This window comes from Lagenorhynchus albirostris, chromosome 9 (genome assembly GCF_949774975.1).
Source record: "Lagenorhynchus albirostris chromosome 9, mLagAlb1.1, whole genome shotgun sequence".
Lineage (NCBI taxonomy): Eukaryota > Metazoa > Chordata > Mammalia > Artiodactyla > Delphinidae > Lagenorhynchus > Lagenorhynchus albirostris.
In genome coordinates, this window is record NC_083103.1 from 90,956,336 (window position 1) to 91,100,514 (window position 144,179).

The 144,179-nt window shown below is 38.6% G+C and overlaps 3 protein-coding genes and 1 non-coding gene across 4 annotated transcripts; 2 read left to right on the top strand and 2 right to left on the bottom strand.

Annotated features, from left to right (window-relative positions):
- Window positions 1-905: 905 nt before the first annotated feature.
- On the bottom strand, window positions 906-17,338 carry LOC132526321 (NXPE family member 4-like). Its single transcript, XM_060160427.1, has 7 exons — window positions 15,950-17,338; window positions 15,011-15,116; window positions 7,654-8,146; window positions 7,240-7,477; window positions 6,676-6,737; window positions 4,184-4,390; window positions 906-1,768 (listed from the first exon to the last, which is right to left on the bottom strand). Exons 2-7 carry the CDS (start codon window positions 15,104-15,106, stop codon window positions 1,233-1,235), a joined length of 1,632 nt encoding a protein of 543 aa, XP_060016410.1. The 5' UTR covers window positions 15,107-15,116; window positions 15,950-17,338; the 3' UTR covers window positions 906-1,232.
- On the bottom strand, window positions 4,842-5,248 carry LOC132526320 (large ribosomal subunit protein P1-like). Its single transcript, XM_060160426.1, has one exon. It carries the CDS (start codon window positions 5,185-5,187, stop codon window positions 4,843-4,845), a length of 345 nt encoding a protein of 114 aa, XP_060016409.1. The 5' UTR covers window positions 5,188-5,248; the 3' UTR covers window position 4,842.
- Window positions 17,339-45,063: 27,725 nt separating the features above from the next.
- On the top strand, window positions 45,064-103,208 carry LOC132526550 (NXPE family member 2-like). The gene is given in 6 exon segments (XM_060160890.1): window positions 45,064-45,192; window positions 72,961-73,086; window positions 94,307-95,040; window positions 100,346-100,415; window positions 102,086-102,293; window positions 102,673-103,208. Coding segments are annotated over 6 exon segments (1,803 nt in total).
- A 5,565-nt stretch (window positions 103,209-108,773) lies between these two features.
- Window positions 108,774-108,903, top strand: LOC132526598 (small nucleolar RNA SNORA3/SNORA45 family). The gene has a single exon (XR_009542592.1). It is a non-coding gene; the product is annotated as a small nucleolar RNA SNORA3/SNORA45 family (small nucleolar RNA).
- Window positions 108,904-144,179: the final 35,276 nt, after the last annotated feature.

The following is a 144,179-nucleotide window of genomic DNA, read 5'->3' on the forward strand; positions in this document are numbered from 1 at the left end:
AGAAAAATTATTATCCCTTTCCTGAAGGAAACTGGATAAATGGATTTAAGACATTCCTATTATAATTGTCTTTTCTTAGATGGAACAAGAGTACGTCAGGGGCCCAGTGATATCTGGGGCATGGTTTAGAGGGAAAAATTAAAGAAGGATATTATACCAAAATACTTTATAATAATTATATCACCCTATTCAACTGAAATTCTCATATTCTTTTTCGGTCAAATTTTGGGAAGGCCTATTACAATGCAAGTGAGGGTGATGAAAATAGTAACCCATATGTGTAGATTATAGAAACCAATGTTGATTATCTACATTATGGTTTTCAAACATTTTAAGCAGTAGAACCTTTTTTTCAAATCAAAAGCCTACCCAGAAGCCCAATAAACATGGGTAAAAATGGCTGATATTCTGGCTGAAGTGGTGTGGAAGAACTGGTACCCTGCGCACCGAGCACTTCTCCTAACTCCTGTCCCTTCAGGCAGTACCTGCAGCACCACCCAGAGCTGCACAGAGCAAGGTTTGAAAATCACAAATCTCAGACTAACTCCTTCGTTTCAGAAACTGAGGCCCAGAGAGCTGAAGTGACTTATCCAAAGTTATGTAATTACTGTCAACAGAAGGACTGAAGCCCGGCTCTCTGAATCCTAGAGCACTGTGCTTTCAACTGTTTTATCTGGTATTCCTGAAGGATAAATTCTATAGAATAGATTAGCTCCTAGCAGTGGGAGTCCCTCTAGGGAGAGAAATGTCAGAGGATTTCAGTATCCAGAGGGTCTTGCTTCAAATTCTGTTGCTCCTTCAGGACCATGTACAGGGAGCATTGCCTCAAAAGACTTCTCTTCCCACTTGGAAATCATCTTGAACTTGTCTCGTAAATAAGGAAATGGGACTACTTTCTCCAAATATTTATTTTATAATGACTTTATTGCTCTGAATTTCCATGCATCACAGAGAACTTTTAACCATTAGGTGTCTTGACTTCCTGCTTGTGAAAAGTGGCATGACTCTGATCAAGAAGTGTAGCTCCTTTTCATAAGTATTTTTGTGTTTATTTGTAAGTGGAAGCCCAAATTAGAAATAACTGATTTGGTTGAGTTGCTGGTTAATAAATCAGCCATAGTGCAGATTTTCTCTTGTTAATTGAGAGTTCAGAGCCAACAGCATCTGGCATGATAGCAAACACTTAATAGATGTCTTTAATTAAGTGGATAAATTAAAGTGATATGTTTTATCTAGCAAATAAAGTTTAACAATATATTAATCTGATTTCTGACTACAGATTGGAGCGGGTGGACATTATTTGTGCCATATGCAATTGTTATATCCCAGGCATCAATAATGCTCACATTGAGATCCTGAAAAATGTCCTTTATGGCAAGATATTGGATGTAACCATGAAAGTCACTAAATCTCTCCACATCAGTGTGCATCTCCCTGATGTTTTCTGCCTTGATGATAACCACAGTGTCTGGGCTTTTCAGAAGAAGGCGCTGAACTGCATCATGGATACTGAGGGCCCTTCGGAGAAAAACATTAATGGGAAAGGGTCTGAAGTGCTGGCCCAGAGAGATAACAATGATAGTACTTTTTCCTCCTCCAGTTCTGTCAATAACCCGAGCGATGTACTCAATCTCTTTGACTGAATAGGCCAGTGATACAACCAAGGGGTAACTATGCTTTTGCCACTGGATTTTGATATTCTTGTCCAAGTCCACAGCAAATTGTTTTTGAAATTTTCCAGATTCATGCAGATCCACTGACTTCAGGGCTGATGACAAAGGAAAAAAAGTTACACAGGTCATAAAAATAGAAGAAAAGATTTGGTATTTATGATTAAATAAATTAATCCTGACTAATTTATTATAGGTTTAAATGAGAGAATAGTTTGAAAATTATTGAGCAACCAAGAGTGTTATACAAATAAGAAATTATATCTGCCCCTCTGTAGAACCATGTAGAACCAAATCGACTGGCGATGGTGAGCACTGAGATCACTTCACTGGAGGATGATGGAGTCACTTTTGTGGGTATTAGTTTTGTACGTTTTGCTAACTATAGACTAAGTTCATTTGAAGATAGAGAAAGATACCAATTGATGTCTTTATATTTCAAAAAACAAGTAGCCCTATTTCCCCAAGTCCTCTGTAAGTTTCCTTAAGACTGGAATTATATTTTATACTTCTGTGTTTCTTTTACATATGCATGAAATGGCACTGAATACATCATCTATAATAATAATATTACTACTCATTTGTGAAGGACTTTACAGTTTACAAAGCATTTATTAGGACTGATATATTCATTTACTTCAAAGCTCAATATATATGCATATATATATTTAATTGCCATATTGTAGAAAAGAAAACCAAGAGATGAAATGACCTGTTCAAGATTACACAACTAGTAAGTGACAGAATCTGTACCTAAACTTGAAGTTTCTCACAATTCTTGTGAAAGTAGTCTACCCAATCTTAAAACCTTTGAAAAGTATAATATGGATAGAAGAAAATGAAGTCCCTTCATTTTTCATCGTATTAATTAGACCCTTGTCAAACTATCAAGGCCAGCTGCTTTGTAGCTAGAACTTCTGAGGAAAGTGTGTAGTAAAGGATTATTAATGCTTTGTAACATGTATCATCTTAGAAGTAAAGGGCTGCACTTAAAATCTTAACCAGTGTGGTTTGAAAATAGTGATGCTGGAGGGTTGGGTGGAGGAAAAGGGCAGAATTTTTTCTTCATTCCGCTTCTAACATATTTCAGTTTCCTTTTCCAAAGCACACTGTAGCCATACAATTTAACTTTTAACAATATGTGCAACAGATGTTTTGCTACCACAACTTGAAAGGTCAGCCAAGAGGGTAGGTAACTCAATAATTTAGTACTTTCTATAAACTAAGAGACCCACAGTTATAGGATGTGATGCTAGAGGTTATCCCCAGACCCTTAATTTTATAGATGAGGAAACTGAGGTCTGGTGGAGTTTAGTCATTTACCAGAGGTCACAATTTAAAACTCTCCCCTTCTGTTGGAGGGGATCCAAGGCCCTACTGATTTTCCCTTTTTACTGGGAGAATCAGCTTACACCCTAAGTTGGAGATCACAAGAGTGGCATCCTGTCAGGAAGGCCAGCAGGGAGCCACACCAGCTGCACTGTCCCCAGTGGTAAAAGCCAGGGTCCAGGACAGGCAGTGACAGTTTTCCAGGTAAGAGTGCTAAGATCTACTAGTGGATTCTGAATTAGTATTGATGCATTCTTGGTTTAGTAAAAGGAGCAACTGGACTAGGATTCTAGCAAATGGATTCTAGCCCCAACTCTGATGTGAACTAATGATAATCATTGCAATAGCTGTTGTTTACTGGGCACTTTCTGAGTGCTCATGTGTCTTGCAATGTGTTAAATATTTTATAACCATTACCTCATTTACTCTTTATAACCACCGCCAGCTGCTGTTGTTATTTTTAGTTCATTGATGAGGAAAATAAGTACTATGCCCAAGGTCATGGCTTCTAAGTGGCACAATCTAGGTCTGTTAGGCTCCAAAGCCCCTACTTTTAACCACTGTGCCTACCTGATGTGAAGCCATTATCTTACTCCTAGCATCTGTGCTTCCATGATATAATAATAGTGATGACAGCTTACACCAAAGGGAACTTAGTATGTAGCAAACGGTATTCTAAATGCATTGTGTATATTACCTCGTTTTACCAGGTGGGTACTATTTTCATCTCCATTTTACAGATGAGGGAACTAAGGACAAAATCACTATGTAGTTATGTAACTTGCCCAAGCCCATCCAGCTAGGACATGTAGAGGCCATATTTTGATCCCAAGACATCTGGATTTAGAATCCACACCCTTAATCATCATGCCATCTGTAGAAGGTGGACAGTATAATATCTTATTATTGTCTGCTCTGTCCATGATTTTCTGAGCATGCTGGATAAATACTGAAGTGTGAATTTTGCAGGGATAGGCATGGAGTAAACCTTTTTCTAAACTGGCTCCCTTCTAGTCAATAAATGTATTCTTTTAAAGAAAAGACAATGATGTCTTGTGAAAAGTGTTGGTGTGCTGTGATTAACAAATATGAAAAAGAAGAGGCATTTCCCATATTCATTTCTCCCCTTGAAATGAAAAAGATGTTTCTGAAAAGGATATGAGTAATAGCTTAGACAGGCATACTCTTGATACTGCTTTTGAAGTATTCAATCCACTGGCGGATCGTGGAATCTCCCATTAGATGTATGAATTTTCCTCTCAGGCATTCTTTCATTTCGATTGGAGCCAAACTACAGGAGACAGGATTCCATGTGTCTTTCCAGACATATCCACTGGGGATTGTGGATGCCATTCCAAACTTGCATTTCTTTTTCATTGGAGCTGTCTTTTCTGCTAAAGAATCAACAAGATAGGATCTTCTAAAATATCACTTTACCCATCAGTATTTATTAAGAACCAACTGTCTTTTCTAAGTATCCTTTTAATAGGGTGTGAGGATGGAGGAAAAGCCTTATTGAAGCATCATTATCTTAATGGAATACTTATTTTTCAGAAAAAATTTTCTCTGATAAGAATTTTCTAAATGATACCCATTAATGTTCATTACAGAGAACGAGATTTCTCCCAGGAAAAAGGCCTTCTAGGTAAAATTTAAGTATTTGTTTGCCTTCTTATGAAAGGAAAGACATCAATTCTTGCTTAGTAATGAAAACTCAATTATCTTGTCATTTTATCCCACTTTACCCCCAAGTTTATCACACACTGTCCTAGTGTGTTTTTTGTTTCTGTTTTTCTTTCTTTCAAAGAGCTCAGATTTTTATTGAACGTGTTACTAAAGAGGTTTAGTCAAAAAGACCAAAGCCCATGTCATCATCAGACTCTTCAGATTCTTCTTTCTTTGCTTCCACTTTCTTCTTTTCAGCTGGGGCAGCAGTGGTGGGGTGGGCGGGGCCTGCTGCTGGGGCAGCACCAGCTGCTGGGGTAGGTCCACCAGTCCCCACGTTGCAGATGAGGCTCCCGATGTTGACATTCGCCAAAGCCTTTGCAAACAAGCCTGGCCAGAAAGGTTCAACATTTACACCAGCTGCTTTAATGAGGGCATTGATCTTATCCTCCGTGACCGTCACCTCAGCGTCGTGCAGGATGAGGGCCAAGTAGATGCAGGTGAACTCCGAGACAGAGGCCATGGTGGGGGCGAGTGCTAAATGGGGGCTGCCGGGTGTGGTGCTTGTCGCCAGATGAAGTGAGGGCCTCTCCCCAACGCGGCTTTAGCTTCCTCGGAAGGATGGAGCACCTTAGCGGCAGCTGAGGACTGTCATAGTGTCTTAAATGCCACAATCAAACTGTAAATCCTTTAAGTGCATGGAAATATAAAAAAAATTAACAACTAATTTGGTTTGGGACCTGGACAGTCCACATGGATATGGCTGTAGGCTGGAGCAGAGTCCTGGAGGTCCAGAACAGGCCAGGTATTAACCCGTTAGTCACTGGTTTGTGAAGAGTCTGGGAATCTGATGGACTGACGTATCTAGCCTTGGTGGTCTTGGGGCAGTGATTATCCACCAACCAAAGGAAGTGGTTTAATATTTTAATAACCGGTATGAGTATCCTTGTGTATCCTGGGTGAAAAATGCCATTTCTACCTGTAGGTCGTATATACACTTCAGTGTAAATGAGTTCAGTAGCAATTAGCAAGTTGTTAATGTCGAATTTAAAGGGACACAAAAGTTCTTGCCTTAAATCATTTTAGATAATGATTTCCTAGGATGTTTTGAGCCAAAGAAATTGAAGAGCAATTAATAAATATAAGTGTGGAATTGCTATTTTATATGTTAAAATGTTTGAAAGGCGGCAAAGACAAAGAGGGGGAAATTGTAATGAATTGACTTATAGAGGGCAGGTTAGAAACCTCTAGATGGTGATTCTTGTGCTTGTAGCAATGTGGGAAGTGCTGATGGTGGTGGTTTGGGAATAAGACCTAGGTGCAAATTAGGAGAGAGTTTTGACATTTGAAGGTTGATGTGTCTGATGGGCAGGTTATCTGTTGCCTGATAGATAATGATAAGATTGATGATGAGAGTTATATTTATTTATTTATTTTTATTATTTTTGGCTGTGTTAGGTCTTCGTTACTGCACGCGGGCTTTCTCTAGTTGTGGCGAGCGGGGGCTACTCTTCCTTGTGGTGCACGGGCTTCTCATTGCGGTGGCTTCTCTTGCTGTGGAGCATGGGCTCTAGGCACACGGGCTTCAGTAGTTGTGGCACGTGGGCTCAGTAGTTGTGTCTCGTGGGCTCTAGAGCACAGGCTCAGTAGTTGTGGCTCACGTGACATGTGGGATCTTAGTTGCTCCGTGATATGTGGGATCTTCCTGGACCAGGGCTCCGTGACATGTGGGATCTTCCTGGACCAGGGCTCAAACCCATGTCCCCTGCATTGGCAGGCGGATTCTTAACCACTGCACCACCAGGGAAGCCCTCACGATGAGAGTTATAAAACAGGTTTATGATTCTATTCATTTATTCACTTAGGTAACTGGCATCTTGACCTACCATAGACCAGCCTGATAAGCAGAGTAACAATAGGACAGGTAATAGTGAATAAGTCCGCAAAAAGAAGAAATGCTTTAAATGGGACTAGTACTAAGTACCACCCGTCAAACACAGGGAGAACTTACTGTTGCATTTGGAGACAGTAATGGCGCCAAACTTTTTCATCATCTCTATACCCACATTTGACCTTAACGAGACAAATATAGAAATTAATCTGCAGGTGGCCCCAAGATCAGGAAACACAAGAAGCCACATTACCCATTGCTTCAGTTATTTCTTGTGATAATAACTGACTACTTTGCCCACGGTTCCAAACCATTTATTAAATTTACATTTCTTGGCCTATTAGTCCAGGGAGTACAGATCCCCAGAAAGTGTACAAGGTAAGTTTTTGAGAAGCAGAAAAAATATATTAGATCCCATGCATATTCACACATGTCTATTTCTCCTCCTCTTTTAATTTTTATTTTATTTATATTTTTTGTTTCAATGATAAGTGTTAAATATCCCAAACCTTTAGGGACTACTGGAGAGTGGGCACTGTCCCCAAATGAATTCACAGACCTTTTCTAAAATGGCTCTTCACAGAGTCCCTAAGTTGATATACTCATAGCAGTTTCCTTTAGATCAACAGATAGGCCAAATCATTACTATATTTGCCCGGGTAGTCTCCAGAAATAATTATTTACCTTTCAAAGAGGCTTCTTTCTTGTTTGCTAAGATAAGACACGGCCTTGTTTTTGGAATGCATGTGGGTGAGTGCAGCACAGGGTATATGTGGAGGCTTCACGCAGTAGAAGGCTTCTTGGTCTCGACTATCCAGGTACTCACACAGTTCAGCACTTGAATTTAAAACCAGGGCGCAATCAGTATTGACATGGGAGGTGCCATTGGCAAACTGGCCTGTGAAGATCACCCTGTCATAGCCTTGGTTCCTTGCCCTCCAGAGAGCCGACACCCCTTCACTGGGGAGGATGAGCAGGACAGACAGAGACACCCGGCCCTCCCAGAACCCGGCCCTCCCAGACACCCGGCCCTCCCCTCAGTATTGACATGGGAGGTGCCATTGGCAAACTGGCCTGTGAAGATCACCCTGTCATAGCCTTGGTTCCTTGCCCTCCAGAGAGCCGACACCCCTTCACTGGGGAGGATGAGCAGGACAGACAGAGACACCCGGCCCTCCCAGAACAGGGTGAAGCTGACAAGGTAGGTGCCATTGTTGAAGTCTGTCACCTTTCCCGAAGCGCCTGCCTTCAGGGCTGGGGAGGACATCCTGGCCCTCAGGAAATCCCCGCCATATTCCTTCCTGCGTCCCAAGTGGTCCCTCACCTCCAGCAGGACGTCTAGCTGATCCCCCCTGCAGTATGTGTCTCGAGGGCTGAGGAGGGTGGCTTTGCTGTGTGTGGCGCTGGTGGTGGAGCTCACGTTGGTGAAGGGTCTGGGTGGGATCAGCTGGTCTAGTTTCTCCTTGATCCCCTTTATTCTCAGCTCAGTCTCTGTTGGTGAAACTGCTGGATCCAGTGGTGCTGCAGGACATGATTTCATGATGAAATTCCTGTGATGGAGGGAGATGGGCAACTTGAGTACAGTCCATAACTGAAATGACAAGGAATACAATAAAGAACAAAGAAAATGTGCTTATTTAATGTAATAATTTTGGTAGGTTAGCCAACTTCTCTTTTATAAAATGATGGGAGGTACAAAAATTAAAAATATATTGAGATTTCACTATTTCTGTTTTTTTTTTTTTTTTTTTTTTTTTTGGCTGCACTGCATGACTTGCAGGATTTTAGTTCCCTGACCAGGGATTGAACTCCAAGGTCCTTGGGAGTGAAAGTGCAGAGTCCTAAGCATTGGATTGCCAGGGAACTCCCATCAGTGGCTAATCTATTTTGAATGAGCCACTCCACCCTAAAGAGCCCTGGGATCTTCTTCCTTAAAGTGGTGATCATAAAATATACTTTCACTGGGCAGTCATGGAGACCAAATGAGAAAATGCTTTTTAACTGCATAGCAGAGAACAAATGTTTATTGTTCAATTATTTTTTATCTTAAAACTAGAATTCAGTCATTTAAATAAATCCTTAAGAAAATGTTTAAGAAGCATGGAAATTTTATGTAATATACAATTATCTATTTTTTTCTATTTCACTTGTTACACTTTGATTAAATTGTGATATTTATTAGTAATTTTCAGATTGCTTTAGCTAACAGCACATAAGAAGCATAGGCTTATAAAATATTTATTTTCTAATCATAAAATAACACTGATTTATTATTAAAAACGAGAGAATGCCACAATTCTATAGGAAATAAAAGTCAGTCACACCAACCATTGATAACTACTCTTGCCGTTTGGGTGATTTTATCTCATCCTCTATATAACAATTTCACATGATTGTGAATAAACTGAATATTTACCAATGAATTTTGATTTAAAAAAAAGTGTAATTAAAAACTTTCCACCTTATGTCAAAGGACCACATAATATTCCAGCCTATGGAATATTTCACTTATTCCTGTCTTTTTAGATATTTATTGCATTCAGCTTTTCTCTATTACTTACGATTCTGTAAAGAACACTTTTTGGTATAAATCTTTCATAGTAATATCTCCAAATTTCCAATAAAGGCAGAATAGCTTGTACTGGACTAACTATGATTAACATTGTTACTGTTTTATTATTTGACACGTGAAGATTTTAAAAAATAAAAACATTTTAATTTATCAAATAAGAGACAGTAATAGCAAACATTTATTATGTGCCAGGTACAATGCCAAATGTTTTTCATATGTTAGCCAATTAATCCTCACAATAATATATGGGGAATTTATTTTTATGACCCAATTTTCAGATGATGAACCTGGTTCACAGCGAAGTTAAGGGACTTAGCCAAGCTTGTATAGCTAGTCAGCAACAGAGTCAGGTTTTAATCCCAGGCAAGTATCTCTAAAAATGAGCTACCCAGTGTGGCAAACATGCAGTAAGACTAAAATTCTCTTTCACTGTTGGTTTAGGTGTGAATGGCACCACATTTCTGGAAAACAGTTCTATAGCATATGTACAAGACCTTTAACAATGTTCACTGCATTTATCAATAACTCTATTTCTGAGAACTCAGTGAGTCATAGTAATATCTCCAAATTTCCAATAAAGGCAGAGTAGCTTGTATTGGACTAATTCTCCTGTAGAGAACAGTGATTAGCTCTACAGAAGGGACAACACTGGACTTGCATTTTAAAAAGTGCTGGGGCTTCCCCAGCGGTCTAGTGGTTAAGACTCCACACTTCCACTGCAGGGGGCACAGGTTCGATCTCTGGTAGGAGAACTAAGATCCCACATGCCAGCGGCGGGATCAAAAAGAAAAAAAGAGACAACTGCTAACTAAAGTTCTTCAAGCTGAAGTGAAATTACACCAAAAAGACACATAGATCTTCAGGAAGGAATGAAAAGCACCAGAAATGATAAATATATGTATTAATATAAAATACTGTGTGCTTATCTCCTAGTTTCTTTAAAGTGCATACAATTATTTAAGAACTGCAATTTTGTAATAATATGACAACTATAGCATAAAGAATGGGGGGAATAAATGGAAATAAATGGTTGAAAGGTTATTACAGATTACATGAAGTAGCACAATATTAACTCTAAAAGTTAAGAATGTGTATTGTAATCTCTAGAGAAACCACTTTAGAAAGACAACTTAGAGCTGTAAAAATAATAGAGAAACTGAAAGGAAATACTAAAAAAAACCAACAAAAATAACAACCCAAAATAAGGCAGGAAATGGGGAACAGAGGAATAAAAACCAGAATGGCTGGGCAGAAAACAAATAGCAAAATGATGGACCTAAATCCACCCATATTAATAATTCCATTAAAAGTAAGTAGACTAAACACTTCATTAAAAGTCAGAGATAATACTCTTCCTGGGATTAAAGTAGTGTAATCAAACTCAAAAGAAAAAAAATACTGTTTTGGAATAGTTAGAGTGTGAAGATTTTTAAAAGACAGTATGTATAAATAAAATAATGTTCTGTAGTCAACGCATTCATTTATGTATATTTTAATATTTTGAAATATTTAAAATATTTTGATATTAAAAGTTATAGTTTGGCATTAAAATTTATGGTTTTATCAAATTTTGCAAGAATTTTTATTAAATGAATTTGTGATCAATGTTTCAATATTTGAGATAATTCATTTATAAAAAGGTGAAGCTGTTATATTTTCACCTATGTGATTAGTAATACATTCTAGAAAGAAAGTTTTACTAGAATGATATTAATAAATGAAGTGTTAAATTTTTTTAAAGGCAGAGATAAAACAGCAAGACCCAACTATTTGCTATCTACAAGGAATGTAGTTTAAGTATAAAGATACCTATAGGTTGAAAGTGAATGGATGGAAAACAATATACCATGTAAGCATAAAAAAGCTAACATTAATGTTAAAGTAGATTTCAAATGGATTAAAGACCTAAATGTAAGGCCAGAAGCTATCAAACTCTTAGAGGAAAATATAGGCAGAACACTCTGACATTAATCACAGCAAGATCCTTTCTGACCCACCTCCTAGAGTAATGGAAATAAAAACAAAAATAAACAAATGGGACCTAATGAAACTTCAAAGCTTTTTCACAGCAAAGGAAACCATAAACAAGACCAAAAGACAACCCTCAGAATGGGAGAAAATATTTGCAAATGAAGCAACTGACAAAGGATTAATCTCCAAAATTTACAAGCAGCTCATGCAGCTCAATAACAAAAAAACAAACAACCCAACCCAAAAATGGGCAGAAGACCTAAATAGACATTTCTCCAAAGAAGATATACAGACTGCCAACAAACACATGAAAGAATGCTCAACATCATTAATCATTAGAGAAATGCAAATCAAAACTACAATGAGATACCATCTCACACCAGTCAGAATGGCCATCATCAAAAAATCTAGAAACAATAAATGCTGGAGAGGGTGTGGAGAAAAGGGAACACTCTTGCACTGCTGGTGGGAATGTGAATTGGTTCAGCCACTATGGAGAACAGTATGGAGGTTCCTTAAAAAACTACAAATAGAACTACCATATGACCCAGCAATCCCACTACTGGGCATATACCCTGAAAAATCCAAAATTCAAAAAGAGTCATGTACCAAAATGTTCATTGCAGCTCTATTTACAATAGCCCAGAGATGGAAGGAACCTAAGTGCCCATCATCGGATGAATGGATAAAGAAGATGTGGCACATATATACAATGGAATATTACTCAGCCATAAAAAGAAACGAAATTGAGCTATTTGTAATGAGGTGGATAGACCTAGAGTCTGTCATACAGAGTGAAGTAAGTCAGAAAGAAAAAGACAAATACCGTATGCTAACACATATATATGGAATTTAAGAAAAAAAAATGTCATGAAGAACCTAGGGGTAAGATAGGAATAAAGACACAGACCTACTGGAGAACGGACTTGAGGTTATGGGTAGGGGGAAGGATGAGCTGTGACAGGGCGAGAGAGAGTCATGGACATATACACACTAACAAACGTAGTAAGGTAGATAGCTAGTGGGAAGCAGCCTCATGGCACAGGGATATTGGCTCGGTGCTTTGTGACAGCCTGGAGGGGTGGGATAGGGAGGGTGGGAGGGAGGGAGACGCAAGAGGGAAGACATATGGGAACATATGTATATGTATAACTGATTCACTTTGTTGTAAAGCAGAAACTAACACACCATTGTAAAGCAATTATACCCCAATAAAGATGTTAAAAAAAAAAAGTAGATTTCAAGACAAAGAGTATCACCAGACATAAAGATGGACATGTCTTAGTGATAACAGCATCAATTGGTCTGAAAACATAGCAACCTTAAATGTGTATGTGCCTACGTATCCATGTATTTATATGTGAAACAAAAATGGACAGAACTAAAGGGAGAAGTAGAAAAATCCACAGTCAGGATCAGAAATGAAAAAATCTCTCAGTAGTTGCTGCAGGAACTAAATTAAAAAATAAGTAAGTACCAAATGTAAAATAGCTAGTGGGAAGCACCTGCATAGCACAGGGAGATCAGTGGGGTGAGATAGGGAGGGTGGGAGGGAGGCGAAAGAAGGAGGGGATATGTATACATATAGCTGATTCACTTTGTTATACAGCAGAAACTAACACAACATCGTAAAGCAATTATACTCCAATAAAGATGTTTTAAATAAAAGAGTAAGTACCTAGAGGATCTGAACATTATCTTAGTAACATCTTTTAACCATACAGTACATTATCAGATGGTTTTAAACTGCTACAACTTCACATGAAAATTATAAGTGATTTTCAGTATGGTAGAATAATATTCTCTGCACAATTTTTTTTTAGTAGAAAAGTAACAGGAAAATTCTGATTCAAGGTGGAGGAGTAAGCACATATTATAGCCTCGATTTCCCACCATAAAATTGTATAAACGGCAGAAAAGAACTTAAAATTTTCTAATTGTTCTGGGAAATAGGAAGAGATACCTTATATGGACCAGAACTTATAAGCAGTCTCCTGAAGAACGAAATGCAGATGAGATTAGATCAAAGAAGGAAACCATGGCTCCAACGCATGTAGATGAGGCTTTGGCAAAAGAAGGAAGTCACTGCAGGGACATTACCAACATGGAGGAGGGTGATAACTGGAATAAAAAGGGGTGAAGGGGAGGCTCACAGGAGGACAAACCAGGCAGGTTGACACCTCCTTATTTCCCCACCCGTGCCTGGGCCAGACAGCTAGAAACAGGGACTTCTGTACTCTGGTGAGAGTAAAAACTACAGATATTTAAGCTGGAGAGGTGGGTAGGACCCAGTGTGCCTGGCAACCCTTTAGAAAAGTGGGGAGCGTTTGTTGCCCTGCAGCACTTTTTGCATCTCTGCCACAAACATGCTGGAGCAAACAGGTAACAGCACTGCACACTGGCCACCACAGAATCTCAGGTGTAAGAAAGTACACAACCAAGAATTAGCAAAAAGTTTTCATGAAATGTAACTCATGAGAGGGACTTCCCTGGTGGTCCAGTGGTTAATACTCCATGCTTCCATTGCAGGGGACACGGGTTGGATCCCTGGTTGGGGAACTAAGATCCTGCAAGCCACGTGGCGTGGCCAAAAAAAAAAAAGTAACTCATGAGAGAGAGGTATCAGGTTCAACAAAGAGGAGACATCCAAGGGAACAGAATTAATAGAAAAATCAAAATTTTAGAACAAGTATACTTTCTGTCCTCAGAGAGATCTAGACTATATTGGATCTGTGAACTAATGAGTCTTTCAAGATCTTGGAAAGTAAAATCCTACTGTTCCTTATGCAAAAGTCAGTTGGATTCCTTTACACCAGCAGTAAGCAATTAGAAAATGTATTTAAAAGGACACTATTGACAACAGCAACAGAAAAATTATGAAGTACCGTGGTATCACTCTAACAAAAGACGTATAAGACCTGAATGCAAAAATTATAAAATTTAGTGAAAGATCTTGAAGAAGACCTGTATAGATGGAGAGAGATTACATGTTGATAAACAGCAAAATAATATTATAAACATATCAGTTTTCTCAATTTGATCTATATGGCTAATGTCATGGACTTATAATTTAAGTAGAATTTTTCACTAAATTTGACAGTCTGATTCTAAAATATATAAGAGAGTGAAGAGCCAAGACTGGCCGAAAACTAAAGAAGTTTTCAAAACTAATTATGAAGCTCTGTTAACTATAGCCATGTGGTATTGATACAGGGAAGACAAATTGTTCAATGGAATAGAACGAAGAGCCCACAGAGGGACCTGTATTTATTAGAGATTTTGATATACAACAAAAATGACATGATAAATCAGCTTGGAAAGGAAGCATTACAAAATAAAAAGAGCTGAAAAAGTGGTTATCCATATGGAAATAAAAGAAAAATCAGCAAAAAAAAAAAAAATCCAAGTACATTACAGGGCTAAATGTCTAAAGCAACCTTTAAAACTTTAAGTAGAATATTTAGATAAATAATTTGATGTCGGCATAGGGAAGGGTTTATTAGTACTCAAGAAGTATTAACAGTAAAAAGTATTAACCGTAAAAAGTATTAACAGTATTAACAGTAACGGTATTAACATAAATTTTACTACATAAACATGAAAATATTCTGTTGTTCAGAGGTTCCTTGGAGAAGGTGTAAAGACAAGCTAAGCATTGGGAGAAGACTGTTGCAATGCAGATATAAGTGACAAAAGAAGAATGTGTGTATACACACACGCACACACACACGCAATATTACCCTCTCTCATATTGCATGATTATTTTCAAGTACCTTGGCTCTTAAAGGTGTGTAAGCTGTTGAAACTCCCCTACTACAATCTATAGGTCTGTTTGTTTGGACTTTTCTAGAACAGATGAAGTGTCGAGTAAAAATGTACTTTTGTAAAACACATAAAGAAAGCAGTTCCTACCTTTGTGGAGTTTTGGAAAACTGTAAAAGTGATCCAGGAGGCTAATATAAACAACAACACCAACAGTGACTTATGATTTGTTATTCTCATTGTCATGATTGGGATCCTAAAAGAGACAATACAAAAACGGGCACAAAACCAGGAAAGAAATGCAGAAATACTTGAAAAGTTTATGCCTCCTGATTCTTTTTGTCCTCGTATGAGTTACTCCCAGAATTGAAACTTGGTCCTCCTGCTGCTCTTGCTGTCTCCCAGCTGCCTTTATTAGCTTGTACCTCAAGAGAGTACACAAAACGATATATGTGCTCTTTGCAGTTAGTATGTTTTCCTCGTCATCTTCTGAGAATGGAGCCCACCATGGACTGTAAGAAACTGAGCAACTAAGGGCCTGATGGATGCAGGGTTGCTCATGCTTAGGGGAAGTTTCCAGGCTATGTGTCATCTAACAGGTTTCCTATTCTCTTCCCTTAAACAGGAAGAGCAGACACAAAACATCCCAATAAATACTGACTCTGATAATCACATTCTTCTGGGGCCCTTTTAATGTAACTTGATTTTTCCAGCTTCCTTTTTACTAATCTGTTAATAGGTTCCCCTTTCTTGTCTTACCAGCCTTTCTAGCACCCCTCAAGCTTGAAAAGATTTGTTTTAAAATTCAGATTTCTCTCTTTCTTTAAAAAATGTTTTAGGCTTTATCAACGTTTTCTATGGTTACATCTTCATTTCTGTCTTTGCCCTGGAATTTCAAGTTGTCTTTTAAAATCAGATGGCTTAAACACTGCCCTTCTAAAATTTTCTCATCTCTCAAAATTTTCTCTCCCCTAGAAGCACCTCCTACCCTAGATCCCCAGTTTATACATAGACATTAGAAGTTTCTGCACCCAAGAATAAATGTTACTCCTTTCCCTGACCTCCCCAACTTTGCAAATATTTTCATACCTTTAGTTTAAAGACTGCTTAATTCCATACACAGGAACTATGGTGAGCTGGGTGGTAAGGCTTTGTTCTGAAGCCACCGGTGTATTACGGGTGTACCTCTCCTCTGTGCCAAGACATATCACAGGTGTAAATTGCAGTCTGCGTACTTTGAGCTTAGATCCAGAATACTCTGCTTGTTTCAGGTAAGGTGAGTATCAGGCTTGCCAGCCCCACCTTAAGGAGGTTCCTGGATCACAGCTGCAGTTCTCAGTTCATGCAGAGGTGGGGAGGAGAAATGAAATTCTCAGTGTGGTTAAATTAGATAATTTTAATGTTCTTAGACTTTATTAATTTTAGTAAGTGTGCAATAAATACCTGACAAGAAAATGTGAATGAATCTGGAAGTTTGAATGAATTGTCATCTGTGAAAAGCTGAACCATTTAATCTCCACCTGAGCCTCATCGTCAAGACCCAGTTGCCAGATTCTGGTGCGTATTATCTAGTACAGAGTAGGTACCTGGTAAAATTTGCTGAATTAAGAAAGAACCTCAAATACAATGTAGGCAAGACAATGATATTGATTCACTCTGAGAGGCACTTCTGTGACTGCCTCTGAGAGTGACCGCTTACAGTCATGGGTTTGAATCCATCTGGGATTTGTATTCTTGAACCGATAGAAATGATGCCAGAAAAAGCATGTGCCCAGGACAAATGCACCAGCGCTCATAGGACGCAGTAGCTGATTACACTGTGGATCCTTCCACAGTTTCATTAGTGCTGCCCCACACAGGAAGTTAAACATCTTTAAACATCTACACCAATCCTTTCAGTCATATGTATAAGCAAGAAATCAAGACCTATTTCACAAGGATCTTTAGGATTTTGATAATGCTCCCAACATCCTTCATCATGCTCCATGGAACTGGCCTTAACAATACTTTCTTATGTCTTTACATAATGACTGTTGGAAAAGCTGTTTAACCTTATACAACTGGTCGAAGTTGCTCACTTCTTCCCTAGGGAGTCTCTAATAATAGATAAATATTTGCAGTAGGTCTGGTTTGGCGGCTCCGTAGGAGACCAGTGCCAGCAACCACCCAAGTTCACAGCCTACTCTGAGACACAAGTTCACAGCCTACTCTGAGACACATTAAAATCCATGTGGATTTTAATTTTGCTTTAGTCATATCAATCTTGATATTTAATGTTAACCTGGGGTTAGTTTAATAGAAATGCTTGACTTGAGGAACTGAGAGCACAGAGGAGAGTTTAAATGATTTGTCCAGGTCATCCAGTGAGCTTTTTTTTTACATCTTTATTGGAGTATAACTGCTTCACAGTGGGGTGTTAGTTTCTGCTTTATAACAAAGTGAATCAGCTATACATATACATATGTTCCCATATCTCTTCCCTCTTGCGTCTCCTTCCCTCCCACCCTCCCTACCCCACGCCTCCAGGTGGTCACAAAGCACAGAGCATCCAGTGAGCTTTGAAACAGAGCTGAGACCAGGATTCCTGCCACTTTGACCTCTGATTCAGAGCCCTTTTCACTACTCAGCGTGACTCCAATATGTATGGTAGAAGCAAGTTCAGGTAGATCCTGTGGTTCATATATTTATTGTTCAATATATTTAAAAGAAAAGGCTCTTTTTTTTAAACCATGTTTTCTTTCAGTTTGCTCAAAAGCCTGGTGTGAGCACGATATATGTGCTCTTTGCAGTTAGTATGTTTTCCTCATCATCTTTGAGCAGTTTCCTTTCCCTTACATTTATGGGTCTAAATGAGTAGTCTGAACATGAGAGCTCAGTCAGAAGTAGGAACATAGAGCCATGAGTTCACACAATAAAATATAACCCAGGAGAGCATCAATTCTTTGGGGGTGTGAATAGGGTAAGAGTAGTCTTACCTTGGCAGGGGTCTAAAGGAGCCCAAGCAAAATGGGCAAAGCAAAGAGTAGATGTCCAGGAAACACGCAGTGGGGACTCAGCCACAAGTTAGGGAAGTGGCTGCCGTGGCCTCAGGAATCAAACAAGATGCACCCCATTGCCAAGGAGGCTGCACTGAATGGTGGGAAGTCTTGTGTCCATGGGATCTGAGTACAAGGGGAGGAAGGATGAAAGAAGATGCAATAGCAAGAAGTCTCAAGGTTCCAGCAGTGAGAACTTGGCATAGGACTCTATGTCACTAATGTAATGAAGAAGGGCACAGGCTGTGCAGCTCAGCCATGTTGGTGGTGAGGGGAAAGGTCAATGCTGAGGCAGACACGTGATTAGATAACTCACCATGGCCCCAGATTTACTAGTAACAGATCACCATGGCCTCTGTGCCATTTTCAGGTATTGTGCGAAAGTGTACGAAGTTCAGAGGGACTGCCATGCCCAGAGCTCTCTTTGAAAAAGGTGGTGAAACAGAGTTTTAAGTCTGCTTCATTATGCCTAAGTCATTGTTACCTGGCCACCTATAACAGAGATGAGCACCTGTTTCAAACTTGGCATGAGATGCCTGCCAAATATGGATGCTCCCTTTCAATGGTGACTGCCTGCATTCAGATCTCCTATTTGCTGGAATGTGAAAGAGACACATACATGTGGAGACGGAAGAGCTTGGTGGGTGTAGATGGAAGAGACTCACGGATTAAATAACAACAGCTAACATTTATTCGAGGACTTACCAGGCACTGTTCTAGTGCTTTTCATGCACTAACCCACTTAACCCTCAGAACTACACTGTGAGGTCATCACCATTTTCAGATGAGGACAGTGAGGCACAGGATGTTTAAACATTAACTAAGTTCACAGAATCAGCACCTGGAAGAGGCAGGCTATGAAGCCAGATCTCCAGAGCTGCATTTTTATCCACTCCAAGGTACTGCCAGCAGGCATGAGATAGCAGAAGACACAAGGCAGCAGGATCCACAAAGCAGAGAACACAGAGAGTAGAAATTAGTTAGATGTTCACAGCAGAAGTCGGAGAAGCAGAGGCAGAAAGGCACTACCTGGTGGAGCACAACGAAAACCTGTGCCAGCTGCTGGGGTTGTTTCCAGCTCACTACCAGGGCTGCATCATGCCCTAAAGTCTCTTTCAGTTAGGTCCTCAGCGGTGCTTTCCATCTCTGTGAGGCACTGGAGCATGTTGGGGGCCGGGAGGAAGACTTTTATCTCACCCTCCAAATTCTCAGACAGGATTCAATTCTAAAATGTGAGACACTGGCCAAATTACATGAAACCAGCTAGTACACATATTGCAAAAACAAGTTATTAGATTTTTATTCACTGGCAGCAGGAAGCAATATATTTTCCAGGAAGTTGAAAAAGTGAGACACAAGAAAACTGTGAGCATCTTTTTCAAATGCCCTTAACTTTGATATTTTAGTTATCGTAGCAGCACGTGTCCAGGAATTTTTGTGGATAAGTAAATGAATGTGCTTGTTCAGACAGTGATGTGTCTGGTTTCCTGAACAACTCGGATGGATTTGCACAGCTTGAACAAGAGAATACGGACATCTGACCACCTAGTCAGTTTTTGACCAAACATTGAGTAACAGGTTTGCCCGGCTGGGACTTTACCTCCAAGGTAGAATGAAGAGGAACTTATTTTAAAATTCTGCAAGAAGTCTTGGCCTTCAGGTTTGACTGGAACGCTTATACTACTCAAGACGCTTTTAGTTATATGATTGTAAAGCAAGTGTATGCCCCTTTTTTATTATGAAAAACATGAATGAAGTGGAGCAAGTTAAATACAGACATTTCAGAATGAAAAGTATTCCATTTCCTAATATAAACAGATCCATTGTCAAGGTACATCATTTCTCTGCATTAGAACACTGCAGGAATAGTTGGAATAGTCAAGATCTGCTGATGAATCCTAAAACCACTGGGTGAAAGTTTGAGGAGAAACAAGAATATCTTTCCACCAATACATTTATTAATTTCAAAGTGAAAAATAGTAACTTTAGGGAGAAAATCAGCGGACACCGGCTTACACAAGTGGTCAAGGTTAATATCAGCAGTAATAAGATGTATCTCCTTTCATGATGTTGTACCGAGAAGGGCACACCACTTCTGTGGTATTCTTGAGAAAAATGCATGACCCCAATCTAATTATGAGAAAATATTAGATAGGACAAAATTGAGGGACATTTGACAAACTGACAATACTATTCAAAAGTGTAGCGATCATGAAAAATAATGCCAAATTAAGCAGCTTTCAGAGATAGGAAGACACTAAGGAGACACGATGACTGAATGCAATGTGGCTTCCTTAGATTGGGTTCTGGAACAGAGAAAGAGCATTCGTGGAAACACTGGTGAAATTCATACAAAGTCTGTAGTTTAGCTACTAATCTACCAATGTTAATTTCTTGATTTTGAACGTTGCACAATGGTTACACAAGATGTTATCATTGAGAGAAGCTGGCTGAAGGGTATATGAGAGCTCTCTGTACTATTTTTGAAACTTTTCTGTAATTATAAAATTATTTCAAGAGAAAGAGTTTAAAAGCTTTCTCAAGTGGAGAAAATATTTCTCCATGAAATGGTTCATTTCCCCCCAAATCATCTACTAAATAACTTACCAAATAGACTATCATGTTCACACAGATTGGTGCTGCCACTTCTATCATTTCATGTTGCCATCTATACCTGCTGTATTTCTGGGCTTTATAATCCTGTTTGGTCTATTTTTCTGTAAATGTTATTCTTTTGGGTTTCATTTTGCTTTTTTTAAAAACATGGCTTTATACAAATATAAAGATACAACATTTTATTATCTTCTGGGGTGAATCTCCTTTTGTTGCTCTCGTTTTTCAAAATTAGTTTTCCATGTACTTTTTTTTCCATATATTGTTAATAATCAGTGTTCCTGTGAGGCAGCAGGATGGGATACTCATAGAGGGTGTGATTCCCTCACATGATCCAGCCCTGGAGATGCCACAGAAGTGAGAGGAGGTGATGTATTTGAGACATTAATAAAAACTGTGAGATATCCCTAGGAAGTCCAAGATAACTGGGTTCTGTTGTGCCTGATGGAGGTGAGGGTTTGGGGAGAGGAAGCGAACCCAGGGAAGGAAACAGCTGGAAGCCATGGGCAGGATAAAGATTGAGGCGAGCATTCTGAGTCCTTTTAATCTCCTTATAATACCCTGGTTAGAACAATGATTGCCACCTTGCTACCGTAGGGCAGAGAAATAGCATCTCTCTGAGCACCTGATTGGGGGCAGTGTAGCAGCATCAGGCACCACTAGGGGACCCTAAGAGTACAGAGGAGAAACCTACTTGTGCAAATGAATGAGCTAGTCCTAAACTTTAACTTCTGCCCCATCACTGCTGGGGGCACTACTGTCATTCTGTTTGGGACAGTACTTCATTGTGTGGGATTTTTCTATGCGTTATAAAAAGGCATGCTTAGTACCCCAGCCCCTTGCCCTAAATGCCTGTAGTAACCCAATGTCAATAGAGCAACCTCCAAATTTCCCTCACACATTTCCAAATACCTCCTTTGGTTGAGAACCTCTGGTTTAGATGACTAGATCATAAGAGGATGACAACTCTTGGGAAAACTGTACTTGGGTCGAGGTACAGAAAAGTCACTTAGGGTTGGGTGTGTGAGTAACAGAATGGAAAATTGTTGAGGACAGATCAAAACAGGCTCTTATTACTAAAGAATCCTTTTAAGAACCCCTGCAAATTCACTACCAATGGCACAAGCTAAGGCTTGGAATTTGGCCTGTTCTCCTAGGAAGACATTACCATTGATAGCCAATAATTTCAGGGAAATGTGACCTCACAGGAAAAAGTAATGAGACATCTGAAGAGCACAATCACTATATAAAAAAGGAGAAAAGTAATGGGCCACATAGACCGAGAATTAGAATTAAGCATAATAAATATCATTTGAGAGAGAGAAGAGATACCAATTGCTTGACTGTAAAGCACAAATGAGCAGTCATAAAGAAGAACTAGTGGAAGAGTCTCGGTCTACAATATGTAATAACCAAAATAAATAATAGAGTGCAAGAGTAAAATGTATACAAAAATAAAATTAGTAACCTGGAAGATCAGGTTGAAGAACTCTCCAGAAATCATCAAGAAGAAGTTGAAAGAATGTGAAAGACAAGTTAAAAGATATGGAGCAAAGAAATAAAAATGTCAATATCCATATTTAATAAGAATCCCAGAAAGGTAGGGTAAAAACCAAGGAAACAAACAGAGACACTACATTATTTTCAAGTACGTGTGAAAATCAAAAATACTGAGTCACAAGGGAACGCTCAACAACTTTTAAATTCATCATTTATATGTAAAGCACAATGAAATCATAAAATATTTGACAGTGAATAGCAATGAAAGTACTTTATGTCAAATGTTGTGGAAATCCACCAAGTCGTACTGAGGGGGAAATATATAACTGTAAATGCAGCTATTAAATAGCAATAAGAATTAACACTAAATGAGCTAGATGTCCAAGTCAAGAATAGAAAAAGAACAGCATAGTAAACCCAAAGAAAGTAGAAGTAAGGAATTCACAAATGTAGGAGCAGATACTAATAAGAGATAAAACAGAGGAACAATAGAAATGATTAACAGAATAAAAAGCCAATTCTTAGAACAAAACTAAAAATGAGCAACTTTCTAGTAAATCTGATCAAGAGAAAAAGACAATATATATAGGACTCCAGCTGCTGAACGTAGGAGGATAGAGGAACAATTTTTCCTCCCTGACAACTACATTAACAGTTAGATAAAAGAAATGTGATCATTTCAATTGACGCTGAAAAATAAGACAATAAAATGCAACACTCATTCATAATTTGAAAACACAACAATGTAAAAACAACCTCTTAGCAAACTAGGAATTGAAGGAAACTGGATTAGTATAATACAGGATGTTTATTAAAGCCCTACATCAAATATTACATTACACTTACCTGTGAAATTTTAGAAGAATTCATACTCAAGTTAGTAACAAATTAAAGTTGCTTGTCATTACAACTTTTGTTCAATATTTTCATGGAGTTGTAGCAAAAGTAGGAAGACCTAAGGGGGAACAAAAAAGGAATGACAGAAGAGACAGAAAATGAGAAAATTGTCTGTTTGAAGATGACATAAAAGATATGATAATCCACAAACTATTAGAAATAATAAGAAAATTTGGTCAAGTTGTTTGATATAAGATTGTAAGTGAGTTGAATAGTGTCCACCCCAAATTCATGTCCACCTGGAATCTCAGATTGTGACCTTATTTAGAAATAGGGTCTTTGCAGATGTAATTAGTTAAGGATCTCAAGATGGAATCATTCTCAATTTAGGTTAGGCCTGAAGTTCAATGACTGGTGTCCTTGTAAAAAGAAAAGAGGACACAGAGCGAAAGAGGCCATATGGAGATGGAGGCAGAGATTGGAGTCTGTTGCCGGAAGCCAAGAAATGCCTGGGGCCACTAGAAGCTGAGGCAGGTGAGCAAGGATTCTTCCCTAGAGCCTTCAGAGGGAGTGTCATCTTACTGACACCTTGATTTCAGATTCTAGCCTCCCAAACTGTGAGAGAATAAATTTATGTGGTTTCAGCCACACAGTTTATCGTACTTTGTTATGGCAGCCCTAGGAAACTAATCAACATATAAAATCAATTGTATTCTAAGCAGTAATAATGACCAATTAAAAATATAATAGTAAAAACTTCTATTTGCAGTAACATCTAAAATTAAAACAGGATATAAAACATTTTTATGGGCAACATTGTGAAACACTGAAAGAAGACCTGAATAAATGAAATGGTATGTCATGTTTATGAATAAGAAAGTTTAATATCATGTGGATTGCAATTCTCCCCCAAATTCTATCAGACCTCTATATGATGACTAATTATTATATGGAAGAGCAACAAGCCAAAAGTAGGAAACCAAACTTGTAGAAGAAGCTTAAAATGAACGGCCTATCCTACCAGATAACATTTTATTAAAAAGCAATTGCAATTAAGATAGTCTGGTATTGGGGGTTGGAGTCAAGATGGCAGTGTGGGAAGACACGGAGTTTGAGTCTCCCTACAACTAGGGTGCCTGCTGGACACTGGTAGGGGACCTTGATGCCCAAGGAGATGGGAGGAACCCGTGAGCAACTGGGTAGGATGTGGGGGGGTGGGTGAGCGCGGAGGAGAAGTGGAAGCCGGACAGGACTGGTGCCCCTGAGGGGTGGCTGGGAGGGGGGAGTAGTTCCCATGCCTGGAGGGACCCTTAGGGGCTCAGAGGATCAGGGGAGGCAGGGCAGGTGTTTCTCCCACTCACTCAGCCCCAGGAAATGTGTTGGGCTCCCGGGCCAGATCCCCTGTCCTCCATGGCCCCCTCTGGGCCATGTTGGTCCTAGGGGTGTAGGAGGAAGGTGGGGGGAGAAGAGGAGAGGTGGACCAGGAGGGTCCCTCCAGGATCAGAGGATCAGGGGAGGTGTGGCAGGTGTTTCCCCTGCCCACTCGGCCTGGAGACCTGCTGGGACCTGGCCTCGTACTTCATTCTCCGGGGCCCCCTCTGGCCTTGTGGGTCTTAGGGGCATGGGAGGGAGGGAGGAGGGGGGAAGAGGAAGAGAGGCAGATGGTGGGGGGTGACCCTCCAGGGCCAGAAGATCAGGGAAGGTGCAGTGGGCATTTCCCCCATCCACTCGGGCCCTGGGAAGCCTGCTGGGGTCCTGAGCCTGGTTCTGTGTTCTCTGAGGCCCCCTCCAGCTCTGGGGGTCCTAGGGGCATAGGAGGGAGGGAGGGAAGGGGGGAGGGGGGAAGAGGAGTAGAGGCAGACAGGGAGGGGCCCTCCGGGATTGGAAGATCAGGGGAGATGCAGAGGGTGTTTCCTCCACTCACTCCTCCTAGGGAAGCCTGTTGGGCTTCTGGGTCTGGTCCCCTGCCTTCTGGGGCCACCTCTGGCCACATGGCTCCTAGAGGCATAGGAGGGAGGGAGGGGGGAAGTAGAAGAGAGGCCAATGGGGAGGGGCCCTCCAGGATTGGAGCAACAGGGCGGAATGCACCTAGCATTTCCCCCACCCACTCAGGCCCAGTGAGCCTGATGGGGTCCTGGACCTGGTCCTCTGACCTCTAAGTCCAGAGACACTCCTGGGCCCCTCCTGCTGCATTAAGCCAAAGCACCCGCCCTCCCCCAGGGCCTCTTCTGCCCAGTGGGTCCTAAGCATAGGCCCCACCAACCCCCTAAACCCCACCCCTGCCTAAGCCACACCCCCCAGAGCCAAGGCCTTTTCCAGCTTTTTTTTTTTCTCCTCTTTCTTACTATTGTGGTTCTGTTTTACCTTCTGGTTGTTGTTTCATCTATATTTTAATTTTTTAATGCTTTCTAACATATCTGTTAGTTTTCTAACCTTATTTTATTTTTTACTCTTTGTTATTGTTCTGCTCCTTTCTTTCTTTTCTTTTTTTTTCCTGCACTGTGAGGCTTGTGGGATCTTGGTTCACGGGCTGGGGGTCAGGCCAGAGCTCCTGCGGTGGGAGCTCAGAGTCTGAACCACTGGACTAACAGAGAACCTGACCCCAGGGAATATTCCATGGAGTGAGGTTTCCCAGAGGTCCACATCTTGGCACCAAAACTGAGCTCTACCCAATAACCTACAAACTCCAGTTCTGGAAGCCTCAGGCCAAACAACCAGTAAGACAAGAACACAATCCCACTCATCAAAAAAATGAGATGACAAAAAATATGTCACAGATGAAGGAGCAAGGTAAAAACCTACAAGACCAAATAAATGAAGAGGAAGTAGGCAACCAATCTGAAAAAGAATTCAGAGTAATGATAGTAAAGATGATTGAGAATATCGGGAATAGAATGGAGGTATGGATTGAGAAAATACAAGAAATATTTAACAAAGATCTAGAAGAATTTAAGAACACACAAACAGATGAACAACACAATAACTGAAATGAAAAATACACTAGAAGGAATCAATAACAGAATGACTGAGGCAGAAGAATGAATAAGTGAGCTGGAAGACAGCGTGGTGGAAATAACTGCTGAGGAGCAGAATAAAGAAAAAAGAATGAAAAGAATTGAAGACAATCTCAGAGACTTCTGGGACAATATTAAATGTGCCAACATTTGAATTATAGGGGTCCCAGAAGAAGAAGAGTAAAAGAAAGGGTCTGAGAAACTATTTGAAGAGATTATGGTGGAAAACTTCCTTAACATGGGAAAGGAAATAGTCAACCAAGTCCAGGAAGCTCACAGAGTCCCATACAGGATAAACCCTAGGAGAAACACACCAAGACACATATTAATCAAACTAACAAAAATTAAATTCAAAGAAAAAATATAAAAAGCAGCAAGGGAAAAGCAAAAAATAACATACAAAGGAATCTCCATAAGGTTATCAGCTGATTTTTCAGCAGAAACTCTGCAAGCCAGAAAGGAGTGGCAGGATATACTTAAAGTGATGAAAGAGAAAAACCTACAACCAAAATTACTCTACCCAGCAAGGATCTCATTCAGATTTGATGGAGAGAAATTTAAACCTTTACAGAGAGCAAAAGCTAAGAGAATTCAGCACCACCAAACCAGCTTTACAACAAATGCTAAAGGAACTTCTCTAGGCAGGAAACACAAGAGAAGGAAAAGACCTATAATAACAAACCCAAAACAATCAAGAAAATGTTAATAGGAACATACATATCGATAATTACCTTAAATGTAAATGGATTAAATGCTCCAAACAAAAGACACAGGCTAGCTGAATGGATATAAAAACAAGACCCATATATATGAAGTCTACAAGAGACCCACTTCAGACCGAGGGACACATACAGACTGAAAGTGAGGGAGTGGAAAAAGATATTCCATGCAAATGGAAATCAAAAAAAGCTGGAGGGCTTCCCTGGTGGCGCAGTGGTTGAGAGTCCGCCTGCCGATGCAGGGGACACGGGTTCGTGCCCCAGTCCAGGAGGATCCCTCATGCCGCAGAGCGGCTAGGCCCGTGAGCCATGGCCGCTGAGCCTGCGCGTGCGGAGCCTGTGCTCCACAGCAGGAGGGGCGACAACAGTGAGAGGCCCGTGTACCGCAAAAAAAAGAAAAGAAAGCTGGAGTAGCAATACTCATATCAGATAAAATAGACTTTAAAATAAAGAATGTACAAAAGACAAGGAAGGACACTACATAATGATCAAGGGATCAATCCAAGAAGAAGATATAACAATTATAAATATATATCCACTCAACATAGTAGTACCTTAATACATAGAGCGAATGCTAACAGCCATAAAAGAGGAAATTGAGTGTAACACAATATTAGTGGGGGACTTTAACACCTCACTTACACCAATGGACAGATCATTCAGACAGAAAATTAATGAGGAAACACAATCTTTAGATGACACAATAGACCAGATAGGTTTAATTGATATTTATAGGACATTCTATCCAAAACCAGCAGATTACACTTTCTTCTCAAGTGCACATGGAACATTCTCCAGGATAGATCACATCTTGAGTCAAAAATCAAGCCTCAGAAAATGTAAGAAAATTGAAATCGTATCAAGCATCTTTTCTGACCACAACACTATGAGACTGGAAGTCAATTACAGGAAAAAAACTGTATAAAACACAAATACAAGGAGACTAAACAGTGTGCTACTAAATAACCAAGAGATCACTGAAGAAATCAAAGAAGAAATAAAAAAATACATAGAAACAAATGAAAATGAAACAAATGAAAAAATAGAAACAAATGAAAATGAAAACACAATGACCCCAAACCTATGCGATTCAACAAAAGCAGCGCTAAGAGGGAATTTTACAGCAATTCAATCTCACCTCAAGACACAAGAAAAATCTCAAATAAACAATCTAACCGTACACCTAAAACAACTAGAGAAAGAAGAACAAAGAAAAGCCAAAGTCAGTAGAAGGAAAGAAATCATAAAGATCAGAGTAGAAATAAATGAAATAGAAAAAAGAAAACAATAGCAAAGATCAATAAAACAAAAAGTTGGTTCTTTGAGAAGATAAACAAAATTGATAAACCTTTAGCCAGACTAATCAAGAAAAAAAGGGAGAGGATGCAAATCAATAAAATTAGAAATGAAAAAGGAGAAATCACAGCTCACACTGCAGAAATACAAAGGATTATGAGACTACTACAAACAACTATATGCCAATAAAATGGACAACCATGAAGAAATGGACAAATTCTTGGAAAGGTACAATTTTCCAAGACTGAACCAGGAAGAATTAGAAAATATAAACAGACCTATCACAAGTAATGAATTTGAAACAGTAATTAAAAATCTTCCAACAAACAAAAGTCCAGGACCAGATAGCTTCACAGGTGAATTCTATCAAACATTTAGAGAAGAGCTAACACCCATCCTTCTCAAACTCTTCCAAAAAACTGCAGAGGGAGGAACACTCCCAAATTTGTTCTATGAAGCCACCATCACCCTGACACCAAAACCAGACAAAGATATCCCACAAAAAAGAAAATTACAGACCAATATCACTGATGAACATAGATGAAAAAATCCTGAATACAATACTAGCAAACAGAATCCAACAACACATTAAAAGGATCATACACCATGATCAAGTGGGATTTAACCCAGGAATGCAAGGATTCTTCAATGTGTGCAGTTCAATCAATGTAATACACCATGTTAACAAATTAAGGAGTAAAAACCATATGATCATTTAATAGATGCAGAAAAAGATTCTGACAAAATTCAACACCCATTTATGATGAAAACTTTCCAGAATATGGGCATAGAGGGAACCTACCTCAACATAATAAAGGCCATATATGACAAACCCACAGCAAGCATCATACTCAATGGGGAAAAACTGAAAGCATTTCCTCTAAGATCAGGAACAAGACAAGGATGTGCATGCTCACCACTATTATTCAACATAGTTTTGGAAGTCCTAGCCACTGTAATCAGAGAAGAAAAAGAAATAAAACAAATACAAATTGGAAAAGAAGAAGTAAAACTGTCACTGTTTGCAGATGACATAATACTATACATAGAAAATCCTAAAGGTGCCAATAAACAACTACTAGAACTAAGCAGTGAATTTGGTAAAGTTGCAGAATACAAAAGTAATGCACAGAAATCTCTGGCATTCCTATACACTAACAATGAAAAATCAGAAAGAGAAATTAAGGAAATAATCTCATTTAGCATCACAACAAAAGGGGTAAAATACCTAAGAATAAACCTACCTAAGGAGGCAAAAGACTTGTACTCAGAAAACTATAAAACACTGATGAAAGAAATAAAAAATGACACAAACAGATGGAGAGATATACCATGTTCTTGGATTGGAAGACTCAAAGTGGATTAAATACCTAACTGTAAGGTCAGAAACTATAAAACTCTTAGAGGAAAACATAGGCAGAACACTCTATAACATAAATCACAGCAAGATCCTTTTTGACCCACCTCCTAGAGAAATGGAAATAAAAACAAAAATAAACAAATGAGACCTAATGAAATGTCAAAGCTTTTGCACAGCAAAGGAAACTATAAACAAGACCATAAGACAACCCTCAGAATGGGAGAAAATATTTGCAAATGAAACAACTGACAAAGGATTAATCTCCAAAATTTACAAGCCGCTCATGCAGCTCAATATCAAAAAAAATAAACAACCCAATCCAAAAATGGGCAGAAGACCTAAATAGACATTTCTCCAAAGAAGATATACAGACTGCCAACAAACACATGAAAGAATGCTCAAAATCATTAATCATTAGAGAAATGCAGATCAAAACTACAATGAGATATCATCTCACACCAGTCAGAATGGCCATCATCAAAAAATCTAGAAACAATAAATGCTGGAGAGGGTATGGAGAAAAGGGAACCCTCTTGCACTGTTCGTGGGAATGTAAATTGATACAGCCACTATGGAGAACAGTATGGAGGTTCCTTGAAAAACTACAAATAGAACTACCATATGACCCAGCAATCCCACTACTGGGCATATACCCTGAGAAAACCATAATTCAAAAAGAGTCATGTACCAAAATGTTCATTGCAGCTCTATTTACAATAGCTAGGACATGGAAGCAATCTAAGTGTCCATCAACAGATGAATGGATAAAGAAGATGTGGCACATATGTACAATGGAATATTACTGAGCCATAAAAAGAAACGAAATTAAGTTATTTGTAGTGAGGTGGATGGACCTAGAGTCTGTCATACAGAGTGAAGTAAGTCAGAAAGAGAAAAAAAATTCCGTATGCTAACACATATATATGGAATCTAAGAAAAAAAAAAAAGATCATGAAGAACCTAAGGGTAAGACAGGAATAAAGACACAGACCTACTAGAGCATGGACTTGAGGATATGGGGAGGGGGAAGGGTAAGCTGTGACAAAGTGAGAGAGTGGCATGGACATATATACACTACCAAACATAAAGTAGATAGCTAGTGGGAAGTAGCCGCGTAGCACAGGGAGATCAGCTAGGTGGTTTGTGACCACCTAGAGGGGTGGGTTAGGGAGGGTGGGAGGGAGGCGCAAGAGGGAAGAGATATGGGAACATATGTATACGTATAACTGATTCACTTTGTTATAAAGCAGAAACTAGCACACCATTGTAAAGAAATTATACTCCAATAAAGATGTTAAAAAAAACTTTCTTGTTTTATTAAATGTATCCTAAGTAAATTTCCTCCTCAGTTCTGTTTAGATGTATGTTACAAATTTGGACATGTAGTAAGTTTGTTGTCATCTATACTAAGCAATATTAACATCATACTTAATGGAACAAGACAGAATGCATTCTCTCTAAGGTCAGAAGCAAGGCAAGGATATCTGCTCTTACCACACTTACTTACATTACACTGAGGTTTGAGAGCAAGGCTAAGAGAATCCTCTTGAAACAAGCAGTTCCTTCACAAGTGAAAGGCAGTGGCCTGCTGATGCTGGGGACAGGGTAGGAGAGCTGTCCCATGACTCTGAAGCAATCCAAGCTTTCACCAAGCTTATTGCTGTGGCCTGCTAGAGGCAAGAAAACAGGGGAGAACTAAGAGAAATCTCTCCAAAGCACTTTGGGCTGCATTCAGCTAATGTACTGCAGCATTCTCCAAAGGTTAGAGACAAGGAAGCTGGACGTAAAGGAATCTACTGAGGTGCAATAATTTAGAAGTGAGACTGGAGAACAAATAAGAATCCCCAGAGACCCAAAGAAGCTACCATTATGAATTGGAAAGCTGATGGTTAGCCTCTTAAGCCTAAAAGGATCTGTGGAGTCTTGTGTATGATCAGACTCAAGCTGTACTCTGATTCTGCCTTCAAAATATTTTTTAAGTTTTTATTTTATATTGGAGCACAGTTGATTAACAATGTTGTGTTGTTTCAGGTGTAAGCAAAGTGATTCAGTTATACATATATTGATACATGTATCTATTCTTTTTCAAATTCTTTTCCCATTTAGGTTATTACAGAATATCAGTAGCGTTCCCTGTGCTATACAGTAGGTCCTTGTTTGTTATCTATTTTAAATATAGCTGTGTGTACATGTCAATCCCAAACTCCCAATCTATCCCTTTCCCCTACCCTTCCTCCCGGTAACCATAAGTTCGTTCTCTAAATCTGTGAGTCTGTTTCTGTTTTGTAAATAAGTTCATTTGTATTATTTTTTTAGAGTCTACATATAAGCGATATCATATGATATTTGTCTTTCTCTGTCTGACTTACTTCACTTAGTATGATAATCTCCAGGTCCATCCATGTTGCTGCCAATCTGCCTTCAAAACTTTTAAAGCCAGTGATGAACTGAATCAAGCTAAAACTGTAACAAAGCCCAGACACAGCTCAGTGAGAGAGTAAATTGACTCAATCCTGCATTCAAGTACCTTGAAAGAAGGAGCACACCCTTTGGTGGGGGGGGGTATTATTTCCTTCAATATCTACTATTTGTTTATACAGAATGTCTTGACACAGAGTCAAAAAATTACAAGTCACATAAGGAAGACTCAAAGATAGTCCTGTTGTTGGAATTATTAGACAGAGACTTTAATATAACTGTGGCAAACATATTAAAGGCTCTAGTAGAAACATTGGACAACGTAAATAGATGGGGGAATTTCAGCAGAGAGGTCAAAATTATAAAAAAGACCCAAACAGTTATTTCGATGGAACTTATAGATGAAAATGTTAAAAATGAAAAAAAAATAATGCAGAAGTGAAAAATTCATTCGAATTATGACATGCTGGACTCAGAAGAAGAAAGCAATAATAAACTTGGAGATAGGCCAATAGCAGTTATACAAAATGAAGAACCAAAAGAAAAAAGGCAAAAACCCAGTAACAGAATATCTACGATATGTGGGGCAATATCATCTGGCCCAATATATAAGTAATTAGAGACCTAAAAGGAGAAGGGAGAGATAATGGAGCAGTAGATATATCTGAAGAGATAATGGCTTAGCATTTTCCCAAACTGAGGAAAGATATCAGATATACAAAGCTCAATGGACCCCTAGAGCAACAGACTTCCTCAACTACGCATATCTTAGTCAAACTGTTGAGAATCAAAGATGAGAAATCTTATAAGGAGCCCAAGAAAAAAGACACATGACATACAAGATGTATTAGTCAGGATTCTCCAGAGAAACATAATCTATAGGATGTATATCTATTATACACTGCTGAGTTTGTAGCAGAAATAGAAATAAAACTGTATGATAACAAGAGTACAAAGGGTAGCAGGAAGTAAGTAGAATTATACTGTTGTATGGTTGCTACATTAATTGCAGAATAGTATATTATTTTAAAATAGACTATCATAAGTTAAAGATGCACATTATAAACTCTAGAGCAGAGGGAGTGATTTTTTTTCTACAGAGGACCAGGTGGTAAATATTTAAGGCTTCGTAGCCCAGAGTGTCTCTGTCACAAGTACTCAACTCTGCTGTTGTAGTGCAATGTGAAAATGACCACAGACCACATGTAAGCCTATGAAGGGCTGTGTTCCAATAAAATTGTATTTAGGAAAACAAGCTGTGGACCATTTGGGGACTGTAGACCATAGCTTGCTAGAGTTGAGAACCACTAATGATAAAACAGAGGTATAGCTAAAAATTCAATGATAGCACAGAGATTTGCACATAAATATTCATAGCAGCATTATTCATAATGGCTTCCAAATTGGAGACAGCCTACATGTCTTTTAACTGGTGAATATGGTACAGACAAAATTAGGTATAGGTATACACTGAAATAGAATTCAGCAATAAAAAGGAATGAACTGCTAATACATGCCAGGATTTGGATGAACCTCAAAACTATTATGCTCAATGAAAGACTCGGATACAAGAGACCACATATTTCATGATTCCATTTGCAATACGAGATTTGAAATGTCCAGAAAAGACAAGGTTGTAGAGACAGAAACTAGATCCGTGGTTGCTTGGGGTTGTGATGAAGATGAGACAAGAATTGGGATTAAGAGTAAATCGGCATGAAGTATCATCTTGGGGTGATGAACATGTTCCAAAACTGATTTATGGTGATGGTTGCACACAGTCATGAAACACAAAATAGGATGAAATGGAGGACGTCTGGAGGCAGGGAAGCAGCTAGGAGGAAACAATTATAAGATCGCAAGGGAGGGACAAATCCAGGTGCACAAAACACCTGGAATGTTCTTTTGCCTCTGGGCTAATGTTTACCAACCACTGTCCCTGTTCTAACACACTCCTGAGGGTTGCGACACTCCTCTCAGTTACAGCAGTTGAGGCGGGGTGGTGGGTGGGTGTGTGCATTTGGAAAGAAGGTTCAACTGTACACTTGAAATGAGTGAATTATATGATATGTAATATTTTTACGCCTCAATAAAGTAATATTTATAAAAGTCAACTAAGACTTCTGTGACTACAGAAAATGTAATAAGCTGCAAAAAATGCACTCTTACCCTCACAATGGGAAAAAGCCAGATACTCTACAAAAGTGTAACTTTCTTGAGTACCTCAGAGAACTCAAGTAGCAAGAAACCACATGACCCAAATTCCAAGGAGGGACAATCTCCTTCAAGAAGAGATGAGATACACAATCCCTTTCATCTTTGGCAGAGCAGGGGAAAAAGAGAGCAACAGAAAAAGAAAAGAAGAAACCAGCAAAAATGTAAATGAATTGTTAAAGGCCAAGTGTGGGTTTATGTACTGGTGGGGCATTCCAGAAAAGAGTAGGAAGAGTCACCCGTAAGCTCTTCTGCATGGCTCTTCACTGGTGCTCAGGAGGAAGACTGGGGGCAGGGCAGGAGTTTGAGAGAGTACCCCTACTCGGTGCAGGCATGAAGGAAGGGATTGGCAGCTGCTAAGGGATAAGCATAAAGCCCTGCAGACTTTCCAAGGCTCTTCAGCAAAAGCCTTCCATCACTTGAGGAGAAGCTGCAAACCCGTCTCAGGGCCCAGGCAAAACTCCGTTGCTAAGGAAAGAAGATTAGAAATTCAACATGTCCTGCCTTGAGAGTAGGACATGTAACTTTCTCATTCCCAGGACACAAGCAAAGATCCAATCCTGCAAAGACAGGAGGTAGGAGAATAAGACCCCTACTTCTAGGGAAGGGACAGGAAGCCATCATGGACCCAGGATTTATACTGACAGTAGGTAGAGGTCTGCTACCACCATGAATAGGGCAGGAAACTCCCACCGAGACCAACTTTGGATACAAGGCAGACTGTGGTTGCTATGGGAAGGAGGAGCGGGAACTCTGAAAAAAGCTTTCTCAAAGATCCAGGCACAGAGGACCTGCCTAAGACAGGCTGGACCAGGAAAACACTCTCTCCTGCCCCCACCCCAGGCCTAGTACCCAGGAACAATGGCACAGCAGCAGTCTGCAATCTGTGGAGGGAAAGCACCATGACATTGGCCTCAGAGCTGGCTGAGAGTGGAGGGGGAAGCAGGAACACTGAGGAAAGACCCTCCTGCATCTCAACCCCCAGCGTAAGCACAGGGCAACCAAGAATTTGAAGCCTGCGGTGCACTGAAGGTTAATTACAACACCAATAAGGAAAAGTTATTAGGGTGTTGTTAGGATAGCAACAACTTCCGTCTTTCTGTAGGTTGGAATGGAACTGGAACTGGGCTGGACCTCAAAAGGTTTGTTATCCACTTGCATTCTGACCACTGTCAATACTGACGGACTCTGGAGCCAGGACCTTACACTCCTTCCCATGGCAATTTGATACACCAGAAATACATCTACATGTGGAACAACTCCTACACAAGATCTACTGAATGCTGGCAGAAGACCTCAGACCTCCCAAAAGGCAAGAAACCCACCACGTAGCTGGGTAGGGCAAAAGAAAAAAGAAAAAAACAGAGACAAAAGAATAGGGACAGGACCTGCACCAGTGGGAGGGAGCTGTGAAGGAGGAAAGGTTTCCACACACTAGGAAGCCCCTTCGCGGGCAGAGACTGCGGGTGGCGGAGGGGGAAAGCTTCGGGGGTGGCGGAGGGGGAAAGCTTTGGAGCCGCGGAGGAGAGCACAGCAAAAGGGGTGCGGAGGGCAAAGCGGAGAGATTCCCGCACAGAGGATCAGGGCCGACGGGCACTCACCAGACCGATAGACTTGTCTGCTCACCCGCCGGGGCCGGCAGGACTGGGAGCTGAGGCTTGGCCTTCCGACGGAGCGCAGGGGGAGCACTGGGGATGGGGGCGTGAACACAGCCTGCGGGGTTAGTGCACCACTGCTGACCGGGAGGGAGTCCGGGGAAAAGTCTGCACCTGCCAAAGAGGCAAGAGACTTTTTCTTCCCTCTTTGTTTCCTGGTGCTCGAGGAGAGGGGATTAAGAGTGCTGCTTAAAGAAGCTCCAGAGATGGGCGTGAGCCGTGGCTAAAAGTGCGGACCCCAGAGACAGGCATGAGATGCTAAGGCTGCTGCTGCCGCCACCAAGAAGCCTGTGTGCGACCACAGGTTACTATCCACACCCCACTTCCGGGGAGCCTGTCAGCCCGCCACTGCCAGGGTCCCAGGATCCAGGGACAACTTCCCCGGGAGAATGCACGGCGTGCCTCAGGCTGGTGCAATGTAATGCCAGCCTCTGCCGCCGCAGGCTTGCCCCGCACTCCATGCCCCTCCCTCCCGCCGGCCTGAGTGAGCCGGAGCCCCCAAATCAGCGGCTCCTTTAACCCCATCCTGTCTGAGCCAAGAACAGACGCCCTCCGGCGACCTACATGCAGAGGCGGGGCCAAATCCAAAGCTGAGCCCCTGGGAGCTGTGAGAACAAAGAAGAGAAAAGGAAATCTCTCCCAGCAGCCTCAGAAGCAGCAGATTAAAGCTCCACAATCAACTTGATGTACCCTGCATCTGTGGAATACATGAAAAAACTACGAATCATCCCAAATTGAGGAGGTGGACTTTGAGAGCAAGATTTATGATTTTTTCCACTTTTCCTCTTTTTGTGAGTGTGTATGTGTATGCTTCTGTGTGAGATGTTATCTGTATAGCTTTGCTTCCACCATTTGTCCTAGGGTTCTATCCTTCCTTTTTTTTGTTGTTGTTTTAATTTTTTTTCTCAATAATTATTTTTTATTTTATTAACTTTATTTTATTTTACTTTATCTTCTTTCTTTCTTTCCTTCCTTCCCTCCTTTAGACTACGAATCATCCCAAATTGAGGAGGTGGACGTTGAGAGCAAGATTTATGATTTTTTCCCCATTTCCTCTTTTTGTGAGTGTACGCTTCTGTGTGAGATGTTGTCTGTATAGCTTTGCCTCCACCATTTGTCCTAGGGTTCTATCCGTCCGTTGTTTCTTTTTAAAATATTTTTCTTAATAATAATTTTTTATTTTAATAACTTTACTATATTTTCTTACTTCATTATATTTTACTTTATCTTCTTTCTTTCCTTCTTTCTTTTTTTCCTTCTTTCCCTCCTTCTTTCCTTCCTTAGGCCCTCCCTCCCTCACTTCTTTCTTTCTTTCTACTTCTACTAATTCTTTCTTTGTACTTTTCTCCCTTTTATTCTGAGCTGTGTGGATGAAAGGCTCTTGGTGCTGCAGCCAGAAGTCAGTGCTGTGCCTCTGAGGTAGGAGAGCCAACTTCAGGACACTGGTCCACAAGAGACCTCCCAGCTCCACATAATATCAAATGGCGAAAATCTCCCAGAGATCTCCAGCTCAACACCAGCACCCACCTTCACGCAATGACCAGCAAGCTACAGTGCTGGACATCCTATGCCAAACAACTAGCAAGACAGGAACACAAATACACCCATTATCAGAGAGGCTGCCTAAAATCATAATAAGTCCACAGACACCCCCAAACACACCACCAGACGTGGACCTGCCCACCAGAAAGACAAGATCCAGCCTCATCCACCAGAACTCAGGCACTAGTCCCCTCCACCAGGAAGACCACACAATCCACTGAACCAACCTTAGCCACTGGGAACAGACACCAAAAACAACGGGAACTATGAACCTGGAGCCTGCAAAAAGGAGACCCCAAACACAGTAAGATAAACAAAATGAGAAGACAGAGAAAAACACAGCAGATGAAGGAGCAAGATAAAAACCCAACAGACCTAACAAATGAAGAGGAAATAGGCAGTCTACCTGAAAAAGAATTCAGAATAATGATAGTAAAGATGATCCAAAATCTTGGAAATAGAATGGACAAAATGCAAGAAACATTTAACGAGGACCTAGAAGAACTAAAGATGAAACAAACAATGATGAACAACACAATAAATGAAATAAAAAATACTCTATATGGGATCAATAGCAGAATAACTGAGGCAGAAGAACGGATAAGTGACCTGGAAGATAAAATAGTGGAAATAACTACTGCAGAGCAGAATAAAGAAAAAAGAATGAAAAGAACTGAGGACAGTCTCAGAAACCTCTGGGACAACATTAAACGCACCAACATTCGAATTATAGGGGTTCCAGAAGAAGAAGAGAAAAAGAAAGGGACTGAGAAAATATTTGAAGAGATTATAGTTGAAAACTTCCCTAATATGGGAAAGGAAATAGTTAATCAAGTCCAGTAAGCACAGAGAGTCCCATACAGGATAAATCCAAGGAGAAACACGCCAAGACACATATTAATCAAACTGTCAAAAATTAAATACAAAGAAAACATATTAAAAGCAGCCAGGGAAAAACAACAAATAACACAAAAGGGAATCCCCATAAGGTTAACAGCTGATCTTTCAGCAGAAACTCTGCAAGCCAGAAGGGACTGGCAGGACATATTTAAAGTGATGAAGGAGAAAAACCTGCAACCAAGATTACTCTACCCAGCAAGGATCTCATTCAGATTTGATGGAGAAATTAAAACCTTTACAGACAAGCAAAAGCTGAGAGAGTTCAGCACCACCAAACCAGCTCTACAACAACTGCTAAAGGAACTTCTCTAGGCAAGAAACACAAGAGAAGGAAAAGACCTCCAAGAATGAACCCAAAACAATTAAGAAAATGGGAATAGGAACATACATATCGATAATTACCTTAAATGTAAATGCTGTAAATTCTGTAAATGCTGTAAATCTAAATGCTCTCACCAAAAGACACAGATTGGCTGAATGGATACAAAAACAAGACCCATATATTTGCTGTCTACAAGAGACCCACTTCAGACCTAGAGACACATACAGACTGAAAGTAAGGGGATAGAAAAAGATATTTCATGCAAATGGAAACCAAAAGAAAGCTGGAGTAGCAATTCTCATATCAGACAACATAGACTTTAAAATAAAGACTATTAGAAGAGACAAAGAATGACACTACATAATGATCAAGGGATTGATCCAAGAAGAAGATATAACAATTGTAAATATTTATGCACCCAACATAGGAGCACCTCAATACATAAGGCAAATACTAACAGCCATAAAAGGGGAAATTGACAGTAACACATTCATAGTAGGGGACTTTACACCCCACTTTCACCAATGGACAGATTATCCAAAATGAAAATAAATAAGGAAACACAAGCTTTAAATAATACATTAAACAAGATGGACTTAATTGATATTTATAGGACATTCCATCTAAAAACAACAGAATACACATTTTTCTCAAGTGCTCATGGAACATTCTCCAGGATAGATCATATCTTGGGTCACAAGTCAAGCCTTGGTAAATTTAAGAAAATTGAAATTGTTTCAAGTATCTTTTCCGACCACAACGCTATGAGACTAGATATCAATTACAGGAAAAGATCTGTAAGAAATACACACACATGGAGGCTAAACAATACACTACTTAATAACGAAGTGATCACTGAAGAAATCAAAGAGGAAATCAAAAAATACCTAGAAACAAATGACAATGGAGACACGACGACCCAATATCTATGGGATGCAACAAAAGTAGTTCTAAGAGGGAAGATTATAGCAATACAATCCTACCTTAAGAAACAGGAAATATCTTGAATAAACAACCTAACCTTCACCTAAAGCAATTAGAGAAAGAAGAACAAAAAAAACCCAAAGTTAGCAGAAGGAAAGAAATCATAAAAATCAGATCAGAAATAAATGAAAAAGAAATGAAGGAAATGATAGTAAAGATCAATAAAACTAAAAGCTGGTTCTTTGAGAAGATAAACAAAATTGAGAAACCATTATCCAGACTCATCAAGAAAAAAAAGGAGAAGACTCAAATCAATAGAATTAGAAATGAAAGAGGAGAAGTAACAACTGACACTGCAGAAATACAAAAGATCATGAGAGATTACTACAATCAACTCTATGCCAATAAAATGGACAACCTGGCAGAAATGGACAAATTCTTAGAAATGCACAACCTGCCAAGACTGAATCAGGAAGAAATAGAAAATATGAACAGACCAATCACAAGCACTGAAATTGAAACGGTGATTAAAAATCTTCCAACAAACAAAAGCCCAGGACCAGATGGCTTTACAGGTGAATTCTATCAAATATTTAGAGAAGAGCTAACACTTATCCTTCTCAAACTCTTCCAAAATATAGCAGAGGGAGGAACACTCCCAAACTCATTCTACGAGGCCACCATCACCTTGATACCAAAACTAGAGAAGGATGTCACAAAGAAAGAAAACTACAGGCCAATATCACTGATGAACATAGATGCAAAAAAATCCTCAACAAAATACTAGCAAATAGAATCCAACAGCACATTAAACGGATCATACACCATGATCAAGTGGGGTTTATTCCAGGAATGCAAGGATTCTTCAATATACGCAAAACAATCAATGTGATAAACCATATTAACAAATTGAAGGAGAAAAACCATATGATCATCTCACTAGTTGCAGAGAAAGCTTTCGACAAAATTCAACACCCATTTATGATAAAATCCTTGCAGAAAGTAGGCATAGAGGGAACTTTCCTCAACATAATAAAGGCCATATATGACAAACCCACAGCCAACATCGTCCTCAATGGTGAAAAACTGAAAGCATTTCCACTAAGGTCAGGAACATGACGAAACTGCCCACTCTCACCACTCTTATTCAACATAGTTTTGGAAGTTTTAGCCACAGCAATCAGAGAAGAAAAGGAAATAAAAGGAATCCAAATCAGAAAAGAAGTAAAGCTGTCACTGTTTGCAGATGACATGATACTATACATAGAGAATCCTAAAGATACTACCAGAAAACTACTAGAGCTAATCAATGAATTTGGTAAAGGAGCAGGATACAAAATTAATGCACAGAAATCTCTGGCATTCCTATACACTAATGATGAAAAATCTGAAAGTGAAATCAAGAAAACACTCCCATTTACCATTGCAACAAAAAGAATAAAATATCTAGGAATAAACCTACCTAAGGAGACAAAAGACCTGTATGCAGAAAATTCTAAGACACTGATGAAAGAAATTAAAGATGATACAAATAGATGGAGAGATATACCATGTTCTTGGATTGGAAGAATCAACATTGTGAAAATGACTCTGCTACACAAAGCAATCTACAGATTCAGTGCAATCCCTATCAAACTACCACTGGCATTTTTCACAGAAGTAGAACAAAAAATTTCACAATTTGTATGGAAACACAAAAGACCCTGAATAGCCAAAGCAATCTTGAGAACAAAAAACGGAGCTGGAGGAATCAGGCTCCCTGACTTCAGACTATACTACAAAGCTACAGTAATCAAGACAGTATGGTACTAGCACAAAAACAGAAATATAGATCAATGGAACAGGATAGAAAGCCCAGAGATAAACCCACACACATATGGTCACCTTATCTTTGATAAAGGAGGCAGGAATGTATAGTGGAGAAAGGACAGCCTCTTCAATAAGTGGTGCTGGGAAAACTGGACAAGTACATGTAAAAGTATGAGACTAGATAACTCCCTAACACCATGCACAAAAATAAGCTCAAAATAGATTAAAGACCTAAATATAAGGCCAGAAACTATCAAACTCTTAGAGGAAAACATAGGCAGAACACTCTATAACATAAATCACAGCAAGATCCTTTTTGACCCACCTCCTAGAGAAATGGAAATAAAAACAAAAATAAACAAATGAGACCTAATGAAACTTCAAAGCTTTTGCACAGCAAAGGAAACCATGAACAAGGCCAAAAGACAACCCTCAGAATGGGAGAAAATATTTGCAAATGAAGCAACTGACAAAGGATTAATCTCCAAAATTTATAAGCGGCTCATGCAGCTCAATAACAAAAAAACAAACAACCCAACCCAAAAATGGGCAGAAGACCTAAATAGACATTTCTCCAAAGAAGATATACAGACTGCCAACAAACACATGAAAGAATGCTCAACATCACTAATCATTAGAGAAATGCAAATCAAGACTACAATGAGATATCATCTCACACCAGTCAGAATGGCCATCATCAAAAAATCTAGAAACAATAAATGCTGGAGAGGGTGTGGAGAAAAGGGAACCCTCTTACACTGTTGGTGGGAATGTAAATTGATACAGCCACTGTTGAGAACAGTATGGAGTTTCCTTGAAAAACTACAAATAGAACTACCATATGACCCAGCAATCCCACTACTGGGCATATACCCTGAGAAAACTATAATTCAAAAAGTGTCATGTACCAAAATATTCATTGCAGCTCTACTTAACAATAGCCCGGAGATGGTAACAACCTAAGTGTCCGTCATCGGATGAATGGATAAAGAAGATGTGGCACATATGTACAATGGAATATTACTCAGCCATAAAAAGAAATGAAATTGAGCTATTTGTAATGAGGTGGATAGACCTAGAGTCTGTCATACAGAGTGAAGTAAGTCAGAAAGAGAGAGACAAATACTGTATGCTAACACATATATATTGAATTTAAGAAATAAAAAACTGTCATGGAGAACCTAGGGGTAAGACAGAAAAAAAGACACAGACCTACTAGAGAATGGACTTCAGGATATGGCGAGGGGGAAGGGTAAGCTGTGACAAAGCGAGAGAGAGGCATGGACGTATATACACTACCAAATGTAAGGTAGATAGCTAGTGGGAAGCAGCTGCATAACACAGGGAGATCAGCTCGGTGCTTTGTGACCGCCTGGAGGGGTGGGATAGGGAGGGTGGGAGGGAAGGAGACACAAGAGGGAAGAGGTATGGGAACATATGTATATGTATAACTGATTCACTTTGTTATAAAGTAGAAACTGATGCACCATTGTAAAGCAATTATACTCCAATAAAGATGTTAAAAAAACAAGATTTAGCAGTTGGAGATTGGAGATGCAAAGGTAATCTTAAGCAAACAATATAAACTTACTCTGTAGGGCTGACTCCAGGGTTGTTCAAGGAAAGGGTAGCCTTTTCGGTCAGCATATGTTACTTTTATTTTCTCTGTAAGCTCAGCAATCTTATTATGCAGACAATAAACCATCTAATTTTCCTCTTGATTCCCCTTTTGCTGTCACATTTTTTTCCTCACCAAGAAAGTAGCTTTAAACATATTTTACCCTTTGCTGCTCTTATTCCATATTGCATTCTCTTTTCCTGCTAGAATGGCCCCTATCCTGGTTTCCTTTCCACCTGCCTCTAGAAAGCTTAGGATTCTGCTTTCCTAAACAAGGATGGTATCTACATTTGTGAACTAGAGTGGGACTCCCCATGAAGTCTTGAAAGGTGAGTCCTAGTTAGCCAGGAGACAAAGGCATACCTGGAAGGAGGGCATTCCAGGCAGAGGGGAAATCATGGGCAAAGCATAAAGTGGGAAAATCAAGTTATGTTGGGGAATGGTGGTGGTACAAGGTGGCTGAGGTGTATGTGAAGAGGCAGGAGATGAAGCTGGAAAGAAGGGACCACCCCCCGCACTGGCTTTCAGGGTACAATCACTCTCCTTAGTACGGCATTCAAGAGTGTTCATCCCTGAGAATTTCCAGAATGAAATGCTTCCCTCCTACACAGATGAAGACACACCCAAAGCCCCTCATGAGCTTTGAATGAAATAGATCTAGGTTTGTATACATGCTTTGCAACATACAAGCTGCTTGATCTTAGGAAAGTTGTTTAAAATCTCCCAATTTCCTCAATATGTTTACCTCAAAGAGATATTGTGAGGACTTAATTACATGAAAAGAATTTATAATATACTTAATACAGCACTTGGCGTCTAAAAAGTCCTCAGTAAATTGTAACTAGTAGTAGTGATAGGGTTGTGTCCTAAAATGCTGAATTACTTTCAGTTCTCTGAATGTACTACATTCATCCTCATCTGCATATTTTTGCAGATGCTGTGATCTCCACCTGGAGTTTTCCTAAAGCCTTCTCTGACTTTCCTCTCTCTACCTCTGATTGCTTTTGAGAGCTCTCTTTCAAGCACAGAGGTTTCTTAATCCAATGGTCCCCTTGGGAGATCCGTAGATGGAAATCAGAGGAGTCTGTGAATTTAGATGGGAAAAAGGTTGCATCTTTATTTTCACTAACATCTCACTGAGAGTCAGCATTTTAAAATTTTTGTATGTAGATAATAAAGTTCAATAGTATTAGTAATATCTAATATTTAAGCCATTAAAAATCACAAATATTTCATATCATGTCACAGTTGTTGCAGATTTCGCAAAATAGCATTTACTCTCACCACTACTTTGAAATTGTTGTAAACCGTTGTTATTTAATGTGGTAAATTGGAAGGGCATATATTTCTATATCATATTTTAAAATACTTTGAAAACTATAATTCAGTATAATTAATTTCCTTTTAAATCCTACATATTTTAATTCATGCACTTAATATTGTTTTGAGAAAAGTTTCATAGATTGTGAAAGGGTTCTATGCCTCCCCCCCAAAAAATTAAGAACCCCTGTTCTTATACTTACTCTAGTGTATTTTCCACTAATTTAGATAAATATGATATTTTCAGTTAAAAATTAGCCTACAGTTGCAAATTTGCATTCTGAGCAAAACTTCTTCGTCTCATTTAATGCCATAATCTTCCTCAATCAAAAGGGAATATAACAGACAATTACTTACTTTTAGTTGTAGACAATGTCCAATCAGCTCATTGAACATGTGCTTTCTTTAAATTAAGGTTTTTCTCTTCAGGACTTCCCTGGTGGTGCAGTGGTTAAGAATCCGCCTGCCAATGCAGGGGACATCGGCTCGAGCCCTTGTCCGGCAAGATACCACATGCTGCGGAGCAAATAAGCTTGTGCGCCACAACTACTGAAGCCCGTGTGCCCTAGAGCCTGTGCTCCACAACAAGAGAAGCCACCACAATGAGAAGCCCGCACACTGCAACGAAGAGTAGCCCCCACTCGGTGCAACTAGAGAAAGCCCGAGTGCAGCAACGAAGACCCAACGCAGCCAGAAATAAATAAAAATTAAAAAAAAAAAGTTTTCTTCTTTGGTCTGAGGATCTTTGTCTCCCTAAACTGTTTTTTTTTTATCCCTTTGAAATAAATGCTGGAGGACTTCCAACTTCAGCCTAGGATGGAGTTGGCCGTCAGGAATATCATCACTCTCACAGTCACAGGAAAAATCCAGATAATCTACAAAAAGATAACTTTTGTTTAACTACCAGAAACTGGGGTCACAGGCCAACCATCTAACTTAAAAATCTGACAAAAGCAAAGTACTTCCAAGAAGAGAAGGGACACAAACACTGACTCACTTTTGCGGGGGGAGATGGGTAAGAAGAATTTAGTTTATTTAAAAAAAAATAATTTGCTAAAAGCTGAGTATGGGCTAGTGTAAGGATAGAGAGCTTCTAGGAGTGAAGACATGAAGAGACTTTGCACCTACCTGCCACCTCGTCTTCTTGGGCCTCCACCAAGCACTCACGAGGAAGACTTGGAACAGGGCAGGAGGCTGGATGAAGTCTCCCTCAGTGGCACAGGCCTGGAAGAGAAGGTAACTGCTTGATGGGAAAGGCACCAAGTCTCCCCTGCATCCTTCTTCCCTAAGAGCAAAAGCTTGTGCCACTGCGGGAGGAACAGTGAACACTTCCCAGAGCACACGTGAAGACTGACTCTGCCTGGGGAAGTGGAGAAGGAAGAAAACTGTAGACTCCTGTGGGAGCGGGGGAAACTCCTGGACTCAGGCCATTAGAGATTTCCTAATGCTGTGGGGAGGGGGACAGGACCACTGAGAAAGCCACCCCCCAACTCCTGCCCAATCCAGGGGCATAGGGCTTGCCTAAGATGGAGGCTGAGCCAGAGCAGCAGAGAGTGCCATTTCTTCTCCCCACCAGGCTGGGCAGTGCCAAGTGAGAGACAACTGCAGTCGACCACAGGAGAAGGGGCAAGGCGTGGAGAGAGACTCGGAGACATAGACAGGGAAGGGTGAAGCTAAGGGTGAAACAGGAACACGATAGAAACAATACCCACCCTAAGCACAAAGTAACTCCAGAGAAATTTGAAGCTCGTGTTGAACCAAGGTCAACATAGTGACAAAAGGCCCAAACCCAGCTCAGCTACTGACTAGATTGAGTGAACCACCCCCATCCCCAACCCTGGCCTCCAACACATTCTGATGGCCTAGAAGAAGAGGTGTATCATTTCTATGCACAAATACTGTTTGTTTCAGTCTATACTCTTCTAAACTTTGTTTATGACAATGAATAAAATATGAGATGAACACAGGAAGAGCGAGGAAAAATAATCCATGGTAAAGAGGAAAGCAATCAATAGTATCAGACTAATATACAATAATATAACCCAGATACTGGAATTCAGACAGGGGAAGTTACAGAGATGAAGTATGTCTTTGATGGCTATGTGTTAATTTAACTGGGCTAAAGGATGCCCAGATAGCTGGTAGAACAATATTTCTGGGTGTATCAGTGAGGGTCTTTCCAGAAGAGAATACTGACTCAAGGTAGATGGAGTGAAGAAGATTGCCCCCATCCCTAACCAATGTGAGTGGGCATCATCTAATCCAATGACAATTGGAAGAGAACAAGAAAATGGAGGGAGAGTGAATTTGGTCTCTGCTTAAGCCAGGACACCTATATTTTCCTACCCCTAGATATCAGTGCTTCTGGTTCCCTGGCCTTTGGACTTGGACCAGGACTTACATATATATGTCTCCCAAAACACAATAATAAGATAATAAACAACCCAATTAAAAATGGGCAAATGTTAAACATTTCACCAAAGAAGATATACAGATGACAAATGAACATATAAAAAGATGCTCAACATCTTCAGACATTAGGAAATGAAAGTTAAAATTTTAATGAGATAATACTATACATCTATTAGAATGCCTAAAACAAAACAAAACAAAACAAAAAAACCCCTGACAGTACCAAGTACTAAGAAGAATGTGGAGCAACTGAAACTTTCATACATTGCTGATGGAGTATGCAAAAATGGCGAAGACACTGTGAAAAAGTTTGGAAATTTTTTATAATGTTAAAATAGACTTATCATATTACCCAGCATGATCACCACCCAAGAGAAATGAAAACTGATGTTCACACAAAAACCTGTATGTGAATGTATATAGAAGGTTTATTCACAACTGCCAAAAAACTGGAAATAACTCAAATGTCCTTCAATTGTGTAAACATGCTGGGATACATCCATCTAATGGAATACTACTCAGCAGTAGAAAGGAAAAAACTTCTGAGTGATACACAGTGTATGAATCTAAAATGTATTGGGTGGGCTAAATTGTTCATTCTGTTTTTTCTGTAAGATGGCTCTAATAGCACTTAGTTGTCTTTAACTTCATTTGAAACAATTTTGTTAGATTGTATATGACAACCGTTATATCAGCATCTATTAAAAAAAGACATCAAAATTGGTGAATTTTGGGGTAGCCATTTTAATATTGAAGATGGAAGAAAAAAAGGAACATTTTCGGTGTATTATGTTTTATTATTTCAAGAAAGGTAAAAATGCAACCAAAATGCAAAAAAAGATTTGTGCAGTGTGTGGAGAAGGTGCTGTGACTGATCGAACGTGTCAAAAGTGGTTTGCGAAGTTTCCTCCTGGAGATTTCTTGCTGGACGATGCTCCATGGTTGGGTAGACCAGTGAAGTTGATAGTGATCAAATTGAAACAATAATTGAGAACAATCAACGTTATACCACGCGGGAGAGAGCTGACATACTCAAAATATCCAGATCAAGTGTTGAAAATCATTTGCACCATCTTGGTTGTATTCATCACTTTGATGTTTGGATTCCATGTAAGTTAAGCGAAAAAAACCTTCCTGACCATACTTCCGCATGCGATTCTCTACTGAAACGTGATGAAAGGGTTCCATTTTCTTGCTGCGACCCCTCCCGTTGCGGAGCACAGGCTCCGGACGCGCAGGCCCAGCCATGGCCGTGGCTCACGGGCCCCGCCGCTCCGCGGCATGTGGGATCCTCCTGGACCAGGGCAGAAATCCGCGTCCCCTGCATCGGCAGGCGAACTCTCAACCACTGCGCCACCAGGGAAGCCCCAGGGTTCCATTTTTAAAACAAATTGTGATGGGTGATGAAAGTGGATACTGTACAACAGTGTGGAACGGAAGAGATCATGGGGCAAGTGAAATGAACCACCACCAACCACACCAAAGGCTGGTCTTCATCCAAAGGTGATGTTGTATATATGGTGGGATTGGAAGGGAGTCCTCTATTATGAGCTCCTTCCAGAAAACCAAATGATTAATTCCAACAAGTACTGCTCCCAATTAGACCAACTGAAAGCAGCACTCGCCGAAAAGCATCAGGAATTAGTCAACAGAAAATGCATAATCTTCCATCAGGATAACGCAAGACTGCATGTTGCCTTGATGACCAGGCAAAAACTATTACAGCTTGGCTGGGAAGATTTGATCCATCTGCCGTATTCACCAGACATTGCAGCACCTTCAGATTTCCATTTATTTCAATCTTTACAAAATTCTCTTAATGGAAAAAATTTCAGTTCCCCAGAAGACTGTAAAAGGCACCACCTGGAACAGTTCTTTGCTCAAAAAGATAAAAAGTTTTGGGAAGATGGAATTATGAAGTTGCCTAAAAATGGCAGAAGGTAGTGGAACAAAAGGGTGAATACGTTGTTCAATAAAGTTCTTGGTGAAAATGAAAAACGTGTCTTTTATTTCTACTTAAAAAACCGAAGGGACTTTTGGTCCCACCCAATATTATGCTAAGAAAAAGAACCTAGACTAAAAAGGCTTATAGGACATTCTGGAAAAGACAAAACCTTAGGAACAGAAAACAGATTAAGAGTTGCTGGAGTTGGGGGTTGGGACAAGGATTGACCACAAAGGGATATGAGATGGTGTTCTGGGTGATGGAATTGTTCCGTATCTTGATTGTGGTAATGGTCTTATTACTGTCAAAACTCACCAAACTGCATATTAAATACGGTGAATTTTATTGTATATGAATTGTACTCAATAAATTGAATTTTAAAAATCTGGACAGAGTGTCATTTTCCACATTTGCTCCTGTCAGACTGTTCTGCACACCATGAAGAAAGGGGCTCCTTGAAGGTACAGAGTCCTTAAAGGGACATGCATATAATTTTGTATACACTTAAATACATGACATCATATATTATCTTATTTTATCTTATTTATTATATTTAATTTTCCAATGAAAACATAGTTTCATTATAGATATATAACATAGCTTTGCCATACCATTCCCACTTTCTTTATGATAATGCTATTATCTTGGTAAAACATAGAATATCTGTTTAAGATTAGTTCAAAAATGTTTTCTCATCCATTATATGATAACTAATTTGAAATGCTGATTTTTTTCCTCCAACAATCTCTCCAATTAGAATGTTGTAAGCTCATCACATCTTGATGATCTGTTAACAAAAAATGTATGACCTGAACTTGTTCAAAGTTTAAAAATTTTATGAGCATAGTATATGATTTTGGTCCCTTTGGTAGTCGTACTTTATGGGGAGTTATATTAGTACTTAATATATCAATTCTAAAAATAAAAGGGTTGTAAAGTCTGAAGATCTCGAAGTATGCAAAGAGGCATGTACCTTTTAAAATATTTCAACAACTTCTCTGAAGCCCACATAGTTAACATTGAGAATTAGTAAGACAGGACACGGACAGCCAGAACGCATTGCTATGAGTCAGTGTAGGTGGGAAATTGTTTGGCGTGTTAGAAAGAATTTATAATTTGGAGTCAGAAAGGCTGAGTGTGTAGGTGGCAAAGTCAAGATCAGGATCTAGGGACTCAGAGGAGGGCTGACCATCAAAGTCAGAAGCTCCTCCTTGGAACTATCCCCTCCTACACCGCTCTAACTAAAGCTACCATGTTTGCACGTGGACAATGCACTAGGACCTTTACTTGCACTGAAACATTAATCTTCATGACAAACCTGTGTGCAATTCTTCTTCTTCTCATTTTATAGAAAAAGAGACTGAGCTAGTGGCAAAGTCAGGAATTGAACTTACACCTTTCTGATTCCAGTGTCCCTACTCTGTTCCACACTCTCCTGCATCTTAGGAGGAACTGCCCAGCATTCAGTCTTTTTGGCCCTACTGCACATTTTCCAGATTTCTGACGACTCTTTCCACATCTTTGAACAATTATACCACTCTTCCACTGACCCTATCTCCTTTCTTTATGATTTGTGGCATGTTCTAGACATCGGAGAGGACCGGCACCCCCCCCGCCCCCCGCACCAAGGCCCTGCCTGACAGTTTCCTACTCTTTGCTTTTTACTAAGGTCCACACATTTTCTCTCCTGTAGCAGGTTCATTCCTTTTTATAAGATCATCTTTCTGATACGCATCACCATTTTCAGTTTTATAACATTTCTTGCTGGCCTGGAGCCAATGTCAGGGTCTTCTTTACAGTGAAAGCCCCATAACACCATAATTATCCTTAATCAGGGGATGGGGAAAATTTTCCCCTAAAAATAACTCAATTAGATTATTGTTATCAAGGTTTAAAAGGTGTATCCCCAGATCAGTTCTGATTTGTTTTAAAATGTTTTCTATGGACTCTCAAACAAAAGATAGGTGTGTGTGTGTTTTTTTTTCAGAAAAGGTAACAGTATAACTGAAACCCAATGGACTGGTAATTAAGAGATCGGTTCTCTAGGAAGTCCATTGTTGTAACAGCTATATGGCCTTCAGTAAATCAGATAATTGCTTTGAACTTTGGCTTCTTCATCTGAAAAATCAGGCATAGTTTTTTTTTTTTTTTTTTTTTTTGTGGTACGCGGGCCTCTCACTGCTGCGGCCCCTCCCGTTGCGGAGCACAGGCTCCGGACGCGCAGGCTCAGCGGCCATGGCTCACGGGCCCAGCCGCTGCGCGGCACGTGGGATCCTCCTGGACCGGGGCACGAACCCGTGTCCCCTGCATCGGCAGGCGGACCCTCAACCACTGCGCCACCAGGGAAGCCCCAGGCATAGTTTTGACAAATAGTTTCTAAATAGGTCTTAAAGACCGAAGTCTCACTCTAGATTGTGCAAATATGCATGTGATAAAGTTTTACTAGCTAGAATGCCAGCTCATCTTGGAATGCTCTCTTAATGTATTGGTGTTTTCTTTGTATTTACAGCCTTTGTTTGAACTGATTTCTTGTTCAGTCATGATGGACAAAATGACCAAAGGATAATCAAACCCCAGCCCTCTTTTATAATATACACACCTCTATATAAAACACACATAAAACCCGTGACTACACACATCTGCACACATATCACACACACCCTGACAGTTTTTTTTTTTTTCTGGTAATGTAAGTGTCTGACTTTAGTTTTGATTGCCGAGGTATCCTCTTCCAAATTGGCATCTTGGATAAACACATTGCCAGCACAAGGCTAGATAAAGAACCAGGCCATTTCCCCCAACTGAGGCACCTTTGTTTTAAAGATCTTTGGTTGAGTCTGATAACTGACTGTTAGGGCCATTTGTGCTTTTTTGTCTTCCCATGCTTTAAGTTCCCGCTTTTAAGATTGAAATTTACCAACAGAGGGTGAGTCTGCAAAACACTAGGCCCCCACCCTTGACCTCAGTAAAAACAGAACCCCAGCACCACTCTCTCTGTTTATGACCTCGTGGCCCAGGTGTGCTATGTAATTTCCAGGTCCTGTAAGTAATAAACCTTAATTTTTTCAAAGTTTCCTGATGGTTATTGCTGAAGGGTGTCTTGCATTCACAATAAGAGCCACAGGGCTGGTCTATAACACTGGTAATTGATGGGCTGAGGCGGGCACAGAACACACCCATACGTACATGCCTCAGACACACAAACACAGCATTGAACACGGCAACTAAAAATTGTCACTCACCATCTGCGTCTACAAGGGTGAAGTCATTAGCCACTGCAGTTGCTGACCTTTAACACACCCTAAAAGGAGTTCAGGGAAGAGATCAAGAATGAGGCACTCTGTGCTCTGGGAAAAGCTGGCAGAACAGGCTTTCAGATAGATATTTTTCAGGAGAAGAATTTATGAGCCCAAGTTTTTGCATCTTCTCATAACTAGAAGAGCACTAGAGTCATTAATGGAGACATCTGCTTCTCGTGACTAGAAGCAACATTCTACTGAGGTGTGTCCTTGACCGCACGTACCCCTTCACCAAGATCATATATATACTGACACTCCCTCCAGTACGTCTTCAGAGCAGTTCCTCAGAGCTATCTGAGAGTCTGTCTCCCAGGTTACAGTCCTCATTTTGCCCCAAATAAAATTTAACTCACAGCTCTCATGTTGTGCATTTTTTTTCAATTGACAAACGTTAAAGAACACCTAAGCTCCCCACCTCTAAATTATGTACCTATTTCCTTAGTTCTTTTGAGCTGCTATAACAAATTACCATAGATTGGGCAGCTTTTAAACAACATAAATTTATTTTTGCAGTTCTGGAGGCTGGAAGTCTGCTATCAGAGTGCCATCATGGTTGGGTTCTGGTGAGAGCCCTCTGCTGGGCTGCAGACTGCTGGCTTCTTGCTAAGTCCTCATGTGGCAGAAAGAAGGCAAGGGAGTTCTCTGGGGTCCCTTTCATGAGGGCACTCATCCCATCATGAGGATTCTACTTTCATGACCTAATCACCTCTCAAAGGCCCCATCTCCTAATACCTTCACATTGGGGGTTAGAATTTCAATGTGTGAATTTGGGGGAAGGGGACACACACATTCAGCCCAAAACACTATTCATCCTTTCATTCATTCATTCAACAAGATTTTATTGAGCATCTACTATATGCTGGCTGCTGTTCTACTTGTGTAATGAGAGCCATATGGGCCAGTGAGTTATCTAAGTATCCACAGGTATTTTCATGAAGATCTAGATTCTGATTGACAGAGAGTAATGCAGTTGGTTTTGCTCTTCTAGAATTAGAAGGAATCTTTCTGGATTTTTCTAATTCATTCTTTTCACTTTATAAGTCAGGAGACTGAGAAACAGAGTTGCAGAGTGAAGGTAAAAAGAGAAAGTGTTTCTTTATTAGCCTAATTATAATTAACAACTAGACAAATTTCTCTCTCTCTCTTTTTTTTTTTTTGGCCATGCCACAGCAGAAACTGACACAGCAGTGTAACGCAACTTACTCCAATAAAAAAATTTTTTTAAAAAAGGGGAGCCTTCCTTATTCTGCACCTCTTGAATGGGGATGGACTTGACTTGCTTTGTAACGAATATAATTTGATGGAAGTGATAGTGTGATTAGATCCTAAAAGGCATTGTGATTTCTGCCTTGCTTTCTTACTTTGTGGGGAGCCAGCTGCCATGTCATGAGGACACTCAGTCTCTGGAGACATTCACATGGTGAGGAACCGAGCCCTCTTGCTAACAGACAGTGAGGAACCGAGACCTCCTGACAGCAGCCATGTGAGTAAGTCATCTCAGAAGTAGATCTTCTGCCCCCCAAAGCCTTCAGATGATGATTGCATCTCCAGCTGCCATCTTGACAGCAACCTCATGAGAGACCCCAAGCTAGAACCCCTCCACTAAGTCACTCCTGAAACCTTGACCACACAAACCGAGGTAATACATGTTTATCCTTTGAAGCCACTAAGTCACACAGCAGTGGATAACTAATATACAGAGGACATGGGAATGAAAGACACAGTTCTTGACTTTAGGTCATACACAGAAAGGCAAACACACACATTGTGATAAGCGCTATGATAAAAGTGAGGTTGGTGTTCTATGAGTACACAAAGAACAGGCACCAGCCTTGACTAGGGAGAAGGAGGTCAAGGAAGTGTTCTTAGAAATGACCTTTGAGCTAAATTTAGGCAGATGGGTAGTGTGCCTATTATTAAAATATTGCTCCTCAGCTTAAAACCACCTTTCTATATTCTGCCTTGTGATGCTGGGGCTGGGATTTTGCAAACCTCAGCTGGGTTCCTACTAGGGTTTGCCATTAAGGGGCACTAGAGAAAAGCTTGAAGACTGAAAGAAGACAAGGGACTGTTCCTTCCTGTCTGCTCTCTGTTCCTGCCAGTGAAGACCAATAAATAGCCTTTCATCCCGGCAATGGCATCTAGTTTCTTTGGGCTCTTCAGGAACTACCCTTATTGCTCTCTCCTCTGACTTTCAACATCTATAAGGGAATGTCCCCTTCTTAGTTTCTTGAGCCCTACTTGACTGGGACCCTCTTTGTAGCTTATGGGTTTTGATAACCCCACCTCTTTCCTATGTTTCCCAGCCCTGCAGTGGTGGCTTTTTCCTGCAGTTACTGTCTCATGTATCTCACTGTTCTTCCCCTCTGGCTTTTTGAATCCATCAATATCTGTTTAACTCATTCTCTAATAACTTCTCTCTGTTGAAATATCTAGTGTATGGCTTCTGTTTTCTTGAATGGGCCCTGACTGATACAGGTAGGGATTAACCAGGTGAAAGAGAGTGAAGTGTACCCCAGACAGAAGGAAAAGAAAGAACAAAGCCATGAAGGCAAGAATGAGCACAAGGTAATTTAGAACCTGGTCAGACATGTAGGGCAAGTGAGGAAAGGAACAGGATAGGAAGATAATGGGAGTGGATAGGGACTGTGACTTGTCCTTATATTTTTCTTTACAAAACATCAATGTTTGTTAATCTTTTAATGGACACTATAAATATAAAATCAGACTAGTAGGACATGACTTTTGGATTAGTAGAATTAGAACCTTGGAAAATCCTTCCCCCCAAAACCTACTGGCCAAAATTATCAAAAACAACTATTTCAGAACTCAGAAGCTAACCAAATGCATACAACAAATAAAGAAGCATTTATTTAAGAAAAAAACTACTGAATCTTGATAATAAGAGTGGAATCTCTGACATTTTAACTTAGGGATGCTCTCATTTTACTCCCAGCTCCACAGAGCAGTAGCCATGAGGAATGGCAGCTGGAGGGGGCTGAGCTGATTTAGAGAGCCACAGAAAAACCCTACCGTCAGGGATGATTTTGGAAACAGTAACAATCCAGAGACAACTGCTGAACAGTCATTTGAGAGCAACATGGACCCTCCTCCCAGTGAAACAACCATAACTGGTGAAAATTATAAAACAAAGATTTAAAGTCTCTGAAAGTTATCCTAAGGGAAAACAGCAAATGAATAAACAATTTAAAAAGAAAATCTACTAAATCTTGGTTAGAACAGCAACAGTTTATGGCATTTGAGAAATGAAATGCTCCCTTCCTCCACCCATTCCTCCCCCCCCCCCAGTTCAGGATGACAGAAATTCCACTCTGGTGGGTGCAACCGAGAACACAGGGCTTCCCCTTCCCCCAGTTTCCAGTAGAGGATATATTCCCCAGAAAGGTCAAGCCACCAGCATGTCTCACCCCCTCCAGCTCCATGTTGTAGAAGTTCTATTCCAGGCAAGAATGACTGAGAAATTGAGGACTCTCTTCCTCCTCCTAGCCTCTACTTGTAGGGCACAAATTCTATTCCAGGTGTGGTAGAGTAAAAATCCTGGGCCCAAATCACCCCCATCCAGCTTACGTGCTGGGAGAGACAAGCTGAGAGGATCTGTGTGCAGAGCTAGCATGTCACTCTGAGAAAAGTGGGCCACTGTCCCTGCCTCAGTTCTGGAGCAATTGCAGAGGTTTTGGAAAGGCAGGGCATAGAACAGAATGCTTCAAAGGTCTCCCTGAGAGAACTGACTTTATTTGGGAAGTTCAAGCCTAAGGCCACTCTCAAAAACCAGTGGAGATATTGGAGGTAGGCAATTAAGAGGAGGCTGGTAGTTACTTGAGAGCAGCAAGCTAAACCACAGACTGACTAGTTTGCCAGAGAGAACCCACAGAAAGAGGAAGCTAAGAGCCCTCTGGAGTTGGAACAAACTTCAACGACTCATCTCAAAGATTGCCCAGGCAAAGTGGCCCACATTTAATTGGATTGGTCAAAAATAATGGAGCAATCAGTCAGCAATTACTGGAACCTAACAACTGGATGTTATACCAATAGATGCAGACAGCTTAACAGAGAGATCAGGATAAAAGATGGTCAAAGAGAGCCTTGATAAAACCATGGTCAGCTCAGGGTGATTGTGTGCATGCCCAGGGTTACACCTTCTGAGGAGTAACAGTAAAGGCTGCATACTCCAGGAGAAATAGACTTTACTAAAATAGTCAAGCAAAAAACTAAACAAGCAAACAACAACAACATCCAGCTCCAGATGGGGAGATCCGTGTATACAGTTACTACAACATATTATCTGAATTTTTCAGTTTTCAACAACACCAACAAAAAAGAGACATGCAAGGAAACAGGAAATTATGACCCCAAAACAGGAAAAAAAAAAAAAGCAAACAACAGAAATTGCCCTAGAGAAGACCAAGGTGTCAGATCTAGTAGGCAAAAACTTCAAAACAACAATTGTAAATACAGGCATACCTTGGAGATATTGTGGGTTTAGTTCCAGACCACTGCAATAAAGTGCATATCACAATAAAGTGAGTCAAATGATTTTTTTTGGTTTCCCAGGGCACATAAAGATTATGTTTACACCACACCAAAATCTATTAGGGGTGCAATAGCATTATGTCTAAAATATGTACATACTTTAGTTTAAAAATACTTTATTGTTAAAAAATGCTAACCATCAACTAAGTCTTCAGCGAGTCATAATCTTTCTGCTGGTGAGGGGCCTTGCCTTGATAGATATTGACCGAGCAGGGTTGCTGAAGCTTGAAATGGCTGTTGCAACTTAAAATAAGACAACAGTAAAGTTTGTCACATTAACTGACTCTTCCTTTCATGTACGATTTCTCTGTACCATGCAATGCTCTTTGGTAGAATTTTACCAACAGTGGAACTTGTTTCAAAATTGGAGTCAATCCTCTCAAACTTTGCTGCTGCTTTATCAACTAAGTTTATGTAATATTCTAAACCTTTTGCTGTTATTTCAACAATCTTCAAGCATCTTCACCAGAAGTGGATTCCATCTCAAGTAACCACTTTCTTTGCTGGCCCATAGGAAGCAACTCTTCATCTGTAGAAGTATTATCATGAGATTATAGCAATTCAGTCACATCTTCAGGCTCCACTTCTAAATCTAGTTCTCTTGCTATTTCCACCACATCTGCAGTTGCTTCCTCCACTGAAGTCTTGAACCCCTCAAAGTCATTCATTTGGGTTGGAATCAACTTCTTCCAAACTCCTGTTAATGTTGATATTTTGACCTTTTCCCATGAATCACCAATGTTCTTAATGGCATCTAGGATGGTGAAACTTTTCCAGAGATTTTTAGTTTACTTCGCCCAGATCTGTCAGAGGAATCATTATCTATGGCAGCTATTGCCCTACAAAATGTGTTTCTTAAATAATGAGACCTGAAAGTCAAAATTACTCCTTGATCCATGGGCTGCAGAATTGATGCTGTGTTAGCAGGCATGAAAACATTAATAATTTTGTTCAGCTGCATCAGAGCCCTTGGGTGACCAGGTGCATTGTCAGTGAGCAGTGATGTTTTGAAAGGAACCTTTTGTTTTCCTGGACAGTAGTTCTCAACAGTGTGCTTAAAATATTTAGTAAATCATGTTGTAAACAGATGAGCTATCATCCAGGCTTTGTTGCTCCATTTATAAAGCACAGGCAGAGTAGACTTAACATAATTCGTAAGGGCCTTAGGATTTTGGGAATGGTAAATGAGCATTGGCTTCAACTTAATGCCACCAGCTGCATTAGCCCCTAACAAGAGAGTCAGCCTGTTCTTTGAAGCTAGACATTGGCTTCTCCTCTCCAGCTACAGAAATCCTAGATGGCATTTTCTTCCACTATAAGGCTGTTACGTCTACGCTGAAAATCTTTTGTTTAGTATAGCAACCTTCATTGATTAACTAAGCTAGATCTTCTGGATAACTTGCTGCAGCTTCTACATCAGCACTTACTGCTTCATGTTGCACGTTTATGTTACGGAGATGGTTTCTTTATTTAAACCTCATGAACCAACCTCTGCTAGCTTCAAACTTTTTTTTCTGTAGCCGTCTCACCTCTTTTAGCCTTCATAGAATTGAAGAGAGTTAAGGCCTTTCTCTGGATTAGGCTTTGGCTTAAGGGAATGTTGTGGCTGGTTTGATCTTCTATCCAGACTACTAAAACTTATGCCATATCAGCAATAAGGCTGTTTCATTTTCTTATCATCTGTGTGTTCACTGGAGGAGCACTTTTGATCTCCTTCAAGAAGTTTTCCTTTGTATTCACAGCTTGGATAACTGTTTGGTGCAAGAGGCCTAGCTTTCGGCCTGTCTCAGCTTTTGACATGCCTTCCTCACTAAGTTTAATCATTTCCAGCTTTTGATTTAAAGTGAGAGACATGCAAATTTTCCTTTCACTTAGAAGCCATTGTAGGTTATTGACTAGCCTAATTTCAATATAGCTGTGTCTCAGGGAATAGGGAGGCTTGAGGAGAAAAAGAGAGAGAGCAGTATGGTGGAGCAGTCAAAACACACACATTTATCAATGGAGTTCACTGTGTTAAATGAGTATGGTTCTTGGTGACCCAAAATAATTAAAATAGTAACATCAAAGATCACTGATCACAAATCACCATAACAAATATAACAATATTGAAAAAGTTTGAAATGTTGCAGGAATTACCAAAATGTGACACAGAGACATGAAGTGAGCAAATGTTATTGGAAAAATTGTGCTGATAAACTTGCTTGATGCAGAGTTGCCACAGACCTTCAATTTGTAAAAAGCACAATATCTACAAAATGCAAAAAGTGAAGTGCAATAAATGGGGTATGCCGGTATATTCAAAGAACTGAAGGAAATTCTGCTTAAAGATGTTAAAGAAAGGTATTATGACAATATCTCATCAAAGAGATCATCAATAAAGAGAAATTATTAAAAAATAAAGAAACAAATAGCAAAATAGAAATTTTAGAGTTGAAAAATACAATAGTAGACTTGAAAAGAAAAGCTCAATAGTATATTTGAATTGGCAAATTACTATATTTGAAGATAAATTGATAGAGATAATAGAGGAATAGGGAGAAATATCATGAGAAAAATAGATAGATCCTCATAGACATGTGGCACAGTTTAAGCACACTGACATACACATCCTGGGAGAGCAACAGGAGAGGGGAGAGAGAGAAAAAGAGTAGAAAAAGTATTTGAAGAAATAATCATTGAAAATTTCTCAAATTTAATGAAAAACACTAATCTACCCATGCAAGAAGCTCAACCAACTCCAACTAGGATAGTATAGAGATCCACATCCAGACATATCAGTGAAAGTGCTGAAACACAAAGTGAAAATCTGTAAATCAGAAAGATAAAAATGAAAAAAAAAAGGTGAAGACTTTTAATCACAGTTTCAGTTTCAGTGCTTCTGATTGGTCTGTTCATATTTTCTATTTCTTCCTGGTTCAGTCTCAGAAGGTTGTGCATTTCTAAGAATTTTCCCATTTCTTCCAGATTGTCCATTTTATTAGCATATAGTTGCTTGTACTAATCTCTCATGATCCTTTGTATTTCTGCAGTGTCAGTTGCTACTTCGACTTTTTCATTTCTAATTCTATTGATTTGAGTCCTCTCCCTTTTCTTCTTGATAATTCTGGCTAATGGTTAATCAAGTTTGTTTATCTTCTTAAAGAACCAGCTTTTAGTTTTATTGATCTTTGCTATCGTTTCCTTCATTTCTTTTTCATTTATTTCTGATCTGATCTTTATGATTTCTTTCCTTCTGCTAACTTTGGGGTTTTCTTGTTCCTCTTTCTCTAATTGCTTTAGGAGTAAGGTTAGGTTGTTTATTTGAGGTGTTTCTTGTTTCTTTTCTTTTTTTTTTTTTTTGCGGTATGCGGGCCTCTCACTGTTGTGGCCTCTCGCATTGCGGAGCACAGGCTCCGGACGCGCAGGCTCAGCAGCCATAGCTCACGGGCCCAGCCGCTCTGCAGCATGTGGGATCTTCCCGGACCAGGACACGAACCCGTGTCCCCTGCATCGGCAGGCAGACTTTCAACCACTGCGCCACCAGGGAAGCCCGTTTCTTAAGGTAGGATTGTATTGCTATACACTTCCCTTTTAGAACTGCTTTTGCTGCATCTCATAGGTTTTGGGCCATTGTATTTTCATTGTCATTTGTTTCTAGGTATTTTTTTATTTCCTCTTTGATTTCTTCAGTGACCTCTTAGTTATTAAGTAGTGTGCTGTTTAGCCTCCATATGTTTGTATTTTTTACAGATTTTTTTCCTGTAATTGATATCTAGTCTCATAGTGTTGTGGTTGGAAAAGATACTTGATATGATTTCAATTTTCTTAAATTTACCAAGGCTTGATTTGTGACCCAAGATATGATCTATCCTGGAGAATGTTCCATGAGCACTTGAGAAGAATGTGTATCCTGTTGTTTTTGTATGGAATGTCCTATAAATACCAATTAAGTCCATCTTGTTTAATGTATCATTTAAAGAATGAAATTAGAACACTCCCTAACACCATACACAAAAATAAGCTCAAAATGGATTAAAAACCTAAATGTAAGGCCAGACACCATCAAACTCTTAGAGGAAAACATAGGCAGAACACTCTATAACATAAATCACAGCAAGATCCTTTTTGACCCACTTCCTAGAGAAATGGAAATAAAAACAAAAATAAACAAATGGGACCTAATGAAACTTAAATGCTTTTGCACAGCAAAGGAAACCATGAACAAGACCAAAAGACAACCCTCAGAATGGGATGAAATATTTGCAAATGAAGCAACTGACAAAGGATTAATCTCCAAAACATACAAGCAACTCATGCAGCTCAATATCAAAAGAACAAACAACCCAATCCAAAAATGGGTAGAAGACCTAAGTAGACATTTCTCCAAAGAAGATATACGGATTGCCAACAAACACATGAAAGAATGCTCAACATCATTAATCATTAGAGAAATGCAGATCAAAACTACAATGAGATATCATCTTACACCAGTCAGAATGGCCATCATAAAAAAATCTACAAACAATAAATGCTGGGTAGGGTGTGGAGAAAAGGGAACCCTCTTGCACTGTTGGTGGGAATGTAAATTGATACAGCCACTATGGAGAATAGTATGGAGTTTCCTTAAAAAACTACAAATAGAACTACCATATGACCCAGCAATCCCACTACGGGGCATATACCCTGAGAAAACCATAATTCAAAAAGAGTCATGTACCAAAATGTTCATTGCAGCTCTATTTACAATAGCCAGGACATGGAAGCAACCTAAGTGTCCATCAACAGATGAATGGATAAAGAAGATGTGGCACATGTATATAATGGAATATTACTCAGCCATAAAAGGGATGAAACTGAGTTATTTGTAGTGAGGTGGATGGACCTAGAGACTTTCATACAGAATGAAGTAAGTCAGAAAGAGAAGAACAAATACTGTATGCTATCACATGTATATGGAATCTAAAAAAAATAGAGGGCTTCCCTGGTGGCACAGTGGTTGGGAGTCCACCTGCCGATGCAGGGGACATGGGTTCGTGCCCTGGTCTGGGAAGATTCCACATGCCACGGAGCAGCTGGGCCCGTTAGCGATGGCCGCTGAGCCTGCATGTCCGGAACCTGTGCTCCACAATTGGAGAGGCCACAACAGTGAGAGGCCCGTGTACTGCAAAAAACAAAAACAAAAACAAAAAATAAAAATTAAAAATAAAAGAAAAAATAATGGTCAGAAGAACCTAGGGGCAAGACGGGAATAAAGATGCAGACCTACGAGAGAATGGACTTGAGAATACGGGGAGGGGGAAGGGTAAGCTGGGACAAAGTGAGAGAGTGGCTTGCACATATATACACTACCAAACTTAAAATAGATAGCTAGTTGGAGGCAGCCACATAGCACAGGGAGATCAGCTTGGTGCTTTGTGACCACCTAGAGGGGTGGGATAGGGAGGGTGGGAGGGAGGGAGATGCAAGAGGGAAGAGATATGGGAACATATGTATATGTATAACTGATTCACTTTGTTATAAAGCAGAGGCTGACACCCATTGTAAAGCAATTATACTCCAATAAAGATGTTAAAAAAAAAGAAATAAGTGAAGGAGATTAAGAGGTACAAACTTACAGTTGCAAAATAGATAAGTCATGGGTATGAAATGTACAGTGTGGGGAATATAGTCAGTAGCTATGTAATATATTTTTATGGTGACAATTTGTAACTAGACCTGTCATGGTGATCATTTTGATATGTATAGAAATATCGAATCATTGTGTTGTGCAACAGTAACTAATATAGTGTTTTGGTCAATTATACTTCAAAAACAAAGTCATAGCAGAAGAGATCAGATTTGTGCTTACCAGAATCGGGGAGGGGGGGGTGGAGAGTGAACTGGATGAAGGCAGTCAAAACGTACAAACTCCCAGTCAAAAAATAAATTAGTGCTAGGGATGTAATGTACAACATGATAAATATAATTAATACTGCTGTTCATTATATATGAAAGTTGTTAAGAGAGTAAATCCTAAGAGTTCTCATTACAGGAAAAATATATATGTTTTACCTATCTTTAATTTTGTATCTATATGAGATGATGGATGTTCACTAAACTTTTTGTGGTAATCATTTCATGATGTATGTAAGTCAAATCATTATGCTGTTCACCTTATACTTAAACAATGCTGTACATCAATTATATCAATAAAACTGGAAGGAAAAAAGAAAAAGAAAAATGACTAGTCATGTGCAAGGAAGCCACAGTAAGCAAGGAAGCAAGGAAGCAAGGAAGCATGGAAGCAAGGAAGCCACAGTAAGATTAACAGTCAACTTCTCACTAGAAACAATGGATCCAGAAGACAGTAGGATAAATATTTAAAGTGCTAAGAGGAAGAGAAAAAAAAACCCCCAAAACTCATCAACCAAGACTTATCCAGCAAAACTATTTTTCACAAATCAAGGTTGAGAAACAAAAGACATTCCCAGATGAACAAAAATGGAGAGAATTCATTGCTAATAGACCTGCATTACAAGAAATAGTAAGGGGAATTCTTCAGGCTAAAAGTAGGTGACCCAGAGAATAATTTGAATTGACACACACACGTAAAAGGTGACTATAGAACTTAACTACCATGAATATTGAGAATCTACTGTATATGGTAATTGCTAGAACAACAATTAAAATTTTTTTATATAGTCAAGATACTATTAAGAGAATTAAGAGTTACACTAGAAAATATTCATTTAATACAAACAAAGCAGTAAAGAAGGAACAGAGGAACAAAAAGACATGGGACACACTGAAAACAAAACAAAGCAAAAAAGCAACTATCTCAATGATAACATTAAATGTGAGTGGATTAATCAGTCCAATCAAAAGACAGAGACTAAAAAACTACAAATAGAACTGCCATATGACCCAGCAATCCCACTACTGGGCATATACCCTGAGAAAACTGAAATTCAAAAAGAGTCATGTACCAAAATGTTCATTGCAGCTCTATTTACAATAGCCCGGAGATGGAAACAACCTAAGTGCCCATCATCGGATGAATGGATAAAGAAGATGTGGCACATATATACAATGGAATATTACTCAGCCATAAAAAGAAACGAAATTGAGCTATTTGTAATGAGGTGGATAGACCTAGAGTCTGTCATACACAGTGAAGTAAGTCAGAAAGAAAAAGACAAATACCGTATGCTAACACATATATATGGAATTTAAGAAAAAAAGAAATGTCATGAAGAACCTAGGGGTAAGGCAGGAATAAAGACGCAGACCTCCTAGAGAACGGACTTGAGGTTATGGGGAGGGGGAAGGGTGAGCTGTGATGGGGCGCGAGAGAGTCATGGACATATACACACTAACAAACGTAGTAAGGTAGATAGCTAGTAGGAAGCAGCCGCATGGCACAGGGATATTGGTTTGGTGCTTTGTGACAGCCTGGAAGGGTGGGATAGGGAGGGCGGGAGGGAGGGAGACGCAAGAGGGAAGAGATATGGGAACATATGTATATGTATAACTGATTCACTTTGTTATAAAGCAGAAACTAACACACCATTGTAAAGCAATTATACCCCAATAAAGATGTTAAAAAAAAAAAAAAAGACAGAGACTGCCAGATTGGTTAATAAGACAACATCCAACTATGTGCTGACAAAGTAGCTACACTACACTTAATGATTCAAACAGAATGAAAGTAAAATGATGGCAAAAGACATATCATTCATATAGCGGTGATAAGAAAGCTAGAGTTGCTATACCAATACCAGACAAAATAGACATTAAAACAAATAATGTTAATGGAGATAAATATGAACATTTTCTAATGATAAAAGGGTCAATCCATCATGCATATATAGCAATTAGAAAAATATATGCATCTAATAATAGAGCTCCAAAATACATGGAACAATAACTGACAGAATTAAAGGGAGAAATAAACAATTCAACAATAATGGAGACTTCAATATCCCACTTTAACAATGGTTAGAACAACGAGGCAGAAGACTGACAAGGAAATATAAGACTTCAATGTTATAAATCAACTAGACCTCACAGATATCTATAGAATGTTTCATCCAACAAAGGAAATTACACATACTTATCAAGTGCATGGGTAATATTTTCCAGGAAAGAACATGTACTATGCCATAAAACAAGCATATCTATCTATCTATCTATCTATTTATCTATCTATCTGTCTATCATCTATCTAACGTCATACAGGTGGCCATGGGTTTACATTTGCAGATATGGAGGGCTGACTGTACAAGACTTGAGCATCTGTGGATTTTGGTGTTCGTGGGAAGTGGGGGATGAGGGGGTGCTGAAACCAATACTGATACTGAGGGACGACTGTACTTAGTGGTTTAAGATTGAAAGCTTCCCCTAAGATAAAGAAAAAGGAAAAGATGCATGCTTTCAACACTGTTATTCAACATCGTACTAGAGGTTCTAGGCAGGGCAATTAGGCAAGGAAAAATAAGAGACATTCAGGTTGGAAAGGAAGAAGTAAAACGATCTCTGTTTGCAGGTGATATGACACTCCATATAGAAAATCCTAAGCAATTCACTAAAAACTATTAGAAAAAATAAATGAGTTCAGCAAAGTTACAGAGTATAAGATCAATATGCCCAAACCAATAGTATTTCTATAAATTATCAATGAAAAATTTGAAAATGAAATTAACAAAACAATTCTATATACAGTAGCATCAAAAAGAATACTTAGGAATCAATTTAATAAAATAAGTGAAATTCTTATATTCTGAAAACTACAAAACATTGTTGCAAGTAATTATATAACTCCTAAAAAAAAAAAAAATGGAAAGACATCCTATGTTCATGGATCCGAGGACTTAATATTGTTAGAATGACAGTTCTTTCCAAACTGATCTGTAGATTCAACACAATTGCTATCAAATAGCTTTTTTGCAGAAACTAATAAGCTGATCCTACAATTCGTATGAAAATGCAAGGGACCCAGAATAGCCAAAACAATTTTGAATAAGAATAACTTCAGATAATCCATACTTCCCAGTTTGAATTGTTCTGAAAAGTAACAGTAATCAAGCCTGTGTGGTACTGGTATAAGAGTAAACTCATAGATCAATGGAATGAATTCAAAGTTCAGAAATTAAACCCTTACAAATATAATCAATTGCTTTTTGGCAAGAGTGCTGAGACAATTCAGTGGGGAAAGAGTAGTTTGAATAGTTTATTTGACAAATGATGCTGGGACAACTGGATATCCACTTGCAAAACAATGAGGTTGGAACACTTCCTCACACCATATACAAAGATTAACTCAAAATGGATTATAGACCTACATGTTACAACAAATCTACAAAACTCTTAAAAAGAAAATATATAATTGAAAAGAATCTGAAAAGAAATGCATATGTATGAATCATTTTTCTGTACACCTGAAACAAACACTACATTGTAAATCAACTATAGTTCAATAATAAAAAAAGAAAATATATGATTAAATTTTTGTGACCTTAGGTTAGACAAAGCCTTCTTAGATTTGACCAAAAGTACAAGTAACAAAAGAAAAAAAAAGATACATTCATTGAAATTAAAATGTTTTGTGTTTCAAATGACACCATTTAAAAATGAAAAGACAATCTACAGAATGGGAGAAAACATTTGTAAATAATATAGACAATCAGGGGCTTGTACATAGAATAGGTAAAGAACTTTTACAATTCAATAATAAAAAGACAAGTGACCTAATTAAAAAATAGACAATAGATATGAATAAACATTTCTCCAAAGAAGATGCATAAAAAACCAATCAGCGCATGAAAAGATGTTCAACAGCATTAGTCATGAGGGAAATGCAAATCAAAATGACCACTTCAGATACACTAGAATGGCTATAATGAAAAAGATAGATAATACCAAGGGATCGTGAAGATGTGGAGAAATTGGGATCCTCATCCACTGCTAGTGAAACTATAAAGTGGTGCATTTCCTGACAGTTCCTCCAAATGTTAAACACAGAGTTACCATATACCCAGAAATTCCACTCCTGGTATGAAAATGAAAGAAAAATGAAAACATATGTCCACACAAAAACTTTTACATAAATGTTTACAGCAGCATTATTTCATAAGAGCCCCAAAGGGGAAACAACTTGAATGTCCATAAACTGATGAATGGATAAATAAAATGTGGTCTATCCAGACAGTGGTATATTGTCCAGAAATAAAAATGAATGAAGTACTGATTCATGCTACCACATAGAAAAAACCTCCAAAACCTATGCTAAGCAAAAAAAAAAAAAAAGCCAGACATAAAAGACCATATATTGAATGATTACATTTATATGAAATGTCCAGAAAAGACCAAGTGACTGAAAGCAGATTAATGGTCGCCTGAAGCTGGAGGTGGGAATAAGAAGGGACTGAATATGGAGACAAGGGATCTTTGGGGGATGATAAAAATGTTCTAAAATTGATCTTAGGTAATGGTTTCATAATTAGGTAAATTTATTAAAAGTCAGTGAATGGGTTTTATGGTATGGATATTATAGCTTAATAAAGCTGTTAAAACAAAACTAACTACTGTTATGTGGGATATATGTTCAAACACTGGAATGCATCACATACTAGAAACATATTGAGGGAAAATCAGTGCACTCTGTTTGGGGTTGAAGGGTACTAAACATGAAACATAGAATGAAAACCATTCTTGGTTTTGTTTATACCTGAACAACCCCAAAATCCATTAAATACAATTACTTGTAGTCTTTCTAAAGTTAGAGTTTAAGCCAGTCCACCATGAGGTTGGTGCAGAGAAGGGGTTCACATAAATGCTGATGGTAGGAGCCAAGGGCGCAGACTCCACATTTTGGCACTGCTTTGTTATTTTCTCATAGTGTTATGTGAATATTTTATGTGGAAAGCTGTATGTGACAGTAGCATTTGGAAATGGGGAGATTCTCAAATGTCATCTCAAAGGTCTCCTTCCTATACATTCCCTTTAACAACACTTTTTTTTTTGGTTAGACACATGCTTATTTGCTTGCAGATTCTCATTGAAGTTTGTGCAGGTGGAGCAGCAGATGCTGTGATGCTTGGTAAATGCCTTTTTGTTGTTATTGTTAAAATTTTAATTTTATGAGAGTATAATTGATTTACAATGTGTTAGTTTCAAGTGCACAATAAAGTGATTCAGTTATAAATATACATTTATTCATTTTTTAAGATTCTTTTCTCTTATAGGTTATTACAGAATATTGAGTAGAGTTCCCTGTGCTATACAGTATGTCCTTGTTAGTTATCTATCTTGTACACAGCAATGTGTGCATGTTCATCCCTTGCTCCTGATTTATCCCTCCCCACCACGTTTCCTTTTTGGTAACCAGAAGTTTGTTTTTGATATCTGTAAGTCTGTTTCTGTTTTGTAAATAAGTTCATTTGTATCATTTTAAAAATTATATTCCACATATGAGTAATATCATATATTTGTCTTTCTCTGTCTGACTTACTTCACTTAGTATGATAATCTCTAAGTCCATACATATTGCTGCAAATGGCATTATTTCATTCTTTTTTTTTTTTTTGTGGTACACGGCCTCTCACTGCTGTGGCCTCTCCCGTTGCGGAGCACAGGCTCCGGACGCGCAGGCTCAGCGGCCATGGCTCACGCGCAGCCGCTCCGGGGCATGTGGGATCTTCCCGGACTGGGGCACGAACCCGTGTCCCCTGCATCGGCAGGCGGACTCTTAAACACTGCGCCACCAGGGAAGCCCTATTTCTTTCATTTTTATGGCTGAGTGATATTACATTGTATATATGTACCATATCTTCTTTAATCCATTCCTCTGTCAATGGACATTTAGGTTGTTTCCATGTCTTGACTATTGTAAATAATGCTTCAATGTTCATTGTTCATTGCAGCACTGTTTAGAATAGTCAAGACATGCAAGCAACTTTTAACAACAGTTTAAATAAAAATGCCTAGAAATTTGTTAGTGATACCAAAGGACATGTCAGCTGGTAGGTCACTATGACCTCTGATGGCCTAACGTGGGTCCTGAGTATCAGGTATTTCCATATAAGTGGCAAGGATCCAGCGGACAATGAGGGTTGCCATCAACAGAGCTGCTTTCAAGTAATTAAATCTCCACCTTCTTCTGTGGAGTTCCTCCTCTTTTTGAGGATCATTCTCTTCTGCTAATACCCATCACCACTCTTTTTGATTTGCCATCTATCAATTTTTCCCTTACATTGTAAAAGATTTTAGTATCGAGTTCATGACCCTCTTTCCCACTCCAAATCCTGCTCTCATTCTGTGTGTTTTTAATAGTCACATGGGTGACACCTCTGACATCTAAATCCTCATAGTTTCTTGTCTTTTCAATCCAGTGATCTTCCTCTTTACACCACCGTAATAACAGCTCGTCATTAGCCATAATTTCTCTGCCACTTCACTACTCCCGTTAGTGAGGACATCCTCCTTTTCTTCCTGTAGCCTCCGCACTTTTTCACTTTTACTAATCTAATAAGTTATTTGATTGCTTAGACTGGGGGTCATAGGCAAATTTTTTTGTCAAGGGTCAGGTAGTAAAAATTTCAGTCTTTTGGGTCATATGATCTCTGTCACAATTACTCAAATGTGTTGTTTCAGGGAAAAAGCAGCCCTAGACAATATGTAAGCAAATGGGAATGGCTGTCTTCCAAGAAACACTTTATTTACAAAAATAGGTCACAGATCAGATTTGGTCCATGGCCATGGTTTATATTCCTCTCCTCTGAGCTTAGACTCAGGCCTAGACATGGACTTATACAAGAATAAGCAAAAAAAAAAAAAAAAAAAAAAGAAAGAATAAGCAAATTATTTTACTTTTCTGAGTCTCCCTTTCTCCATCTGTGTATTGGGGATGATGCTTTCTAACTCTCCAAGTTTATGAAAATTAAATGAGACGATGTACCACCAGCATCGTGTAATCGATAGCACACAGTACTCAGGAAATCCATGTTTTTTAAAAGGGGTACTAATAAAGTCTTTTTTGTAGGCTGAGTTCTGAATGAGTTGAGGAATTAGAAAAAAGCAAATGGAGAACAATGCCTCACCCCCAAATTCACTGTTACTTATAAGAATGCTGTAATTGGAGATGGTGTCTTATATCTGTAGGCAAGCGGCCTTTCTAATACCGAACTCCAGAATCAGAGAAGCTTACCTACACCGTCCAGGCGGCACTAGACCAAGTCAGGCTTTCTCGAACAGGAAGAGGAGACTGGCTACCTTCTTATAAAAAATCATTAAGGTCCGTCCAAATGGATGGAAATATCAGGAGTGGGTTCTTAATGTTCTGCCTAGAGCAAATGTTCGTTGCCTTCCCCCACTGTTCCCAGACTGGAGGTTTATGTTCATGAGGTCAAGGCAACCTCTCCCACAAGGGTGTTGGCAGCACACTCACACTTCCTCATAGTTTCCTGAGTGTGTGCCAGGGGAAGTTCTCTGAGTTTAGCTCAAACTTCTCTGTGAATGTATTCCAAAAGCAGACTAGAATAGATTTCAACCTCCCAGGGCCTATGCATGTGGCTAAAAAAAGACCCTGCTAAGGGATTAAGATTCCTTGGCCATCTTTTCTTTTATCTTAAAAAATCTTTATGCCAATGTTGCATTTCCCAAGGGGTATGCTGCAGTTTAAATTGACAAAGTTGTCTAAGTTATTTACCAATTAAATGGCTTTAATCACCCCCCCACACACACACCAAATCATTGAGTAAAATTAACACTATTGGAAAATGTACTCTTGGAGTACCTAAGTACCCTCTTTCCCGCAAATGTGGCCTCATACTACCCACGCCTTTGGGCAATAATTTTTAATTTGAGAAGTAAAAGCCAAGACTGTTATGTCAACCAAAAATCAGCTTTCCTTCACTACATTTATTTCTTCTCAAATGAGTCTCCAGGATGCGGAGCGATACCCTGAAACCATCATGCCCATTCCTGTGGGCTGCATGCCCTCACAAGTCAAGGAAGCTCTAGCCTCAGCTCAATTGCTGACACGGTGACCTCAGGCCACTTTTGTAGCCCTTCTCCATATCCCAGGCTCTTTGTTACACTGGCGTGGTAGTATTTGTCCTGACTAGCTCAGCAAGTCTTATGAAAACAAAATGAGTTAATTATGTATTTTAGGGGTGCAAAGCATGTGTCTGTTTACTATGCTATTATCTATGGGGCTGTGGTAATTATGCTGTGGCTCAGAGCACACATTTATCATCAAAGATTTAGGGAGCCAAGTATTTTCACTTAGTTCTACACAAGAGAGAAGGCTTTTAGGGTTTAGTTTAAGGATACTGGACCCACTGTTATCATTGTCACAATACAGTAGTACAAGGCAGTAGAGAGAAACATGCCTTATAAGGTGTGGGGAAGGACTGCCGGAATCTATATCTCTTTTCTTTCAATACATTCCTTTAGAAATTATCTACTGTATCTCTGTGCCAATCTTCTGCATGCTGTGATCACAGCCCTGATATCCATACAGTTATATGGATACGTGCCTGGACAGATTGGTACAGATGCAAACAAACAAATGTTATATGTACATACATATATCATACATGTGAAATATACATATCTATATACATATCTCTACGTAGGTATCTGTATCTCTATCTCTATAGCTATCTCCATGCAGAGCAATGCAAATTGAGCATGGCTGATATAATATGGTGGTAACAGGCCACCTGGTAGGTGGCTGCATTGTGACTTCTTTACCACTGTTAGTGATCATGATTCCCCACGTCCATAGAATTTGCTCTTTTGGATTCTCTCCTATCCTGTTACAGATGCAGGGTGCAGTGAGATTTAGACTTATGGCTCCTCCTCTTATGGCCTGAGATTGATTTTATTCATTCATTCATTCATTCATGCCACGGCTGCGCCCCGCCCCACCGTATGAGGGATCTTAGTATCCTGACCAGGGATCCAACACGCGGCCCCTGCAGTGGAAGCGCGGAATAGTCGTAACCACTGGACCGTCAGGGAAGTCCCCTGAGATTTAATTTAAATCATCATTGTTGGAGTGCTTAATGGATGCAGTTGTTTAGACCAAGGGAAAGTGTTTACAAAGAACACACTACAGGGCTTCCCTGGTGGCGCAGTGGTTGAGAGTCCGCCTGCCGATGCAGGGGACACGGGTTCGTGCCCCGGTCCGGGAAGATCCCACATGCCGTGGAGCAGCTGGGCCCGTGAGCCATGGCCGCTGAGCCTGCGTGTCCGGAGCCTGTGCTCCGCAACGGGAGAGGCCACAACAGTGAGAGGTCTGCGTACTGCAAAAAAAAAAAAAAAGACCACACTCCAAATGTTGAGAAGAACCAGCCAAATCAAATCTCAGTCATTCAAGAACCGTGGACGAGGACTTCTGTTTTCCTTCTTTCCAGTTTTTCTGATACTTCTGCTACTGTGGAAGTGACTAATTCCACATGACAGCGAAACGAGGGCATAAGCAAAGGAAATTCACTACGTAAATAAGTAAATAAACAACTACCTAAGACCTCAACCAAAGGTGACCGTGCGCTGGGATTAGATATGTCCGTTCTCTAAAACGAACTCCCTCCTGGCTTCTTTCTCTGGCTCTGTGGAATGAGCAGGGGCAGTTCATCGCTGGGGAGGGCTGTGATTCTACCTGGCACACGCTGGCCACAAATGGCATTTCAGCTTTTGATCAGTGAAGCTTATAGGGAGACTCCAGTCCCGAAGTAAATGCAAAGACTGCTTTATCCAAAGAAACTCTGGCCGGCTGTAATTCCTGTGAGAAAATATGAGAATATGATGGAGGAGATATTCATCCATAGGTACCGTACTGACAGACAGGAGGGAGTGCTTTTCAAATGGCGCATTGCAACCCTTTAGAGGATAGTAAAATTATCTTATTTGGGCATGAAAATACTTTAAAAATGGAATAGAGTAGTATAGAGAAAATAGAATAACTAGAAAATATCACAGTACATTGCATGCAGTAAGGATAAGGATTGTTTTGTGAAACTTTGGGGTGTGTGTGTGTGTGTGTGTGTGTGTGTGTCTGTGTGTCTGTGTGTCTGTGTGCCCTGAAACGAGATTTGATATGATGTTCTTACTGTGGGTCCCACAGGAAAAAGAAGTTTGGGAAACACTGCTGTAATTTAACTCTTTGGCACATACTTTTGGTATTCTGGGTTTGCAAAACAAAAACTAAAATTCTGGCCACTCAACAATGACCTTCTCTAAAGAATACACTCTTGCCCTTTATGGCAATGTTTCTCAACTACTTTAGCATGAGGTGATTAAAAACCTGAGGTGGAAACAAGCTGCCTAAGAAAACAAAGGGGAGATTTAGAAGGAAGCCCCCAGAAGCATGTAAGACCAGGGAGAGTGGATACCAGATAATGCATATGTGTGTGCATGCGTGCGTGCGTGGGTGCGTGTGTGTGTGTGTGTGTATTTGAGAGAGATTTAGAGACCAGAATTCATCAGAAGGCAACAGAAAAAAAGTGTTTCTTAGGGTAAACAGTCACTAAAACCTTACTACACCTGCTGAGCCCTCCATGAGAGAAGAGGCTCAGAGCCCTGATGTGACTCCAAACGAAAGAGTTCATCTGAGAGTCAGGAACCAGGAGTTCTTTCCTGCCTCACCCAGTTCAGCTCTCTGCTTTGGGGAGGACAGTTGTTTCTGATTTCTAATAGAACATATGATGGAATTTCCTGGAAACCCAGAAGAGAGCAGTTGTACAGAACATAACCCTATTCTGGAAAAGTACTGAGGAGGAACCTAGGTATACACAGCAATGTTATATTTATTTGATTTTTTAACGTGTGATTATTTCTCCTGTCCTCTCTTACAAGGTTCTTGCTTTGTTTCCAAATGCTGTAGCTCGTAAATTACTGCTGATGTTGATGTTTATCTTGGTTTTCTGGGTCATTTACTTCTCTTCCAAAGACTTTGAAAAGGTAGGAATTGTTTCCTTTTTCAGAATTTCAGAAAGGGTGACTTTGAATGCTCAGTGTGATCAATGCAAGAATTAAAAGTTAAAAGCATGTTATCTTAGCAACAGATGTGGATGAGAGGGCCCTCTGTTCAGCAGTTATTCCTTTGACACCATGTATTCTATTATTATTATTTTTTTTTTAGTGGCAGGTGGATTTACTGCTGTCTCTGTAGTGTCTGGCCCTGCTAACCATCCCTTCTAAACATTCTCTCCGACCTTGGCCTCTGAGCCTCCAATCCAATTAAATCTCTGTGTCAGCCCCTGCTTTTTTCACAGGGTTTTGAAAAATCCTTTACATAGTTCAGTTCACATTTTTTGATTTTCCCTTTCTGCAGTCTCTTTAAAAAACTGATTTTGCTTTATTTTCTCCTCTTCTCAACCATTTAGTACAAATCCAATCTTTCGAAAATTCTGCTTTCATCATCTTCTTGACCTGATCAAAAACTTTCACCAATGGCTTTCACAGATGGTAGCGCTGAGGAGATCAACTCCTTAGTTAGCCATTCAACCTTCCTCTAAATTTGAACCCAACTTCTTTTCAAAGTATCTATTTCACCTTTGTCTAATACAAACCCTCAGCTCCAAACAAGAAGGACCACAAATCTAGGATGTTCAGACAATGATGTGAACTGATAAATAGTGGGGCTCTCAAACCACAGCACAGAAGCTTTCTCTCTGTGAGCCCTCTCTGTAAATATGTGTTTTCTAGATTTCTTCCATCAATCCTCTTCTCGTTCATGCTTGTACCCTTTAATTCATAGGCTCAGGTCCCACCCACCAACAATATTAGTGTTTCTTAAAGTGAGGTCTGGACACTCTCTGCACTGGAACACCTGTGTTTGTGCATGTGTGTGTAAAATGCAGATTCCTGTGCCCTACTCCAGAGCTACTAAAAAGAAATCTTTGGACTTGAGACTAAAATAATGAAGTTTTGAAAACTCTAATCAGAAAAGATACATGCACCCCGATGTTCATAGCAACACTGTTTACAATAGCCAAGACATGGAAGCAACCTAAGTGTCCATCCACAGATGAATGGATAAAGAAGATGTGGTACATTTATATAATGGAATATTACTCAGCCATAAAAAAGAATGAAATAATACCATTTGCAGAAACCTGGACAGACCTAGTGTTTATCATACTAAGTTCACTTTAGCAAGTCAGACAGAGAAAGACAAATATTATATGATATCATTTATTTGTGGAATCTAAAAAAATGATACAAATGAAGTTATTTACAAAACAGAAATAGGCTCACAGGCATAGAAAACAATCGTATGGTTACCAAAGAGGAAAGTGAGGTCGGGGGTGGGGTAAATTAGGAGTTTGGGATCAACAGATACACACTACTATATATACAATAGAGTGTCCAGTGGTTAAGACTCTGCACTGCCACTGCAGGGGGCACAGGTTTGATCCCTGGTCGGGGGACTAAAGATCCAGCATGCCGTGTGGTGCAGCCAAAAAAAAAAATAGATAAACAGCGGGACCTACTGTACAGCACAGGGAACTATATCAATATCTTGTAATAATCTATAATGGAAGAGAATCTGAAAAAGAATATATATATATAACTGAATCACTTTGCTGTACACCAGAAACACAACATTGTAAATCAACTATACTTCAATAAAAAAATAAAATGATCAAGTTTTAACAAGTCCCCCAGCTGATTCACACGTCCACTGAAGTTTGAGAATCACTGCCTATGTACTTCCAGAGCTGAGATCTCTTCTGTGCCCCACTATTCAATACGTTCATCGGTTATCTCCACCTCAGTTCCACTAGTGTTACCAACACAAAGAAAAGCACACTGAGTTAATGCTCCTCTTCAACACCCTCCTTGGCAAAACAGGATCACACAGAAACAAATTCTCTGCTCTTTCTCTCCTCTGTTGCCACAGCCCATTAGTCAACCAAGCCAAAACTCTCTCCACAAGCAATCAGCCGCTAATCTCACAAATTCTACCTCCTAAATCTTTCTCAGATCTATCCGTTTATCTCCATCCCCAGAGTCTTGCTTTAGTCCAGTGCTTTGTCATTTCTCATCTATGGTGTGGAAATAGTCCTCTAATTAATTTCCCTGGCTCCCAGTCTAGGCCTGCTCTAATCATTCATTCAGCAAACGTTTGTTGAGTATAGATTGTGTGTCAGGGCTGAACTAGGTATTAGGGATACAGAGATATAGGACATCATCTTTATGTTCAGGAGTCTAAGATTATATTTCTAAAATAAAAATGCCATGCTCCCCACTTCAGTGGGAACATGTCAGGGCCCAGACTTCCTGGCACAGTGTCTCGGTCAGGCATTTTTATTAAAGGGTACAGAGAGCCTGGCCCACGGCATTCTTGCACTGGCTGTTTCCTCTGCCCGTTCTTCCTCCAGGTTTTCACATGGCTAACACTCTTCCTTCAGGTTTTTGCTCAAATGTCATCCTCTTTATTTAGCACTAGAAACAGCCCCCACCCTACCTCTTAGTGTTTCCCTCATTCTGCTTGACTTTTAACTTTCTAAAATACTATATAATTTACTTATTTATGTTCATTGATTATTGTCTATCTTGACCTGCTATAAGGTGATCTCCATAAGGGAAGGATTTTTATCTATATTTATTTGTTGGTATATCCCAAGTGCCTAGAACAATGGTTGGCACATAGTAGGTGCCTAATAAATAACTGTTAAATTACAAAATAAGGACTGTTCAGTGATCCAGGTGAGAGGTAATGGTGACCTGAAATAAGGTACTAACAATGAGGTTGGAGAAAAGTCAATGAATTTGAGATAGAATTGACAGAAATAGATTGACTGTGGTGAGGGGGTGAGGAGGTGGAATTAAGCAGGAATTATTCTAGATATGTACAAGTACATGGCTGGTGATGCCATTCACTGAAGTATAGAACAGAGTAGGGGAAGTAGTTTTGGGAAAAAAAAGTAAGTTTAGATATGAACAGTTTATGTTTGAGGTACTTTTATGTCATCTAAATGGAAATGTTTCTTCAGTAGACTTGAATATAGAAATTTGAAGCTAAGAAAGACGTGGTTTAGGAAAATGGATTTAGGAATCATCAGAATATAAATGGCAGCTTAACTCATTGGTGTCTGTGACAATTCCTTGAGTGAGCTACAGAATGAAAAGAAAAGGACCTACTGTATAGCACAGGGAACTCTACTCAATACTCTGTAATGGCCTATATGGGAAAAGCATATAAGAAAGAGTGGATATATGTATAACAGATTCACTTTGCTGTACACCTGAAACTAACACAACATTGTAAATCAACAATAAAAATTTAAAAAAGAAAAAAAAGTTGTTAGTGCTATTGCCCCAAAGAACAAAAAAAGCACTGGTCTGAGAAGTGAGTGGTAGGAAAGAAAGTGATTGACGAGAACTCCTGAGAAGTTTAACTGGGTAGGGATAGGAAATAAGCAAAAGTTAGTAGAGCAGTTCTTTTTTTAATATGAGAGATACGTGAATGCATTTAAATTCTTATGGAAAGAAGTTAACAGAAAAAAATTGGAAGCAGAAAAAAATGCTATGGTACAATTAAGTAGGGCAGGGTGACAGAAAGTTGAATTGCCATATGACTACTTTTTTAGATTTCTAAAGCTGAGGTTAAGGATCAAAAACAATTAGGTATTAGAGGAGTTGCCTCCTGGACATTGAGGACTACTTGGAGGATATCAGGATTTTTAATGATGAAGACTATAAGTCAGTTTCTTCAAAATTTTCAGGCAATGAGTAGAAGGTACCAATGACTAGAAAATGATGGATAAGATTATGTAGTAATTAGTGATATTTGGTCAGATGTATCATGGAAAACAAAAGATCTTAGAGTTTTCTGAGAAATACTGTATGTATCAGTGTCTATACATATGAAATATATACATATTTGAATTATATATTTATATATATTTACTATATATTTATCTCTAATATATATTTGAAATATATATACCCCTAATATTTATATTTGAAAAAAATATATTTGAAACAGGTTGTTAAAAGAATGAGGCAACTGGGCTAAGAGAAATTGAGCATTGAATCCTGATCTACTATTATTGAATTATTATTGAATCCTGCTACTACTATTTTAAAGAGACTTTCCCCTTTATATGACTCATTTTAAGGGTCAGGCACAAAATTATTTGTTTTTCTTCACTCATATTTATGGTTCATATACTGTGTGGTTCCATTGCATAATATTCTTGAAATAATGGAGGAATGGCAAACAGAAAAATGGTTTTCAGGGGTTAAGGGATTAAGGAGGGGTGGGCCTGGAAAGGAAGTAAGTGTGACTAAAAAGTGATACATGAAGGAGGCTGGTGGTGATGGAAATGTTCAGTATCTGACTATATTCAGTGTCAATATGCGGGCTGTGATATTTTACTACAGTTTTACAAGACGTTATCACTGTGGAAACTGGATAAAGCGTATGTGGAGTCTATTATTTCTGACAACTGCATGTGAATTTACAATTGTCTAAAAATAAAAAGTTTAGGTTGTCCCTCATTGCTATACTACTGCTCAAGTTAAAAATCTCATTACACACTGAATCTTACACAAACCATATTTCCCTTAAGAGTTTAGAACCTCAGGTGGTGGTCAGCTTACCTTTATCAGACCTTGTCCAAATGTTCCTGCCTGATCTCAGGTGCCACAAGAATTCTAGGGAAACACATTAGGTTTCCCACTCAGGCTGAGAAACCTTCTTCTTGCCCCGTTTGTCTGGCTGAAGGACCAAAAGTAGGGATCCCATAGAATGGGGAACGTTTGGGGAGATTGCAAAGACAAAGCTCAAAAGAGTTATCCCATAAAGTGGTGGATGAACTTCTGGGCTCAACTCTGAGTTTAGCATGTGTCACTCTTACCCTAAATAGCACACTGAAGGCTTAGGGAATTCAGTTACAGACTGGACCATTGCCCAGGTCCCAGACTGACCACTGGATGTTACATGCATGGGACAGATTCAAACAGTACAGCCAAAGGTTTTGAGAACTGAACAGACCTTGAAACTAGAGCCCACAAAAGGTGGGTTGGAATTTATGGCTTTAACCTAACTAGATCGATTGCCTGATTTAAAAAAATCAACATTATCTTTAGGGTTTAAACGAGATCCAGGATCTCATAGCACAGTAGTTAAAATATCCAAATATAAGCCAAAACTATTCAGCATATGAGGAAAATTACAACTTGCAGGAGAATAAGCAAAGTCACCAACCCTGAGATAATGTAGATGTTGAAATTATCAAAAACTTTAAAACAGTAGTTATAATTGTATTAGTTTTCTACTGTTGCTGTGACAAATTATCACAAACTTGGTGGCTTACATGATACAAATGTATTATCTTATGTTTCTTGAGGTCAAAATTCCAGAATGAACCTCACTGGGTTAAAATCAAGGTGCTGGCCATGTGCACACCCTTCTGGACACTCTACGGGAGAGTTCATCTCCTTGCCTTTTCTAGCTTCTAGAGCTCGTCTGTTTTCTCTGACTCCTCCATCTTCAAAGCCAGCAACTTTGGGCCAAGTTCTTCTCACACCACCATCTCTTTGGTTCTCCCTCTTCTGCCTCTCTTTTTTACTTTTGAGGACTCTTGTGGTTACTTTTGACCCACCTGGATAACTCAGGATAATTCAGTATTCCCTATTTTAAGGTCAGCTGATTAACAACCTTAACTGCACCTTTGATTTTAATTTCCTTTTGCCATGTAACCTAACAGATGCATAAGTTTTGTGCAATAGAAACACAGATACCTTATTCTTTTTCCTCAATAGTTAGGATTTTTTTCTCCCTCTGACTTCTATCATGATTTTTCTGTTTGTCTTTGATTTTCTGTAGTTTGAGATGATATGCTTAGGTGTAGATTTTTTAAATTATTTATCATCTGTGGTGTTTTCTGAGTTTCCTGGGTCTATGGTTTGGTGTTTGTTATTAATTTTGGATAATTCTCAGCCATTATTATTTCAAATACTTCTTCTGTTCTTTTCTCTTTTTTTTGCTTCTGATGTTTCCAGTATGTGTATGTTATACTTTTTGTATTTGTCCCATAGTTCTTAGGTGTTCTATTCCTTTTTGCCTTTGCTTTTCAGTTTAGGAAGTTTCTACTGACATACCTTCAAGCTCACTGGTTCTTTTCTTGGCTGTGTTTAGTCTGCTAACAAGTTCATCAAAGTCATTCTTTGTTTCTCTTACAGTGTTTTTTATTTCTAGCATTTCTTTTTGATTCTTTCTTAGAGTTTCCATATCTCTGCTTACATTACCTATTTGTTCCTGTATGGTGCCCACTTTTCCCATTAAAACCCTTAGCACATTAATTATAGATTTTAAAAAAATAAATTTATTTATTTATTTATTTTTGGCTGTGTCGGGTCTTTGCTTCTGTGCGAGGGCTTTCTCTAGTTGCGGCGAGTGGGGGCCACTCTTCATCGCAGTGCATGGGCCTCTCACTGTCGTGGCCTCTCTTGTTGCGGAGCACAGGCTCCAGACGTGCAGGCTCAGTAGTTGTGGCTCACGGGCCCAGTTGCCTTGTGGCATGTGGGATCTTCCCAGACCAGGGCTCGAACCCGTGTCCCCTGCATTGGCAGGCAGATTCTCAACCACTGCGCCACCAGGGAAGCCCTGTTATTTTTAATTCCTGGTCTGATAATTCCAAAGTCTCTACTATAGCTGAGTCTGGCTCTGATGTCCATATTATTGCTTCAGACTGTGTGTTTTTTTTTGTTTTTTGCATGCCTTGTAATATTTTATTGAAAGTTGGACATGATCTATTGGGCAGCTGGATTTGGGTATTTTCCTTCCCTCAGGTTGGTTAGGCTTTGGTAAACCCAAGTAATATAAGTTCTAGTGAAATAGTTTCCCTTGAGGGCAAAGCTTGTTAAGGAGAAGAGAGCATTCCGGGTGTATTTCAAGATCGTTATAGAAGAATTAAAAAGAGAGAAAACAAATAAAATGGCAGCCCTAAGTCAAAACATATCAATAAATACATTAAATATAAGTAGTCCAAACATACCAATTTAAAGACAATGACTCAGAATGGATTAAAAAAACAGTGACCCAACCATAAATTATTTATAATACACCCATTTTAAATACAAGTAGGCTAAAAGTAAAAGGATGGAAATAGATATGCCATGAAAATATCAACCAAAATAATGCTTGTATGGATTTACTAATAACAAAGTAGATTTCAGAAAAAGAAAAACTACCAGAAGTAAATAGCATCATTACATAATGATAAAAGAATAAATTCATCCTAAATTTATAAACACCATACATTTGTATACATCTGACAGCTTCAAAATATTTCAAGTAAAGCACATAAAAATGAAAGAAAAAAAGGACAAATCCAAAGTTAAGTTGTTGACTCCTACATTGCTCTCAGTAATTGATAGAACAAGTAGACAGAAAGTCAGTGTAGTGGGTCGAAAGGTGGCCCTCCCTTCCAAAAGATATGTCTGCCTGAAACCTTTGAATCTAACCTATTTAGAAAAATACTCTTTGCAGATGTAATTAAGTTAAAGATCCTGGGATGAGATCATCCTGGATTAGGGTGGACCCTAAAGCTAATGACAAGTATCTTTTTAAAAGAGGAGAAGGGAGAAGACACACAAGGGGAAGGTGATATGAAGATGATGGCAGAGATTGCAGTGATGCATCTATAGGTCAAGAATAGCAAGGATTGCTAGCATCCACCAGAAGCCAGGAGAGAGGCATGGAATATATTCTACCTCAGAGCCTCCAGAAGGAATCATCTCTGTTGACATCTTGATTTTAGAATTCTGGCCTCCATAACTGTGAGATAATAAATTTATGTTGTTTTAAGCCACCAAGTTTGTGACAATTTGTTTTGGCTTCCCTAGGAATCTAATACAGTCAGCAAAAATATAGAAGAACTAAGGAATACAATAACTGGATCTGCTTGACGTTTATATAACATTTCACCCCACAGTAGCAGAATACATGATTTTTTCAGTGCACATGAAACATTCATCAAGACAGAACACATCTAGAGGCATACAACAAAACTTAACAGAATTTAAAATAATTGAAATTACACAGAGTGTTTTTTTTTTTTTTTTTTTTTGCGGTACGCGGGCCTCTCACTGTTGTGACCTCTCCCATTGCGGAGCACAGGCTCCGGACGTGCAGGCTCAGTGGCCATGGCTCATGGGCCCAGCTGCTCTGCGGCATGTGGGATCTTCCCAGACCCCCTGCATCAGCAGGCGGACTCTCAACCACTGCACCACCAGGGAAGTCCCAAAGTGTGTTTTTTGACATAATGAAATTACACTGGAAATCAGGAACAGAACAATAATTGGTAAATCTCTCAACATTTGGAAATTAAATGACACACTTCTATATAATCAACGAATCAAATAATAAGTTTCAAGGGACACTAGAGAACATTTTGAACTAAACAAAAATGGAATATAACATTAATATTTGTTGTACACAGCTAAAGCAGTACTTAGAGTGAAATTTATAGCATTAAGTGGTTGTTCTAAAAAAGAAGAAAGGTACCAAATCAATAATCGAATTTTCCACCTTAAAGAACTATAAAAAGCAAGCAGAAAGAAGGAAATAATAAATATTGATATTACAGTAGAAATCATTAAAATTGAAAACAGAATACAATAGAGAAAATCAATAGAACAAAAGTTGGTTCTTTAAAATGATTATTAGAATTGATAAAACTTTAGCCAAACCTATAAAGAAAAAAAAAAAGAGAAGGCATAAATAACCAATATCAGAATTGACAAATGGAAGTCACAGACATTAAATGATGATATGGGAAAACCACAAAAAACTTTATGAATATAAATTTGAAAACTTAGATGAAATGGATGAATACCTTAAAGACCACAAACTACCAAAAGTCACCCAAGAATAACTAGATGCTTTGAATAGTCCTAAATCAATTAAATAAATAGAATTCATAGTTAAAACTCTTCTGAAAAAGAAGTATCTAGGCTCAGATAGTTACATGGGAAAATTCTATCAAATACTTAAAAAATAAATAACACCAATTTTACACAATCTCTTTTTCCAAAGGATAGAAGAGAAAGGAAAGCTCTCAAATTATTTTATTAGGCCAGCATTAACCTGATGCCAAAACCAAAGACAGTACAGGAAATAAAATAACAGACCAATATTCCTTATGAACATAGGTGCAAAAATTCTTAACAAAATACTAGCAAATCAAATATAGCAATATATAAGAAGAATAATATACCATGACCAACTTGGTTTTATTCCAGGAATACGATTGCTGGTTCAATGTTTTAAAAAGTCAATCAGTATAATCAACCATGTCAACAGGCTACAGAAAAAGAAATACCTGGTCATATCAATTTATACAGAAAAAATTATTTGACAAAATTCACAGTCATTTGTGACAAAACCTTTAGGAAGCTTGGAATGAAAAAGAGCTTCCTTAATTCATTAAAGGACATCCATAGCAAATATATAGCTAACATCATTCTTAATGGTGAAAGATTGAATACTTTATTCTTGAGATTGTAAAGAAGGCAAAGATGTCCCTTTTCACCACTTCTGTTTAACGTCGTACTGGAAGAGCTAGCCATTGAAGTAAGAGAAGGAAAACGAAGTAAAGCACATGTAGGTTGGAAATGAAGAGCTAAAACTGTCCCTATTTGTAGATGACATGATCGTCTACATAGAAAATCCCAAAGAACCTACAAAAACATTTCTACAAGTACTATGCAAGTTTATTAAGGTCATAGGATATAAGGTCAACATAAAATTCAATTGTATATCTATATATTGTATTTTCAGCAATGAAAAATTAGAAATAAACCATTTACAAGAAATTAAAAAGTGAAATCCTGAGATAAAATTCTAACAAAATGGGGCAGAATCTGTAGTCTGAAAACTATAAAATGCTGATGAAAAAAAATTATAGACATATAAATGGAGAGACATTGTGTTCACGGATTGGAAGACTCAATATTTAATATGTTAACTGTCTCTAAACTACAGATTTTACACAATTTGAAACAAAATCTTCACAGGAATTCTTGTTGATCTAGACAAGATGATTCTAAAATTTATACGGAAAAGCAAGGGAACTAGCATAGACAAAACAAGTTTTAAAAAGAAGAATAAAGTTGGAGGCCACACTAAAAAATTTCAAGACTTACTATAAAGCTACAATAGTTGACACAGTACAGAATTAATGAAGGGATGGATACAAAGACGAGTAAAACAGAATAGAAATTCCAGGAATGTAGCCATACAAATATGGCTACTTGATTTTTGATGAATGTAGAAAGGCAGTTCAATGGAAAAATGAAAATTTTATAATATGGTTAGAACAATCAGCCATCTGTATGGTAATAAATGAATATCAACCTAAACCTCACAGCTTATACAAAAATTAACTCAAGTGGATGAGAGATCTAAATATAAAGTCTAAACCCACAAAAGTTTTAAGGAAAACAGAAAATCTTAACAACCTGTGGTTAGATTTCTTAAGTATAAAACTAAAAATGCAACCCATAAAATTAAAAAGTGATAAATGGGACTTCATCAAAATTAAAACATTTTCCTTTGTGAAAGACACTGTTGAGAGAATGAAAAGACAAGCTACAGACTGGGAGAAAATATTTGCAAATCACACAATCAACAAAGTACTTGTATCCATAATATACAGCGAACCCTTGAATAACATGGGTTTGAACAGCACAGGGCCACTTACATGAGGATATTTTCAATAGTAAACATGACAGTACTACACGATCTGCTGTTGGTTGAATCCATGGATGTGGAACCAAGGATATGGAGGAATTGCATATACCAAGGGCTGACTATAAGTTATACTCGGATTTTGGATTGTGTGGAGGGTTTGTACCCCAGCCCCCACATTGTTCAAGGGTCAACCGTATAAGAAACTCTCAAAATTCAACAGTAAGAAAGCAAACAATTCAATTAACAATTGGGCCCAAAAACTTGAATAAATCCTTTACCAAAGAGGATATATGGCTAGCAAATAAGCAAATTAAAATATATATAATCAATATGCTTTGCCATTAAGGAAATCCAAATAAAAACTCTGACGAGCTGTCCCTAAGTACCTAGTAGAATGGCAAAAAATGCAACTAAAGAAAGCCCTGCAATATCAACTGCTGGTAAGAATGTGGAACTCCTGGAACTCTCATTGCTGGTGAGAATGCCAAAAAATATACCCACTCTGGAAAACAGTCTGGCTGTTTCTTGTAAAGTTAAAGATACACCTACTTACCATATACCCTTGTAATTCCCACTCAGGTATTTCCTGTAGAGCAGGTCTCTCAACTGTAGAACTATTGATATTTTGGTCCAATCAGTTTTTGTTGTTGGGGGCTGTCCTGTGCATTGTCAGATAATGCACCTTGACTTCTACCCACTAGATGATAGTAGCAACTCTTCAGCCTCCCCATCCCCCAACAAACTCCCACTCTGCTTTAGTTGTGACAATCAAAAATGTCCCTCAGAGATAGCCAAAAATCATATGAAAAGATGCTCAACATCATTAATTATCAGAGAAATGCAAATCAAAACTACAATGAGATATTACCTTACACTGGTCAGAATGGCCATCATCAAAACGTCTACAAACAATAAATGTTGGAGAGGCTGTAGAGAAAAGGGAACCCTCTTACACTGTTGGTGGGAATGTAAATTGGTAACAGCCACTATGGAGAACAGTATGGAGGTTCATTAAAAAACTAAACATAGGGCTTCCCTGGTGGCGCAGTGGCTGAGAGTTTGCCTGCCGATGCGGGGGACGCGGGTTCGTGCCCCGGTCCGGGAGGATCCCATATGCCGCGGAGCGGCTGAGCCCGTGGGCCATGGCCGCTGGGCCTGCGCGTCTGGAGCCTGTGCTCCGCAACGGGAGAGGCTGCAGCAGTGACAGGCCCGCGTACCGCAAACAAAACAAAACAAAACAAACTAAACATAGAGCTACCATATGGTCCAGCAATCCCACTCCTAGGCATATATCCAGAGAAAACCATAATTCGAAAAGATAAATGCACCCCAGTGTTCACTGCAGCAGTATCTACAATAGCCACGACAGGTAACCAACCTAAATGTCCATGAATGGATGAATGGATAAAGAAGATGTGGTACATATATACATTGGAATATTACTCAACCATAAAAAGAACCAAAAAATTCCACTTGCAGCAGCAAGGATGGACCTAGAAATTATCATACTAAGTGAAGTAAGTCAGATGGAAAAAGACAAATATTATATGATATATGATATAAATGAACTTGTTTACAAGACAGAAATAGACTCACAGATTTCAAAAACAAACTTACGGTGACCAAAGGGGAAATATGGAGGGGAGGGATAAATTAGGAGCTAGGGATTAACATACACACACTACCATATATAAAATAGATAACCAACAAGGACCTACTGTATAGCACAGGGATATTCTGTAATAACCTATATGGGAAAAGAATCTGTAAAAGAATGAATATATGTATATGTATGACTGAATCACTATGCTGTATGCCTGAAACTAACACAACATTGTAAATCAACTGTACTCCAATAAAATTTAAAAAAAATAAAATGAAGAAAAAAAAAACTCCCCCAGCAAAACTCTCCAAACCCAAAAATGTCCCTCAGGCATTGCCAAAGCTTCCCTTCAGGGCAAAATCATAGAGCAATGAGAACTCATATTCACACAAAACCTGTGCACGAATGTTCATAGCAGCTCTATTCATAATTGCCCCAAACTGGATACAACCCAAATGTTCTTTAGTAAGTCAACTGATAAACAAACTCGTACATCCATACAATGGAATGTTGCTCAGCAATGCAAATGAACAAACTACTGACACACAGCTATATGGACAAATCTCAAGGGCAATATGCTGATGGAAAGAAGCTGGTCTCAAAAGGTCACATAGGGACTTCCCTGGTGGCGCAGTGGTTAAGAATCCACCTGGGAATGCAGGGGACTCGGGTTCGATCCCTGGTCTGGGAAAATCCCACATGCTGTGGAGCAACTAAGCCCGTGAGCAACAACTACTGAGCCTGTGCTCTAGAACCTGCGAGCCACAGCTACTGAGGCCATGCACCACAACTACTGAAGCCTGCACTCCCTAAAGCCCACATGCCGCAACTACTGAGCCTGCGTGCCACAACTACTGAAGCCCTCGTGACTACAGCCCATGCTCCGCAACAAGAGAAGCCACTGCAATGAGAAGCCCATGCACCACAACGAAGAATAGCCCCCGCTCACCGCAACTAGAGAAAACCCGCGCACAGCAACGAAGACCCAACTGCAGCCGAAAAAAAATAGATCACATACATGATTCCATTTATGTGACATTTATGGAAAAAAGGTGAAACTATAGCTATGGAGAATAGATCAGTGGTTGCCAAAGGTTAGGGGAGGAGGGAGCATGTTATTACAAAGGGCCAGTGTTTGGGGATGATGAAACTGGTCTCTTTTCTGATTGTGACGGTGCTTACACAAATCTAGACTGTGTCGAAACTCATAGAATTGTACATTAAACAAAGTCAATTTTACTGTATTTTAGTTAAATGAAACAAAACAAAAGCAGCATATATGAGGTCTGCTCACACCAGTTCCTGTCTTACCTAAATTTGGTGAATCTAGTTAGAATCAGGATGTACTTGAAAATGAGGTGATTGGAAACAAGACAAAGGTGTAGAATCTGCCCTTGTCTCTCAACATCATGCCTTTCCATGACTCTTGCCTCTAACACTTCCTTTGTTACCCCAATGCCTTATGCAAAATACCAAGGTATGCTTGAACTAAAAAGAGAAATTGTATCCCAATTTCCAAAGAGATGATAGTTAGGGGTAGGTAAGGTTCTCATTCTGGAGTAAACAATTTTTAAAGAGCCAGTGATTTGCTATTTTTAAAAGGCACACCTGAAACTAAATAAGCTTATTCTATTATTATCTCTCAACACAAATGTCCCATGTATAAAGAACCCTACTTTAAGAGTGAGGAAATGAGGCTTCATCGAATGCATAATCACAAAAGTAGTAAATGGTGATACCAGGAATCAAAACTTACTGCTCTTTTTACGGTAGTATGTAATCACTGTATCAGGGTTGAAGGAGACGTTTTTATTTTCTAGGAATATCTCATGTCTTATTAAGCTATCTATCCTGAGTCCTCAGCAACCTCACTCTCAGAATAATACTAAGCCTGGGTTCCAGCGTCTCAGGCATGACCTCTGGCTAGTGGAGAAGATCCCCACCTCTTTAACTTCAGAGTTTGTCTCCTCAATCATTAAGCACCCAGTGTTGGGAAGTGAATCCTGAAAACAAGAATCCTAATAAAACCAAGAATAAACACACCTTAGCCCTGAGTAATCAGAGGAAAACTCCGCTCTGGAAGTCCCATGTCAAGAAGGATAAGTTACAGTTCTTCAAAATCTTCCACAATGACTTTATCATCTGTTAGCCTAGACTCTCCTTTAATTTGGTTGTTATTGGGATCTTTTTAACATAAGAACTTTAGGATATTTGTTTTTATAAAGAAATCAGGAAGCAGAATTGCATAGCTATAATTAATGAAAACCATTGTCAGAAAGAAGGAAACCAGGATGGCTGATTCTGCTTATTAGTTTGTTCCTCAGAGCTGCTCCAAGCCCTTTAAATATTTAGGTTAGACTTTTTGCTCTTTTTTTCTTTTCTTTTTGACATTAATTTCCTTCTTGACTCAAAGAATTGTTCTTGATGGAAGGTTAATGGTTCTGGACGTATGGCCACAGTTTACAGATATGTAGTAAAGCTAAAGTTTTTTTTCTGAAAGGGAAAAAATCTCAGTGCCAAGAATAGCTCTGCCTAAAAATCCTCCCCTTCTCTATCTAGTAATCTTCCTCTCATCTTTTGAGAATCAAATGTCATCAGCTGTGTGAAGCAATTCTTTTAAAAAAATTATTTGTTTATTTATTTATGGCTGTGTTGGGTCTTCATTGCTGTGCATGGGCTTTCTCTAGTTGTGGCGAGCGGGGGCTACTCTTCATTGCAGTGCATGGGCTTCTCACTGTGGTGGCTTCTCTTGTTGCAGAGCACCGGCTCTAGGCATGTGGGTTTCAGTAGTTGTGGCACATGGTCTCCGTAGTTGTGGCTCACGGGCTCTAGAGTGCAGGCTCAGTAGTTGTGGCGCATGGGCTTAGTTGCTCTGCGGCATGTGGGATCTTCCTACACCAGGGCTCAAACCCGTGTCTCCTGCACTGGCAGGCGGATTCTTAACCACTGCACCACCAGGGAAGTCCCCGTGAAGCAATTCTTTAAGGAAAAAAAAAGCTTTATTGAGATATAACTTACATAACATACTATTCATCTATTTAAAGTATATAATTCAATGATGTTGGGTACATTACATTATTAATTGTAAAAAATTGTGGTTAAATATGATATAAAACTTTAACATTTTCACCATTTTAAAGTGTATAGTACAATGGCATTAATAACATATATAATCACCACTATCTATTTCCAAAACATTTTCATTGCTCCAAATAGAAACTCTGTGACCATTAAACAATAATTCTCATTTTCCCCTCACGAAGCCATTTTTAACAGTCTGAGGCCAAGTTTGCAGCAATCTCTTTTAGATGCCCATGGAGTTCTACTTATATACCTTTCAAATTATTCACTTTTTGTAATAATAAGTTTACACATTTGTTCCTTTCACTAGATTGGTTTTTATGGGTATATAATCATATCAGCTGCAAATAATAATTGTGTACTTCCTTTCATAATTAATCAGAAATAATTAGTTAAATTAAAATTATTATTAAGATCAGTAAAGAGGGCAAAGAGTATCTTTACCATAAGAACCAGTAGAGTAGAGCTTTCTATCCACTTGATTGAATCTAGATAGACAAAAGAATGACAAAATCCAGTCATATAAAATATGAAAAACTGATTCTAAAGTTTATATGGAGAGGCAAAACCCCCAGGGTAGGCAAATCAATATTAAAGAACAGAGTCAGAGGACTGACACTACCTGACTTCAAGAATTACTATAAAGCTACAGTAATCAAGGCAGTATGATATTATTGGTGAAAGAATGATGAACAAGTCAAGGGAACAGAAAAGAGACTCCAGAAACAGACCCACATAAATAAAGTCAGCTGATGCTTGACAATGGAGCAAAGACAGCCTTTTCAATAACTGGTATTGGAACAACTGGTCACCCACCCATACAAAAACAATAAATAAATCTAGACACAGAGCTTACACCCTTTCCAAAAATTAACTAAAAATGAATCATAGACCTAAATGTAAAATGCAAAACTATAAAACTTCTAGGAGATAACAAAGGAGAAAACCTAACTGACCTTGGGTTTGGAGATGACTTTTTAGATATCATACCAAAGGCACAATCCATGAAGGAAATAATTCATAATCTGGACATCTTTAAAATTAAAAACTTGTGCTCTATGAAAGGCAAGGGAATGAGAAGAAAAGCTGCAGACAGAGAAAGTATTTGCAAAAGATACATCTGACAAAGAACTGTTATCCAAAATATACAAAGAACCCTTTTTTTCCCCTCTAGGATAATTTGGCACATTTTCATGTGAAAAAAAATTAGAAACCACTTGATACATATATAATACACACACACACATGGAAACTGAAGCATCTATCTGTAGAATCTGAAATATGAGCTTTTAGATAGGGCTGTAGCTGTAGATAGCACATCAGTTCCCACACTGAAAGATTCCCTTATTTATCTCAAAATTGCCGTGGGAAATGCTAGCTGTGCAATACTAACCATCTTCTCCTGAGGGAAGAGTTTACCATTGCTTAAACATGAAATTTATCTTTACTACACACATATCCTTTGCCAAACCCATCTGAAAAACTATTTATTTGGAAGGTTTATTTGATCAATCTACTTTGTAGCCAAAACACCTTCTAGTCCTGCAGTCAAATTTTGGAGCATATTTTCAAGCAGAACTGGATTCCATACGTTAAAAGATAAAAATGAACTAAAACTTAGTAAAACAACCCATAGTAACCACATCAAGATGAAAGTTTCACTGCTAAGCTACGTCAAAATTATACTTATGTAAAAGGCACAAAATACATATATATTAAAAATTTATGGTCAAAATAAACCAGCTAAGCTGTTTAATTTATTCCCTTCTTGTCAACCAAAGAACTTCTCTAGTGTGTAGTACAATTTAGTGGTTAAGACTACAGGTTCTGGAGCCCACCTCCCTGCTTTGAACCACACTTCCCACCACTTACTAGCTCTGCATCCCTGGCCAAGTTATTTAACTTTCTCAGGGCCTCAGTCTCACTTTCTGTAGAAGAGGGGAAGCAGTCCTACTAGTTTCATAGGGTTGTTGTGAGGATAAATTAGAAAATACAATTAAAATGGTTAGAACAGCATCAATGCACAGAAAACATTTGCTAATCATTATTGTTAATAATACTGTAATTTTTCATTTTATTTCCCAATTTCCATCTAAGTCTTCCAACTTAAAATATAAAAAATTGTTGTTAAGGGGAGATTGGGTGTATCTTGCTTTTGTCTCCACATGTCTCCACAGCTAACACAATACAGGGTGCATAGCATGGATTCACTACATATTTTATGGAAGAAGAAAGGGAGGGAAGGAAAAAAAGAGAAATGAAGGAGGGAGGGAGCAAAGGAGGGAAAAAAGAGGAGGGGAAGGGAGGGGAAAGGAGAAGAAAGGAGAGGAGAGAAAATAAAGGAGTAAAACTGAAAATGTATAGTCAGGAGTAGAAAACCAATAGTAATATGGCATGAGTTCATGTTTGGTAGTAGAACTCTCTTAATAATTTCACAGGTAACTTGATTGTTCTTTATCTAAATCTACTTACTTAATACTTTTGATATATATGTATGATCACAACTGTTTGAATACATTACAAGTGTGCTTTCTGGTTAACTTTCCAAATATTTTAAAGCATTTAGTTCATTTGGTTTATACACACACATTGAAAGGTATGAGGAAAAACACAGAATGAAGCATAAATTCATGTACACAGGCTAATTCAAAGTTAAGCTTTTAGACTTGTTTACCCTAAAACCCACTTCCGGCTTTCCGACCAATACAGAGGTGCCTGAAGGCTGGTTGGATTGGTGAGGACTGAGGCAGCTTCTGGCATTTCTGAGCAGCTCTAGTCAGTACAAGATTGCTCCAGTAGTCTTCAGTTACATGGACAGTCTGCTGTGGCAAACAGATGTCTCACTATTGGATCCTCCAACCTGGCTCAGTGACCATATTATTGGGTTTGCCTTTGAGTACTTTGCCAACAGTCAGTTTCATGACTCCTCTGACAAGGTCTGCTTTATCAGTCCTGAAGTCAACCAGTTCATTAAGTGCACAGGCAACCCAGTTATTTAAAAAAAAAATTCATAGGTAGATATTAACCAAACCATTAGGTGTTTAATTTGTTAATTTAAATATGCTATGATCTTAACAAGAAGTAACAAAATTGTTATTCTATTTAAGAGAAAAAAATTTTTTGGAAGCAATTATTTACCAGATAGTGAAATTATGATCATACATGATAATAAAAAAGGATGACAATAATGTAATAAAATGTAAAAATAAATTCAAAACATGTAATTATCCTGCTAATTTAACTAAATCTAATTAGAATGAATTTGGGTAGTCTAAGTGATCTAGTTTGGCTGACCAGATTTTTCCTTAATAAAATAGTCGATTTCTCTCTTCACTTTGTACCTGATAAACTTAGTACAAATGTACTTGTTTATAATTTGAAGTGATGTATTTTCATGATTTTCCAGTAATGCTAATTCCTATAGAACAAATATTTTCTCAAAATATTTCTCCAATATTTTCTCAAAATTGATGGTGTATTTTTATCCACTAAATAAACATTTTCTTGTTTAAAAAAATAGAATTGAATACTTAGATAATGAAATTTTGGAGAACCGTCTAAGATTAGAAGCAATAGAATTATGTCACAAAGGAATTTTTCAGTGGTTTAACTATAAATTTAAATACTTTTAAAAATGTCAAGATATGAACTGATAAAATATTTTCTGCAAAATTGAGAGACTAAATGTTAAGATGTTTGTTATATAAAGAATTGATGTCAACCGAGAAATTTAAAAAACATTGAAATCAAAATTAAAAAATCAACAAAGGAAATACACCATATTGAAGAGAAGAGATATATTAGTAAAACCAGTGTTTGAGGGAAAATAAAGTTGAAACACACTAGTATAAAATAAATGTAATTTAAAACAATAGTATGTCTCCATTTTCACCTGTCACATTTGCAAATAATTTATTTTATTTTTTAACATCTTTATTGGAGTATAATTGCTTTACAATGGTGTGTCAGTTTCTGCTTTATAACAAAGTGAATCAGCTATACATATATATATATATATCCCCATATCTCCTCCCTCTTGCATCTCCCTCCCACCCTCCCTATCCCACCCCTCTAGGTGGTCACAAAGCACCAAGCTGATCTCCCTCAGTTATGTGACTGCTTCCCACTAGCTATCTATTTTACATTTGGTAATGTATATATGTCAATGATACTCACTTTGTCCCAGCTTACCCTTCCCTGTCCCCGTGTCCTCAAGTCCATTCTCTACGACTGTTTCTTTATTCCTGTCCTGCCCTTGCAAATAGTTTTAATGACAATGTTTTATAATTTAACCACCAGTATTTAAAGTGATGAATTTTGTAAGGGAGACTTAATTGAGATATCCAACTCCTTTCTCTTGGTGAGCAGACAGCTATCCAAACTCCTCAGTCAGAAAATGGATTTTGTATGACTCTTTTATTCAGGCAACAATCCAATTATTAGAATATGATATATGTGATGTTATATAATTGTTTTGGCATAACGAAATATCTTGTTCCAGAAAAATCTTTGACTATAGTTGTGACAGGGGAAATAAGACACCTGGGCTTCAAGCCTTTCTGTATAAATATTAAACAGCAGTCGACTTAAAAAGCAAAACAAAGCCAAACACAAACAAGCTAATTAAGAAACAAACAGGGGTGGTTTCCAGACCCAGCTTCACCTATGTCATTTTAAGCCATGGCTAAATGTACTTCCATGGAGCTTGAGAGATTCCTGGGAACTGAACAGACTTAAATTGGTAGTAATATTTCCTCCAATTACCTCATTGTCCAGGTGAATTCATGGCATTCATTGTCAGCTAAACAAACTTTGGATATGACTAAATATGTCTCTCAGTACTCTTGTTAAGGAGCATTATACATAACTCTTACACTTTGCTGCAATGATAAAAGAGACACTGGTGTGGCATGACAGCTAGTCTTACATATTGCTGGTGGCAATATAAACTCTTGAGAATACAATTGACAGTCAAGAAGAATAAAAATGTTTATATTTTTACTTTGGTTGATTGATAACTTAATTCAATAATATATGATCTGGTACTTCCATCCCTAGGAATCCATCCTAAGGAAGTAATCCATCATAAGGAAGTAATCCTGTACATGAAAAGTTGGAAAATATCCAAATGTGATGTAAAATGGAGATGAATAGCTATAATCCAATTGTCCAATATCATTGGCCACACAACCCATTTTACATCCTCTTGATGGAGTATCATGTAATCATTAAAAATGATCATGAAACGTATGTAACAATATTAAAACGTTTATAAACCATGGTATTATCTGCAAAAAAGTATTAGAACTATATTTTTAGTGTGATTACAACTAGATAAAATATATGTATAGAAGGAAAAAGAAAGGGCATAATAATTAAAAAATACTATAAAGATAGCAAAGCTTATGTAGGACCATATTTTTTAAAATATGCTGTTTTCCATATTGTCTATAATATGGCTATATGATTTGCATAAAGAAAAATAGGCCAGATAGGGAGATGGTGAAGGGAAACACAAAAATCCAATCATTAAATAGTATATAATTATTCTATATATTTAATTTTTAAGCCAATGACTTCTAGAAGAAATCATCAGCTGGCAGCACAGGAAGTCACATTTCATGGAAATTAATCCTGTGATTCCAAAACTGAAAACTGGTTAGAATCCATTTTTGATATGTGATTGCATCTACTGAAATGTATGTAAACTAAACCATAATAATTTATGTTGAAAAACAAGCCATATTATTTGCTGATAATATAACCCTTTTCTCTTAGTACTTCAGTTCTTGTTCAGCTTGAGAAACCCTATCTCTCTGAATCATTGGAACACCTTCAGAAAGTCCTTCTACCCAGAAGCACCACTGGATCCAGAATTTTCACCAACAGAGACTGAGCTGAGAATAAAGGGGATCATGGAGAAGCTAGACCAGCTGATCCCACCCAGACCCTTCTCCCACGTGAGCTCCACCACCAGCGCCACACACAGTAAAGCCACCCTCCTCAGCCCTCAAGACACATACTGCAGGGGGGATCAGCTAGACGTCCTGCTGGAGGTGAGGGACCACTTGGGACGCAGGAAGGAATATGGCGGGGATTTCCTGAGGGCCAGGATGTCCTCCCCAGCCCTGAAGGCAGGCGCTTCGGGAAAGGTGACAGACTTCAACAATGGCACCTACCTTGTCAGCTTCACCCTGTTCTGGGAGGACCGGGTGTCTCTGTCTGTCCTGCTCATCCTCCCCAGTGAAGGGGTGTTGGCTCTCTGGAGGGCAAGGAACCAAGGCTATGACAGGGTGATCTTCACAGGCCAGTTTGCCAATGGCACCTCCCATGTCAATACTGATTGCGCCCTGGTTTTAAATTCAAGTGCTGAACTGTGTGAGAACCTGCACTATCGCGACCAGGAAGCCTTCTACTGCGTGAAGCCTCCACGTGTTCACTGTGAGGCACTGACCCACGTGACCACCAGGAATGCAAATATTTCCTATCTTAGAGAGAAAGAATGGATCATTTTCCGCAGGTAAATGGGCCTTCAAACACAATCATCAATACAAAGAGGGAGACTCAGTTTCAGAACAACACTGCCTAATAACTTTTCTTAATCAAGCTCCCTTATGTTGACTAGTTTATAATCAGAGATTCAGTGCAGATAGTAATATATTCACAGGGTCCCATACAGGTCACCTCTACAACTGTGGTTTTATTCATCCTGAACTATTTGCTAAAAGGAGTACAACCAATGAAGCAATTCATGTAGGTCTATAGTTCTCCAGAGTTTGTAATACTTCCAGATAGGAATTTTCTGGAGACCAGTATTTTCTATAATGTGTTCCATGGAATACCAATCCTATAGAGTGTTAATGGATGCTATGCAAAAACAAAAAAAAAAGAACAACAACAACAAAATAAAACAAACAACAAACCCAAGGGGAAGAAATGCTATCATTATTTAGTCTACCTCACCCTTTACATCAAATGAATCACCAAATCCTGTGAATTGTACCTCCCAAGTATCTCCTGAACCAAGCCATTTCACTCTATTGCTGTTGCCTCTATCCTTGTATAAACTATCATTCTACCTCAATTAGGTTATTACAACAATCTCCAGAAATGTTTACTTTCTCACAGCCTTGTTTCCTTCCTACCCACTCCACACCCAGACTAATGTTTACTTTTACTTGCTCAAAACACTTAATATGATCCCATTGCTCTAAGGATGAAATCCAAACCCTTTAATATGTTTACAAGGACTTACCTAGCTCTGAAGTCCCTTATCTCACCTTTCTGCTGCCTTGCTCTCTGTCAGTCAAATTGAACTCCTTTAATTTCACAAACGGACTGTGGTGTCTCTCAGCTCTGGCATTTCACAAGCCTTCATCTAAACATCATTTCCTCTATGTTTGGGTAAAATGCTAGTCTCATACTCTTCCACTGCATTCTATTCTTCCCCAATCATAATACTCATTACACTATTAAATTTCAGATATATATTTTATACCCTCTGTTAAATTGTAAGCTCTGTGAGGCAATAACTGTAACTATTTTTTCACCATTCATTCAATTTATAAATAGCACATTCTATATTCCAGACACAGCTCTAGGTGTTGAGAATTTAACATTGTAGTTGGGTAGAAAGACAACAAACCAATAAACAAATAGATTTGTAATATAAAGTCATCAGAATAAGAGATCTGAATGTGATGGTGAATGCTATTTTAAAAGCGTGGTCAGGTAAGACCTGTCTTGAGCACCAATCTGAGGATGGGTCACTTGAACAGTAACCTGAATGAAGTGAAGAAGAGAGCCTTGTGAATTATGGGGGGAACACTATTTCAGGAAGAGGAATAGAACCTGAAGCAATGGCATGCTAGAATGTTCCAGGAACCATGAGGAGGACCAGGGAGGCTGGAATGCAATAAGAGAGGGAGAAAGGACGTCAGGCGAGTAGGCAGAGCCTTAGAGTATCCCTTAACTTTAGTCTCTATTCCTTCAAGTGAGATGGAACACAAAACATTTCCCAGAATTACTTGACTGTGGACCACTTATTTATTTATGTATTTATTGGCTGCACCGCGCGGCATGCAGGATCTTAGTTCCCCAACCAGGGATCAAACCTGTGTTCCCTGCATTGGGAGCACAGAGTCCTAACCACTAGACTGCCATGGAAGTCCTGGACCACCTATTTAATGGATCATTTTCAGGGATTGTGATTCCATAGTTTGGTAAATGCTGCTGTAGAAAGGTCTTGGTTTTCGAGAAGAGCAAGTTGGATATCACAATATCCTGGAAATTCAAGTTCAAATGCAATTCAAACATTATGATGACACAAGGGGAGGGGGTAGGATACAAGAGACCTTACCTGGCTACAGGATTTCCTTTCCACTCCTAGGTCACCTTTACTTCTTTTTGTTTTCTTGGTCAAGCTGTGAAAAAATCCATTTATCCTATGGCTCAGCCAAAAGAGGCTGGACTTTTTCAAATAAATATTTTACTGAAAACTAAAGGAGACATAATCATGGAGACATAAAGGCCTAAATAATTGCAAAGACAGAGACCTCCCTGTCTTGAAGGTCTGAGAACCATGTCTTAACTCTATGGGCAGAGACTACCTGTGCTGATTCCATATTCCTTGCTGGCCACATCTGCTCCCTCTTGCGATGGTCCTCCTTGCAGCTTGGGTTGGAGGAGCTCTCCTTGCACACTCTCCTGGCTGCTCTCAGGAAATGCCAAGTCCCTGGTCTGGCAGATCTGCAGATCTGTATTTTGGGTCTAATCATGCTTCTCAAGTGAGCTATGTTCATGACAATAATCTGCCTGACCCCATTTTACTTCCCCAAAGACACATTTACTTCCTGGATCCCCTGCTCTATTCAAACCATCTATTCTCCCCCGCCTCCATCCCCCCTGCCCGCCCCCCACCCCCAATGCATGGAAGTAGATATCTCAGTCTTCTCAAAGGTGATTTAGTGCCCACACAAGGAACAGTTGGCTTCTGGTGATTCTGGATCCAAGAACTATCACTAAGCTCTCGTGCCCCTTCTTAGGCCCACGCCAGGTTCTGTGGCATCTTTCTTTCCCACAAGTCCAGGGACTAAGCCTGTTTCTCTTTCATTTGTCACAAAGTAAATACACTTTCCTACCAGGGTTCTCTCTCCCAACCCTAGCTGCAGAATCAGATGCTACCTCCTCAGATACTCACTTCTTCAAAGTTAAAAAAGTCTTTTTTCTTCTTAATTTAAGAGTTTTATTGAAAATCATGATGGGAAAATAAACAAGGGGCATCACATGAGAACATATCACACAGGCAACAAGTTGTTGACAATTCTTTCCGTTTCTGTTATGTTTCTAATACTATGGACCCCTTCTGAAATGTGATACACAAGCACACTCAATACTAAGACAAGACACATTGAAATGAATGCCTTCATACGATGAGTACATATTTTTTATTATTTTTTTAGGGGTTTTTTTTGTGTTTTTGCGGTACGCGGGCCTCTCACTCTTGTGGCCTCTCCTGTTGCAGAGCACAGGCTCCAGATGCGCAGGCTCAGCGGCCATGGCTCACGGGCCCAGCCGCTCCGCAGCATGTGTGATCTTCCCGGACCAGGGCACGAACCTGTGACCCCTGCAACGGCGGGCGGACTCTCAACCACTGTGCCACCAGGGAAGCCCCATGAGTACATATTTTTAATCCTAATTTTAAGGTCCCATCAAAGTTTGGCTTTGGTAACAAAATTTACGAGGTAGCTGGCTATTGGTCTCTTTTGTCAACTTCAACCTTACCTGGAACGGATGTAGAAGAATCAGTGTTTCAAGTTTTAAAGTTCAAGTTTTCCACTGAGACAAATTTTAATTTGTGCCAAATAGAGGTCTGATAGGCGCCTCAGTAAGATACTCTGGAGCGACTATGGTTGGCCAGAGTAGGTAGCGTCTAGTAAGTGGCAGAGTCAGAACTGGAATACCTCTATCCCCTATTCCAAAGTCGGTAGGCTATAGCACAGTCTCTCATGACTCCATCGCTCTATGCAGCCATCACTGTCCAGATACCCCAGCCTCTCTGCTCTCCAGCCCTCAGATGCCCTTGATAAAGAAAATATTTTTCACTTGACCTAAAAAAATCCTTTCCTGTGATTCCAGCAATCCCTCTCAATTTTTGAAAATGTGTCCTTTGTCCCTCCTGGAGATCTCTGTGGCTCTGGGCCTGGAAGTCCTTCTTTCCCCCAGATGGATTTCATTCTGATGAAATGAATTTGATTGATCAGTAAAGTGACCATCTTAATTGGTAAGACCTATACCTTGAGGTGAAACTCACTGTGCCAGGGCCTTGAAATATTATAGTGAATAAAATTTGACCTACTTATTCACTATAATATTTCAAGGCCCTGGCACAGTGAGCTCTCAAGGAGATAACAGAGAACAGAAAATAGACTCCTGGGGGGATTTGTGAAGGAGAGTGCAGGGAGGAGAGGCTGGAGAAGTAGATACTCGTAGGAAGTGTTATGCCAGTTGAGGACCTTGGTCCTTATCCTGCAGGTTGATGATGGAAAGTCATGGAAAGATTTGGTGTAGGGGAATAAAACAGGCAGCACAGAGGATGTATTTAGGTGGGATAACCCAAAGGGGCAGAAAGACAATATTATAACAATCTAGGACATAGTTCTCAAAGTAATGTCCTTGTATCAGCAGCCTCAGCATCACTTGAGAGTTTGTTGGAAACCCAAATTTGTGGACCCCGCCCCAGAACTAATTTTTTCTAGCTTTATTGAGGTATGATTGATAAATAAAAATTGTATATATTGAGCGTGTACAGCATGCTGTTTTGATACACATATACGTTGTAGAACAATTACTAAAATCAAGCTGATTAACATATCCATCACCTCACATAATTTGCGTTTTTGTGTGTGTGGTGAGAACTCTTAATATCTACTTTCTTAGCAGATTTCAAGTATACAATACATTATTATTAACTATACCCACCATGCTGTATGTTAGATGCCCAGAACTTGGTCATCTTCTAACTGAAAGTTTGTACCCTTTAACCAACATCTCCCCACTTCCCCAACCCTCAACTCTTGGCAACCACCATTCTACTCTCCGTTTCTACTCTCTGAGTTCAGATTTTGTAAATTCCACATAAAAGTGAGAGCATGCAGTATTTGTTTTTCTATATCTGGCTTATTTCATTTAGCAAAATGTCCTCCAAGGTCATCCATATTGTTGCAAATGGCAGAACTTTCTTTCTTAAGGCTATTGTACACATAAACCATATTTTTCTCTACCCATTTATCCATTGATAGACACTTAGGTTGTTCCCATATCATGGCTATTGCGAATAATGCTGCTATGACCATGGAAGTACAGAGATCTCTTCAAGTGCCCAGAACTATTGAATCAGAAGCTCTGAAGATGAAACCCAGAAATCTGAGTCGTAACAAGCACTCTAGATGATTTTGATGCACGGTCGAGTTAGACAAGTACCTGCCTAGGAAAATGTCCATGAAGGACTGAATTACTACGAGTGGTAAATGTGGAAAGGGTGGCTTGTGGTAGAAAATCATTTGGAAGGTAAAATCAAAGAGATATATATTTGATTAATTGCACAAAGAAGGTGAGTGACTCTCTGGATCTCCATCAGTAGGAGAACAGTTTTATAGAATCTTGGCCCGTCTATTTCCTGCAAAATATCTAAAATATATCAAAATAAAGAAAAAAGTATTTGTAGAGAGTTGAGAGTGGTTTGATCCCTCTAAGTCCCCCATGATTCATTCTTACTTTAACGTCTGGACAGCTATCAGGCTATTTTACTTTCCCATTTCTTGAAGTTCCAACATGGGGCTTGAAATAATGAAGGACTTTACCTCCATCGAGGTCTTGCCATGTAACAAGTCTATTGTGTTCATAATTTATCCATTTAAAGGACATTCTTACTTTAAGAGATATTTCTTGAACATTAACCATTTCAATCTTTCATTTCCTGGAATAAATAATATTAATCATCTTGGGTTTTGCAGAAGGGGTTTTATTCTTGGAAATATTTTCATATCAATTTAAACCAATTTTCATCTTGAGTCAGATATAAAAGGCTAGGTAACCCTTCATTTCAGCTGCCTTCTCTCAAAATGTACAGGTTATTTGTACTTGTATTTCAATTTGGGATTTGTTCCTGAAAAGCCAATAATTGGATACTGGTGAAAATGTCTCAAATGAACTACAGAGCTAGAAAATCTCTCTTTCAGCCAAACCATCTCAGTTAAAGTTCTATGAACTAGCAATTCCTGTGAATATTTTAAATTTTATCACATAAACTTCAGTGGTCAATACAAAGCTATCTCACTTATCAAAGTGATGTTTCTGCTATCCTGAAAGTAAAGTCAACTTCAGAAAAGCAAATTACTTCTGTTTTAACAGTCAATGGGGTATGCATTTATCCATTGCCCTTTTCTCATATATTTAGCACATGTTTATTGAGGACCTACTATAGGCAAAGAACTTTGCTAAATCCTGTGGAGATATAAATGGATCAGGAACCCAGACCTAAAGCTCACAGTCTATGGGAAAGACAGATCCCTTCTCTGCCATGGCAACCATTGTCCATACCCAACATTTACACCAAAGAAAGTTCTTTGACCCTTGAAGCCACTTGAGTCCTCTTAACACCCCTGTGGTTTCTCTCTTGCCTGGACAGTAATTTCTAGTAAAGTCAGACAGTTTCTTATAAGACAGTGCCAGACTTATTTTAGGAGCCATTTATAAACCTGATATAATTCAATATGGATAAACTTAAGTCCCTAAACATATACCCCAAATCTGAACAATGTAGGTAGATGACAAAAAGATGTGTTTTTTAAGTGGCAAAATAAAAAATGGCCTGAGCCACACATGGATGGAAAGCTTGATATGAGTCAGTGAATTCAGCTTAGGCCACTTCAAAGTGGAATATTCAGAATAAGCAGATAATGTTTCTCTTTTTCTGCACTAATCAGACCACACAGAATATTAAGTTCAGTTCTGGGCACAAGAAAGAAACATCGAAGGAGTTTTTCTACTAACTAGAAAACATGGTTCTGATACATACAAAATAAACAACATGTAATAGTCATTTTGTAAAGGTGTTCAAGCTTTCTCCATGGATAAGGAGTTTGAGGAGGAGAAGATGTCCAGTCCCCCCTGGCCAGTGTCATGGGTATGATATTCAGCTGGGCTACCGAGTCCTGCTCTTTTGCCACCACACATTTCCCCCTGAGTTTGGCTAGCTGTCTCACAACTGAGTGACATTAGGGACAAGATGAAGCCCTGGGAAACATTGCAAATGCACAAAGAAAAAAATTTAACCCCAGTCTAGGAAATACCATTCATTATTGGGATTATTCAAAAGTGAGAAATTTTAACTCATCACTTAACATGAACTTATTAAATAAATATTTGGGAAGAGAGGATGGCAGAGACAGAGAAGGGTGGAGGGAAAAGGGGAAAAAGAGGAAGAAAATGAGGAAAGTGTTTCTGAAATCATTTGTGATAATAAAAGTTGCTGACTGTGGGAGTTTTTATTGCCAGAGAGTGAGAACATAGAAACAAACTGTCAGCTTGGCAGGAAGACTCCTTTTCCCAGCGGTTATACTGTGAAAAGAAGGTGGATTGCAGCATTTTGCAAACAGATCGAGTTAAATGAAACAAAAAATATAAATGACTGCTTGAAGAGAAAACTTATTTACCTCATGGGAGATTCAACACTGCGTCAGTGGATTCACTACTTACCAAAAGTGGTTAAAAAGTATGTATTTTATTTTTACTTTGAAACTATAGTTGCCTTCAGAGGTTATTTTTATAGAATTCTTTGCTTCCCTTTTCTGACGTTTATTATTTTTCAAAATTTGCCAAATATTTGGATTTGGGCTTTTAATAAAAAGTTAAATTTTATTTTCTTCATTCACAAATATTAACATTTTCTTCCTCTTTCTCTATGCTGATAATAAGTTCAAAATTTTGTTAAGATTTGAATGCATCTGTTAAAGTTCCCTTCCTCCCACAGGCAGCAGTGCTCTTAGAGTTAGAAGTGATCTTGGCTAGAATTTTACAAATACGTGCATTTAAAAATTATATCATTATTTTCCTTTTGCTAAAAGATTTATTGATTTTTTTTTCCCATCAGCCTTAAAATGTTTTGATCGTCATGGAGCTGGGATCTTTAAAACACATGTGCTTCTTGATGCTGAAAGACATATTTTGATTCGGTGGAAAAAGCATGGTCATCCATTTATTACCAAAAATCTGTTCTCAGCGAAGGATGAAAATTATATCCCATGGGAAATTGACCGGGTAGCAGGAGACAATGACACAGCCATTGTCATCACTCTCGGTCAGCACTTCAGACCCCTCCCCATCAAAATCTTGATCCGTAGGGCCATCAATGTTCAAAAGGCCATTGAACATCTATTCTTGTGAAGCCCAGAGACCAAGATGATCCTGAAAACTGAAAACACCAGGGGGATTTCTCAAAATGCAGAGATGTTTAGTGACTTTCATGGTTCTATTCAGAATCTTATCATGAGGGATGTTTTTGTGGATCTCAATGTGGGTATTATTGATGCCTGGGACATGACTATTGCATATAACACTGATAATGTTCATCCACCTGATTATGTGATTGGAAATCAGATTAACATGTTCTTAAACTACATTTGCTAGAGGAAAAATACAAAAAAAGCCAGTACCAGCCATTCTCTATAGATGACCTCACTTATACTGCAAGGGTGGTTTAATGAAATCCAAGGTAGGAGGAAACAAAATAAAAATAATTATTGTTAAAATATATGTAACATAAAAATTACCATTTAAACCATTTTAAGTGTACAATTCAGTGGCATTAATGGCATTCACAATATTGTGCAACCACCATCTTGATCTATCCCCAGAATTTTTCATCATCCCAAACAGAAACTTCGTATCCATTGAACAATAATTCCCCTCCCCCCAGGCAACCACCATTCTACTTTCTGTCTTTATGAATTAAACCATTCCAGGTAGCTCATATAAGTGGAATTGTATAGTATTTGTCCTTTGTACTGGCTTATTCCACTTAGTATAATGTCTTTAAGGTTCACCCATGTTGTAGCATATGTTAGAATTCCCTTCCTTTTTTAAAGCTGAATAATATTCCATTGCATTATGTGTATATCACATTTTGTTTATCCATTCATCTGTTGATGGACACTTGGGTTGTTTCCATCTTTTGGATATTGCGAATAATGTTACTATGAAGAGGAAACAAAATTTGAAAGATTGTTTCCAGTAATGAGTATGATGACAGAACAGCAAAACATCATCATTCATAGTTTGATTTTAAGAAATGTAAGGCCTGGAAAGGAGCAGTGTAAATGATTCAAGTTTACAGAAAATGTGAAATGTAGGAGAAAACTTAGTGAAATCATAATAACAGTCTTTGTGCTTAAGATAATTATTTGAAATTTGGTAAACAGTTTTTCTCTAGATTTCAGTAAGAATCAGAGATCACAGTCCAAACCCACAAACTCATTGAGACAAACCAACTAGTATTATGTCAATGTACAGACCCTACAACCCTGGTTCTTGCTGATCCTAAAAGTATGAGATGAGATCCTCTCCAGAGGACCTCAAATGACTTTATAAGCTTTGTCTCTAAACTGTCCTCTCAGAATAAAAGTATCCTCCATTTCTATTAATATACTTGAGGTCACATGAGTGGAAATATTGTTACTCCAGGGTGATTTCTTTGTTTGGACTGTGTTTCTTAGGGAGAGGAAGTGAAATTATAGTACTGTAACATCAGTATAAAGGTCAATCCATACAGCTTAGGGCGAGGCTCCTCTAAATAAGGAAACACACATTAGAAATCTTTTCTTTTGGTTCTAATTCTTCGCATAGGAAACTTTCAAAATAAACCTAATCGTTCTTCCAATCATTGCACTCTTAAATGCTTATATGACTTATCATTGTCCCACCAAAGTTACCTTAAGTTCGTTTAACCTAGTTCTGAGTTGATAGAGTTTCCAGTTTTGTTACCATTACTCTTCTCTGATTGCAATGAAGTGTGTCTGTGTCATTCCACAGCATGTTTCTACCCCATCTCTCTCCTCAAAAAATTGAATGCTCTAATTTAAATGTGATAAATCAGCATCGAAAAATGAGGGTCTATTACTTCACTTGTTCTAAAGCTGAACTGTACAATATTATAGCCATTAGTCACATGTGGCTGTTTAAATTTAAATTAAATTAAATTAAAAATCATTTCCTTGGTTGCACTGATCACATTTCATGTTCAGTAGCCACATGTGGCTAGTGGCACTGTACTGACAGCACAATATTTACTTACATTTGTTTCTGGAGATTATTTTTTAACGTTTTGTTGTAGTATTTGAATGTGTTTTTAATAATAAGGCCAATGATATATTGTAGTTTTTTACGGTGAGTAAAAAAATTATTAAATGTTGCTAAGTGTCAAACTCTTGACTTTTAAGCCATTTTCTTCTGGTTCAGTCTTTTAAAGAAATCCTGGTACCTATATAGTTCATAATTCTTTGGCCTTGAAGTGATAGCTTCAGATTATTACAGATATTGACTATGTTGCTTGTGTATTTACAAGACTTGAGCAAGCCATTTGAAATGTAAAGATATTCTTTACTGGTATTATCAAGTCTCTTTCAAAAGCCCATGTATGTATAAGGAATGAAACTAGAAATCAATAACAAAAGGAAAACAGGAAAATTCACAAATACATGGAAATTAAACAGTGGACTCTTTTTTTTAACATCTTTATTAGAGTATAATTGCTTTACAATGGTGTGTCAGTTTCTGCTTTATAACAAAGTGAATCAGTTATACATATACATATGTCCCCATATCTCTTCCCTCTTGCATCTCCCTCCCTCCCACTCTCCCTATCCCACCACTCTAGGTGGTCACAAAGCACTGAGCTGATCTCCCTGTGCTATGCAGCTGCTTCCCACTAGCTATCTATTTTACGTTTGATAGTGTATATATGTCCATGCCACTCTCTCACTTTGTCCCAGCTTACCCTTTCCCTTCCCCGTATCCTCAAGTCCATTCTCTTGTAGGTCTGCATCTTTATTCCTGTCTTGCCCCTAGGTTTTCTGACCATTTTCTTTCTTTCTTTCTTTCTTTCTTTCTTTCTTTCTTTCTTTCTTTCTTTCTTTCTTTCTTTCTTTCTTTCTTTCACTTTTTAGATTCCATATATATATATATGTTAGCATATGGTATTTGTTTTTCTCTTTCTGACTTACTTCACTCTGTATGACAGTCTCTAAGTCCATCCACCTCACTACAAATAACTCAGTTTCATTCCTTTTTATGGCTGAGTAATATTCCATTGTATATATATTGTATATATGTGCCACATCTTCTTTATCCATTCATCTGTTGATGGACACTTAGGTTGCTCCCATGTCCTGGCTATTGTAAATAGAGCTGCAGTGAACATTGTGGTATATGACTCTTTTAAAATTATGGTTTTCTCAGGGTATATGCTCAGTAGTGGGCTGGCTGGGTCATATGGTAGTTCTATTTTTAGGTTTTTAAGGAACCTCCATACTGTTCTCCATAGTGGGTATATCAATTTACATTCCCACCAAGAGTGCAAGAGGATTCCCTTTTCTCCACATCCTCTCAAGCATTTATTGTTTGTAGATTTTTTGATGATGGCCATTCTGACCGGTGTGAGATGGTATGTCATTGTAGTTTAAACAATGGACTCTTAAACAATTACTGGATCAAAGAAGAAATCACAAGGGGATTTAGAAAATATTTGGAAGCAAGTGAAATAAAAACCACTATATGTCAAAACTTATGTGATACAGTGAAAGCAGTGCTACGAGAGAAGTTTATTGTGGTAAATACTTACACTAAAAAAAGAAGAAAGTTCTCAAATCAACAAACTAAACCCAAAATGCGTAGAAGAAAGAAAATCATAAAGGCTAGAGCAGAGATAAATGAAAGAAGAAAACAATAGAGAAAAATCAACAAAAGCAAGAGTTGATTTTTTTTTGAAAATATCAAAAATTTGACAAGTGCTTAGCTAGACTAACTAAGAAAAAATCAAATGAAGTTAGAAAGGAAAGAGAGGACATGACAACTGATGTTACAGAAATAAAAAAGATTATGAGACTGCTATGAACAATCATCAACCAACAAGTTGGACAACCTTGAAGAAATAAATAAATCCCTAGAAACATACAACCTACCAAGACTGAAGCATGAAGAAATAATAAATCTGAACAGACCTGTAACTACGCTGAATACAAACAGTTCTTTAAAGCAGTAATCAAAAACTTCTCAACAAAGAGAAGCCCAGGACAAGATGGCTTAACTGGAGAATTCTACCAAAGATTTAAAGAAGAAATAATACGAATCCTTCTCAAATTGTTGCAAAGAATAAAAGAGGAGGGAACATTCCCTCTGAGTGTTCAATGAAGCCAACATTACCAGATACCAAAACCAGACAAAGACACAACAACAACAACAACAACAGAAACCACTACAGATCAATATCCCTGATGAACAGTAATACAAAAATCCTAAACACAATAGTAGCAAACCGAATTCAACAGCATATTAAAAGAATCATACATTATGATCATACATCATTTATATCTGGAAACAAGGATAGTTCAACATACAAAAATCAATCAGTGTAATGTACCACATTGATAAAAACTTGATTGTCTCAATCAGTGCAGAAAAAATATTTGACATAATTCAACACCAGTTCATGATAAAAACATTAAACAAACTAGGAATAGAAGGAAACTACTTCAACATAATAAAAGCCATATTTGAAAAGCCCACAGCTAACATCATATTCAACATGGAAAGACTGAAAGCTTTTCCTCTAGAATCAGGAAAAAGGCAAAGATTCAACATAGTACAGGACATTCTAGTCAGAGTAATTAGATAAGAAAAAGAAATAAAAGGCATAAAAATTGGGAAAGAAGAAACAAAATTATCTCCATTTCCAGATGACATGATCTTGTATATAGAAAATCCTAAAGATTCTACAAAAATACCTGTTAGAACTAATAAACAAATTCAGCAAAGTTGTAGTATACAAAAATCAACACTCAAAAATCAGTTGCAGGCTTCCCTGGTGCGCAGTGATTGAGGGTCCGCCTGCTGATGCTGGGGATGCAGGTTCGTGCCCCGGTCTGGGAAGATCCTGCATGCCACAGAGCTGCTAGGCTCGTGAGCCACGGCTGCAGAGCCTGCACGTCTGGAGCCTGTGTTCCACCACGGGAGAGGCCACAACAGTGAGAGGCCCGCGAACCCCTCCAAAAAAAAAAAACAGTCCTATTTACTATAGACTCAAAAAGGAATTAAATATTTTGGAACAAACTTAATCAAGGAGGTGAAAGACTTGTACACTAAAAAATACAAAACATTGTTAAAAAAAAATCAAAGAGGTTACAGATAAATGGAAAGGCATCGCATACTTGTGGATTGGAAGGCTTAATATCAAAATGTTCATACTTCCCAATGCAATCTACAGACTCAATGCAATACTTATCAAAATTCCAATGGTATTTTTTTGTGGAGATAGAAAAAAATTTCTAAAATTCATATGGAATCTCAAGGGACCCTGAATAGCCAAAACAATCTTGCAAAAAAAAAAAGTTGGAAGACTCAGACTTCCTGATTTCAAAATGATACTACAAAGCAGTAATAATTAAGGTGGTGTGGTACTGGCATAAAGATAGATATATAAGCCAATGGAACAGGATAGAGAGTATAGAAATAATCCCTTGCATATATGGCCAAATGATTTTTACCAAGGGTGCCGAGCCTAAACAGTAGGGAAAGAACACCAAGGGTGTTGTGGAAACTGGATGTCCACATACAACACAATGAAGTTGGACCCTTACCTTACACTGCATACAAAAATTAACTCAAAATTGATTAAAGACCTAAACTATTAAACTTCTAGAAGAAAACATAGGGGAAATCTTTAGGACTTTAGATTTGGCAATGATTTCTTTGATATGACACCAAAAGCACAAATAACAAAATAAACAGACAAATGGGACTATACCACGAACTTAAAAACTTATGCATGCCAAAGGAAACAATGCATGAAAAGATAGTCTAAAGAATGGGAGAAAATAATTGTAAATCACACATCTGACAAAGGTTAATATCCACAATATATAAGGAATAGCTATAACTCAAAAAAAAAAAAAAAAACCCTGATTATAAAGCGGGCAAAGGATCGAGGCTAGAGTCATGCTTGGGTATCAGCCATTGTCTTAGTGTGCTAGAGTCCTCAAAGAGTAGCTGCTGACCTTATTCACTGGCTGTGGCCCTCATGGCATAGTCAGTCACCAGGTTAGTGACATGTATCAGAGAAAAAACATGGGCAAAGGAATCGAATAGATATTTCTCCAAAGAAGATATACAAATGTCCAATAAGCATATGAAAAGGTGCTCAACATCAGTGATCATTAGGGAAATGCAAATCAAAACCAAAATGAGACATCACTTCACACCTATCAGAATGGCCACTATCAAAACAAGTGTTGGTGAGGATGCAGAGAGAAGTTGGAACTCTTGTGCACTGTTAGTGGGAATGTAAAATGGTGCAGTTATTGTGGAAAACAGTATGGAGGTTACTCAAAAAATTAAAAATAGATTTACCATATGACCCACTGATCCTGTTTCTGGGTATAACCAGAAGGACTGAAATCACAATCTGAAAGAGATATGTGCACTCTCATGTTCATTGCAGCATTATTCACAATAGCCAAGATGTGGAAACAATCCAAATGCGCACCAACAAATAAATGAATAATGAGATATATACATGCAATGGAACATAATGGAAGTCTTAAGAAAAAAAAGAAATCCTGTCACATGCTACAACATGGATGAACCTCAAGGAAATTATGCTAAGTAAAATAAGCCAGTCACAAAAGGACACATAGTGTATGATTCCACGCATATGAAGTATCTAAAGTAATCAAAATCATAGAAACAGAAAGTACAAATGTGGTTACCAAGGTGGGAGGAGAGGGAACCAGTATTTAGTGGGTGTAGAGTTCTGGTGTTGCAAGACAGAAGTTCTAGAGACCTGTTACACAACAATGTGAATATACTTAATGCTACTGAACTGAACATTTAAAAATGGTTAAGGTGGTAAATTTAATGTTATGTGTTTTTTATGTGACGTATGTTCTTTCCCTTTCATAGCAAATAAACATCAATGTTGAGATCCAGAGCAGTTCATTTCTTTGCTTAACATGTTAAAATGAAATAGTCTCAGTTGCTCAGTAGCTGTTGGTGACTTGAATTCTTAATTTTCTTTCATAATAAGTCAACATTAGGAGGCATATTGTTAAAAAAGAAAACTGTTCTGTTAGTAAAGCAGCATGTGAATTGGCTTCAGGTAAAGTCTTGCTGCACACATAGCTGCTGTCTTAGTAGGAGTAATCCCAATGCCCTTTTCCATTCTACACCACAGCTCACAAAATAACTTATATGAAAATTCTTCCTCTACAGCACGTTTTCAATGACAACAAGAAGCAAAAAATCATCAAGTGCTTCAGCCTCTTAGAAATGCTGCACAGATGCCAAGAGCTTATCATACCCTACATATCAATCACTTCAACTTACTGTAAAGCAAAATGTGTTCCAGTATACACCTTTCAATTCACATTATATGCTATTGATATTGTGTTTGCACAACAGTATCATTTGACAAAGGAATTTTGCCAACAGTTCCATTTGATTTAGCACTAACCATATTTGTCGTTAACTTGTGATTGGCTTTATAAACTTCTCATCAGTGGTTTGACATGTACCTTTTTTCATTATCAGGAGTTCAATGCTGAATGATACCTTAGTAATTCTAATCTTTCCTTTGACTTCATTGATAAAATTCATCAAGTTTGTACTGGAAGGCAATATTTTGTTCCTATTCTGGAAAAAAGCTGATTGCTTTAGCAGAGAGGTGACTGTGCTTTCTCTGGCGATCATATAAAATCTTTAATGGCTTTAGTCCTCTGTGTTAGACAGGAGCTTTTTTTTTTTATAGGTGATAGAAATCCACCTCAAAGTAGCCTAAGGAGGGTGGGAAGGAACGTATTGACTCATAACTAAAAAGTACAGAAAAGGCAGAAAAATTGAGGAATGTTGCCTCCAGATGCTTAAAGAGCATTGTTAGGACTCTTCCTTTCCCTTACCACCTCTTGGCTCTGTGTTTCTCTGGCGGTTTCATTTTCAGGCAGGATGTTTACATGTGATAGCTGAAAAGTTGCATGATCCTTGTGACTTGGGATCCCAGAGGAATAGAACCCTCTTCTAGTGTCTATATATAGATAAAAAACATAGAGAAGACTCTGGTTGTCCTGTTTAGGTCACATGTCCATGTTGGACCCAATGACAGTGGCCCAGGCTATAAATGATTTTGATTATCAAGCCTAGACCATATGCCCACACTTCTATTGCTAGAAGTGAAGGAAAGAATATAAACACAACATATTTTTCTTTTACTGCAGATGTATTTTTTTAACATCTTTATTGGAGTGTAATTGCTTTACAATGGTGTGTTAGTTTCTGTTGTATAATAAAGTGAACCAGCTATACATAAACATATATCCCCATATCTCCTCCCTCTTGCATCTCCCTCCCACCCTCCCTATCCCACCCCTCTAGGTAGACACAAAGCACGGAGTTGATCTCCCTGTGCTATGTGGCTGCTTCCCACTAGCTATCTATTTTATGTTTGGTAGTGTATATATGTCCATGCCACTCTCTCACTTCCTCCCAGCTTCTCCTTTCCCCTTCCCCGTGTCCTCAAGTCCAGTCTCTACATCTGCGTCTTTATTCCTGTCCACTGCAGATGTATTTGATGAAGTCTCATAAAAAATAATACAAATAAAAAATAATACCCACGGGGCAAATAGATTACTGATTCTGTAAAATTTAATTATCAGAGATTTGTGGTTGTATTTTTTTGTACTTTCTTTTTTACTTAATTGCATAAAATCACCACATTCACAGATATTTGGAAAGAAGCTCTTCACTTTATGTCTAAAATTATTTTGAGTTGAAGTATTTGTCACTAATTTTTCCACTACATTTAATTTCAGTAATCCACTCTTAAACCTTTGAGTTATTTATTTGTGTAGTGAGAATCTAAAATTATATAATAGAAACCAATAAAATATAAATTTAACATAAACAAAAGTACTCTGAAATGATATAAAAATATGTTTACGAATCCCAAACTGCGCCATGTTAACTGAATATTAGTCAAAATTAAGTGACCAAACAGACCTTATGACTCATGCACCAACTTTGAGTAAGAGATTTTTATTAAGAATATGGAGAAATTTGGGGAAAATCATAATTTTGCCTGATAATTATATCAAGTCTTTCATGGCTTTAGTCCTCTCTATTAGACAAGACATTTTTTTAAACGGGTGATAGCAATCAACCTCAAACTAGCCTAAAGAGGGGTAGGATAAAATGCATTTCATTTCAAATCTATGAAATATAAGTAAAGAAAATATCTAAGTGTTTTTCTTTGAGAACTACTCAAACACCTCCTGACCTCTTGCTAAACTACCACAAGCCACACTCTGAGAATTAGTGCTTTCTCCTACAAGGGTATTTTCAAAGTCACCTCCTCCAAGAGCTTGGGTACCACAACTATCTGGGAAGCTTATAAAAGACATTGATTGACAGACTTAATTCTGACTAACCAAATAAGGCTTTTCCTGGGTGATGCTCAGAAGTCTCTATTTTTAAATAGTCACTGTAACATACCCATCTTGGCATCTGGCAATGGGATTAATTTAGGAATCACACCCTAAAGTATTCTCTCTCCACTCTATTCCCTGAGGTCAAGCAACTTAACTTATCCATTTGCCCTGTCTGTATCCCTCCTCGGTTCTCATCTAAACCTATCACATGGCTGAGTCCTCACCACAGGATACTGTGGGAAGCAGCCCCCCAAAGAGGTAATTCATAATCCTTGTGGAAGTTTTATCAGCAGGTAGGACAAGGAAAAGCAGCTTTAGTGGGGCCTGATCACCAGGCAGTTTGTCTCCACCCCCACCTGCTCTGGATCCAATAAAACTAGTTGTCTATGCCTCCTCTTCTACTGCACTTCATGAAAAAAGGAATTCTGGTGCTCAAGGAAGGTCACTCCATTTCCTACATAAAAGTTACCCTAGGAATAGGGGAGGGGTGATGAGGGATGAAATAAAAATGCTCTGAAATATAGGTGGGTATATGTTTCTTGTCTCTTCTATTCATCTCTGTCTTCATTATCTGGGTCTCGGATATATTACACAATATGTCCTTCCTGCAAAGTACAACCTGGGCAGAGAAATAAGTAAGTGGCACTTTTCAAGGATTTGGTCAGCATATATTGAGATGCAAGCTGAGGGCTTCCTGGTGGCCAAGCAGGGAATGGTCAGTGCTGCGTCTATAGTCTTAAGCATTTCAGCTCTGACCCCCAAGCTGCAAATCTCACTAAGCCAAATGAGAGTTCTGTGATTGAAAAGATCTGCCCTACTCAGAAGGCTGTTTGGTATCAGGTCATTGTCACTAGGTTATACACTTAGGGAGGAGGTAGGTGGTGTTCCATACTTTAAGCAGTTGGTGAAAGTATTCCTTCCACCTGCAAAGAGCACTTTCAATAAGGAGAATGGAAATAAATAAATAGGTTCTGCCTTTTTGCATATCTGCTGCTAGTTTAGGAATCAGCAAATTGATGGCTGCCAGCCAAACCCAGCCTGCAGCCTGTATTTATACAGCCTGGGGGACAGGGGCTAAGTATGGTGTTTGCCTTTTTAGGTTTGTAAAAATAAAACAAAGAAGAATATATGACCCACAAAACCTAAGATAGTTACCATCTGGCCCTTTACCGAAAAATTTGCTGACCTTTGGCTTAGAGTCCTTTTAGACTGGTGTACCTGGTAACTTCCTGGCTGGCCCTCCTCTTAATTGGACTCTCCCTGGATCTACCATGAAACCAATGGAGAGTCATTTCTGACCTAGTTCACATACCTGTCCTCCATTTACCAAATCCCTCTGGTGTGCAAGTAAATGTTCAACAACCAGCAATCAGAACAAAAAAGCCCTGATTTGTAGCATCTGCCGGTTTCTGTGGTGTAAATACTCCCCTCCACGGCTGGTTTCAAGCTACCAGCATGATGTTACTGAGCACAGAATTGGGAAGAAAGGCACACATCAGATCTCACTAGATGGTAGGAGCTGACTCCAGCAACCACTCTCCAGTCCTGAGAGGTGTGAAGCATCTGGAGTACTGGAAAGAGAATCATTCCCTGGTTAAATATTCTTAAATTCAAATCAAGTCATCACTACTTAACTAGTTGGATGACCTTCAAAAATTCACTTAACGTCAATGAGCTTGTTTTTTCATGTGCAAATTTGAAATAATGCTACATTATTATCTCAGAGAGAAGGATTTGGGAAGAGTGAGACTAGGTCAAGCAAACATACCACACAGCATTTGGGACACACCTTCCCCACTTTTCCTCCACTGGCCCCATAGTAGGGTGGAGGTTTCCTCTTCCTTCCTCCATCTTCTCTACAGCTCACTCTGCTTAGGCCAGGACTGGATGGGAGTCCAGTGGATCCTCCTTCTGGGTCTGTTGTGGAGGTGTTTGGGCCCCAGGAAAAGTTTGAGGTCTGAGAGAGTTGGCTGGGGCCTTATGAGCCGGATAAGCACAAAACTTTGGGTGGGTTGTCCTGAGGATGTCCTTCAAAAGAGAAAATAGTCACTGGATTCCACTTTAAGGGCTGAGTTCCAGTCTTATTTTGCTCTGTATCTACCATGGCTGGCACAATTGCATGGAAATAGGAGCCATTCAATATATAATTGCTGGATGAATGAATGAATGCTGATTGTATCTGCCAATACATGAGTGCAATCCTGATCAAATACTGATTAAGAGACTGGGCTGTGAACAGTCTGAATTTGAATACAGCTTTGTCCCTTACAAGCTCTGTATCTTTGGACAACTTACTTAACCTCTCTGGACTTCAGTTTCATCATCTATAAAACAGATAATAGTATCTACTTTCAAGAATTGATTTAAAGTATTTACTAAAATAAGTCTGGAACAATGTAAGTGCTCAACAATGTAAGCTATTATTATCTTTCTCATCAAAGTCAATGTCAACAACTAACACTCATTGATACCCCCTATGCCTCATGCTCTTCTTTTAATCTATTAGTCGGTTCATCATTTCAAGGAAAGGAGGCCACAATACAATAGTACCACTCTAATATGTCAAGATGCCTAATTTTAATAGAACAGATTCATCGTAGCCAAATATTTCTATTCTTTTGGTCTCTCATGCTCATCCGATTTAAGAAGCAAAGGCTGTGATGAAATCAAAACAAGTCTGAATTATAGCAGCAAAAGATGTTAAATACATTGCCTCTGAAATGTTCTCTGCCTCACAGACATGTCCGCTCTTATCTCATCTATGTCACTATTCTTAATTCTTAGACTTTATACCTTGGGTAAGATATAGGAGAGATAATGGTTAAGAAACAGAATGTTCTTCTGTAAATATTATGATATGGTCATTTTGATGCTTTGTGGAAGTGGTAGTATGGGGTAGCATTCGACTTTTAGCCTTTATTTCTCCCAGTAACTAATGTGAGAAATGAATCTTCTCCCAGGATGGCCAGCCTTCACCCCACACCTGGACATAGTCTCATTCCTGACCCGTAGTCCAAATATTTTACTAATGCCAACTTTATTGTGGGCAACTTGCTGTTAAATCCTGCAATTAATCTTTGGTTTATAATTAAGTAACTGGATTTAGACTTTGGCTTAAATTTGTGGCTTTCTTGCTTTTGAGTTGGGCTGTACCTTGTGTAACAACTGGCACCATAAAATACCCAATGTCTTGAACCACTTTGGCTTAGGACAATTGCCTTGCTCCATTAGCAAAACAGTAGACAATATTCTGGGAAATGTGGCATAATTCTTCAAATTTTCATCCATAAAAATAGAAGAAATAATCCTTATTGATGTCACTAGTGGAAAAAAGTATAACAGAAATCAAAGGCCATTTCAAAACTAAGAAATGAATCAAGAGTCGGACATGGAATAAAGTAAGGGCAAGGTAACTCTCAGAGTTGGGACTTGCAGATAGGTTACAGGTGATGGATGAATTTGGTAGCAATTTTATTCACACATAAAAGCTTTTGAAAGAACCAAGCTAGTCTGCCTCTGTTTCTTTCTTTCTCTCTCCCTCTCCCTCACCCCTTTCCTCCCTCCCTCTCCCCTCTCTTTCTCTGTTTCTCTCTTTTCGTCTCTGTCTCTCTGACTCTCTCTCTCCTCCCTTTTGGTGGACAGGGATATGTAAATGTCAAAATGTAGCCTAAAACCAACTTTTAAAAATTTTATCTACATTCTAAAAATGGTCCTGAGGTTATTTGTGTTTGCTTTTTGATTTACTTATATCCAATACTTTTCCATCCCTGCAATGTCTAACTGACATTTCTTAACAGTTTTTTTCCTAGTCCCCTACACTCAATATCACACACTATTCTTTTTACGTTGGAAGGTAATTCTGAGTTCACCTCTCTCCTGTTTTTTTTTTGCAGGCTTCTAGCAGCCATGAATAAACTTTCACATGTAATACTTAACTCTTTTTATAAACAGAAATTGTACAATAAAAACTGAGGTCCCCTTCCATTTAGGGGTCCGAAAAGGAATTCAAGGGGCTCTCACTGGTCAAATATGGGGCAATGTGAACTCCGAAAAGAATGACTGCAATTGTTTGAAGCACATTGAATATATAAAAGTCTCCGAGTTTATGGGAGAGAGGGAGAGGGAGTGAGAGAGAGAAGAAATCTCATTTATCATCACTGGAGGTAGGAAGCACAGAAACACCTTACTGTAAATGTTGATAATTAAAGTTAAAGAATTCGCATTCATCTTGCTTTTCCTGTGTGAATTATATTCAGGGAAATCAAAGAACTTGAACTGATGAAGGAAAGTTCTACTTAACAGAATTGTTCCAGGGAATAAATGTGGAAAGAATTAGAAAATCACCAGCTTTTAAGCTCCTAATGAATTTGTCTATTTAGATAATAATTATTAATAGATGCTAAAGTAATTACAGATATTCACAAAGTGCCCAAACATTGCCCCACAAATTACTTACTGGCTGTAAGAGGAAAGTGCATCTACACAATGGGGAAGTCAGCCTGCCACCACCCAAACCCACTCAGCATCACTATAAGCAGGACAGTAGGCAACTACATGCCTTCTGAACACTTCATGCAACATGAAGCGTTTTTGTCCAAAATGTTGAACCAGAATCTAATTGAGCCTTCAGATCTATTTCTAGTTTATAGGAAACCTAGAAGTGTAATGAAACAAATTAACTAACACCTTGGGGAAGCAATAAGAAAATTCAGAAGATGGGTTATTCTGCAGAACAACTGCCTCATTTTTCAACAAGTCAATGTCAAAAAAGCAAAGGAAGTTGTGAGATAACTGTTCTAGCCTAAAAGAGATTTAAGAAATAGAATGGTGGTTGCCAGGGGTGGGGGGTGGAGCAACGTGAAGTTGTTCAGTGGGTATAAAGTTTCAGTTGCACCAGATGAATAAATTCCAGAGAACTTCTGTACAATATCATGCCTATAGTTAATCCTACAACGTGCAGTTAAAAAATTAAGAGAGTAGATCTCATGTTAACACACACACACACACACACACACCACAAACTAAACAAAAATAACCAATTTGCACAAGGAAACTTTTAGAGGTAATGGATATGTTTATTACATTGATTGTGGTGATGGCTTCATGAGTGTTACACATTTTGTTCCAGATAAATTTATAAAGTCTAGTCGAAACAACCCCCATTATACTCTGATCTAATTCACTCTGACTTGTTTTTTACAGACGACTTGTTTTTCTGCTTAGTTGCATATCCACACCTGGTATTTTTCTCTTTTAAGAACACTCCCCTTTACACTCCGTTCTTTGTAAGCATTCTTCATTCCAGAGAGAAGGTCACAGTTTGATAATCTTGAGAATCACAGAAGCCCATCACAAGACCAAGTCCTGATGGTCTCCAGATGATCTCTGGATGGAAGGAATGCAGGCCCTGCACGTACCCTGATCCTAATCAACAACCCTGTTCCCTGAACCATTACTATAAGACTCCTCAAAACAGCCCCCTTCCCCGGGCTGGGACACACAGTTTTGAGTGCATTATCCTGCTGTGGCCCCCCTTTGCCTGGCAAAGAAATAAAGCTATTCCTTTCTGCTTCACCCAAAACTTTGTCTCCGAGATTCAATTTGGTGCTGGTGTACAGAGACCAGAATTCGGTCACAATATGTCCAAGCTCAAATTGTACACATTAAATATTTACAGTTTTTTGTATACCAATTATACATCAATAAAACTGTTTAAAGAAAGAAAAATTTAAGAGTTGTAAGATCCAATTATTAAAATGTATGATTATTTATTGAATCCTGGCTTGAACTTGTAAAAGATGTTTTGGGGACAATTGGGGAATTTTGAATATGAACAGGATACTTGATAGAACTAAGATAATACTGTAAATCTTGTTGGGAATGATAATGGCATTTATCTTAAGTAAGAAATGCCATGTTTTAAAAAGGAGAGGCATACACACACATTTGGAAATTAAGTTTCATTTGTCTGACATTTACTTTAAAATACTTTTGCCAAAACAAAACAAGTGGAAAACAAATGGGACAAAACTAAATAGATGGAAAAAATATAGTAAAATTCTAATCATTGTTAAAACCAGATGTTAGGTATCTGAGGATTAATTATATTAGTCCATTCTACCTATTTATATAGATGTTTGAAAATGTTCAATAAAAAGTGAAAAAGAATATGAGGGTCCATAATCCCTTTGTTACAAGGAAATGGATGAAGTCACATCCATCATTGCTTTTCTCATGGTGAGTTGAAATCCACAATAAAGGTAGTAAATCTGGCAGAATTTCCAATGAAATTGCTGTGATTATAGGTACGTATAGTCATTAGTGTAACTGAGATGTTCAGGCTTCATTTATCTGTGACAAAAATTACATGTTACAAATCCTATTTTTAAAAAATTTGAAATAAAGATATATATAAATATATAACACATATATACGTTAAAAGCAAGGCTAAGTACAATAGAATGGTATCACATGGAATACCATTTCCTCCAAAGAGTTAATTATTTCTGTTTTAGGTTGGCAGGTGGTATACCATACATTTAAGTTCATACTTCTTATTGATTATACTGACATTAGATGGAATTCATTGAGATGTTATTGGGAAAGATGAGGAATCTAGATCACTTCCAGCTTCTTTCTTCCACTGTAAGATTTGTTCCTTATATTACTACTTTTAGTGCTTCTGTGGATTGTTTTTTTTATTACGTTAGATAATACAGTCAAACCTCTATTTCATGTTAGATCACCTGTAGTCAGTATGTCTTCACTGCCAGCAGGTACGATAAATAATAATACGCCACTACTTCTTCCCTCCTTTCACCTCTCTCCCAACCCAACCAAAGAAATGGCAGAAATAATATTTTTAATAAATAAATTAATAACAATTTTAGGAAACAAGGAAGAGAACCAGTAGCAGATGGAAAATTTTTGAGCACTTTCTGAAAGTCAGAAAACAAGGTCACTGCTCAGGGGTATGGGAGGCAGCAGCTTAGTGCAGGAGAAGCTTGGGTGCCAAGGACCCTGGGGAGTGGGGGAGCTGTCTGGTTGTGCCTTTGTTCTTCTCCACATTGCTTTGGGTGGACTCTTGCCCATTCTGTCATCACTACAGGTCCATGGGATGAGTCAGGGGTGGCAGTGCCCGTCAGAACCATTGGATCCACTTGGTCAGGGAAAGTGTTTAGAAGAGTTACACACAGTTTCTGCCTCCCCAGACCTGGTGGAGGGCCTGCAGAGTGAGTGCATCCAGCCTCGTGTGACCACCTGACCCAGGGCTCAGCCTGCTTCCGGTGGCTGTGGCTGCTGGGGGTCTTGGGCCACAGCGTGCTTGTCACGTGTCTCCTCTCAAGCAGTTTCCTGGCCTTGTTCCTCAGCTGAGAACCTCTCAAGACAAGTAGTCTGTGGTCCCAGCCCTCTCTGATGCCATCCCCCCCACACCAGGTCCTTCTGGAAGCCCCATACTTCTCATTGGTACCCGAGTGGCTCTCCCCTAATGAAGGTGACACACTGGAGACAGCCTGGCTGTGACAGCTATGAGTGAGCCTGTGCTCCGTGTCTGACCCCCCATGGCTTTGCACTGTTCCTGACAAAGGAGGAAGCCTGCAAGGTCAAGTGGCTACCCAGGATGCCCAGGGTGAGTTCAGGCCATGGGGGATCTGGGGAGTTGACTGCATACCTACCACTTATGAAAGATTTTTAGTATTGATATTATTTCTCTTCCCATAATCACCCCTGAGGGAGGTAGTAAGATCATCCCATTTTACTGATGAGAAAACTGACACAGAAGGAGGTTAAATAATCTGCCCCAAATCACAGCAATGATCAGTAGCTTGGACCAGATTTGAGAGGTCTGACTTTAGAGTGTTTTCCTTTAACGACTGTATTTCCTGCCCATGAATAGAATTAGGATAGAGGATTAAGTAGAAAAGAGAAAGGCATGCCAAAAGAAAAAGGAAATAGAGGGTACACAATAATGGTATCCCAGAAATGTGAGCAGCATAGAGGAAAAGTTTGACTAGAAGGAGATATTATTAAAAAGAGGAGGAGATAGGAAGGAAGTGGAAAGAAAGTCTGCAGTTTCAACCCTTGTTTATATATTGTACCTGGAAGATCCCTGTTCTTGCATTTATCAGCAAAACTTCTATTTAAGCTTAATTTTCCTACATAGTTTAAGGAGTTCTGTTTATGAGACAACACATCATTCCCTAACCTTTACAGAAAATTTGCAATTTATTTAAGAATTGCGAGGAGGAAAGGAAGGAAAGAAGGAAGTGAAAAGAATAAAGGAAGGGAGGGAGAGAAAAAAAAGGAAGGAAAGCATGGAAGGAAGGGGAGAGGGAGGGAAGGATTACTAATTTTTGAAATCCCAAAGTGTGGAAAGCATAGAGTTGGAAAAGTGTTACCAAAAACACAGTAATAAATGATCCATTTGGTCAGGAAGAGGGAGAACAATTCAAGGTTACATCATATGACAAGATTTCCTGAGGGCTTCAGAAGGAAAGAGTCTCACAATGGATTTTGTACGCAGTTATTAATTCCCCTGGGCATGTACCAGCTATATCCCCAAATCTGAGTTATCTTTATAAGGTGATTTACTTTGGCCTGCCCAGAGAGATTGTTATGAAACTGGATTAAAACATCTAATATAGTGAGTAAGCAAAGATTTCCTAGCTTTAAAAAGTCTTTGGGGGGCAAGGAAGGGGTCACAAAAATGATCCAGGCAACTAGTACAAACATCAGTATGGAAGATAATGTATGTTTCCTTCCAGTGTACAATACATGGTATGAATCTTATTATAGGTAAATATGAAAGAAATTTCATGAACAATTACAAGTAACATGACACCCCTTGGTGCTGACACTGCCCCTTTCCATTAGATCTCTTGTGCTCAGAACCCTCTCCTGACTGGTTCCAAGTTCTTCCCAGTTCTTCCCAGCTGTCATCTCTTTATAGCTCTGAATTTATCAACAATGCTTTCTATAGAAGGGGAAAATGAGAAACGAAGAAACTTCCTAAATTTCCTCTAGAAAAATAAAATGTCAAACTGGTTGGAGACAACATACACAATCTTAAGGATGAGAGACCATTATTATCTCCATTTGACAGATGAGGAACCGAAAATTCAAATAGGATAAATAAAATAGTCAAGGTCACATGAAGGGTAAATCAGTAACCTGAGATTTAATCCCAGATCTGTACAACTCCTAACTCAGATCTTAACCACAACACTGTTCTGTTTCTCATGCCATTATGACAGCCCACTTCCCAGTTACACTCTCAACCTTGAGTCAACTGCAGAGTGGAAGTCTCTTTCCCCTTATCCCACCAGAGTGTGTAACACCATAAAGCTTCAACATGTTGACATTGAAAATATTCCATTCACTTCTGCTTGTAATGTTATAGCCAACAGTTAGGGTCTATCTTTGCATTCTGTTTCCACCATCTTTTTCCTACCACTCAGCCAGTCTTTTGCCATACACAGGCTTTTGAAGTCCAAATGTTACCTGGCTACACCAAATGAAGAGACTTGCATACCCTGTTACCATAGTTAAGTACCTCTGAACTTTCTACTAGCCCAAGCAGGAACTTCATAATCCTCCATTGCACTACCTCTGAACAAAAAGTCTTCCCATCTGTTTCTGAACATCCTCAAATGGGTGCCTCGTGTGTGCCTATGAACCATCTGCTGGTCTTTTCTGTGTTTGCCTCTTCCACTCCTCTCTGTTTTGGTTCATGCCTGGTGACAAGCAATGCTTGCAAAGCTACTTGAAGGAGCATCATTGGGACTTCCATGGCTTTATTTTACACTCTGGGTAATGTTGCCTTCAGAAACTGTCTCCTCCTAATGCTAATAAAGCTAGTGATCCTTGGCTTGCCGCAGTTGTGCTAGATTTCAGGTTACAGGTCAGGAGAATACCCTAAAACTCTGTGCTACACTTTTGCACTGGGGTCCTGTAGCAGCATTGTTTGTGCCATAGCTCACAAAAGTATTTTGTCCACACGACAACATCTGAGGTCTAGCTCAGCCAGGCAAAATTCCTTGCTGCCTGTTATTAAATCATGCAATCATAGGACTCAGAGTTAAAGGGGATGGTGAAGAGCTTCTGTGTTAACCTCGTACGTGGTGCCAAATTCCCATTTAAATCAGTGGTTTTCAAACTTTAATGTGTATCAGAATCACCTGGAAATCTTGTTAAGTCACAAGTGTTTCTTGCAGTGTGTACCGACAACAAATTTTCTTAGCTTATTTTACCTGAAAATGCTTTATTTTACCTGAATATGCTTTATTTTACCTTCATTCCTGAAGGATATCTTTTGCCTGGTATAGAATTCTGTGTTGGCAGTTGTTATTCATAAACATTTCAAAGATGTTGTTCCTCTGTTTACTGGCCTCTGTTATATACAATAAGAAGTCAGCTATCATTTGAGTCATTATTCACTTTTTATGTATTGTGTCAGTTTCCTCTGTCTACTTTGAAGATGTTCTCTTTATCTTTTGTTTTCAGCAGTTTATCTCTAATGTGCTTAGGAGTGGTTTTCTTCAAATCTATCCTGCCTGGGGCTCTATGAAGTACTTGAATCTATAAGTTTATTTCTTTTTCTAAGCTTAGGACATTTTGGGTTGTGATTTCTTTACCCCCCCCTTATTTTCTTTATTCAGTCTCTCCTTTCCTTATGGGACTTGTTAAAATAAAAAGCAAATGGAGACCAGCCTTGAAAATTCCCTGAGCAGACAAAACTACTTTAGTCATACAAGCAAAGTTTAATTTAGTTTACTTTACAAGAATAACTTGACCTAGGTCATTTCTTGTTTATGACTCTGGAAATCATAAGCAAAACTTAAACTGTTGATATGAGGTAACCACTGACCAATTCCCTATCATTTAAGAAAATTCTAATGTTATAATTAATCACTGTGAAGAATAAACAGTCACTGTCTCCTTACCCTGGAGCCTCATTCCATGTTTGATTTGAATGCTCCAGGTTCACAAACTGTCTTTTTGCTGTGTACATAATAAACTTTTACTAATTACTACTTTGGTGATTCATTGGTTTTACCTTGGCTGTTTCTGAACTTTTGACAGATTCCAACTGCATCTATGTTAAACTTTATGATACTGTCCCTGAGTCTTGGTTCATCTAAAAATTTTTTTTAATGTACTGGATTACTGTTGATTTATCTTTAAGTTCACTGACTTTCCTCTATAAGCGTCATCCTGCTTTTGAGTACATCAGTGACTTTTTAAACAAATCTTGTTCTAAAATTTACATTAAAAATTAGTGTCTATTTCTCTGCTAGTATTTCCTATGCTTTTATGTATTGCAAGGATTTTTTCTTCATGTCATTGAGAATAGTTTAAAATCTGCTCATTCCAACATCTGAGTCATCTTAGGGTTAGTCTCCACTGAATTTTTTTTCTTCCTGAAAATGAGTCACATTTTCCTGTTCTTTCATTAATAGAAATGTCTGGGATTGAATTCTAGATATTGTAAATATTATGTTGTAAAGACTATGGATTCTGTTATATTCCTCTGATAAGTATTGCTTATTTATTCTTATTGTTTTAGAATTCAGTTGACTTGGTTGGACTCATACTGCAAACCTGTTCCTTGGGAAGCAGTTCAAATCTCAGTTCAGTTCTTTATCCTTTGCTGAGCAGCTTGGAATCTGCCTTGCACATGCATGGTCTGGGGACAGCCAGAGGTTTGTTTAAAGACTGTACACAGCATTTGGGGATATCTCCCCCTATCTCTCTCATTTCTAGGGTTCTCCTCTTACTTTCCAGTTTCTTTCTATTGGCTATCTTTTCTGGCTCTTCAAGTCAGAAAAGTGGAAGATTTGCTTTAGGGGTTTTAGATGCCCTGTATAGTACAGTCTAAAATTTTCCTTAGGCTTAAAGCTGTGAAGACAAGAAACACACCAGTACTGTTCTTGTTTTTCAAATATCAACCCCTTTCCAGAATCTGCCTACTTTTAGTTTCTCTTCCTTCCACGCTAGATTTTATAATAGTTATTTGTGTGAAAATCTGCTCATTATAAGCTTACTTAGCCATACTAGAACTAGAACCTCTTCTAGTGATTTGAAAGGTATGCATTCTATTTCTCATTTTAATATTAACACTAAAAATGTTAATATACCTTGAATTTTTATTTAGGCATTAATATCTAGAGTTAATCAGTATCTGTGGCTTGCCAAAACCAGAACAAACACCAAGAACCTTAGCAGGGCTTGTTTCTATCTTCTTTCCTTCACCATCATCTATATTGAGATCATCTGGGATTCTCAATATAGATTATTAACCTTTTACATTTAGGCTTCTTTAGTTTCTTTGCTTGCCCTTGCTTCTTATGACCTGTGTCTTCTCTGAATTCATTTATTTCTCCTTTTGGAGTATAGCCTCTAATAATTCTTTCAGAGTATGAAGTTGGTAACCTTTTTGATTTAGTTTAATTTTTTAATTAAACTTATATAGGTACATAGATTAATGGCATTTGTCTGACAAAGCTTGTAATGCATAAGAGCAATCCCCTACATCCTTACTACTTAAGTTCTGCTTTCTAGACTTATTATCTATTTTTGATATATTCATTAGCTTATTATATAGGGAGATAAGTGTTCATTTCTCTTACCCTACTGCCCTCCCATACACACACACACACACACACACACACACACACACGCACACACACATCTTTCCCCTTCTCTTCCTCTCAGAAGACTATGATTTTGATTAATTACTCAGGATTTCACATTACTGGGAGTATTAGTTTCCTATTACTGCTGTAACAGATTACCAGCAACTAGTGGTGTAAACGAACACAAATTTATTACCTTACATCCTGTAGGTCAGAAGTAAAATACCAGTCTCACTGGAGTAAAGGGAAGATGTTAGCAGGGCTGGTTCCTTCTGGAAGCTCCCTGTGTTTTCCAGCTTCTAGAGACCACCTGCATTCCTTAGCTCATGGTCCCTTCCTCCATTTTCCAGACCAGCAGTGTAACATCTTTAAATCTCTCTGACTCTGACCTTTGCTTTAGTTGCCCATCATTTTCTCTCATGCCAACCCTCCTACCTCCCTCTTATAAGGATCCTTTTGATTACTTTGGGCTCACTTGGAAAATCTCCCATTTTAAGATCCTTAACTTAACCACATCTATAAGTCCCTTTACAGTGTAAGTTAATATATTCACAGGTTCCAGGGATTAAGATGTGGCCATCTGGGGCAGGGGCTTGGCATAATTTTGCCTACCATACTAGGATTATATAAATCTTTCTATAAATGAATCACGTGGTATACTATGATTAAATTTTTGTTACGTATATAATTTATTTTGATAATTATCTTTTGTTGTTTGCTTAATTTTCTATGTACTTACACATTTTTTTCCTATACTCTATGTTAGAATAATAAACTCTCTTTAATATGTCAAACACTTTGGGTAAACTACTAGTTCCTGTGATGGTTAATTTTGTGTCAGCTTGACTAGGCCACAGTACCCAGGTATTTGGTCAAACATTATTCTAGATGTTTTTTGTAATATTTTTAACATGAAATTAACATTAAATCCGTAGACTCTGATTAAAGCAGATTACCCTTCATAATATGGGTGGGCCTCATCCAATTATTTGAAGGCCTTAATAGAAAAAGACTGACCTTTCCTCAAAAAGTGGGAATTTTCCAGCAGACTACCTTTGTCCTCAAACTGCAACTCTTCCCTGGGTCTCCAGCCTGACAGCCTACCCTGCAGATTTTGGATGTTCCAAGCCTGCACAATCTTGTGAGCCAATAAATCTCTCTCTCTCTCCCTCTGGCTATATACACATCCTCTTGGTTCTGTTTCTCTGGAAAATCCTGACTAATACAGATTTTTGTATTGACAGTGGTTCTAGAGGAACAGAATCTTAAGGATGAGTTTTCTGAATTGGTTCTGGGGTATCTGGAATAGGTTCTCTGATCTGATTAGATTTAAAGACACTAATGACTCTATTTCCAGTAATAAAGAATGATGCCTTTGTAAGAGGAGACTAGGACACAGGTTGGTATAGAGGTAAAACTATTTGAAGAGTCATAGAGAAGACGGCCATCTACAAGCCAAGCAGAGAGGCCTTAGGGGAAACCAACTTTGCCAACATTTTGACCTTGGACATCTAGCCTCCAGAATTTTGAGAAATAAATTTCTATTGTTTATGCCACCCATCAATTATGTCTTTACAGCAATTCTGTAATATTATTTCTTCATTCCTAATTTTTTAGCCTGTTCTTATTTAATTGATATAATATTCTGTCCTGTTCCTCTGAGAATATTACCTTGATTTAAAAAAAATGTCCGGTTCCTTTAATTATCTTATTGAGTGTCCTGTTTGTTGAGTTTGGTGCTGTTTTATGTAGTGAATTTCCAGAATGTTAGGTGCTTCTTGCTGTATACTCATCTTGTATGAGAGTTTCCCTATTCTAATTTCAGTGGGTGCTAATTTTGGGGGTGAACAATGCTGCCTTAAGCGATTGTGGTACTGAAACAGTAGGCTATATTTCAAGGAGGTAAAAATACTTATTTGGGGAACATGGGTTTCCTGCTTCTTCCTGGGTGCTGCAAGTAGCCTAATATGTTGTCCTTCCTCTCTTGCTCAGGTACCCATATTCATAGTTTTAGCCCAGAGGCTAATGTTTTGTTGGCTGTTCCTTGGTATAAATGGACATGGGATGTCATTGTCCTATGGTGTCAACTCATCTGGACATTCAAAATATATTTCTTTAATCACCTAGGTGTTTCGCCAGGGATCCTCCCTGACCCCCGTGTCTACACCTTCAACTTGAAGTATTGATACTTCCAAAGTCATTGCCACCTTTCCTAAGAGTCCTCTTATATGTTTTGGACAATGATTTCTTCTGTTGATCCAACCCCATGTGTATATTCTAGTTTTCATGGCTTCCTCATGATCACTGGTATACATTTTTGTTTTATAGTGTGTTTATGAACTTATTCCTTTAAACAATATCTTTTATGCCATTTTTAAGGATTTAGGTCAGGAAGTGGAGACGGGAGTTTGTGGTCAATACATTCTCCAATTTTTTATCTTTTACTATGCTCTGGAATAGTTTAAGTAGCACCAGAATTATTTGTTATTTTAAGTCTTGATAGAACGTATCTTAAAGAAACCCCCTGAACCTGAATTAGTGGCAGAGTTTTGACTACCTATAATAATTCTTATCTTGATCAATTTTGATCATTTGTATTTTTTTTAAAAACCCATTTGTATTTTTTAAAAAAACCATAGATCTTTTAATCTGATACAAATTTGACATAGTAAATTCTTATTATAACTTTAAAACTCCCCTATGTATCTACAGATATGTCTTCCAAATACTGCTTACTTGTGTAATGAGCAACTTTTAGGGCAAAGCTAATTCATCTTGTTTCCTCCACAGTGTACGAGCACAGGGCTTTATATATTTGTTTAGTTTTCTTTTTAATCCCTTTCAAAATGTTCATTGTACTGGCATTGGTCATGGTTCAGGAGACCAAGACTTTGGCCAATGCCAGGTGTGTGGCTAATAATTCACTTTCCTATACACTGCCCATCTTTAAAGTTATGGCTCTCAGTAGGAAGTAATGAAAGTTAGCATGATCTTCCATTTGCTTCATTTCACAATTACATCATCTTTCGAATATGTTACTTGTACCTTCATAGGGTTGCTAAGACTCTTCAGCTTCTCTTGGATACACGCTCCAGGAAAAATAAGCACATGTCCCTGTGTGATTCAATGGTCGCTTCTCTGAAGTGTAGCAGGGAGTTTTGCATGTCTCATCCTCCTGTGGTGTTTGGGAAGTTTTTTCTTTTCTTGGCATTTCTAAAAGCATAGTATAGTTTTTCTTTTTTTTAGCATATTCAGAATAATCTTCTACAAAAGAGCCTCAACTCTATATTTATAAGAATATAAAGATTTCTCTTTTTTTACCTCTGCTGTTTGGGATCTTTCCAAATCCACTTCTTATGAGTTGTTTCCTTCTATCACTGTATTTTTACAAAAGGATTTCTTATATCTTATGTGAGAATTTTTCTTCCTCACTGATAAGCCACGTTTGTAGTCCAAATCTATGAGTTTCTAGCTTTGTGAATGTAGGCAAACCCACTTAATTTCTGTGACCACAGTTTCCTCCTTAGAAAAATGGAGGAGTTAAAATTATTTCCATCTCGTAGGATTGTTGTGAAGATGAAATGAGATAATGAATGCACATTGCTTAGCGTGGCACACAGGAATCAATAAACATTAGGTGGTACTGTCAGTCATAATCATCATCATTGTTGCCATTTATATTTCAGTTACTTTCCTCTGATATCAAGCAGAAACTCCAGCTTAAACTTGCAAGAGGTATCTGGAGTGATCACCTGCAACAGGAAAGTAACCATGGCACACTGTCCTACAGGCCTTTGTTACATATATCTGTCTCTGAATTTGAGCTTTATCTAAGTGGTCGTATGTGGTCACCATCTGTGTCTGTTTGTGGTGTTCCTGGAAAGCATGCTTCTAAAACCTACTTCTTCCCTTCTCTCTCTGGAAGTGATAAACTGCCAACCTCTGAGTGCTAGCAATTTGCAAGGTATTGATTTCCCTGACTCCTGCACTCCCTCCTAGAACAGACATACACATGGTAAAACTTGTTTCTTCCTTTACACAATTGGATTTCTCTTATTTTCTGTGTTCTGACAATAGTCTGATTTCGATCTTTGCCCCAGAATTTTAGTGCTGTGTTTTCCTTTTAAACCAGTTCTGTCAGCACTGATATCGGCCAAGGCCCCAAACTCATCTCTGCTGATATCAGTAATATCCCAATCCCGTCTCCACCAACATCAGTTAATGCTCAAACCCATCTTCACCAATATCAGCTAATGCTTCAAATTCCTTTCCACATGGATTGCGCGCAGGTGGGTTTGGGGCGTTAGCTGATATCAATGCTGGAAGAATGTTTTTAAAAAAGAAACAGAGCAACACGTTTCTGCAGCAAAGATAAAAATTATAATAATAAAGTATGAAATGAATTAAAATATTAAATTATAAATATAATAGTAACATTTCTTGAGTGCTTAAAATGTGCCAGGCACTCAGCTAAACCCTTTTTTTGGCTTATACCTTGTCATCCTGCCAAACAATCCTTGAAGTAGTTTCTCTTATTTTCTCCATTTTATGGATGAAGAAACAGAGCTGTGGATGGATTAAATCACTAACTCATGATCACACACATCTGTTGAGCAGTGAATCCTGGACACAAGTCTAGGTTTTGAGGGCCTCTAATAATTTGCTCCCCTATGCTTCCCTCTTGAATTCTAAACCGAGAGGAATAAAATAGTCAGAAAGATGGAGATCAAAGATTGGCTCTTTTACTGATATAAGTTGGACTGGAGGGCATGGCTTATGCAGCAAAAATTGGCTTTCCACTTCTCAGTGCCCCTCAAGTAAGATCATGGGAAAGTTTGATTCTGCAGGGCAGACACACCTGACCAGGCTGCTGCCTTATATCACTGTAGGTTGGAGATGGGAAAAATAGAGAGTAACTTCTTGTATTTTTATTACTAAAGAAAATTTGATCTTGTCAGTAAATTATGTGTTATGATGCTTCCTAGCTATGTAATCTTAGCTCTGTGCCTCAGTTTCCTTATCTGTAAAATGGGAATTATGGTCATATTTTCTAATATTGTTTTTATAGTGTAACATATAAGCATGATTGAAATAGTATCAATCAAACTGGAAAGGTGAGTGAGTAAGCGGAGGAGAATAAGAGTTTTTAGTGAGGAGCTTACTTGGATGTCTAAAATCCATTTATTTTATGCAGAAATTTAGAATTGACAAGACTTTCATCTTTCTAATACCTTTACCAATTTGGTAATGTAGATACTGTTACCTACAATTTCTAGATGGGAAACTCAGGCTCAGGTGGATTAGGTGGGCTGAAGTGGAACAGTCAATACATAGCAGAGGTGGAAAGATAGTCCAGACCTTTGCCTCATCATCTATTTCCTTTTTTTTTTTAAACATCTTTATTGGAGTATAATTGCTTTACAATGTTCCTATTCCTTTTTATTTTTCTTTTTGGCTGGGCATTTTAGATATGCTTTCTATTTAGTTAGTGTAAATATTTTTCTTTACCAAAGCTAGGAAAGAGTGTGTTTCTCCATCCTTTCTTTGTTTCTGTGGATTTTGCTTTCTTAGCTGCTCCTGGAGCCCTTTGTACATGAGCTGATTTTCTGAGAGAGCAGGAGTGCTTCCCCTATTAAATTGTGCCTGGTGTGAATGTGGTCTTTGGCATTCACTTTCCTGTAAATTCTAGATAGAGACTTTGTCTTCAAAGTATCATTTGTACACACTAGATATACACCAAAGTTTGACTTTACCCTAGGAATCTGGCCAAAAAAACTGGTATTCAGCCTTGGCTTCATCATTAGTCTTAGCCTTTGTATGTTACAGTAGACTAGATATATGTTTAAACGTAACTTTTGCCACCTTTAACTTGTCCATGATCAATAACAGCTTCGTCCTGTGGTTTACTATTATGTCTAAATGGTTTAGCAATGTGAGTAATACAAACATGACATGTTATTCAGATTTTTCACTGATACCTTTAAATGTAAGTGAGCATTCTAGATGTTACGTAGAATGAAAATCTCTGTGTATTTTATATACGAACATTCTCAGCCCATTAAAGTTATGAAGGCATATTTATTATTGCAATTATAAAATGGAACAATTATGAAGGCTCTTCACTTTTTGTACAAAAATAATTAAGAATATTTAAATATAAGGATATAAGTTAGTAGTTAATACAAAAATTAAGGGAAGCTGGGTAACTTCAGGAAGTTATCCTTGGTCAGCAAATAACTACTTATAAGAATTTAAATAATACAAAGCAGAATAATAAAAATATGATTATGCCATAGTTCTAATATTTATAACATGACTAGATATTAAAGTAGGCTTTAAGAACCATATTTAAATCTTAGTTTTGTAATTCCATTTAGGCCATGATTCTCTCAAGGAAAGTTTCTTTTGGGAATTCTTTATGTCTTGTGAGAATGAAGTACGAATGTCAACTTTGTGACCGTCAAATTTCATGAGAAGAGAAAACTCCAAAATCACATAGAAAAACTAGTTATAATAAAGAATAGTAGAGTAGAATACAAGAAGAAAACACTGGGGAAAAATTAGGTGCCTCTCAATTTCTTGTTCTTTTGCCATTTTTTTTTTTTTTGCGGTACTTGGGCCTCTCACTGTTGTGGCCTCTTTCGTTGCCGAGCACAGGCTCCGGACCTGCAGGCTCAGCGGCCATGGCTCACGGGCCCAGCCACTCCGCGGCATGTGGGACCTTCCCGGACCGCGGCACGAACCCGTGTCCCCTGCATCAGCAGGCGGACTCTCAACCACTGTGCCACCAGGGAAGCCCTCTTTCACCAATTTTAATGAGTTACTTTATCTCACAAATGTGCTATATAGGAGCTGACCACGCCAAGCAAATACTGCTCCTGTGGTCACACGATAAGCTTAAAATGTCAAATTTCACTTCTAAGTTTAGTGATAAAATTGCAATAATAATATTTTTTCTATATTATAAAAATATAATAGATTTTGTATAAATATAAATTTTGTGTACACATAAAGTAATATATTTTACATCCCACAACTGCCTTCTATAATGTCTATTTGGCTTGGCTTTAGCTGAATAGTGGTTTTCACACTTGACCTTTGGGCATTTGGCTAAAATCTGTATTTGGTGAACTTCTACTACAAACGATCTTGTATAATTTTGGCAACCATGTTGTACCCTTAGCAGTGGGGTGCTGAACCTCATTAAGTGAATATTCCTACTATGTGGGGTAACTAGTTATGATGATGGATATTATTATAGTATCTTTATTTCTGTTAACTGAGCTAGGATTTTTTTGTCAAGAATATCAAATAAACTAAAAACAAAACAAAACAAAACAAAAAGCAAACCTCCTAGTAGGGGTTAAGTATTGTAAGAAATTCAGTATGCTAAATACAGAGATATAAACCATTTGAGGATTGTTACCAAGACCGGAGATGGGTGAGGGGACAGAAATCCTAAGACCAAGAACTAGTAGGAGATCCACTTCAGGTGCCAAGAATCCAAGCATTTAAAGGCCAGGAATCAAAAGAGTGCATTTTCCTCTTTTATCACCCTATGTCTAAAGAAAGCAAATTTTTATGTCTTGTTCCTATGTTAGCATTGTTATGTCCATCAGAAAATCCAGATTCCCTATCTCTTTGGTTGATTCATAGTCGTATTCCACAAAGATATCACTCTGACCCCTTTTATCTTCAAAGTGATGCTCATGTCTTTTCCCTTCCCTCTACTCAGGTTCTTTCTAGGAATGAAGTATCTGTGTAGGCTAGATTACACTATAGTAATGAACAACCTCTAAACTTAGTGGTTTAATCCCCCACAAAAGTCTTTTACTTGCCCTACTTGCCTCCTTTATTTCTAGGTTCCATTAGGTGTCTGACTCCATGGTGACACTCGGATTCAGGCTGGTAGAGAATCTGTCATCTTGTAGCTGCAGCATCTGAGCACATGCCTTCTTCAATCACCACAGCAGGGAAAGAGAGAAGGGGGCAAAGCATCTGGACCCTTTACTGCATCTGTATAGAAGTGGTATGTGTTATTTCTGCACACCTTTCGTTGGCCTGAAATAGTCACAAGTCACATGGGCTAATAATTGCAATGTTTTGTACACACAGAAGGGGAGGAATGTCAGATTTTGGTGGATACGAATAATGGCTACCACTGTCTGTCTTCTAGTCACCAAATATTCAGTTCACTCTTCTCTAACAACCCTCCGCAAGGGAGACAACCTGAAATGTTAGCCAGTTATGGTTTTGAGCTCAAAGCCCAGGGCCTCTTCAGGAAGGATCATAGCCTCTACTTCAGATCCAGGCCTGGCTCCTCTTTATCTGGAAATAATGAATGAGAAAGGCAAGTTATCTGTCTGCCATGGACCCAAAATACAGGAAGGGGAAGAAATCCCCGGTCTACGGGAATTCTTCAGTCTCACTGGCAGGCATTGTGAGGGTCTTCTACCTTGGAAGCTTCCTAGTCCTTTGTTTTTTTGGCCCCAGTCTTTGGGAGATTTTCCTTTTACTGTTTTCTTCTTCAGCCACAGCTGATGATGACTTTGGGAAATAGGCGCTCTATGAGGGCTATGCAGATTTCACAGCCCATGTTCTGGCTGGAAAAAGTCAGGAGCAAACAATTTCTCACAATCTTTCAAAAACGTATAGAGCTCCTTGCCATTTGATTCCAGTCATCTTCATGTGCCAGAAACCACACCCATATTCACAATTCTTTTTTTGCTTATTATTATTTTATTTTAAAACAATCTCAAGCACATAGAAAAGCTGCAAATATGGCACAAAGAACTTTCTTTTCTCTGAGCCATTTGACAGCAAGTTGCTGATCTGATGCCCCCTCGTCCCCTTGTGTGTGCATTTCCTACTAACAAGGATGTTCTCCTACGTAACCAAAATATAATCATCAAAATCAGGAAGTCAACATTGATATGTTACTACAAGAGGGAGGGGATATATGTTTACATATAGCTGATTCACTTTGTTATACAACAGAAATGAACACATTGTAAAGCGACTATACTCCAATTAAAAAAAAAAAGAAACCTCAGACACATTCACATTTTGCCTGATATTTCAAAAATGTCCTTTATAGCAAAAGAATTCAGTTCAGAATCATGAGTTGTTTTTCATTCTCGTATTTTCTTAGTGTCCCTCACTGTGGCCCAGCTCCTCAGTCTTCCCTTCATTTTCATTACATTGACACTTTGGAAGATTATAGACCGATTACTTTGTTCTGTGTCCCCTGATTTGCATTTGTTTCATGTTTCCCCATTATCAGATTCAAGTTGTACGTTTTGTCTAGAATATCACAGAGATGATGCTGTGTTTGTGCCATTGGGTGACAGTTTGATTTTTTCACTTTGATCACTTGAATGAGTTGATGTCTACCATGCTTCTCCACTGTAAAGTTATTCTTTTTCCATTTGTAACTAATAACTATTGTGGGAAGGTACTTTGGAACTATGTGTATACCCCATTTGTCATCAAACTTTCAGTTGATTCATTTATTAATTTGTATTTAGAATACATAAGTTTTCCATTTTATTTAATGAATTATAATCCATTACCATCATTATTATTTTGATAATTAAATTGTCCTAGATTTGATCAGCAAGTGTCCCTTCAAGCAGGCATCTGTGTTCTTTTGACATGTCTTTATCATTCTTTGAGCTACTCCTTGTTTTCTAGGACAAGAAGATACCCAAGCTCATTTTATACTTTTCTTGCCCCAGCTCTGGAATCAGATGTTTCTCCAAGGAGCCCTGGTTCCTTTTGGTAGAGAATGAGTATATAGAAACCATGATCTAGGCACTGGTATGTTCATTGCAGTGTCACTCTTCCTAAGCTCTCTCAGAGGATAGAGTTAGAGAATCAGTGTATGTATGTATACACACACACACACACACACACACACACACACAAACATACACATTTACTTCTATCTCTCTATCAATCTATCAACTATCTATCATCTATCTAATACTACATATAACATATATATAAAATCTCCACAAGCTCATATGATGTATCACAGGGCTGATTCTAATTTTCCCCCTTTTCATATTTAAAGTGCCCTTCTCTGACAATGAGAAACCCATCTCCCATTATCCTTATTTCATCAATCCCTTGGTAATCATCCATTTCTACTGCCCCTTCCCTGCACAAATGCCCTTCTCCCTGCACTTAGGCTCTGACAGCCTGACTCGATCTGCACTTCTCGTGTGGATGCCACCCTCAGCCAACTCAAGAGCTGATACCCATGCTAGGCTGCCACTCCACAAAGACCCCTTCTTAACCCTGCTGGGTCTCTAACTCCCATACTTGGAATGTCCTTTTCACTCTGGGCTCCAAAGGCCCATGACAAGCCATCCTCCACGTGGGGTCTTCTGCACCCAGCTCAGGGTTTGCCATCTTGTGTCTGATGTGCCAACTCCCCCTCCCCCATCACCACGGATGGTCACCTTGGTTCCCATGGGTCTCTGACTCCCTTTGCTAGTGTGTGCTTCCCACAGGGATGTCCTCTGATACTCCATGCCAGCCCACTCTTCCAGCAAGACTCTTCAGCCTCCTCAGGCTCTGACGCCACTTGCCAGGACACTTCCTTCCACAGGGACACCCTCCTCACCATTCTGAGGCTCTGACGCCGACACTCCCTCCTCCAGGTGGACAACCTCCTCGCCACAGTCAGGCTCAGACCTGGGCAGCTGTCCTATGCAGATGCCCTCCTTATTCAGCTCAGACTCCAGTACCCTCCTCTGGGCCACTGTGGCTGCCTCCACCCCGCACCAGGTATGGACGGTCCACCTGCCTTTGCCCAATTTGGCTTTAGGGCCAAATTCTTCAAGAAGGAAAGGGAAGAGAAGAGAAAGATCCCATTGTTCCTTTCAGGACAAATTTCTCATATCTGGTATGTTTCTTTGCATTTTCCTTCCCAAAGCTCTCTTTCTCTATTCCACTTCTGGGGGCAAGTTTTACCCTTAATATTTGACATGAGTAATTTTATAAAGCTGAAAAAGATTTACTGAGCAATATATCTGTAATCTGATCCTTGCCCTTAGGTAATATAATCTGTTGACAGATTTTATCATCTTCCTTGAAATTGCTTTATGACTCTTATATTTTACTATTTGGAACCTAGAAGCAGTTGGGTTTTTTTGACCTTGCAAAGCCCCAATTCCTAAATCTCTCAATTTCCTTTCATTTGTGCTTTCAAATTAAGCAATTTTCTCCTGGGCTTATGTCTTTATTATAATACCTAGCCAAACATGACAAATATCACTAAACAAACATTCTAACGTATTTCCCCCTAGAGCTGTAGGTTCACTCAAATCACGATCTATTTCTCAAGTTACATGAATGACAGTTCTACGAAATATTTGGTCACTATAAAACATGGTTTACAGCCTTTCTAGCCTCTGTTATCAGTGTCCTTGCCAATGAACATCTAACTGTGAAACATGGGCCACCACATATTTTGAGTTATTATTATTATTTTTTTTACAAAGGCACCCAATTTCTGGCAGGAAATTCTGCATTAATAGGAATGGGTGAGGTTATGTTCTGATATCAAACAATCCAAAGTTTCAGTGTCTTAATACAACAAAAGTTGATTTCTTGATCACATTGTATGTCCTGTTCTGGTTGGTGGGGATAAAGGGAAGGCTCTGTTTGGCATAGCCACTCAGAAACCCAGTTTGTCAGATGTTCTGCCATCTGTATCTACACCATCTGAAACAACTAGCTCCCTAGTTGCCTCAACAGGGTAATAGGGAATGGTGAAGAGCGCATGGACTTTCCATCACCTCACACTGGATATGACATACATCACTTATGGCCACATTTCAATAGCCAGAATTAGTCATAGGGTCCCAATCAACCATGAAGAAGCTGAAAGTGGCCCTTCATATGCCAACAGGTGCAGAACTAGATATTGGCAAACACTAGTATCTTCTGCATGTACATTTCACTAGCAGATTTCAGTTGTGTCTCATTCCAACATGATTATTATTTATGAAGTGTCCTTCACACTCATTCAGCAGATATTTATTGAGTTCCTATTATTTTCTAGGTACTCTTCTAGGCACTGGTCATATAGCAGTGAACAGAAGAGACAAAGCCCACTTACCCTTATTCTAGACAGACAAATTTTAAATATACAATGTGTCAGGTGGTGATAAATGCTGTGGATAAAAATTAAGCAGAAAAGGAGGCTAGGGCTTTCTGGTGGGGGAATGAGATCTGTAAGCTTGAATATTTCAGTTGGAGAAGGTCTACTAAGAAAGTCACTATAGTTGGCTGAATAATGGCACCCAAAGATGTCCACGATTTCATTCCCAGAACCTGTGAACATGTTACCTTTTATAGCAGAAGAGACTTTGCAGAGGTGATTAAGGATCATGAAAAGGAAAGATTATCCTGGATTAAGTTGGTTGGATCAAGTGACAAGGGTCTTTATATGAGGGTGGTAGGAGGGTCAGAGTCAGAAAAGACAATGACAGTGGAAGCAGAAGTCAGAGGAAGGGAGATATGAAGATGCTACGTGGCTGACTTTGAAGGGGGCAGGACTCAAGGTTTGGAGATGTGGAAGGTGAGGTGATCACCTGGGTAAAATAAATTAATGTAAAAGTGCATATATAACAACCAAAAAGAAAACCCCCTTTATCCTTAAAAAAGCTAAGCTAAATATATTATAATTCCATCATGTGCAATAGTCATGGTGTAAATTGTTCATCAAATCATTACAATAAATTCCAAATCATTTGTTAATGTTTAGAAATTGTTGGTGTGATCTTTCATTTGAAGAGGTTGTCATTAGCTAAATGATGCCTCTGTCTGTGAGCTATGCTGTAATAAAAGAGATTAAATCCAACACACAAAAACTTCCCTGCTAAATTAATAGTCATTGGTGACTTAGAGTGTCAAATTAACGTCGATAATATAGATTATGATGCCGAATCCTCTCAGCTTCTATTGAAAGGCAATTATATTAAAAATGTTCTACCCTCCTAAATGTTTTAGTCCTTATATTACTGAGATTTTGTGTATTAAAAATCTGTATTATCAAATAAATCAAGAAAAGCATTTTGGAATGTCACATTTAATTGGGTGGAACGCAATCCTTCCGGCCAAACAAGAGGCAAAGCACTACAGCAGTTAAGAGCATTGGCTATGTGCCAGGCTAAGTTTGAATCTTAGTTCTGCCATTTAAGTTTTAAATAACCTCTCTGTGTCTCAGTTATCTTATCTGTAAAACTGGAGATGATAATGAGCATTAAGTACCTAAATGAGTTGATATTTACCAGACAAAGCAAATAATGTAAGTGATTGCTCTCATTTTTATTAATAAAATTATTGCTGCTAATTCTTGTGATGGGTGAGTGTTTGATGGATTTTAATGAGCCGATCCAATTAGATGGAGGTGAAATCAACAGTGATCTATACTCTGGGTATCCTAGACCTCAAACTGTCCCCAAGTGTCCCATCCATTCCTTCCTGCTTACCTGTTCTCCCAGCATCTCCCAGATCCTTTCTTTCTTTTTTTAAAAAAGTTTCAGTTTTATTGTTTTTTTTTCAGTTATACATATATATATTCTTTTTTTTTTTTTTTTAATGGTACGCTGGCCTCTCACTGTTGTGGCCTCTCCCATTGCGGAGCACAGGCTCCGGACGCGCAGGCTCAGCGGCCATGGCTCACGGGCCCAGCCGCTCCGCAGCATGTGGGATCTTCCTGGACCAGGGCACGAATCCATGTCCCCTGCATCGGCAGACGTACTCTCAACCACTGCGCCACCAGGGAAGCCCATACATATATATATTCTTTTTCCTATTTTCCGTATGGTTTGTCACAGGATTTTGAGTACAGTTCCCTGTGCCATACTGTAGGACCTTGTTTCTCCATCCTATATATAATAGTTTGCATTCCAGATCCTTTCTGAGGCAAAGTCCCATGGAGGCTACAGTCCTAGTAGCCATGTGAAAGTGACACCAGGATAAGCACCAGCAGCACTAGGCCAGAGCTTTGGGGGCCAGATGGAGCTTTAGGCATTTTCTTACGTGAATACCAGTGCCACCAGGGACACTTCCTACAAATCTCTGGGCCAACTAGAGCCTGAATCTAAGGTTGGCTCATGGGTGCCATGGTGGGTGGACTGGCATTCCAGGAGCCTCTCAAACATTATCACTCAGAGATCCTCAGCCCTGTGCATAGTGTGAGCAGGGCATGGTCTACTCTGCTTGGGGTTGGAAGGATGGCAATGCCAGGGAGTCAGGACCCTTGGGGAATATAAGTGGCACTTACACTATCGATCAATGAGAAAAGAATCGGGCCTTAGTGCTGGAGCAGGGACCTAGAGCCACCTCCAGTGCCTAGGATGAAATCTTTAATTTCTGGATTTTGAGAAGGTAATGAATGGGTTCCAGGGAGTAGCAATGGTTGGCAGGAGCACTCAGAGAGCTCAGAAATGTGACTATTTATCAATGGTGTGGGAATAGTTTAGTATTTTAACAACTAGAATGGCTATAGCTATGCATATGGTTGGATATTTGCTCTGCTCTTAGTTCAAGTAAGCTGAAAACTGACTTAGATTTTATAACGTGGACGTCATTGATGTTTTGGTGAGCCAATAAGGGTATGAGTTTGACTGAGTAGGTACAGAGGAAAATGCAAGGAAAATTGGTGACTCTTTCAAGGGATTTTGCTATAAAGAGGAGTAGAGAAATGGGGTTGGGGATGAGGGGATCAAAGGAGGGTTTTCTTAAAGTAGGAGAATTAATAGTATGTTTGCTGTTGATGAGAAAGCTTTTGCAGAGAGATGATGTCTGTCTTTGTTTATTACCCAGGAGCTGTGTGTGTGATGTACTAAGGCTACACATATTTTTTTTCAGTATTATGCTCAGCTTTTCTTCCCATTATTTCCATTATGAAGTACCAGGCATCCCTCTCACTATTATTTTTTCTTCTCTTGTTATAGATGCTGCCCTGATTCATATCTGGGAATTTTTCTTTCTCTGCCTCTATTTTTAGTGTAAAGTCTGCTTGATAAATCAATAAGCACCTAGGTAGCCTGCATATACTGGATGTGTGCTCTTTTCTCTGCCAAGAGACCAACATTTCAGTATCTTAAACCACAACTTAGAAAGCCAAAACCAAATGTCATCCCATAATACTAGTTTTGCAGACAGCTACCTTCCTTATCTCTCTCTCTCTCTATGTATTATGTCTGTCTGTCTGTATCTATCTATCTCTCCTCTATCATCTAGTTCTAGAAAGAAATTAAACTACTTGGCTGTTTGTCGAACAAATTTCTTTCCTCAAATCCCAATCTTAGTTGAAATGAAAAATACTACCTACCTGAACCCCAAGTTTTATAGTTTTATGATAAGACATCCTTTCTTTAGAGTATTTCCCCATGTCCCACACCTCCATCCTTCCAGGAATGAGTTAAAGTGGTTGGGGATGAAAGAGTGATAAATTCTGTTTATTGTCCATCACATCGTGGATTCGTCTGCACCATAGACAGCCAGCCCCCTCTTGACTTCTCACATCCACCATTTAGTGTTTCCTCCGTGCTCTCCAGTCGATGGTTTCTTTTTTCCCTGGGCCCAGTAAGTGGATTTCTCAGACTCTGTAATACTTGTGAATTCTCTTTATTATTCCATAGAGGATGAGATGCTGCTTCTTTTCCAAAGGTCACAGAAGGAGGCAATAACAGAGGAGTTAAGAGCCCAAACTATTGAATGAGACAAGCCTGCATATAAGTCTCAGCCCTGTACTGACTAGCTCTGTGCAGCATGTTCCCTGTTAAATGGCGATGAAATCATAATGCTTTATTAGGGTTGTGTACCAAATGAGGAAAAAAAAGTAAAGTTCTTAGCATTAAAACAAGTCCTTGTTTACATTCTGTAGTAAAAGATTTCTGCTTCGTTATGAGTCTCATACTTAGTTTTGAGTTTCTAAAATGTGATTTCTTCCCATATTTCTAAATCCTTAACAATAAGTATAATTCTCTCAACAGCCAATAGTTTTTCTCCATCAAGAAAGCCGTATGTATTGCTATAATGGACGTCAACAGAAAAACTTAACATTCTGAAATCTTTATTTTGTAGTGACCCTCTCAGAAATCAGTTTTATTTTATACAGTGAAATGACCCTACTTGCAGAAAGGTACATTAAAAAAAACCCTGGAACCTAAAGATATAATACGCAAACCACTTCTCCTACTTTTAGTTTCCTTATTCATAAAGTGAGGAGTGAAATACAGAGGATTTCTAAGATCCTTTTTAAATATATGCAACCAACAATACCAGTTTCCAGTTTCCGTCAGGAAGGAGATTTAAGCATTGAATGAACTATAAGGTGAGGCCTTGGTGATGGTCTACTACTTGCGTTTCTCTTCTCCTCAAAGCAGCATGGGGTTTAACTGGTATGTCAATACAGGGTTAGCAGGTACTTGGAAGTCATGACATTCTTTTTTCTCTCCACAATAGACCTTGTTAATGCATCACAGCTTTTTCCAGCTCTGCTTGATGAGGTCTCAGAATCCTTCTCAACACAGTTCTGCAACAAGCCATTACCAATCACTTGGCATTGGCCTGCACATGGGAACCAATGTTTCATCCCTGGAACAAAAATATTTGTTGCAGAGAGTTTGTCTTCACAACATAGAGGAAACACTTAGTAGAGTGTAGTTTCCTTTTTCGCTCCAAGATAATATCGACTCTGAAAAAAAAAAATATATCGAGTATGATGAAACCATCCTCCCCCTCCAGAGCAGATCCTTCCTGTACCAACTGTGTAACCCGCTGTCTTTCCATGTTTCTACCTTCCTCCTGAGGGTGGGCAGGACATGTCTTATGCCAATCATGGGACAACATTTTGGTTTTAGTCAATGGAGCGAAAGCTCTATTTTGGCAATATTTCTATTGGTGACAGAAGCTTTTTCTCTGTTTTTCACTCTTTTTCCCTCTGTAACCACTCATTCCTGAAGTTTCCAGAAATTTCATGGCCCTTTTTCTTCTCAGACCAGAGAATACTAGTTAAAAATGGAAATTTCTCTCCTCAGATCAAAGAATACTAATTAAAAATGAAAAAAAAAATATTGTTACCCCTATAAGGGAGGGATTTGGAAAGGGCTGTGCTTAATCTGTAGCAAGAATTTTCTATGATAGATTTCAGACAATAAGACCAAATGGGAGATATGTCAGAAAAAGCTGTTTTTCTAATGTACCTCAGATTGTAGTATTTGGTCTTAACAGCAAAAAGTGACAAATGGGGTGCACAGTGGGAAACTCATGTTATTTTGGAAAAGGGTTGGGGTTCTTAGATTAGGGCTCTATGGAAGATGTCAGAGATAACACAAAAACAAATATTCACACTCAGGAGCAGTGGCATTTAATAAAGTGATTAAGCATTGACATTAAATAAGTTCTCAGGACATTTTGAAGTGATTAATGTGCATGGATGGAGGCCAGGCTTCATTGGGGAAGGAATAGAGGGATGTTTTTCTTGACTAAAAATTGCAAGCAACGGTGGTAAAAATTTCATGGGAAGTTTTGTTTGATTGTCCTTGGCATTAAATGACATTGATTATTAAAAAGCCTTCTCCCCCTCCCTGCTACAGGGTGGAGAGGATAAAGCCTCTGGAGGAATGGAAATATTTGTGAGCAGATTCTGGGTTGGTGTTGGAATTGTTCGCAGACACTTTTGGTTCATCTCCATCCATTAACCTTTCCCATTTCCTAGGTGAATTTCACTGATCCAAGAATATTATTGCCATTTTCTTAGAAGGGCATTGCTTCCATGATTGCATAGTGGTTAAGTACCTACATCTAGGGTTACTGAGGAGATTTGATGAGTTACATTGTGCAATGTGCTTGACAGAGAACAAGGTATATGGCTACTGCTCAAGAAAGATACTATTGCTGTTATCGTTATTATGTTCTATCTTTAACACCAGCTCTGATGGAAGCAGTCCTGTAGAATCTTTAACCAACAGCTTATATCCATGGGGCTCTGTCTCTACATTCTAACCCAGTGGTAAAGTATAAGAAGACACCTGAGTTTACCATCAACCGTACTTGTCTAATTCACTATTGTATCAAGTATATAATAGATGCTTGTTGAATGAACCTAATGTGTGCAGAATTCACAGGTGAATGAAAATTAGATGGACAAATTCCACTCAGGCAGAATTCTTGCTGCTGGGGAAGGTAGAGGAAAGTGGAGTTACTCTGTTGGAAGGCAATATGGGATTATCTGGTCCAACTTCCTACTTAAAGCAGGAATCACAATCTCAGCTTTCTTTCAAATGTTCATCTGCTTCTCCTTTAACATGAGATTGAGAGGTTTGGTTGAATATTCGCATTTTTCTTGAGCAATAACCAGGACGTGTTCTTGGACAAGTATGAGTGAACTTACTCAGATACGTTGATGCATTAGCTGGGTCACAGTGGAAGTCTGGGATACACAGTTATTCTTTAAACAGAGCAGAGAGCAGGTGTATTTGTGTCATACCAGAATTCTGGTCCTGACTCTCTCACTGAAGAGGCAGTAGAGTGGTCAAGAGGTTGGGCTTTGGAGACAAACCTGGACTAGAATCAGGAGAAAGTGTAAGCCAGGGTCCTTCATTTGCATGGGTTCCTTCCAAGGCCCTGGGAGAAGCCCTAGCAATACAGTCACATGGCTATATATTTTAGTAAAAGAAAAATCTGTATATATTATATATGTATTTATATAGAGATAAATATATACAAAACATATAAAACTTATATTTTATAAATATATATTTAGTTATTTTTAATATATATATATAAATAAAACTACAATCAGTTAAGACTAAGGGTTCTTTCCACCCGGATTTTATGTGAAGAGGCAATCAAAGAGTAAATAACCACTAAAACAACAGACATTAGGTGGCTATATATATATACAAATATATTTTTTATTGAAATATAATTAATGTACAATATTAAGTTAGTTTCAGGTGTACAACATAGTGATCCGACAATCAAATACATTACAGAAGTATCACCACGAGTCCAGTAACTGTCTATCACCATACAAAATTATTACAGTATAATTACAGTATAATTGACTCTATTCCTTACAGTATGTATTACATCCCTGTGACTTATTTATTTTATAACTGGAAATTTGTATCTCTTGATCCCCTTCCTCTATTTCACTGAATCCCCCGCTCTCCGCCCCTCTGGCAGCCATCAGTTTTCTCTCTGGATCTATAAGTCTGTTTCTGTTCTGTTTTGTTTGTTTTGCT

Coding starts and splice junctions, on each gene's coding strand:
- LOC132526320 (XM_060160426.1), bottom strand. CDS start 5,187: ATGGCCTCTGTCTCGGAGTTCACCTGCATCTACTTGGCCCTCATCCTG.
- LOC132526321 (XM_060160427.1), bottom strand. CDS start 15,106: ATGACAATGAGAATAACAAATCATAAGTCACTGTTGGTGTTGTTGTTT. Junction 8,147..15,010: donor TTTTCCAAAACTCCACAAAG/GTAGGAACTGCT, acceptor TTGTCATTTCAG/TTATGGACTGTACTCAAGTT. Junction 1,769..4,183: donor CTTCAAAAGCAGTATCAAGA/GTATGCCTGTCT, acceptor CTTTGTCATCAG/CCCTGAAGTCAGTGGATCTG.